The 144179-nt window shown below is 36.6% G+C and overlaps 1 protein-coding gene, 1 long non-coding RNA gene and 1 pseudogene across 3 annotated transcripts; all 3 read left to right on the top strand.

The window, feature by feature from the left end:
• The first annotated feature begins 72605 nt into the window (after positions 1-72605).
• Positions 72606-98141, top strand: znf507.S (zinc finger protein 507 S homeolog). 2 transcript variants are annotated; one of them, XM_018260597.2, is made up of 7 exons: positions 72606-72927; positions 79969-81917; positions 86695-86815; positions 87988-88102; positions 91826-91930; positions 94846-94980; positions 95847-98141. In XM_018260597.2, exons 2-7 carry the CDS (start codon positions 79974-79976, stop codon positions 96166-96168), a joined length of 2742 nt encoding a protein of 913 aa, XP_018116086.1. In that variant the 5' UTR covers positions 72606-72927; positions 79969-79973; the 3' UTR covers positions 96169-98141. The 2 variants fall into 2 exon arrangements, with proteins under 2 accessions (XP_018116086.1, XP_018116087.1); XM_018260598.2 differs by lacking the exon at positions 91826-91930 and having other exon boundaries at positions 72608-72927.
• An 844-nt stretch (positions 98142-98985) lies between these two features.
• LOC108715445 lies at positions 98986-103508 on the top strand. Its single transcript, XR_005960947.1, has 2 exons — positions 98986-100995; positions 101088-103508. It is a non-coding gene; the product is annotated as an uncharacterized LOC108715445 (long non-coding RNA).
• Positions 103509-109109: 5601 nt separating this feature from the next.
• On the top strand, positions 109110-126002 carry LOC121403687 (annotated as a pseudogene).
• Positions 126003-144179: the final 18177 nt, after the last annotated feature.

The raw sequence follows: 144179 nt of genomic DNA, 5'->3' as shown, positions 1-144179 counted from the left end.
GGCGGGGGAGGATCTAGTCCACAGATTGAAACCAAGCTTCAGGAGATTTTTACTCCAAGTAATGCTGTTAAGGTATATGACCTTTTATATTTTTGATTACAGGTAAACAAGTTAGGGACCGCCGTATGGGGTTTACCTTGACGTGATATGGTGGCCTATCAACTTTATGATCATAATTTTGTAACAAAAACCCCTGTTTTTCTTTTTTTAACGAAAAATTCCTCCACTGTCTTTGCCTTCCAGTTTTATCCATTTATTACACATTTGATCCATCAGTTATCTGTTTTAGAGCAGGTCCAGGGTTATTTTCTTTTGTTACGCATGTTTGGTAGTATTCGCATTGTAAATTATTGTTTAATTATACTCATGACACATTCTTGAACCTTTTTGCTTATCTCTGCAGGTAAATGTGACACCCTTTAGATGATATTTCTTTTTGTTGCGTCATTTACCTATTGAGGCTTCACTTCAGGTTAATCAGCTTGAAAAGCGACACAAAAATGTTCTTGCAGTTTAGGTATCACCTTTATACCAGCTTTTTTTTTGCCCTGTAACATTTTTACTGGCTAACACGGTTGCAACTTTACCTGTCTTTGAACAATGAAAAATAGCGTTTACTTTTGGCCTATTTGCAGCTACCTATTTGGAGTTGTTTGGAAAGTCTGAGCAGACAGACAGAATGCAAATAGGTAAACCCCATTAGACCAAAAGTTATAAAAATATAGGAAGGTTTAGGATTCAAATTTGGTCAGCTGCCCACAGTCTGGAAATAACATTAGGGGCCACTCCCAAAACACAACGAACAAAATTATCTGGGGAAGGTTGCACTGGGAACGCAGGTTTAACCACAAACATAATCTCAGGTGCCCTGCAAAATCCTAGTAGTAACATCTGAGACTGAGCACTCCAATACGGGCCAGGTTTGCCTTCCCACCATTTCCAGGTCCTTTGCATTGAAAAGACCTTATTAATTTTCCCCACATAGAGTTCACATGCCTTCTCACTTGTGACCAATCACCTAAACAATGGCACTCATTACCATAATACAAAATTACTCAAAACAAGTATAACCTACATTAATATCACAACTTATGGAATATACGTACATAGTATGTTCAAGCTAGATATCTAGACACTGATTCTTAGAACAAACTGACCATAGTAATTAAGCTGCAGTTAATGCTGATACCCCTGTTTTTCTTTTTTTAAAATATATGCACTTGCATATTCATTGAATTATTTAGACAGGGGATTATTGTACTTAAATATGTTTTTATATGGCCTTAGGAGTGCACCCACAACCTTCCTTTTTAGGCCTTGCATCTTCCCAGCTTTCCTACTACAATTGAGTTTGTAGGTGCAGCACCAAGGAATCCAGGAAGTAGAAAAATTTAAAAATATAAACCTTTATTCCAGCATATTAAAATGATAGTAGGAAAAAGCATGCCCCACACTGAATATTGGGCTGTTCACTCAACGCGTTTCATGGCTCTCGCCACTTCCTCAGGAGCTAACAAACACCCCAAACACCAGGTATATAAAAGACATCAAGCCCCTCCCTATTGCAGGCTCCCCACCCTCCCCACAAGGTTTAACCCTTTCATTGAAAACCATATGTAAACATGCATCTTCAGACAAAAGTTAATCCCCACATTAATACTCATAACATATACAATAAAACCAAAGACAATATAACCAACAATTATAAATAGCAGTACATAGTATTCATCTTATCTAACCACTCTAGATACACCATGTTGCTAATAGTAGCTAAAGGGTGTTTGTTAGCTCCTGAGGAAGTAGCGAGAGCCATGAAACGCGTTGAGTGAACAGCCCAATATTCAGTGTGGGGCATGCTTTTTCCTACTATCATTTTAATATGCTGGAATAAAGGTTTATATTTTTAAATTTTTCTACTTCCTGGATTCCTTGGTGCTGCACCTACAAACTCACTTTTTCTCATTGGAAGCAACCGTTGGGATCTTCGGTTTTGTGACATGCACAGGTGAATCCTAGTACCTGGTAAGTGCTCCCACTATTTTTTGCAAGTTTGTTCCTACTACAATTGGTTGGGTGCCAACAGGGCAAAGTCCAATCTCCCACATGGTTTGCCACATAATTGTGGGCCTTTCATGTTTAAACTGCAGTTATATTTGGCCATCTTCTCCTATGCAGCAGCTTCATGCCTTTCTATGTCCTCCGACAGAACTGTATTGTAGGTAGTGTCAACATCAGCCTTCACTCAAGCTCGACAAAGGACAGCTACATACTGATAATGTCGGAGACTATCAGGCCAACTCACACGCATTCACTTTTAGCAGTTTGTTCCATAAATTTTTCACTGCCACAACTAAATAAGTCACCCTTCCACTGGACCTCAAAAACAAAAAAAAAGACTGTCAAAAAAAGTTTTGTTAGGGAATGCTAAGAGGTTTACCATTCAATAAATATGTACGTAAATAAGTCTATATTTGTAGTTAATCATGACTGAGCACAGTGGGGGCAGTTTGTTTCTTAATTCAGTAAAATCTGTTGGACTTTTTTATTTTTTCCATGTTTTTGACAGGTATAAAATGGTCTATATTTTTGGCATTTACTGTTATTTACAACAAATAACAACAGCAAATATGACCCAGCTATAATAGTTTTCACTGTTTCCCACCTGACAAAATAAGTGTAATTCTTTGCTGAGCTTTAGTTTTTTTCCTATTTATTCTCACTTTGTGACATCATTCATCATCTGAGTGCAAGTTTACCTCTGACCCATAAACTACAAATTTGTATCGTATGGTGCCAGGAATAACAAGTATGGTTTGAATTACAGCTCTTGTCCCTGAACCTGGCAGTTAAGGTGAATTAAATCCTGCTATTGCATGGTCAATAAAAATAGATGATATAAAACAGTTTATTGTGGTTCTTGAGTGTGTACTAAAAGAAATGTTTCACTCACTAAGTCTAAGATCCACAGAGAATGACACATTTTAGTTTCTTTTAAAAGCATATGGCATAAGTGTACCCTAAGACTATCTATAGAATACTTTGGTGTAGACTCTAAAGTATGGCTTAAAGTATTCAGTGAAACCAAAATGACCTTATAAAATGCTGTAATGGGTCAATTATCAACTATTTTACATATATGGGGCCAAATACTTTAAATTATTTTAAAATGATAATGTTATACATAGAGGTCTTTGCATATCTCAGGCAATAAGAATCTCTTGGAGGGCCACATTTACCTGTAGGCCTAAAGTTGGATAGCCCTGTGCTAATATATTTTACACAAATGAATTAGGTTGCAATTGTATAATAATTACTCCTTTATATTAATCAACTGCAAAGTTCCATCTTCCTTAATGTTTGCCATAGTTGAACTATACAAAGTAAAAAATTAGACATGAATGTTACAAAATATTCCTATCAAAGTAATGTTTACTTAGATTGGTTTAGAGTTTGGTGAGAGAAACGCTAATTCTGTAAAACTGCCCCCTGCTTAAGTCATCTGTAAATTCATCCTTTCCCTGTAAACGTCCAGAGAAGCTGATTTCTTACAGCAATGGATTCATTTATCCGTATCCTCTCCCAATATAACAAATTTGCAAATTTAACATTTTCACTAAAATGTGTATTTAAATAATTACATTAAATGAATTGTCTCCCTAAATCTTAAAAACGTCACTATTGTTTCATGCACGCATTCAAGAGCCGTATACTGATGAGAGTTATGAAACAGATAACTCACAACTTTAATGTAATTATGTTCAGTAGAGGATCATTCTTGCTCTTTAAGTGATGGAATGATAGAAAAAAACTGACCTCAGACAACATAAATCTCAAAAACGTTTTATGACTCTTTGATAAAAGCATGCATGGGACAATACAACATTTTTGTGAAATTAAATTAGATCGTTCGTGGGACAATATTTATGGAACTGCAAAGGTGAATCATCTACTTTCCTTTATACCACAGTATCATGGTAAAATTGTATCACCTCCATCAGAAGCTATTATTTACTGTCATGCCAACTATGTCTAGCAGGGTTATGGACCTCCTAAATTAAATCAGTGTCAGCTGAGAAAAAAAGAGCAGCATCACAGTAAATGCCTTATAAAACTGCTCTATAACAGAGATTTTTACATTATGGGTAGCAGAACCCCTACCCTTTGCTTATATCCCACGATTTGTCCTGTTTAGCCATACATTTTATAATAAGAAAAATTCTAATGGAGTTTAAGATAGTTTTGTCTTCATAAGTATATTGCTGTACACTCTGTTTTTCAATCGTCCAACCCTAATCTGACAATAATTGAGGAATTTTGCTAAATATGCCATAAATGTCCTGAAGGACCCCTCTGTAAGAATTTCAAAATATAATGAAACCACCCCCAAAGTTAACCATTTATAATTCCTATACTACCCATATATCATATCCACTGTCTGTCATCTTGATGGTGCAGAGGACATACGAGAAGATAGAAGAACATGGTGGCATCCTGCCCTGCCCTGCTGAAAACAGTTAGTAAAGTATTGTAAGTAGTAACTGATCAGAATCACTGGGGGGGTGCCTAACAAATGGCACCCCCTGCACTCTAGAATTCCATGTCCATCAATAACATTGACACCAGAATCTGTTCAATTATTTTTGTTTCTGGGAACAAGGATATAAAATGCGATCAGCTGAGGTTTTACAGTGCCCTGCCATCCCAGCCCTAAGGCCTATTTATGTCACTAAACTTTAATAATGGTATATTCAAGCAGGCACCTAAATTAAAATAACTTTGGCATATCTACATTTCTGACCTGAGTTTACAGGCAATATTCTTACATCTATAATTATTTCACTATTTCAAAAACCAAGGGGCAGATTCACTAAAGGGTGATTTGTTGCCAGTGACTGCTTTGCACACATCACACCACTTCGCCAGGTGCAAATTCTCTACCACTACGCTAATTCACTAATATGAAAAATTTCGTCCTGGGCACCGAACGCTGGCGACTTTTCACTAGCGTTACTTTGGCAGTGCGAGCATTTCATAGTGAAGATGCACTAGCATTTGTTTGTGCCTAGCAAAAATTCGCTCGTGATCTTGCACTTAGGTCAATTTGCATTCAGCAGGTAATTTAAAGTTGTATGGAGGTCTTTATTATAAATGTTGGTGCAAATGCTTAAAGTTACCACTTTTTCTTACAAATGTCCAGGGAACCTTATTAAAGACAAGAAAGTTAATATAATGTCCTACACATGAGACCACTGTAAAATGAATGTTACATATGTTAGGAAATCTCTGGAGAAAACCGGTTACCCAAAAAAAGTCAGAACTTTTGCAGGCATTTCTGCATCAAAAATGGAAAAGTCGGTAGAGTTTTTTTAATGCATTTTTGGCACACAGGATATGATGTAAGTGACGGAAGATTGAGGTGAGATCTAGCTTCTTTTTAGCACTTCTTGTAGAAAGGAGAACAAAAAACAAGGGAGCACTCACTGTTCCCAAATGCCTATACGCTGTGCTGCAACGTGTAAGATGCTTCTCGTAGCGTAGAATCCAAATGAAAATCTCTTTTGCAGGGCTAAAAACACTCGTTTATTATTCAAACATAATATAAAATCATGGAGCGCACAAACTTGACATGCTTGACGCGTTTCGTGGACCAAACCACTTCCTCATAAGCATGATTAGTTTGAATGCACCTGAACATTTAAAAGGCTCTTAGACATTGGGGGGTTCTTTTACAAGATCCAGTGTTAAAGGTTTCCCTGGAACAGACTCCATCCTTTGTATATCGAAAGGGTAAATCCCTAGGGTCATGGTTATCCCCCAGTCTATATGTATCTAAAAAACAGAACAGTGAACCAACCTGGCTAAGATATAAAGGGAACTATAGGTGTGGTCGAAATAGATGCAAAAATCTGAAAAATTTGGGCTTTTCAGGAAAAAGCCAGAAGAAACCCTACGATTCGGAAAAAACCTCTGAAATCATTGTACGCTCGATTTTATCAAATTTTCCCCCGAACCAATTAAATTGTGCTTTTTTAATTATGAATAAGGTCAAATCATGGATTCTAGTTTGGTCAGACTTTTTTATTTTAAAAAATCCGAAAAATTCGGATTTTGATAAATAACCCCCTGCAAGTTTGGCTGAAACTGAATGTTCACCTTAAAACTAAAGATTAGCATAAATTAGATAACTGCATTTATCACAATTTGCATTAAGTCATTGCATTAGGTTTTTAAATCATTTAGTAATGATTTTTTGCCCTTTTCGTCAGATTTGTTTTGTTGCTGTTATTTGTAAATGACAGTGGTGAGAATGAATCCACATGCCAGGTGTTGCTGACTACAAATTCCAGGTTATATTGGGACAGAGTAGAAAGGCAAATTCAAAATCCACGAAAAAAGCAAAAGGAAGCACTGCAAAATTTCAAGAAATACGTAATTAAAAATTACATTTTGTTTCCCTTTAAAAATGCAATTTACAGTATATAATTTCATGGAATAAAAAAAGAGTTTGACATTCCACTATTTTGGGCCAATCAAACTGCATATTAAATAAGATGCAATACTGGAAATCCTTTCCTTCTCCTTTAACTTACTCAATTTGAAAATAAAATCAATGTAAAACGAGTTCATTTTAACTTTCTCTAAAGTTATCTGTCTCCTCATAGTTATAGAAAATTGTTCCAACCAACTTTATCTCAAGGTCTGTCACAAGAATTATTCCACCTTCCTCATCCAGTTAATGCAATGCAAAAGCATATTTTGAAATTCCAAATATACGGCAGCAATGAAGTTATTCACAGGGGTTTAAGGAGTATAAAGCATCATTCATAAAATCGAGAGAACAAAATAAAAATGAATCCTATAGATCACAAGTGACTTTTTTAAATAAAACATCTAAAATGCAGATGAACGAACAAATTACATTCTATTTCTTTCTCTAATATAATCTTCGAACATGTAACTCAATTGATGTGCCAAACTCCTGGCACAGCAAAGAATATTCTATTAATACATACCTTTTATATATTGGGGGAGACAATCTGTGGATTCTTGGATTATGGACATACTAGGGTGGCCAAATATATCAAGGTGAATAGCAGGGTATCCTTCAGACTCTCTATACTGGCAGGCCATATCAGTGTCAGGAATAGCAGAAGAAGACACTAGAGAATGGGTTGTTAAAGGAATGTAATGGTCAAAACTGGACTGTGCAAACAATTGTGAACGTTTTGCTTTCTCTTCTGTACTTCCATTTCCCTTTCATGACATTGTAAATCTTATAATTCCAAAGCCTGGTTTGGTCCCTCTGGAGGAAACAAAGTAGTTGATGAGCCAATAGAGGCATCATATATGTCTGCAGGTGCAGTAGCTGTCCCAACAATATCCCCACAATCAGTTGTGTGTAAAACCTATTTTGTTGAAAATACTTGCATGTAAATGTGCTCCTTGCACTTCAATATAGTTGCACTTACCCTTACTCAGTCCTTCCTGGATTGTATTCTGCATCAAGAGCTGCTGCGTCTATTGTAGAATGGGAACCCTCGAGCTTCTGCAACCTCCTGACCAGACAGTAGCTCCACAGTTCCCCTTGTGCCCAGCGTAAATAGGCATAACACACTTTTGCCTTAACAGTAGTGTGCAGACATCTGTTGCAAATGTAGGGGACTGGTAAATTTGTCTCCCAGTAATATTTAGCAAGCAGTCCCCTAGTGTTATAGACACCTAACTGTGTCCTAAAATGCAGTTAGGAGGGGACCTGTTTCCTTATCCTGTTGAAAGCTATGCCCCTTGGTGTTCAACCAGTGCCCAGTAGATGGCACTGTGCTAAAGTATAAAGTCCTGGACAGCCATGTGCTCCATTTTGTGCAAGGTCAGGTCTAGTAAAGATAGGCTACTCACCTTAAGAGGTCACTCTAGGAGTGACAGATACAGTAGTTAGGCTATTTAGCCAAGCAGCTTGAGGCTCCTCCGAGGAGTTGAGTGGGATTATGATCCCGGGTATTAATTGCCCAGAAGTAGGTACTAAGGGGCAGATTTATCAAGGGTCAAATTTCAAAATGTGAATGTTGAGTTTATTTTAGTGTAATTCGACTAGAGAATAGTCCAAATTCAAGTTTTTAAAAAATGAGAAATTCAAAATGTATTAAGTATTGTCCCTTTAAGAATTCACATTAGTCTAAAACCTGACAAATTGGTGTTTTAGCCTATGGGGGGGCCTCCTACAATAAATGTGGAGTTGTTTGGTGGACTTTTGAAAATCAAATTTTTTCTTTAAAAAAAAAATTTCATTTGTTTTGGTGAAAAAACTTGAATCGAATTTCGATTCGAGTTTGCAGGTCGATCCTATTCACTCCAATTTAAAAAATTCAAATTTTTTAATAAATTTCCCTGTGGGGACTGATACTAATCAAAGGTGTAAGGAGCACAGTATTGGGGATGAAGCTCATAGTAGAGAATGGTGCACTCAATTTACTATAGCACTACACATGTATGAAAAAATGAATTCAGAGTGGTAGGGTAGAGTAAGAGAGAAGCAAATACATTTATTGCAGGAAGACACCAGGAACATTCACTTAATCCTGCACATGGAAATTGGTTTATCTAAACGTTATACATGATATATACATGATAGAGCACCAATACCTGTATCAGCCCCATAGATACAGTTTTGCTTGCAATTGCCATACACTACCCCTCCCCTACTTGTCCACTAACTTAAAGAATTAAATTTAATATTTCATTTAAAGAAGCACCAGCAATCACATCATGCTATGGTGTCCTATGTATTGCCTGCCAAAGGGCTGCATTGCTATGTGGTAGTGGTAAGTTACTGTAAGTAACTTACCACTACCATATACCACCCAACATTTTATAAATGTAAAGAGGGACAAAAAGATCTGCTACAGGTAGCACCCCAAAATTAAAGTGTTTTAAAGGAAAAACAATATAATATAGGTGTGCTCTGCACTGGCAAAACTGGGGTGTTTGCTTCAGAAAAACAATTATAGTTTATATAAATAAGCTGCTGTGTAGCCTTGGGGGCAGCCATTGAACACGGGATACACAGTAGATAACAGGTAAGCTCTGAAGAATCCCATTGTATACTAAACAGAGCTTATCTGTTAACCACTGTGTAACCTGTACCTTTTCTCTTTTCTCAGCTGCCCCCATGGCTGGGCAGCTTGTTTATATAAACTATAGTAGTCTTTCTAACACAAACACACCAGTTTTACCAGTGCAACACAATCATTACATTATACTTTCATTAGTTTAGGACACTTACATTTTTTGGTGTTAATGTTCCTTTAAGTTTTGTTGCTATTTTTATTATGACCTTGTTTGTAACACAAAACTCAGAATCCTTTAGTAATAAGTGAGGTAGTTTATTTATTTTCCCAAGTACAAGTTTTGTCTGGTTAAGCTGTCGAAGTAACACCGCAGCATGGCACCTAGGTGAAACCCGAGGACTTACCAAAGATACTCCGCCTTGACATTAGCTTTTATACCATTTTTGATGTCATCTAAGGTAAAACTGAAGTGGGGGTGCACGGATATACCATACACGGTCTGAACCCTCCTTATAAATTGGAAGGCAAGAAGATTTGCTTAGCATTACAGTTTTGCAGAATATATATTGCAATATACCATGGGTTTCTGGTTCAAACCTGTACCAACCCCGTGAGCTATGTCTGTTAAATATAAACTGATTCAACACACCCCTCACACTCACTGTTCACACTCCTGCCATCTGGAAAAAGGAACCGAAGCATTAGCGCCCTCACTACCAGACTGTGTAACAGTTTCTTCCCCCAAGCCATAAGGCTCCTGAATACTCAGGGACCGGACAGATCTCTCTCACACACACACTCCATCTGACCTTATTATATACCACAACGTTACACAGCCACTGGACACCATTGTATGGATGAATAGCCATTGGATACAGTTGTTCTCTATGAGAACATCTGAACTTTGTCATGTTCTTTATCATGTTCTTACTACTGTCATGTCACAATGATACACCCATCATGTCTGACATTTAGCATTTTTTACTTAATAAATTACAGCTAATCTGCTGAGTGTGCACTGTATTGTCCTGTCCCTGCACTGTGATGACCTGTCTTGCAGGAGTTACATATTTTTGCACTTGCACTTTTTGTCTGTTGTCCGGTACATCTATGTTGTGTGTAGCACCATGGTCCTAGAGGAACGTTGTTTTGTTTCACTGTGTACTGTACAAACGTATATGGATGAAATGACAATAAACTCACTCTTGAGTACTGTACAAACGTATATGGATGAAATGGCAATAAACTCACTCTTGACATCAGTTCTTAGGCAATCACTTCTGTACTGTGAGCCAACTGATGAATTCAGGCCCCGGACATCTGTCGGCAGGGCTGTGACCTCTGGTTAACATGTAACTGTATCATTTACCTGAAAGACCACCATCTACCTCCCCCTATTCTAGTTTAGATATTTGGCTTCTAGGCATCAGAGCGAGTGGGGGACTTATGTAATTGATATTAAACTTATATTATACTGGCCATTCACCCGTCAAGGAATAGGTTGTTCTCAAATTGTTAGTATCATATTTTTATCTTCAGTTTGAGACACTTTGGGGAAAAATTTGGGGAAAATGCAGGACATTACAATAAGGATCAGGGACTGTGGGCTGTCAAAATTGGGACAGTTGGGAGGTATCCTACTGATGAAATGGTTGTGCGATATCAAGATACTATAATTATAAACTATACACCATTTAAGAAGTTCTATGCAATAAACCTTAAAGTCCCTTAAAGTAACAGTTCCCCACAATATTAGAGTGCTCTACCTGTTATTAGTATACCTTTTCAGGTGCCAGGTGCTAAAAAGACCCCTTGCTCAAGTTCAGAACAAACCAAAAGAAAATCCAAGATCACTGTAGCACACTGATCCGTTTTTGTGAATGCAAAAGGTTATTTTATTGTCTCAAAAAGTAGACATCAATGCATGGCAACATTTCTGGCCACGCTGGGCCCTTCATTAAGCAAGGCTTCTTTAAAGTAACAGTAACACAAAATAGTTTTAAGTTATAAATCCCTTGTAGTCCCCCCGAACAAAGTTAACAATTTTTAACGCTTTATTAAAAAATACCATGCTAAAATTATGCTTCCGGGTATGCAGTGTCTTTACATATAGGGCGGTGTGGTGACATACCCTCTGTTACTTCCTACATGCATGCTCCATATCTCCTCAATGTGATTTATTTCTGTTAGAGCTACTTTTAATAAAGCAGGATGCAGAATGGAGGTATTAATGATGGGGGCTACAATGTTTTATAAAAACATTGTTTAATGTTACTGGTCCTTTAACATTCACTAAGAGGGAGAAGAAGCAGGGATGGATGAGCCAGAAGATGATCACTAGGAATAAACATATTAAATAATCTATTGCTTTGAGAAAATTTCAGGAAAAGTAAATAAGTAGCAAATGTGTTATAATTTATATAATATTAGAGATTGTGTATATATATATATATATATGTGTGTGTGTATATATATATATATATAGATATATAGATATATATATATATATAGATATATATATATATATATATATATATATATGATCTCAAACAGGATATGCAGCTCCTATAAAAGCAATGTTAATGTAATAATTAAATATCAAAATTACTTTACATAGTTAAATAATAGACAAGGATAAGACACATATCCATCAAATTCAACCCTTTGTTCAAGCGAGTCCTGCCCATTTTCCAGCTTATCTAGAGGAAGGCAAAACAAAATAAATTATGTGGTCTTCTAGAATATAAACAATACCACCCTGACAAACCTTTCTTAATGACGGAGACCTTCCATGCCCTTTATAAGATTAGTTGTTCTTTTTGGACTTCATTTCAATAATTGTTTGAGTACAGTAGACTGAAGTACAATGCATATTCAACAGTTCATAACTTGTACGTTTTCCTGCTGATCCTTACCAAATGTTCATGAAATCTACAATGTCAGGTGACATGCATCAAACTATGAGTGATTTTACTGCCAACCCATATATCTCTGCAATATGATAATTGACAACCCTCTTCTTGTTTTGGATCTTCATTCTTTCTCCTGTTAGTCTTCATAATTTTATGATTAGATCTCTAATTTTAAGATCTCATGAGGAGCAGAAGCTATGTATCAATGTAATAGTGCTGCTTCATTAACCAGTCTTCACACGAAAAAGGGAAATTATTTTGCTGTATTTCAAAATCACTAGCACCAATTAATCAGGCAAGAGTAAACTAATATTTTCTCTATTTTTTTTATTTGTCAGGATGTGCTTCATTTAGAAAACCCATGTCTTTTTTACTTTTTTATTTATTGTGAAGAGATGGCTTCTAGCACAACCTAGCAGGTCCTGCACTGTACCAGTGACCTTGTCCAATTATTCTGTGTCGTGAGAGGCATCAGTGTCACTCATTTATTAAATTCTGAGGAAGGGATCATTACATCTGGGTCAATAAGAGATCATATAGATGACATTTTAACCCAAGCTTTAGCAATATTTCTAGTGAAGAATGTGTTGAAGACCAGCTGAGGACTAAGGAGGTGAAGCCAGAATAAAAGGTCACCTGGGTTCTGTGGATTCGTCTTGAAAAGCAAAGAGTAGTAGGTGCACAAACCTGGACAGACAAAAAGTCCAATATACAAGCCAGAGGTCAGAACCAAAGGATTCAAGAAACGTAGGCAAAGACTGGGTCAGAGATTCTGGAAGCCAGGAGATTAGTAGGCTAGATCACAACAAATAGGATTAATGTCTGGTTGCGGAATAGGTTAGCACATAGAGAAGCAAACGAAGGAGGCAGAGGCTGTAGAGGAAGACTATAAATGTTACACGTTGCACAACTTTACCCACAGTAAGTTGCATGTAAAATACCACTCATTAAAGGTACTTGTGTAAAAGGGTGCTCCGTTCACTTCCATAAAGTTGCACTCAGCAGCACTCATTTCTTCTTACCTTCCATTCCAAATCAAGTGCAGGAACCCTGGAGCTGCTACCACTTCCAGATGAGGCTGTAGCTCCAGGGTTCCCTCAGTTCTCCTTAGTTCTGTCCGATTTATGTTGAAGTGCAGTTGTAACAGGCACATTTCCAATTTGTGACGGCATAGTGGGGAAAAAAAGTATGGCGTTTGTGCTCGATATTGTACTTTGATCACGTGGGTATACAAATACCAAATATTACAAATGTTAAAATTTACTTTATTACATTACGTTGTGTGTTACCCAGCACTTAAATGGTAACTAAAGTCTAAAATAGAATAATGCTATAAATGCTGTATTTTGTATACTAAACATAAACATGAACTTACTGCGCCAGAAACCTTATAAACAAATGATTTATGTTTTCAAGTTTGGCCACAGGGGGCTGTCATCTTGTAACTTTGTTAAACATCTTTGCAAGACCAAGACCATGCACATGATCAGTGTGGTCTGTGCTTCTGTTGGAAGGTTAAGCTTAGAGATCGTCATAAATTATCAAAACAGCACAAGTCAAATAATTTCTGCCTTAGAAGCCTATACAGCGAGACTGATAAATAAACAGAATATGCAGACTGCACTGGGCCTGCGGATAGAAATCTCTACACGGGCTGCTCTAGAGGGAAACAAACAAAGCTGCTCCAGGCTCCCTCCTGCCATTTGAAAGTATGGTTGTTTCCCTGCAGAGCAGTTAAGGACCGTCTGACTATCTGCAGCAGTCAGAGCAAGTAAAACGAAGGGGGAATTTCACTGCATACAATCAGGTTTTTTATAAAAATGGTACACATTTTTTAATTAAAGTATATTGGAGATAGATTTCTTTTTCATTAAAGAAAGTAAAAATTGGATTTTATTTTTTTGCTTTTACAACCCCTTTAATCATAGTATCCACAGAGAAGGCAATATCAAAGACCCCAAAGGGAATGCACATCATACATCACTGTTTACATTACAAGTCATTAAGGGGCAGATTTATCAAAGGTCAAGGTGAATTTTTGAATTCAAAAAATTTGAATTATTTCCAACTATTTTTTTGTGTACTTCAAATAGTACTGGAATAGACCCAATTCGATTTGAAGTTGAAAAAAAAACGAAAATTTGAATATAAAACTTCGACCATTCGCCATCTAAAACCTGCTGAATTGCTGTTTAAACCTATGGGGGACCTCCTAGAACCAATTTGTCAATTGGTGGACTTTAAAAACTTGGGAAAAACTTTGATTCGAATTTGATTGAATGCTCTATTACTTTGATTCCTACAATTCAAATTCGGCCAAATACGGACCTATTTGATTGAAAACTGACCTATTTAGCCGGAAAAAAAGGCACATTTATCAAAGGTCGAATTTCGAATTTAGACAAATACAAGATTCCTCTGCACTCAACCCATTATCAATATATTTAAGACAGAGACATTTTGTGCATACTGCTACTGAAAAATGCCTTACCCTTTAAACAAAACAGGGATTGTTTGTCCATATATTGCAATATATTTAAGCTGGCCAACTACGTCAAAGTCATGTACGTTTTTAAAACTCCCATAAATTCGAAATTCGACCAATCAAATTTATTTTTTTAAAAAATCTAATTTTTTAAACTTGGATGAATGGAATCTACCTGAAAACTCTAATCGAATTTGAATCAAATTCAATTCGAATTTTAAAAACTCATATTGAGGTTTTTTTTTATCTCAGAAAACTCAAGTCAATTCAAAATTGATCGCTGGACCTCTCCTATTGACTTAAACAGGTTTTAGATGGCGAATAGTCAAATTCGAGTTCTTAAAGTGTCAAAATATGATAAATCTCGAAAATCAAATTTGTTTAAAAACCCAAATTGAATTTGAATAACTCCATAGTCGAATACAACTGACTGTTTACCGTAAAAAAAAAAAAACTTGAACATTTCGAATTTGAATTTTCAATTTGGCCCTTGATAAATCTGCCCTGTAATGTAGCATAAACAATTATTTGCAGTTATGATGTGAAATGAGGTACACATGGCAATTGATATATACATGCAGATACCCTTATAAATCCAACCTACTCCAGCCAAGTTATCTTGGGAGCTGATGAGCAGTGACTGCACATGTAATTGACATACCATTTGTAACTCTTTGATGTCTGGCATTGTACCAGGAGATTGGTAAATTGCCAATGATGCACGGAAATTGATCCCATTCTCAGCCAGGTAACTGTAGTCCTGTTAGTTTGACACTGTAGTTTGAAATTTAAAATCACAATGCTATGAATCTGTATAAGCATGATTTTATGCATAATATAGCATAGCAGTTTTTTAGGAGGTGAGCAGAAACTCAGACCTTGGGGTTGGAACTATATTTATACAACACATCACTTCATGATGGCATTATAAAGACAACATTTACTAAAAATGAGAACACAGTATATTTTTTATAAAAAATCTGATGATGCTTTCTTGCCAGATGGGGTGCATAAAAAAAGTAGGCTGTTTTCTCCTATACCATCAGTTTTTCATATGGAACAGGATGGAATTGTTGATACTTCCAAACTGTGCATCTGATGCATACCAGTCATTCCTTTGAGACATCTGTTCTATGTAAAGCAACAAATCTCTAGAGACTGGGACAAGCTGGCAGTTTTTCGTCTCTAAACTGGTCCACATATTGATATTATCAGAAATTCTATCTCTGCAAATATTAGCAAGACAGAAACATATAAAATAAGTTTTTTTTAAAGGACATTTCCTGAAGAATCTCTTTTGTGGATGATTAAAAACCCCTTAAAATCTTTTTACTATGCACCCCTTTTCTAAAGTTGAATTAACAGCATTTGTGTCGTATCACATATAATTATGTAATCATAAAAACAAGCCATTGTTTTGTTTTGCTACTAGATTATATAAGAGTATTTCAATGCTACCATAATGTAACTTTTTGATCATGTTCATTAAGGGTTATATTGCAAGTGGAGCTTTTGAAGCCAACCCAAAGTGCTTCCCATGTAAGTGAATTGAAAGAGCTCAGTGGTGAGCAGTGGCTTTTGATCAATGCCATGAACAGCAGTATCATATCTTGAAATCATCTCTGGACTCTCACATACAAAACATCTCAATCACAGAAGAGTTTGAGGAGACTGAATTACTAACATGCAGCATGCTCAAAATTGCACAAGTAAAAGCAACCAGCTAGCAATTCGTTCTGAACGGTCTACTACTACTAGTTAGAAAATAGTAGCAAATACCTGATTGATTTGGTTGTAACTACACTTAGGGGCAGATTCACTAAGGGTCGAATTTCGAAGTAAAAAATACTTCGAAATTCGACCCTCGAATTGAAATCCTTCGACTTCGAATATCGAAGTCGAAGGATTTAGCGCTAAACGTTCGTTCGATCGATCAAAGGATTTTTCGTTCGATCGATTAAATCCTTCGAATCGAACGATTCGAAGGATTTTAATCCAACGATCGAAGGAAAATCCTTCGATCAAAAAAAGTTTAGCAAGCCTATGGGGACCTTCCCCATAGGCTAACATTGACTTCGATAGGTTTTATCTGCCGAAGTAGGGGGTCGAAGTTTTTTTTAAAGGGAAAGTACTTCGACTATCGAATGGTCGAATAGTTGAACGATTTTTCGTTCGAATCGTTCGAATCGAAGTCGAAGGTCGTAGTCGAAGGTCGAAGTAGCCCATTCGATGGTCGAAGTACCCAAAAAATACTTCGAAATTCGAAGTATTTTTCATTCGAATCCTTCACTCGAGCTTAGTGAATCGGCCCCTTAGATTTAGAAACTATGTCAGGAAATGACCATAGTATTACTGTATATTGTAGGATGCTTATCAATATCACTTTGACAAAACAAGTATTTTTATCCACAAATAAAATAATAATACAGTTACAGCAGCAATTAGAAGTTTTATAGCACAGCCATAGCCACCTCACCCTAATTATTCTATAAATAATCAAGACCGAGGGGCCCATTCACCAAGCTCGGGTGAATGAATAGAGGGAAAAAAGCTCGAATTTCGAGTAGTTTTTTGTGCTCCTCGACTATCGAATTGGCGTAAATTCGCCTGAGTAGAATGATTCGAATAGATCGAGCGCAAAAACGCTGCGACTATTCGCCCATTCGATAGTCAAAGTACTGGATCGAGCGCAAAAACGATGCGACTATTCGCCAATTCGATGGGCGAAGTACTGTCTCTTTTAAAAATACTTCGACTGCCTACTTCGTCACCTAAAAGCTACCGAATTGCTTTAAAAGCCTATGGGAAAGTCCCATAGGCTTGTTTTCGAAGTTTTTGATCGAATAAAAAGGCATTCGATCAATCATTCGATCGAATGAAAATCCTTCGATTGAATATTCGATCGTGCGCCTATTCGCCGGGCGAATATTTGATTATGCGCCTATTCGCCGGGCGAATATTCGCCCATTCGACTATTCGCCAGCGCGTAAATTCGCCCGAATTGCCTATTCAATTCTATTCCCCAGTCGAATTTCGAGGGATTTAACCCCTCGAAATTCGACCCTTGATACATCTGCCCCCAACTGTTTCATGCAGAACGCTTCTACCATATCCAGCTTAAATACAGCCTCTTAAATACAGATTTATTTTTTGTGGAAAAAATATACATACTTTAGTAGAAACGTTTTACTGATGATGGTTGATTATAATTCATCCCTTGCATTATAACATTTCAATAAATATATTTTTATAGTATCTTAAGATAAATGATTATTTTTAATAACATCAAATTTCTGAGTTTCATTACAAAATGTATGGAAAGGGAATAATAATCAAGGAAGCCATTATAGGTGCCAGGAAACTAGAAGATTATGTAACTTGACCAGGGTCACAAGTACTTGCCACAGAGAATTGATCCAGCAAACTAGGATGTGCAGTATATATTTTTCTATTATGCTACATTTTTCCTTTTTGAAGCAAAAATATCGACATCTTTACATGTTTTCATTCAAGCAGGTCAAGATATACAGTATATTGTAAGGATAATTCTAAGCAACTGGAATTGGAAGCCACTTGGTAGAGCTGTACAATAGATTCAAGTTTGCTGTGCAGTTGATTTTAACCTATCACTACTACTACATAATATAATGATTACCATATGTCTCAGTTTAATTGATTAAAATAAAACCATTATAGTTTTAACAAAATATTTATTTTGCTATCCCCAGTAATACTGTATGCAACAAAATGGCCTTGTCACGTTGTCCATTTATATATTAAAAGTGCACTGAACCTTGAAAAAAAATGCATGCAGCTTCACTATTCTCCCTTACATGCTATTGTCTAAACAAATTCTAAATATTGTGGAGTGTACATCTATATCCTTGTTTGCATACTAAATTACATAAGGTTAGTGTTACACATTTGCTAGGAAACTCCCCTAATAACATTTAGGGGAAAATTTAAAGGGCTAGTTCACCTTTAAAGTAACTTTAGTATGTTATAAAACAACCAATTCTAAGCAACTTTTCAATTGGTTTTCATTCTTTATTTTTTATAGTTGTCTTTTTCTTCTGATTCTTTGCAGCTTTCTAATTGGCGTCGCTGTCCCCTTTTAAAAAAAACAAATGCTCTGTAAGGCTAAAAATGTATTATTATTGCTACTCTCTCCTATTCAGACTCTCTCCTACTCATATCCCAGTCTCTTATTCAAATCAATGCATGGTTGCTAGGCTAATTTGGGCCCTAGTTACCAGATTGCTTAAAATGCAAATTGAAGAGCTGCTGAATACAACGCTAAATAACTCAAAAACCTTCAATAATAAAAAATTAAAACAAATTGCAAATTATCTCAGAATATCACTCTCTCAAAGATGAACAACCCCTTTAATTAGGTTTGAATGGTAAATTCAAATTTTTGAATTTTTTGGGGGGGTCAAAACTTACAATTTCATTTTGAATTTAAAACCACCAACTCGAATTTTTATTCAAATGTGAGATTTATCACACCTTAACCATGGAAACAGTTCTAATTCGATACTTCGCTACTTCGCTGACATTCGAATTCCAGGAAAACTGGATTCGAATTTGATTCAAATTCTATTCGGATTTTTGTGTCATTCCTATTCGTTCGCATGTTAGAGTTTTTACATTTTTTAACACATAACTGAAATTTGACTCAAAATAGCTCATCCAGAAAATACCTATGGAATATATGTGTGTGTGTGTATATATATATATATATATAGATATATATATATATATATTAATTTATAATATTCAGCATTATTTTTATACAATATATTATTTTGCATATATACCATATATATATATATATATATATATATATATATATATACACACTGCGGAATGAGTGCAAACAACATTCCTATTCAAATACAATTTTATTTTTTTTTGTAAAAAAGCCTGAACAATTTAATTTACAATATTTTAAAATACCTCTGTTCAAATACAACATTAATGCTAACGGTTCTGAATTTTAGATACTTCGGTCTGACTCTACATTATGACTGTTAACCCTTGGGCAGCATATACAGAATTCAGAAACATAATAGTAGCCAGAATATTAGTTCAATCAGTACATATATTTTATGCATCATAAAGTGTTTGCGGTATTCATACAATGAGCTGCATCTGCGATACCTTTAACAGCAAGACTGCTTCTAGTCATGGCTTTAAAAGTCATCCAAACTTATTAGCACTGTAAAGGCCACAATTTAAAGATCCTGTAATTTCAATGATGATCATTTTAAAGCAGATTTATAGTAGACAATAGTAAGATCCTTGGGCTATGGCTGTATTTCTCCCATGTTATAATTTAATATCCTTTAAGGTTATTTTTCAGGGAAAAAATATAGCGTCTCAAAGTCCATCATTAAATACTTTAATAAGCGCAATAAATATGTTTTACAATGCAAATAAATCTAAAAACAAAACACGACACAAATTGTTAATCTTGTACACTTCTCCATTAATTGCAAATCATAGGCATATGCTTTATACACAAATATTTGCAAGGAGATAAGCATAATAAATAGGTTGTACCATGCAGATTAATCTTAATAGTTACAAGCTGTTAATCCTATATATCAGATAATAATTTGTAATAAATAATTGTTTACTATCTTGATATTTACGTGTCTTGGGTTTTAGCAATGTTCAATAAAGAAATGTAATTTTAAATAATTTGATTGTGAGACTGCTGGGAAAATATTGTAAGTTATGATTAACTGAAGGCAGATTTTGTTTACGAATTGTGAGGATGTAGTTTAATATGAACATCCTTTCATTATTACGGTAATAAATAATTTAAAAGTTAAGTTTAGTCTCAAGCAATAATAAGGAATATTTAGAACGCAAATATAAATGTAATTAGTGGAATATTTCACATTCCTTCAGTCATTTTTGCATAAGGAAGCGGGATGAGCAGGAAAGCTAACACAAAAATAAATATCAAGCAAACAAAGGGTTGTTGCACAGAATCTGTATTAAAGGAGAGGTGGGTAAAAGAAATACAATTATGGAGTTGTAAAATGTAAGTAAGGATATTTCTAGCATTGCAATACAGTCTATTTTAATATATTTGTGGGCTCAGAATTATTTGCATCATTCAAAGCAAAACATATATGAAATAAAACAATTTGTATAATTTGGTAAAAATGTTGTACAAAAGAAAACAACATTATTCTGGGTTTTAATTTAAAGATAACGTTTAAAAGTGTAAAAAAATTAAATACAAGCTAAGATTAAAAATCTACCAAGCAGACAATAATTATTTTTTTTATCCCAAAATAATATTATTTTGACATGCTCAATGTCTGATCTGATTGGTGCAGTGCTGTTTGCTATTATTATTATTTATTTATTTATTTAAATCAATTACAAATGAAAATAGAACTTTATGAACGCCCATATCTTCCACTTCACAATCTGCACTTCAGAAATGAATATAATTCTGCAAAGGTGCTGAAAAAGCTGTTCTGTGAATACACACTGTGTGAAAACTGTTTTGTGATTAGTCCATGTATTAAATAAAAGAGTATATTTTAAAATCAAATATAATATATATATATATTATATATATATATATATATATATATATATATATATATATATATATATATATAAATATATATCTTTAAACAAAAAAGATACATTCTTATAGCCTACAGATGTAAAACGCAATATCAGTCCCTACGTGGCATTGGTACAACTGTGGAGATCATACAGCCAGATGAAGCACATAAATTTCCAATATGAACAATTGTTTTCATTTTCCTCCCATGCCACAAGATATTATAAGTAGAAAGTAAAACACAAGTAAATATGTTCATTCCACTCTCGTGATCAGTGATAAATGAAGTGCTATTGAGCCTGACAAAGGTCAAGCAGAGCCTGAATTCAGATTCTTGGGATGGATGTACAGTGTACGTACCTACACTCCCACCAGCAGGCCACCTGTGGTATAACTTTGTACGTTCAGACACTGAGTCAAAACATCACATATTCTACATGCCTAAGAATTTTATTATAAAGTCCTATTTAAGTATGTAGAATTCTTCATTTTTGACAAATACGGTATACATGCAGTACACATTTATCTTAGTATGTAAAACATTTTAAATATGACAAACGTTCCTAAAAATCTTTGTAAACAAAACAATGGCACTTTTAATAATTCCGTTTGTCAACAATTAGTAACAATTCAAGAAAAGTTTTATTGCATTTGAAAACAAAAAACTTATGAAACCTTTAACAATAATACAATTTTGGAGATTCCAGTCAGAATATAGCCAGGTCTCTTCATAACAAATGGCAGTCTCCAGATAGGATTGAAAAGCTTAGAAGCTTGGAAGTTTAAACTGTGAATGTATATCTGTGTCTCTAAATCACTGTAAAAAATCCTTTCAAAGGACATCAAGGGGGTTATTTATCAAACTCCGTATTTTTTCTGACTTTTTAAAATAATAAAGTTCTAACCAAGCTAGAATCCATGATTTGATCTAATTTATTTTTAAAAAAGCAAGATTCAATCGGACTGGGGAAAACTCAATAAAATTGAGCTCATTTTTTTCAGGCTTTTTCCCAAAAAGACCAAATTTTTTAAATTTTTGACCAAAAAGCCCAAAATAGTAGATTTTTTAATTCTAGTGCAGACCACAGAAACTTCCAAATAGGATAGGGACCTTTCCCATTCACGTTTTTACAACCTCTGCAGGTCTGAGATGGCTGATTTTTGGATTTGGACTTTTTGGATCTAAAATCTCAAACAATTTAATTTATTTTTCCACTAAAAATTGGCATTTAGAATTAGAATTTTTGGCATTCAGACGTTAATAAAAAAAAACTAAATGTTAAGTTTCTTAGATAAAAACAGTTGTCCCCATATTTACAGCATACACACATCACTGAGAATGATCAAGAGTCCCTTTTTTTTCCAAGTGTGAGAATTTTTCAAAGTGCTACCTCATAGGGGGCATATTCACTAAAGGGCGAAGTGGCCAACAATAGAATTTGCCAGAAATCCCATCCGTAGGGACATCGCCAATTCACTAACAGGCATGGAGGACAATTCACTAGCGAACAAGATCGTTCATTCACACTCTATCGGCAGGCAACTTTTCGCTCTTGCGAATGGTCGTTACTCTGCAAATTGACTAAGATGCGAATTTTACTGAATGTTACCTATTTCGCCAGAGTTGACTTCGCCACCTCTTACCAGGCTATCTGCTAAAACGAAGCTACTGTACATATTCCTCAATCTTATGTCATTGACATCATATCCTGTATGCCGGAAATGCGTTAAAGTTGTAAAAAACTCTGGTGATTTTTCTTTTTTAAAAGCTGGATTGCCTTCAAAAGTCTGAAGTATAAGACTTATGTGTGAACAATTTGAGGGGCATGCCACATTTGTTAAAAATGGGCTCATGTCTAGGGCATTCTCTCCTGTCTTTATTATGGCTCATTGGACATGTGTTTGAAAAAGTGGCCACTTCAAGCATTTTCACCAACATTACTATTAAAGACGTCCATACGACCTTTAGGTACTTGCCCTATTCAATTTAACCTAAGCGCAAGAGTGCTAGTGAAGTTTCGCTAGGCAGAAATGAACGATAGTGAAAATTCGCTAGGAAATGCTCGCCCAGCCCAAGTAACGCTATCGAAAATTCACTGCTGAGACGCAACTTTGCATTTTATTGAATTCAGTTATTATACTTTTTGCCTACTCTTTTAATTGGGGATTATGTATAGTTTTTGTTATTTCTTGCATTAAAAGGGCAAAAATTGAAAGTCTTATTCTACTTCCTGTCCTGTCGAGCAAAGTCATAGCAAATTAGCGGCCAAGGAAAAGTGTCTGTATAAAGAGGTGTTTCTTATTTAAAAGGAACACAGGCTGCAACTGGGGGGAGGGGTTTGCTTTTCAGTGTACTGATTTTTTTTATCTTGCTCAGCAAGACAGGAAGTTGCATGCAACTTTAGTTTCAATTGTGCCATTTTGGTGCAAGAAATAACAAAAAAAGCATGCCAGTTTCCTGATTAAAACAATAGGCAAAATTTTGCTAATTAGCAAAATAACTTTTCATTAAACTGATGTTAAAAAGGAGCACACTTTCCCTTTAACACTAAAAACATGCATCAAAGTCTTGTTGGGTAGGGTGATGGGGAAAACACGAGGGATAGGTCATGTGAGCTGTACTTGATAATGGGAAATTATTCTATTCTAACCTATCTATTGTACATCAATGTTAAAATCCCCAGCTGTAAATTTGGTGGACTATGTTGGTTCTGGGTTATGGAGTAGGCTCTGAATATACCAGCAATAAAGCCAGAGATCTGGAGCTCGGTATATTGAGACTAGGCCTTAGAGCACTGCAGGGAAACAGAAAGGCCAATCTACATAACAAATTGCCTAGCCAACACTCAGGGGCCTAATTATTATGCTGTGTAAAAGGAATCTCGCCAAAAAAAATGGCGCCACTGTGTAAAATAAATAGCAAATTTATCAAGGTTTTTATGCCATCTGAATGCCTCATTTGACGCATTTGTTCAATGCTGCTTCAGACCTCGTATAATCCATTAAAGCCAATGGGAAAAATCTGAGCAGCAAACGAGTTCCGCCAGAAGTCGCTCTAGGGAAAAATGCATAAAAAAACCCACAATAGATGATCTCCCTATTTTCCCATTTTCAAGAGGCTGTTTACAGTTAAGCTGGATTTGTATGAGAAGGTTCACGGTCACAAAACTTGATGAGTACTCCATTTTTTATTCAGCAATATCTGGTGTATTGTGTGGCTTATTCTGTCGCCACTTTTTTAAACAGCATAATAAATAGGCCCCTAAATAGCTTGTCATGTCTATGGCGAATCTGTCTGTATTTTTAGTAGATTCTTTAGATTGGGCTGCAATTTATAGTATACATATCTATTTCCTGATAAAGTCCTATAACAAGTCATGGTCAATAATTGCTAGCAAGCTAGATACCACATATCATTTTTTTAATGTTATTTATTTAGTTTTTTTAGCATCTTATCCATTGTCTATTACAATTTATCCTCATTAATCTGGTGTATAGCATCAGTCCATCACATTTCGAACATATCCGCTAAAGGGGCAATGGTCACCCATAACATCTAGTATAAAAAAAATCTGTTTGTAGTATAGTGGAACTTGGAATTGCACCTGTTATGACTGCCATTCATTTTAATAAAGAGCTAACTCCTCTTATGAACATATATTTAAGCCAATAGATATTTTCCTAAAATAAAAAAAACAGGGAAATACAAATCATTAATTTAAGTTTGGAAACCACCTTTGTTTAAAACATGCTCACCAGAGGTGTTATAGCTTACATATTTTTGTAATTTGCTCATTAATTACAAATTAGGACAGTGAGCTTGTAAACTGTGTATCTGTTAGACCACCAACAGAGATAATGAGAGGTCTGGCCCACAATGAAACACCAGAGCACATCTGCTTCATGCCTTCACAGATTCACTTACTCAATTTTTTAGTTCCAGTTTCTCTAGAATATTTTTCATGCTGATATAGAACTTATGAGCTTGTAAAAAGACGCTGAAAAGAAAATATTTCTTCTTTAATGATTTGTATAGTTATACAAACGAAATGAATGTACAATTAGCAAACAACTTGTAAAATGTGTGATTTTGCAATTTCCATGATAATGGAAAACTTGGCAAAAAGTGTCTTCTATCCCAAAATTCCTTATGATGATGTTTGGTCATGGGTTACACATTGCTCGTTATAATGCTTTACCTAAATGTTGCTGGACTACATCTACCAAGGTTTTCCATAGCAAGGTGGACCTCTATTCCTGTATAGAGTGTATTTCACAGACATTGTGGTAAATAATTAATAAAATAGCCAACTTTACACACACAAGTATATTTTTGTATTGTTAAAGGAATTGTTCAGTGTAAAAATAAAAACTGGGTAAATAGATAGGCTGTGCAAAATAAAAAATGTTTCTAATATAGTTAGTTAGCCAAACATGTACCGTATATACTCGCGTATAAGCCGAGTTTTTCAGCACCCAAAATGTGCTGAAAAACTCGACCTCGGCTTATACGCGGGTCATACGCCAATCTCTCACCGGATCCCTCACCTCCCTCTCCCATATATACTCCGTATATACGCCAATCCCTCACCGGATCCCTCACCTCCCTCTCCCATAGCGCATCAGGACTCTGTGACTGACTGTTACGATCGCCGCCCGGAGCAGGTCCAGGAGCTCCGGGCGGCGCGTCCTTCCCTGCCGGCGTCCTTCAAAAATGGCGGCGCCCATGGCCGCCACGTGGGTAGAGGCGCCGGCGCCGCTACCCACGTGGCGGCCATGGGCGCCGCCATTTTGGGAGCGACGCCGGCAGGGAAGGACGCGCCGCCCGGAGCTCCTGGACCTGCTCCGGGCGGCGATCGTGACAGTCAGTCACAGAGTCCTGATGCGCTATGGGAGAGGGAGGTGAGGGATCCGGTGAGGGATTGGCGTATATACGGAGTATATACGGTATTTGAAAGAAAATAACCCCTACTTTCAGCACCTGGGTGTGTCATTAGTAACTCCTCACTTCATTGATATTCATAGGCTCACAAAATGGGGTGTGGGGACCAGGGCCCTTTTGTATAAAGTGTTGTGTTATTTCCCAGCACCCACTGCTAGCCCTGTATTCTATATGGATTATCTTCTCCCTACAGGAACCAGCATGGCAGCACCAACTGCTAAACAGGGGCTTATTTATAATAATGGGATTATTGGACCCCCTTCCCCCATCCAGGCCATATTCTCCTAGAAGAGTTTGTGACCAAAATAAGCAGAGGAATTTCAAAGCTCTTGCTGCGGACTGTAAACATTTACATGTGTCCTGCACACTGTTGGGGCCGCAGAAGGAGCCTCGTATGTAGTTGCTGCATCTTTCCATCTCTCTGCCCCTGGTTGAGTTATAAGTTATTTTACTGTGACTGGTGTGCTTACAATTTTTTTTTTTTTTAAACTGTGGGCAGGCCTACCTTTCATTGTTATTCAGTGGGTGCAGGTACAGATTGATTTTCAATCAGCCCCTAGGCTTATACACGAGTCAATAAATTTTTCCAGTTTTCTTAGGTAAATTAGGTACCTCGGCTTATACACGGGTCGGCTTATACACGAGTATATACGGTAATGTATAAAGACTGGAGTGATTTGATGTATATTATGTCAGTCAGAACACTACTTCCTGCTTTTCAGTAACACTGACTGGTTACCCTGGCTACCAGGCAGAAACCAATCAGAGACTTGAGGGGGGGCCACATGGGTCATATCTGTTGCTTTTGAATCTGAGCTGAATGCTGAGGATCAATTACAAACTCACTGAACAGAAATGTACCATGTGGCTCCCCTTCAAGTCGCTGACTAACTCAGAGTTATAGAGCTGAAAAGCAGGAAGTTGGATTCTGGCTGTTTTATTAGACATCTGTTCACTCCAGCCTTTATACATTACATTTTTGCCTAACTAACTATATTAGAAACATTTTTTATTTTGCACAGCCTGTCTATTTACACAGTTTTTATTTTCACACTGAACTGTTCCTTTAATGAAATGTTCAGTCATCTGTTGTAAAGATCTAGGCCAGCCAGGGCCCCTTAATATCTCTGTATTGATCAAGCCCTTACAAAGAATTAAAAATAAAAAAAAGAGCATAGGGTGGCTATATGTGGAAATTCAACAAAGGAAAGTTGCATTGGCATGACTAGAAGCTTATGTAATAAGAGCAATGTATAATGTTCTTCACAATCAAAGGGATTTATTTTCGTCTGAACAGATCCTAGTTGCATAACTGTACAAAATGTGTTTACTCTACTTTGTCAGACCATAATGTGCTTCTGTGTTTACCTCGTGTGACAACTCATATCTAGTCTTTTTGGGGTTTGCATGGGTTGGAGCAGCTGTGTTGAACTTTAGGTCACACACCTTTTCCCCATAAAATATTAAATCTATAGAATTACTCATGATACTATTAGGTAGTACACTACACAGTGAAAGTTTGCATACAGCCCAGATTTAAACAAAGATGAAAATTCAAACAGTACAGAACTCTTACTCCTTCACCCAAAAACCCAGTTAATCTTTCCTGTGCTCTCTGGAATGCCAGATCTGTCTGCAACAAGCTCACCACTATACACGACCATTTCATTGCAAATTCCTTTAACCTACTCGCACTTACTGAAACCTGGCTTTCTCCTACTGACACTGCCTCATCTGCTGCCCTGTCCTATGGGGGCCTACACCTTACTCATACTCCCAGACCTGGTAACAGACCTGGAGGTGGGGTAGGTTTGCTTCTCTCTCCCCGCTGTACTTTTAAACTTCTTCAACATGTTTCTCCTGTTTCACTCTGCATTGCTGTTATATATCGACCACCAGGACCAACTGCACAATTTCTGGAGAACTTTGCTGCCTGGCTTCCTTACTTTCTTTCATCTAACATCCCATCCATCATATTAGGTGACTTTAATATACCCGTTAACAACATTTACAACTCTTCTGTCTCTAAACTTCTTTCACTAACCTCCTCCCTAGGCTTATCTTTGTGCTCAGACTCCCCCTCTCACTCCAATGGTAATGCTCTGGATCTCATATTTACCAGACTCTGTTCAACCGCCATTTACTAACTCACCATTTCCCCTCTCTGATCACAATATGCTTACATTTCAACTCTCACTAACTCCCTCCTCACCCCCTGCTATTCCCCAAACACGTACTTACCGTGACTTGCAAGCTGTAGACGTGTCACAACTCTCTTCTTCCTTTGACTCTCTTCACTCTAATATCTCAGCCAACTCATGTCCTAATGTGGCTACCTCTGTCTACTATAGTACTCTCACCACTGCCCTAAATGAGCTTGCTCCTATAAAAACTAAACGTTCTAGACCCAAACCACTTCAACCTTGGCATACTGCTCATACAGAAGCGCTCCAAAGACACTCACGTGCACTTGAGCGTTGCTGGCGCAAATCCCGTTCAGAATCAGACTTTTGGAGCTACAAATCTGCCGTGCACTCCTTTAACACCAGCCTCTTCCAAGCCAAACAAACATACTTTAATTCACTCATTAACTCCCTTTCTATAAAACCAGCACAACTTTTCTCCACCTTTAACACTCTCCTTTCCCCTTCTCCACCCCCTCCATGCACATCTGTCTCTGCTCAAGATATGTGTCACAGAAGAATTTAAAGGAGAAGGAAAGCTACCGAGGCAGTTTATTGCCAATAGATTAGCCACAAAAGTGTATATTATACTATATTTATTCTGCAGAATGCTTTACCATAACTGAGTAAACAGCTCTAGAAGCTCTCTCTCTTTCTTTAGGATAGCAGCTGTCATATTAGCTTGGTGTGACATCACTTCCTGCCTGAATCTCTCCCTGCTCACTCATAGCTCTGGGCTCAGATTACAGCATGGAGGGGAGGAGGGAGAGGAGCAAAGACTCAAATGATCCTGTTCTTCTGAACTAAGTCTGGCAGTGCTTTGTTCTGCACATTCTGACATGGAAATTATTAACATTTACCTCCCTGGTAACATCACAGGTTCTGCACTATTTTCGAATTTCGTGACAGCTTGCCTTTTGTAGGACAGCTTGTCTTTTTATGCTTTATTATGTAGCTTCAGTATAAATACCCTTCATCTTTTAGCCTATTTTACATTAGTAGCCTTCTTCATGTAAGTCAGTTGTCATTATTTATCTCTCTTTTGCATTAAATCTGCATTCAAAGAAAAGGTGACTTTCAGTTTGTTTCATTCTCTGATTAGCTTTAATAAGAAAAATATAATACAGCTTCCTGCACAGAAATGTTAGCATTATTGTCTATTTTAAGGTACCAGGCAGTAATCTACGCATGCAGCATGAGAATTTTACTATACACATTAATGGGAAGAGGGCGCTGTTCCACTAGTATATGTGATGCCTTAATTATTTGCATGTTGATTGGATAGGGTGGTTATTTAATGATGCATCTCGCTTCTGGTCATTATCCTGACGACGGCTCGTTAAGAGCCGAAACGCGTTGATACACCATGCACGAATAAAAACTTTTTGATATATGCTGGATGATCGTGGCTGTGAATGCTTTCATGGATATATATATGCATTTGGTAAGCTTATTATAGATATTCATGTTGTTCATCCAGTCGAACAAATGGTTAGTTTATATTGTTTCATTCTCAAGACATGTTACATATCAAATAAATCATCTTTTATCACAGAGAGGCAGCCTTTCAATAAAGGGAAGAAGGAGCCAATGATCCTTATTACCAAGGCACTGACAAATGACAAAGCTGGGTTTTCGTTATTTATCAAGTACAGTATGTGATTTCAGGAAAGAAGATGAGCATGTAATGTCTAACAATGTAGTGAGCTAACTAAATACGTTGGGACTGGATCTGTTTCCTCTGAAAATTAGCTTACAGCTAATTCTTTAGAGTTTTCCATTTATTAATGTATTTATTGGCTTAAAACATCTGCCAGGGCAAATCTAGCAATGTCATCTTTCAGAAAGTTTCTTGCTTATAATTCAGTTGCTTTTCAAGCACTGATCAATTTAGGAAGTTAAAGGGTATCATCTGTTATTGTTTGTTTAAGCATGCAGTTATTCTGTCATGAAATGCATCAATCACAGTGAGCTGCATTATTAAACACTGCTGACACAAGTTGAAATGTTCTGAGTAGCTGTGCAAACGACGAAGGTCCCATTAGGGATATTGGAAAGAGAATCTGGGATATGCAGTCCCTTTAATATAAAGCTGACAAAATCTGGGCTGAGAGCAGAGCAGGGGGCATATTTATCAAAGGCCCATTTTTGTATTGTTGTAATGTGTTTGGTCATATTACCCAGGAGAATTAAAACAAATATTTAAGATTTATCACCCAGAGAACCTGCTTTGCGTAGATGAGATATACTGTATGTCACGCAGAGATGACATAGAATGTAAGCATTTTAAAAATTATACATGTTTAAAAAATAGGGAGTGGAGCAAGCTTATTATGAGAAGGAAAAAGGTGGTGGTATTCAGCAGTTAAATGGCTAATCAGGTTAAACAGACAGTAGGGGGTACAATATTGCACATCTTGTGAAGAACCTGCAGCAATGTATCCAAAGTAGGGTTGCCACCTTTCCCGGGGGGGGGGACAGTGACGTATAGGGGCCATGATTTTTCTGGATAAGCTTGGTACTAAATTTAATTGTGTTCATTAAACCATGGAAAAGTTTACAGGATTTCGCTGAGATTCCACCAAAATATGACCAAATGCATTGCAATCTGTGTTTTTTCGCTGCATTTTACTTATGGGGGAAATGTAATAAAAGGCATGAAAAGGAAAAGAAATGCACAGATGAGAATTTTTTTAATCTTCTTCCTCAGTTATTGCCTTGCAAATTTTAATTGCCCATTGTGCACGTTTAAAGTGCACCTGTCACCCAGACACAAAAAGCTGTATAATAAAAGTCCATTTCAAATTAAACATGAAATCCAAATTCTTTTTTTTATTAAAGCTGTTGTAAACTCATTTAATCAATCTCAGCTGTCAATCAACTATTGACTGCCCCTCCTCTATGCATTAGGCATAGAGGCACAGCAAGCAATTACTTTCACTTTCCACTCACATTCCCCCAGTTCTCTTAAAGGAAAACTATACCCCCAAAATGAATACTTAAGCAACAGATACAGTATACAGTAGGTATAGATACAAGTATATTATCATGAAAATGGTTTATTTACATGAAGCAGGGTTTTACATATGAGCTGTTTCATGCAATATCTTTTTATAGAGACCGATCATTGTTTGAGGGGTATAATTTTTCTTTAACCATTTAATTGTGTAGCCAGTGCATGGGGATGGACATCAGGTCCCCCATTCTGGTGCACAAACAAGATTCTGAGATGATACAAGGCTTCCCTTAATAGGTGTCCACAAAATGGCTCCTGCCTGCTTGCTAGAATTAAGAGTTCCCAGACTGAAGGAAACAAGATTCAAATAATTTATACAGTGTAATTAAAGTTAATTTTTATTACACAAACTGGTACAAGCTATACAATCTGTAATCTTTATTCCATTGCTGGAAGTGGTCCCTAAACAGTTTCCAGGTTCACAAAAGCTATATTAATTTTACATTGCAATTTTATTTTCAATTTCACGACTTTTGCTGCATTCCCCCAAATAGACATTTTTTCTTGCACCAAATGCAAGTGCTGTTTAGAAATATATAAATACTTCATTTAGGATCAAAAAATTTTTTAGTCTTGACAAATTATCATGATGCAGGGTTCAAAATGAATTAAACTTATCAATATATTGCATAACAATCCAGAACTGAAAGATACAGTAACATTTTCTGTTTCTCATTTGCATTCACTATCAGTGCCGTATAAAGGTGAAGAAGCATGGTTCACCAAATGTATTCTCTTTGCTATCTCCTGTCTATTTCATCATAAATTACTCTGTTCCTTTTATATAAAACGAGGGGAAAAAAAATAAGAGACACACAGCTATTTCTAGTTGCAGTGTTTTCTTTGACCCTTTTATTAGAATTGTTTCTAAGCCAATACAGTTTCCCGTTGCAAGCACCCTGAGGAATTATAAAAAATATTTATTTTTTCTCCTCTTCTGGGTAAAGCCTGTATACACTTATTAGCCTCACAAATATAACGTCATTATAAAAATGAAAAATGGGCCATACTGCCAAAAAAAGTTGTGGTAATACTAAATTATTATATAAATATAAAAGGAGTATGTCTGTAAAATATTCACTCAATGAACATCCCAAGGTGCTGATTTTGCTATGTTGTTTTTAATTCCTGAGAGATCCATAACACATTTGGATATGCCACATGTCACCTCATGAATCAGGCAGTTAATGCATGTTCTTTTTAGGAGAATGTCTTCCCAATAGAATGTGCCATAAAAAAAGCATTGAGATTTCTGTACTTCTGTGTGATAGGCATAATTTAATGTCTTGCTTATCACACTGCATCTTTAGAAAAAAATACACACTGTTCTATGTAGTTATTTACAATACATTACTTAATCTATGCAAATTTATTTCCTGAGCCCAGTATTTTATAACAAAGGTCAACAATGTTTGAAATATTTTAAAGTATATTCCCTTTATACTTCCATTACAGTGATAATACTCTTTGCATGAACATAGATCTTTATATAACTACGTATATGGATATCTCTATTTATGCTTATTTGTGATAGATAGATAGATATATATATATATATAATTTTATTAGTGATGATAGCTAGCATCTTTCCTTTAACAAGCGCAACCAGCATCCATATCTATCCATTCAGAATTATTATATCCTTTCTAATAATGGTGTCTTTCATAGGGCACAAGAGCAAATATTTTTAATGCTCTCTTTTAAAAATAAATGATCCAAGCCACTCAATGTTTCTCATAAATTAAGAGTGTATTAAAAAGAGACTCTACAGATTTACGGGTATTGTTTATTCATGTAAAATATAGCTAATCATGTGCACAACACACAGATTCTGGTTCTCACAGTAGAACAACGAAACAGAAATAGATTCCACAAAATGCTACTGAAAGAACGTGGGAAGCTCAGTGATAAAAACACAAGTGGTACAGAGCAAGGGAAATTGAAGGTTAAAACTGTCAGTGGTGTTCAAACCCAAAGCTACCATACGAATGCATTTTTTGCAGTTTCTACATACACATAAATCAATGTTTTCATTTTCTGACTGAATGTCCGTATTGTGCGTTCTCTGTACAAAAATCATACCAGTCTTAAGAAGAGCTACCACCATATTGTGAATGCTTCAATCATTAAGTATTATTGATGGACCTATGATGTTGCCCTTTATTAGATTAGGTTCAGACAGATTGCCTACCCTGTGCAAAAAGTTTGGGGCTGTGAATGCAAGTTTAAGATAATGTGAAGTACATTTGAATGATTTGTTTGCAGCCAGTTTCCCTAGTTTATGTTTTATGTGTGCACATACGACTCAGGTCCCTAATTAACTAATTAATTGTCAGACTTACCAAACATGGCGACCACTGGCGTTGAGAAGGACAACCCTTACAGCCCCCCACAAGTACACCCTCAAATAGGTACAGAGGGAGACAGACTAGTGAAGGCGAGATATGGGAGCCTGCAAGTCTTTAGAAGTACATGCCGATCCGTGGAATGCTTCGGGTATCAGGTTTCCTAGTTATAAATGAATACAGGGAAATGCAGGATTAGCAGTGGCCGCTGCATCAGGTTAGCATCAGGTTAGATTCGTAACCGCTAGCAGATCTTGGAGTGTGGGCTGGCGGATGTAAAGGTCAGCGACAGTAGTTAAAGGGTTAAGCCACGTATAACAGCACAGAAAGGTCAGACAGGCATCAGAGTTGGCAACAGTAGATCACAGTAATGGGGTACCAAGGGTTAATCCGGAACGTAGTCATATAGGCAAGCGGAGTCGGCAGCAGTTAGTCAAAGTCCAAGCGGGGTACCAGGGGATAATGAAAGAGAGTAGTCAAACGGCAAAGCAGAGTTCAAAATCGGGTTTAAGTAGTATCAGGAAATCACTTACTCAATGTTAGCCAGGAAAATGATGTCCAAGCACTGAGCGAACCTGTGCGGCGAATTAAAGGGCATGTAAAGTCTAAAATAGAATAAGCCTAAAAATGCTGTATTTTGTATACTAAATATAAACATGAACTGCACCACAGGCCTAATCAAACAAATAATTTATGCTTTCAAAGTTGGCTACAGGGGGTCACCATCTTGTAACTTTTTTAAACATCTTTGCAAGACTAAGACTTAAGTGCACATGCTCAGTGTGGTCTGGGCTGCTTAGGGATCGTCATAAACAAAGCTGCTTTAGTTCTGCATGGCTGGGAAGTAAGGCGGGGGCTCCCCCTGCTGTTCATAAGTATGATTGTTTCCCTGCTCAGCAGTTAGGGACCATCTGACAATTCCTATCCACAGCAGTAAATGAAGGGAGAATTTCACTGCATATAGTCAGGTTTCTTATAAAAACAGTACACATTTTTTAATTAAAGTATATTGGAGATAGGTTTCTTTTGGGATTTTATTTTTTTTGCCTTTACATGCCCTTTAAGTTGCGCAGCTTGCATCATCATGCTGTGCCACCCAAACTAACAGCGCAGGCATCATGACGCACACGCCTTGATGTCACTCAAGCGCAGGGAGTGCACCTTGCCATCGCCCTGCATTGGACCCGGGGACCGGATCACAGGTAGGATCTTGACATTGATTTAGTAGAGATTTATGAAGATATTACAGGTATATTTGTGGTTCAGTAATTTTCCCAGACAGGGCCAAACAACAAGTTATTTGTCTGGCTCCCCTCCTGAACACCAAAATTATTGGCCATGTCCCTATGTACTACACAAAATATCAACTAGCAGGCAGGTAGGTTTTGCTAGGACAAAAGTTTAAACTTGATTATTTCTTTTCAACCCCAGCTAATATGATACAAACTCCCAAATCATTTTATTGAAAAGCACAGGTGTAACTCTAGGACTGTCACTGATAAGTAGCTCCAATACATTTTTAAGGAAAATATCTTGTTAAAATTTTTTAATGGGTCCAATGATATTGCTGTGGGGCCCAATAACTAGTCATTCCACTGCTAAAAAGTTAATGTAGGTGACACTCATATAATTCAGTTCATAAATCACAATATAAACAGTAAGGGCCCTATTTATAAAGCCTCACATTTTTAAAGTTTTAAAGGGGAAACAAATCAGAATTTTTAGAGGAAAACAAAGTCAAATTTTTCAAGGTTTATTATGCTCAAGAGCTAAAAATCCAAAAATACACCAGCTAAACCCCGTCAAAGTCATGTAGAAGTCAGTGGCAGATGGTCCCTTTAAGAATTGGAACATGCCTTTTGCCTTCAGGTTTCCCTATAGTTTTGGGCTGTTTGCGCTGGTTTTCATTTGATAATCCGAATGATTATATTTTTTCAGACGACAACACGAAAAAGTCTAGTTTTTGGAGCATCAATCTTGAAAAAGTTGTACAATTTAAACTGACACTTGATTTTGTCTCAACATTTTTTTCGCACCAATTCTTTCGTGAAAAATTATTGGTAAATTAAGGACATCCGTGTTTAGTCAGAGTGAGAAAAAAGTTTTAGTAAATAACCCCCTAAATGTTACTCTACAAATACTCTACTATAAATAGTTAAAATAATTAATGTGCAAATGGCTTCAGTTGGGGTCAGTGAAATGTACCTTCAGTTTATAATTCATTTGTTGCTCTTCATTGACGTTACTTGATATGTAAGTTACGTATTGTTCTATGAAAGTTACATAAGCTTCTACGTATTTAATGTAATTTTTTTTTTTAATTTGCTGGAAGTTATCCCCTGATAAAATGTACTGTATATGCCTATGCATATGGCGAGCATACTGCACACATGTAGCTATGAGTCACTTTGAAAACGTTTTTATACACAGCATTTTAGAAAACATGTTTCTTTTATGTAAATTACTAAATTATTGAAATAATAAACTACTTAGAATCAGTTTTCTGTCTGATTTGTCTGCTAATTAGCCTAAAATCATTTGATGGCTCAGCAGGAGAAAAAGAATGCAACACAGCCTTTATTCCACCACTGGAATTGATATTCACATTTGTATGAAATCAAAGCAAACTTGTTTAGTGCAAACACAGTATGAATTGTAGGAAAAGCCAGACACAGGGATAGGATAAACAGTTTTTATAACTAAAACAACATGCTATGTGTAGATATCATGGTAGACACTATGTACAAGGTACCTTTGCAATAACAAAAAAAACACTATATTCCTACCCAGACAAGCTGATTTCCATAAAGCAAATTCAACTTGGATTTGTGCTCTGCCTACAAACAAAAGTATATAATCTGAAGGTGAGATGTATTTTCATGATATAGATATTTAATTGCACAAATCAGAACGGGTTGATGCAACAACAGTATAGTACATATATGGAGGAATGTAATAAAAGTCTGTAACGGAAAAAATATTCACAATACGAAACGTTATTAGAGATGGGCAAATCGAAAATTTCCGAAACATATTGAAGTCAATGGGTTTCAGATGCACGAGAATTTTGACGGAATCGACAATTTCTACATGCTCAACTATTTTGTCCAAATGCATTAAAGTCAATGGACATCAATTTTTATGCACGCGCCAATTTTGACGTTTCTCCAAAACATTTGCAGGCAGTGAAACATGAAAATTTGCTGCAAATCCATGCCTGGTGGATAAATTCACCCATCACTAAAAGTTATGCCTTTCTGCAAACAAATTTTCCGAGTTTAATACAGTTTTTGTGATCCCGGAAACTGTTTAGCGACAGTGGAAGAAAGTTTGCAAATCTTATAGTTTGTGTCAGTGCGCAGTAAAAGTAATAAAACTTCTTACTGAAAAAATTGTTATGTTCGCTCCAAAACATTACAACATGAATTCGATCGAATGTGCTATTACTTTGATTCGTACGTTTCGAATTCAAACGAAAAAGGCCTATTCAACTGAAAAATATTTTTGACTTTTTTTAAAATACATTTCGGTTGGCCTTTTTTTATTTGAATTTCGAAGTTTTTTGTATTCGAAATTTGACCCTTGATAAATCTGCCCCTTAGTCTATGGCCTATTGCATTGGTAAATGTGCAAGAGATGCATTTTTGTTATTCCCCTGTCTTGATTTAGCATTTCTCTCCTTGGTTTTGTGCATCCTGCAACTGGATTCAGTATAATCCTAGGAAAAGGAAACGCAAAGTGCAATATCTGACTTTATCACATTGGTTAATAGGATAGGAAATGAAAGTCCTACTGCATAATGCCCTAGAGCAGTGACCCCAGCCAGTAGTTAAGGAGCAACATGTTGCTCACCAACCCCATGGATGTTGCTCTTAGTGACCTCAAAGCAGTTGGTCTTTTTGAATCCCAGGCTTGGAGGCAAGTTTTGGCTGCTTAAAAATCTGATGTACTGCCAAATAGAGCATTGTGCAGCCTGCCAGTCCACATAGAGGTTAGCCAATCCAAGCCTTTATTTGGCATCCCCATGGACTTTTTAATGCTTGTGTTTCTCCCTAACTCTTTTTACATTTTAATGTAGCTCACAGGTAGAAAAGGTTGGGGATCTCTGCCCTAGTGAGATCTGCATTTCTTGTGCAGATACTTCCTACTTCATATTTTTTGAAGAGCTGCTCTTGCACTCTCCCTGTGTTTATGAAATGTAAAATTATGTTCAGCTTAGCATGTGGAGAGATAAGCTCCACGTGAATTTTGCAAAACGCCAAAAAAATGGTGAAACTTGAATATTTGGTGGCATCAATTTTGACGCTGGTGTTAAAGTCAATTGGCGTCCGTCACTATTTATTGCTAGGTAGAGAGGAAAGTTACACGTTTTGCTTGTAGTCCCACACAAGATTACATCAGCAAGTCATGAGCACAGGCCCAAAGGAAACAGACAGACAGCATTGTGACTGGTTAGCTTGTATAATAATGTTTAATTGAACAGAGAATGTTAAAAAACAAACAAATATATTATAATAATACATTAGGCAATTCTTCAAATTGGCATATGCATGTTAAATATATCCTTTAACATATTTTAACTTGAGTCACATTTCTCATTCATTTTCAACCACACAGTAAGCATTAATATACATTCCGGATTAGCCATGTATGACGTGTATTTTATATGTGTTGGGTAAGAAAAGCTTTCTCTGGCTTATCAATGCTAAATCTGTTCAATAGCAAAAATATTAAATTATATAAAATTTAATGTAGGGCTAATATAGTTCTCATTGCCTTTCAAATCATCAGCTACAGTCACTACACACAACATGCTTTTATTCAAAATGCTATAATGTTTTAGGCACAATGAGATGCTCTCTTATTGTATTATTGGTAGATACTGTCTTCTTTATTACAGTTTTAAAATTCCATAAGGAATTGTGCCTTTGTTCCTGGAAAAAATCCCACCATTTCTATTCTATAATCTATAACTTTCACCCTTTCTTCCAGAAATCAATCTAAATATGTTTTACAATTCCTCTGGATTTATATTCTATTTTGAAAACCATATTGTAAAGGATTCCTATAGTGTTAAACAACATCAAACAGATTATTGCTTAATACAATTAATTCACAGCATTGTTTGTCTCCTTAAGCCAAAGGTTTTGTGCATGCCTGTTTCACCAACATTAAAGTCTTCATTGCAAACTTTGATACTTAACAGTACAAAAGCTGCAGAGTCCCAGGGTTATAGCCTTTTCCCAGAAGTACTTAACTAACAGCCTAAAATCTGAAGAATCACTTTAATACTTCAATAAAAATAACCCAATTCAAAACATTTCCAAAGAAACAGCACTCTTTGCTCTAGGCTACCAAATAATGGCTGAAAAAAAGTATATAGCTTGTCACTTCTGATTAGAGGACTGTGCCTCTGTGCTTTGAATGAGAGGCGAGACTCGTAACAGGCTCTGTAGATATTAAAGTTACTAAAATAATGTAAAGCCATATATATATTCGCTATTATATATATATATATATATATATATATATATATATATATATATATATATATATATATACATACACATATATATATATATATATATACACACACACAAAATACAAGACCCTTTACTATACTTATACTACTTTCACTGTCAAATGTAATGTGAAAATTAATTCTACATAAGAAAATACAATGAAAATCATATGCAATTTTTACCAGGTCATATCACAAGTAAAGCTATGACTGCCTTGCTGGGAGTATCTACATGAATGCATATTAATAGCAGTATGAAATTGCTAGAACTTCAAACTGCTGAGCCTGAAATGTCCACAAAAAGCAATAATCTCCATGACCATAACAAATAATTAGTAGGGAAGTTGAGACATCATAACATTAAATTAACTGGATGTTTTCCATATCTAAATATTTAATTTATTTTGAATATTCCATGCAAATACACACTGTTTGTCCTGTTGTTTCCCGTGTTCTTGATGCCCTTCATATTTTTTGATACATTAACCATTAACATCTGTTACACAAACCAGCACATTGTCTTTCTTCAAAGAAAATTCTCCAGTATCTGTGAAATGACACTGTCTTTTGGGGATTAAAAGGAAAAAACAACAGCAATTCAGTGCGCTAAACTCTGCAAATCCAAAATTAAAGTTCTTGTCCCTATATTTCACTTTCAAAATATTTAGAACTTTGACAGATATGACATTATGTTTTCATTAAAACAGCTGATTTCAAAATGCTGCTCTGTGCAAAAACACCATAAACAGTTTATGATGAACTGCCACGCTCTTAATTAAAGCAGTAAATCTAAAATACAATATTTGTGCAGGCTTTGGTTTGACCTTTGCCTCGTGCTATCCACTACCAAAGCCGCTGCCTCGTGCAGAACACACCAGATGTACAAGTTTTTAAAACATGATCTGAGAGGCACTAAAGATAAAATAAGGGAAAATGTTGCAGTTTATGATTAATTCAGTTCATATTTTACAATCTGGTTATTGAGTAAAACTGCAGCCCTTACATCAAGTATTTGTCGTCTAAAAATGTTTGATACTTTGGAAAATAGCACAAAGCTAATTCAAAGGCAATGTGTCTGCCACTGAAATAGGGTTAATAAAAAAAAGGGACAGCAATTAGCTATCCATCTAAAATAATGAACTAATCATGGACATTTGATGGTCGCCATTTGCAATAAATATATCCGCAGCAAACAAAACCACTCAGCTCTCTTTCTCTGCCTCAAAAAAAAAAAAAGATTTCAGTTTTGGCTTCCGCCAATAAATCTATTGGATCTGTTATGTGGATATTAATTACTGACCTTAAATGAAAGAGCTGTTTGCTTGTTATTCTAGCCTGCAGAAACAATAGAAAGTGAGTTATACTTTGGTACAAAGGCATCCAAGTTTAAGGACGGAAAGGATCTACAGTCTTATTAATATACAGTATGACTGCATTATACATAAATTAACAGGTAGCCAGATAAGGCCATATCACGGTTGCTTTCCCCAAACCTGCTTAGAATATGATTTGAAAAACTGGTCATGTTTATAATTTAAGGGTGACCAGTAGTTCATTTTTTTTATCAATAGCAAAACTTGGTTTCTGTATGAAGATCTTTAGTCATTCAACAAATGACTGCAGTAGAACAGGGTGGCCAGACTATTCCAATAACCAGCAAACAAAAGCATGATGCAGGGTATAAATGATATAATTATTCTTAAAATGGCAGTTAACAATAGACCTGGACAGACATATAGATAGAATATAAAAGTGTCCTTTAATACCAAAAATCTTTCCAGCAAATAGATTATGATCATTTATTGCATCCTAATACATTTCTGTCCTTCTTGTTTAGTAAGTCTTTACTTCTATACGTGGACAGTATAAGACTGAAGCACTTCATGTGCATGGAAAAGGAAGCGCTTGGACAATTTACTACTAAATATATGCCTTCTAGAGATAGAATAGATATAAACCCCCTGGTATCACTCTTCCAAAAAGGCATCTATGTTTTCTTCCTATATAGGCAGTGGTTTGTTTTTCTGTTTAGTATATGAAGACATTTTTTCATGTTGTCTTAGTATGGGGGAATTCAGCCTTTGGGACCAGTATATTGCCAGAGGATTAAATTCTCAAGAAATTGCAACCCAGCTAGTTTGCCCAAGCCTGTGCTTGGTTTTAGAATGATGATTTAGTATCATTAGTCACATTAACATGTAACTAAAAGCCCCATCTGTTAGCACCCAAATATATTATGAATACCAAGCATTATGAATAAGTCTTAACAACATGCCCAGTGTAACTTATGTTGATCATAGTACAAGAGTCTAACCATTATTTATGATTAAACAGGGAATAAACTGCCCAAACTGATGTAATATCTGGTCCATTATAACACTTAAAGATAGTTGTTCATCTTTAAATTAACTTTTGGAGGCACATTTATCAAGGGTCGAATTTCGAGGGTTAATAAACCTTCAAATTCGACCCCCGATGTAAAATCCTTCAAATTTGAATATCGAATTCAAAGGATTTTAGCTCAAATACTTCAATCGATCGAATAAAAATCGTTCAATCTAACGATTCGAACGATTTTAATTGTTTGATCGAAGGATTTTTATTCGATCATAAAAAACTTAGAAAGGTGCTGGGGAAGGTCCCCATAGGCTAACATTGCCGCTCGGTAGGTTTAAAGTATGAAGTCGAAGTTTTTTTTTTAAAGAGACAGTACTTCAATTATTGAATGGTCGAATAGTCGAACGATTTTTAGTTTGAATTGTTCGAATGGAAGTGAAGGTCGTAGTAGCCTATTCGATGGTCGAAGTACCAAAAAAAATACTTAGAAATTCGAAGTTTTTTTCAGTCGAATCCTTCACTCGAGCTTAGTAAATATGCCTCTTAGAATGATGTAGAGTGTGACATTCTGAGACCATATACAATTTGTTTAATTATCTATGGTGTTTGCATTATTTGGCTTTATATTCAGCAGCTCTCCACTTTGCAATTTCAGCAATTCTGTGTCTAGGGTCCAATTTACCCTAGCAACTATGCATTGATATAAATAAGAGATTGGAATATGAAAAGGAGAGGATCTGAATAAAAATATAGCTTTACAGGAGCATTTGTTTTGAGTGTCCACCATTTCATAGGTGGAAAGATCTAGAAGAAAAAAGGCAAATAATTCAAAAACTATAAAAAAGAAAACATGAAGGCCAATTGAAATGTAGATAGATAGCTTAAAGGTGAACTCGGTATCTGCAATACATGTGCACTCTGTATCTGCAATAAAAATGACAAGTATACCAAAAGCCATAAAGGAAAAATTAACGGGGTTATTTATTAAAGTCTTTTTTTCTGGTTGGGCTTTTAAAGAGAAAGACTTGATTTTTTTTTTTGGAGGAAAAAAAACTTGATTTTTTCACAATTTATTATACTCCATGGTGTAAAAAGTCCAAAAAAAGTACTCTATCTCAAACCCGAGTTCATGTAGAATTCAATGGCAGATGTCCTGAAGATTTAGTGGTTTTGGGCTTCAAATCCGAAAAATTCACAGGATTCAGATTTTTTCAAATTTTTTCGAGTTTTTTCCCACACAAGTCATTTTAAGAAAGATTTATTGATAAATAATGTGGAAAAGTTTGTGTGGATTTGGTCAGAGTAGTTTTCAGAAAATAGTGAGAACTTTGAGGATTTTCATAAATAACCCCCTAAAAGTTGATATTATGCACCTTTATGAACAAAGTCACAATTGTTGCACAAAAGTGTACTAAATAATTTAACCATTCCATAGGTACTTGTTTATAGTCCCCTTTTGGCCCAAACACCATTGCGCGCACCCAGTCTCTTCTGATGAATCGAGTGCAATGGCATTTATTGGCACAGGGGAATATTGAAAGCAATCCCAGGGTGCCCATTGTGGGGGCAAATTCACTAAAAGGTGAAGTGGTCGTCGCTAGTGAAAATTCACCAGAAATCCAATCCGCAGGGACATCGCCAATTTACTAACAGGCTATTTTACTAACTATTTCGCCAATAGAATTTTTGCTCAGGTGACCGATAGTTACTCTGCAAATTCACATGTGAATTTTCCATAACATTACCCCTTTCACCAGCTTAGACCTGGTGAATTGTTAAAATGAAGCTACATCCTCCTCAATCTTATGTCAGGGACATTACATCCTTTTCAAATTATAAGTGGGGTTATATTTAAAAGTTGTAACTTTGAAAAATTTTGGTTTTAACTATTTGAGGGGCATGCCATATTTATTTTTGGGTGGGCTTGTGTCTAGACAATAGAGGATCCCTTTTGCTTTTATTTTGTTCCTTCCAGCATTCAGCTGCAGAGACGAAACTTCGCATTTTTGTGAATAAGCGTAGTGGTAGCAATTTTGCGCATGACAAAGTGGAGCGAAGTGTGGCGAAGCCTTCACGGGTGAAAATTCGCCCCTATAATGAATTTGTCCCTAAGGCTGCATCAATAGACACAGCAGAATTGCCCCTAAAGAAGCAAAAGCATGCAGCTACTACACAATTATTGTTTGAATACTGTCCCATATCATTAATAAAATATGAGAGAATGCCTTTCATTATAATGGAAAGTGATTTGCTACAAGCTCCTGTTTTGTTGTTGAAAAACCCCACAAACAAGATCCTGATAAACTGTCATATGTTTCATTACCTTAACATTTTCAAAATGCAAGTCGATTTTTTTTTACAACGCTGTAAATTCTATGCATTACAGATTGTTTTTAGGCAAAAATAAAACATTTTCACTCTGATGATACATTTCCCTTAGTATTACAAATCATGTTTCAACCACATATATGAGGTGCTTTTTAAACCTACAGTTAACACCAGCAGTGACAAGAGTTAAAATATTAAATAAAATAGTACTCTAAAAGCTTGACACTGTGACATTAGATGTTAGTGACCTTAGAAAGGACTATCAATTACACTGACACCTCTAACCCTCTACTAAATTGCAACTATACCTAGCTTGCTGGCAATTCCTCCTTAGTAACATGATATATTTCCTTACCACTATTGTCAGATTGACATATAAATGTACTTTAATAAACATACCTTAGAACTTTGGGTTTGTACCAAACAAATTCAGTGTCACAGGGTGGATGGAATGCTCTTTAGATCAAATAGGTCATAGCTATTTTAACCAACATTGTAGAAATCCCTGATAATATCATAGCCATGTTAATCAAATATGTGGCAATCTATAGGTATATACTTGTTACGGTTTTAAACAGTATGTAGTGAATAATGCAGTCTGATGGGGATAAATTCTTATTTTGGTGGCCAAAAATACCCAAAATCAAATACAGGTATGGGTTCTGTTATCCGGAAACCCATTATCCATAAAGCTTCAAATTACGGGAAGGTTGTATCCCATAGACTCCATTTTAATCCAACTTTTTTCTCTGTAACAATAATAAAACAGAATATTGTACTTATCCAGGATAAGTTATAAGCCAAACCAAATCTGAATTTGCACATGCAAATTAGGGTCAGAGAAGGAAATTGCGTGACTTTTTGTCACAAAACAAGGAAGTAAAAAATGTTTTCCCCTTCCCACCCCTAATTAGCATATGCAGATTAGGGTTCGGATTCGGTTCGGTATTCGGCCGAATCTTTCGGGAAGGATTTGGGGGTTCAGCTGAATCCAAAAATAGTGGATTCGGTGCATCCCTAGTTATAATCAATCCTATGGCAAAACCAGCCTATTGGGTATATTTTGGGTATATTTAATGTTTACATGATTTTCTAGTAGACTTACAAAGAAAGATCCTTTATCTGGAAAACCCCAGGTCACGAGCATTCTGGATTGCAAGTTCCATACCTGTAACTAAGAATCCCACTACCACAAATATGTAATACTTACACACTACGTTTATAGACTAGGAGACAGACAATGATTTTTCCTATATTTGTATCACTGGTGCTCAGTCTTAGGCACCAAATAACCAACAAGAAAGAAACGAAAGAGGGACAGAAGGACAAGTGCAACTTTATTGCAACCCACATAACACAAAAAAGGGCTTGTAATGCTCTCTCCTTCTGTCTCCATCACCTGCGAAACATGCAATACTTAGCAGACATCATAACAAAATAGGGTAAGCTATTGGAAATTATGAGACAATTTTGTATTTGATCACCTTTCCCCAGCTGTTCTTCCCAGCAAGCTCCTGATTAGAACGATCTCTATTACAGAAAAGCAGAAATATATAATATAACAACTTTTATAACACTTTCTTCCCGACTATGACCCCATATCCAATGCTTCAAATCATTTAGAGGGAAATTTAAATTGGTTTAATTTTTTTATGGTTTTTGCATTTTTCAATTACTTTTTGTTCAGCAGCTCTCCAGTAACTGTTTGCTAGGGTATAGTTTATCCTAATGCCCAGGCCTTTAAATTCAAGCAGGTGGGTGGATCTCAAATAAATGCTGCTTCTCAAATAAATTACCAAGAATGAAAAATTATAAAGCAAGGACACATACAGTACAGTATCCATATATTTATTTTTTATATTAAGCTTAAGGCATGTCTTAAAAATAATAAAATATATATACTGTATATTCCACATAAAGCGTTGTATTTTGATTATCTTATGAATCAGAGGGAAATATTAGAAGATGCACACAATATCCATCACTTCTTTGTTATCTTTACATCTATCACCCTTTACTGTCGTATTCTGCAGTAAACATGATGCTACTGAGAACTGACATATAACAGGCATACAATCAAATACACAACTGAATCTTTAATTTTGCTTGGAAACTGCAATTTTCCAAATAAAGGGTCTTTCAGTAATGTTGAGCACCATAATGACTTTTGCTTACTAAAAACATTTAAACATTAGAAAAACCTAATAGGATTGTTCTATCATCAGTATGGATTCATGCAATCCTAGTCATGCACTGCCTTATTATAACAGAGATACAAGCAAATCAGTAAAAAAATAAACAATTGTTTGTTTAAACAATTGTTGGGAATGACTGCTGTAATTCAGGGCTTTCTAGAAGGATCTTATACTTATAATCTATAAAACATGCTGGGACTGCAATGCATTAAATATTTGCTCATATACATTATTGAATGTAACAAAGGAACAATTTATATCTAGTGTATATTTCCCAAGTCAATTTTATTGTATTGTTTCTCTTAAGCTGTTTTTTATCTTGAGTCTCACATTAAAGAGACACCATACTCTATGTACAAGTAAGGTTTATGTCCTTTTTATTTTCTATGGATTTTCAATAAAACATACCAGAATAGTTTATTTTGCACAAAACATGTTTATCTGCATTTGATCATTTAAACATCATCCTAAAAGTTCAGATTTCTAGACAAGGGGGTATATTTATCAAAGAGTGAAGTTAGAGCCACAGTCAACTAGAATGAAAGTCTGCCAGAGACGCAGAGAGCACGCAAGGGGAACAAGTAGTGTATAATCTTTCCAAGATAATCCATTTAAACTTGATGTGGATTTATTTGCATTTTTTTTTGCAGATTAAGATTTAAAGCATACTTTCATGCCAATCCGGTTGTAAAACAACAAAGGTACAAAGTAGCGCTATATCCTGCGACTTTTGGTTTTTATAGCCCCAGTATGTTTGTTCCTCCTACATCATATTCGGCTGTGGAGACATATGTTAAACAGGTTACCAAGGATATTAAGACTGGTGACTTAGGACCAAGTGGTTTGAGGGTTGCACATAACATTACTAACATTACTAATGATGAATTGCATGCTTTACAAAAATTTAAAGATAGGACTGACATCACTATCAAACAATCGGATAAGGGTGGGGCTACGTGTCTACGGTGTTGGGCACGGAGTATTATGAGTCATAAATTACTGGTCAGTTTTCAGATATACATGTGTATTTACAACTGAGTGGGGACCCGGTTTGGGGTTTCAAGAAACGTATTTCCTCCTTTTTAACATACATGATGGATAGTGGGGTTATCTCTAGTGAGTTAAAATAATTTTTAACTGTTGATAAATCAGTAACACCAGATATTTATACGCTGCCTAAAATACACAAGAACCCTGTCCAGCCACCAGGCCGTCCTATAGTGGCAGGGATCGGTCACTTCCTCTAATTTCGTACAGGAAGGGCCATACCTTGGGTTCATGGTTGGTTACATCCGATATGAGGGTACAGGAAAGAGTTGGACAAACCTTTTTGGGGCCACGAAGCCAGGGTATGTTTCCTTGCCTCTCATGTTCCCAATGTAATTTTGTAATGAAGGGTCAATCATTCACACACCGGGAACTGGGGCTAAATATCACATCAAAGGTTACCATTCTTGCTCCACGAAATTTGTGGCATATGTCCTGGTCTGCCCGTGTGGTCTGCTCTATGTGGGGGAGACCACACTGCAGATCAGGACAAGTATTTCTCAACATCATTCCAAGATTAGAAAAGGCATTGCCTGTTTCGAGACATTGTATTGAACATGGACACAATGAGAATCAAATTTATAGTACTGGAAATGGTCCCTGTACCCAGGAGAAGGGGTGACGGGGAATGCTTATTATGTAAACGGGAAGTTTGGTGGATAAATGAATTAAACACATTAATCCACGTGGATTAAATAGGAATTATGATTTATATGTATATTTGTGAATGGGGTTCTCTGTTGTCCATTGATACAAATTTTCCCATTTCGTTCCCTGAATCAGAGTGGATTAGTTATAAAGAATGATGGCTGATAAGGAACCGGGCCATAGTGACAGAGGATGAGGTCTCACTTCTGTAAAAAGGATTACAATTTTCCCCTAAATATTAGGTTAATATATGTGAAGTATTTACAGACCTTCAAAAGTCTGTGAGAAAGTTATGTTTAGAAAAGTTCTTGAGTCGAAAGAAAGTAGAGAGAACAATAAATAAATAGTGTGACACGACCAATGTAGATACAATTAGTCCAGTGGGGGAGATTAGGGATGAATTCTTGGTGGAGGAAGTAGGTGCAGTTCATGATTTGTATCAATTATTGGTAGAAAGTGACTTAGATAGCAAGGGACATCAGAGTGATCTCAAACCTCTTCTATCTTTTATCCTACGGAATGTGGAGGTTCTTACATTGAATTATTCAACAGACTGGTTGAAAGGGATCTTAGGAATTTGAATGCTAGTAACAACATGTATAATGACAATTTAACTATGGGTTGCCCTAAATCGAATAAGTAAAAATACGGAAATAGTATTCGACCCTGTGACAAGGTAGGTGGGATTATAGTACAAGACAGGGATGTTTATATTGAGGAAGCTCTAAGATTATTGAATGATAGTTCATCTTTTGAAACCTTATCGGGAGATCCAACTGAGAGTTATAAGAAAGAACTTTTTGATTTACTAAACAGAGCTAGGGAGATACAAATTATTAACAAAGAGGAGATGAATAATATGTCTCGTACTCTTCCAATTTTCTACCACCTCCAGAAGGTCCATAAGGATCCAATAAACCCCCCAATAAACCCCCCTGGACGTCCCACCATTTGCGGAGTGGGTTCACTGACCTTGGGTCTGTCTGTGTATATAGATTTGTTTTGGCACCATAAGTAACACAGTAACTGTCATATTTACTGTACATGACACTATGGATACACTTTTAGCCATTTCAGAAATACAGTGGGATTCAAACTGTATATTTGTGACACTTTATGTTTCATTATTACTGTATATACATGCATTGATCACAAATTAGGTATAGTGGCGGTCAAATATTATTTAGATAAAATGAGCACATCAAACACCATAAAAAGACAATCATATTATATAGAAAACTGGTAACCCACACATCAGTTGATCCTCCCCCGCAGGTCTATATCTGCTGCCTCTGTTGTTACCCCCTTATCCATAATCTGTTTTATAATGGAAGAAACTGTAATGAATGATATAAACTGTAAGAATAAAAAGGATTTAGTGACCAGTAGCAAACTACTGGAATGTGATATAACATATAGGGGCAGATTTATCAAAGGTCGAAGTGAGATTTCGAATTAAAAAAAAAAATCTTATTTTGATCTAATTTTTGTGTACTTCCACTAGGAAATAGTCTAACTTTGATTCGAATTTGAAAAAAAATTAGAAAATTCGAATTTCAAAATTTATCATGTACTGTCTCCTAGAACCCATTTGGAGTCAATTGGTGGACTTTGAAAAATCAAATTTTTTTTTTTCATTCCTTCAATTCGTAGATTAGAAATCGATCAAAAACCTATTCGGCCAAAAAAAAACATTTAATTTAATTTCGGTTGGTCTTTTTGAATTTGATTTTCAAAGTTTTTCAAATTCGAAATTCAACCCATGATAAATCTGCACCTTAATTAAAGTTCATTGGATGTACATTTTACAGCAGAATTGTTAATGCTATACTATTCTCCAAGCTCCAAAGCTATTTTGGTTAAATACATTTTAACCATCTCTTAATACTGCTTTCCTGCTACAAACTACAGTGCAAATCTATAGCAAGGTTAACGCCCATTGACTAATTATATTATTTTAACAATTTTCTCTTCAGCACAAACTACCAGCTCAGGTACAGAGTTACAGAAATGCCCTTATGTCGCACACAAGTGTGTTTCATATTACACAGCTTTTGATGGCTATTTTATTAGAACTAGCAAAGTGCTAGTTTTATCCCACAGCTAAAATTCTTATGCAAGTCAGCATAATAAAGTATTGCTTCAACTTAGGAACAATTACTGTCATTTATCAGGCTGAACAGCAATAATGCACAAATCGACAGCTTTTAAGAGGCAAAGAGCTAAGACTGTGTAATGATATGCAAAGCCACAACACTCCACATTTTGAACTCTCTCCTTCTCATCAATACATCTTCCAGTTCCTATGATTTATCAATAGAAATGTGGTACCCAATGAAGGCATAGCAAAGAAGATAAATATGAACTGGGAAGGATAAAAAGGTTTCGGAAGGCTTGAATTCTAAGTGATAAAGTACAGACCACATCTACTTTACATGTAGCAATCTGATCGTCTTGGGCTTTTGTTGAACAAAGATTTTAAGCACAAAAAGTAGGAAGCCTGCCATGTGACAAGATGCTATATTAATATTCTAAATGTGTTTTTCCTCTTTTTTCAAGTGAAGAGCAATTCATAATTTTTTAATATAAAGTCTGTAAAATATGTTTTGTTTGCAGTTGCATTTATAGAAATATTGAAATCACCAAATTCAAATACACAGAGAGAGCAAAATGTAAAAAAAACTATGCTAAAAATGAACTGTGAAAAAGTTGACATTGCTGCTTATAAATACATCAACGTTCAAAGTAGATGGCAATAGGAGGCATTACAATTAGCCCTTGCCATGGAATTGGCACCCAGCAAAGCAGACTAGCAGTGCGCAACCCATGATGATCAACAATATTTTGATTGTAACTAGAGAAGTGCCAGCCAAAATGCCTACTAGTTCTTTTTCTCTCTCATTCCTTGCTACATGATAAAGCTCTTTTGCTAAATGCTTCTGTGGCAGTCTTGTCTCTCCACGATGGCCGTGATTAGAGGGTATATTGATACAGGTATAGGATCCCTTATCCGGAAACCCGATATCCAGAAAGCTCCGAATTAAGGAATGGCTGTCCCCCATAGACTTCATTTTATCCAAATAATCCAAATTTTTAAAAATGATTTCCTTTTTCTCCGTAATAATAAAACAGTAGCTTGTACTTGATCCCAACTAAGATATAATTAATCCTTATTGGAAGTAAAACCAGCCTATTGGGTTTATTTAATGTTTAAAAGAATTTCTAGTAGAATTAAAGGGGACCTGTCACCCTAAGAAATAATTTCAAATTCTTTTCTATCATGTTAGTTGAGCAAAATAAACTTTACTTACACTGTATTTATTATTTAAATTTTGTTTCCTTTTGTTTTGGAATTATACAATCACAGCAAGCAGGCAGCAGCCATTTTGTGGACACGGTTATTAAGGGAAATTGTGTATCACCCCAAAATCTTGTGTATGCACCAGAATGGGGGACCTAATGCCCATGTGCAGTGCCCTACACAATTATAGAGCTTGAGGAGGGAAGGGGGAATGTGAGGAGAGCAGTGACATGTAGGAAGTGCTGAATGGAAAGTGAAAGCAATTGATTGCCCCTCCTCTATGCCACGGGCATAGAGGCGGGGCAGGTAATATTTGATTGACAGTTTAGATATTTAAACGCCTTTATAACAGGTATGGATGTTTTAATGAAAAAATTTTTTGGGGTTTCATATTTAATTTTCAAAGGACTTTCATTATGCAGCTTTTTATGTGTAGGTGACAGGTCCACTTTAAGGCATGAAGACTCAAATTACGGAAAGGACCATTATCTGGAATACCACAGGTCCCGAGCATTCTGGATAACAGGTCCCATACCTGTATCCCCTACAATTTTCTTATTAACCCCTTTTGAAACTGCAGAATCCTCAGTGTTTGGATATATGTTTCAGAGTGTTCTTGCATTATATAGTTCAAGGCAAACGCCTGCAACTCTTTGAGGGTTCTGTGAAGGCCTAACCTGAAAAATACCTCTATACACAGAATCTCAGAACTTGCATCAGTTATTAGTTGTATTTTTCTATGCAATGTTTGTTCAGTGTATACACCCATTTATTGTACAGTACTGTGGAATATGTTGGCACTTCATAACTACATGTAATAATAATAATAATAATAGTGCAATGGATGTAAAAATCAGACTGTGAAACACTGTACAGGGTTTGAGTATTTGAAATGGCCAGTGACGTACTTTGATGTATAAGAAAAGTGATGCTTTACATTTGTGAAAAAGCCACTTTCATTCAATACAAGATTCATTTTGGCTAGGTGTTGTGACATCACACATATTGCACACATGAATCAAACTCATGGCAGTTGATTCCATTGTGACATGTATATTATTTTTTCGCCTGAGATTAGATTGTTATCAATGAGAGAGAACTGCTTTAATGCCAAGTAGTCAGCTTTCATCTGGAAATAAAGTGACACATCTTTTAAAATGATATTCAAATTAGCAAGCACAAGTGCAAAAGTGGAAAAAAATATTTACACTGAAGTATAAGGGTTGAACAACAAAGCTGTGCCAATGTAACCCTACTCCACAATAGGGGCTTTATTAAAAACAAACACACAAGAACTTCTCTTTACATTCTATGTGATCTCCATTGCAATGCTGATCGGGGAGAACTGCCATTTGTTCTTTTACATACATATGAAAACCCTGTTTAAAAATCGTTTAGAGCAGATTTGGGGTGAATATGTACATGCTGTGCTGAACTATGGCTAAATAATACATAGATATTATGCTATATCTGCACCCATTTCTTGAGCTAAGTGGCTTGAACAAAGTTTGCAATTATAGGATTACCGATTTTGTGTGTATTTTTCAGAATTTACAAAATTTGCTAAATTCACTCAAACTTTAATCTTAGCAATAACGTCTCAGAGTAGAAGGCCAATTACATCCAGGTAATTTTAACAGAAACCCATATGTTTTATTCACAATGGAGCTTTTCTGGACAGCGGGGGAGCAGTAGATGTGATCTATTTGGATTTTGCCAAAGTGGTTGATACCGTGCCCCACAAACAACTGCTTTCTAAACTAAGGTCTGTTGGGCTTAATAAAGTCATTTGCACATGGATAGGGAACTGGCTACAGGATCGGGTACAGAGGGTGGTTGTTAATGGGACATTCTCTACTTGGTAAGGTTCTTAGTGGGGTCCCTCAGGGCTCGGTATTGGGTCCACTTTTATTTAATTTGTCCATTAATAACTTAGGGGAGGGTATTGTAAGTACTGTCTGTGTGTAAAATGGTGAAGAGACCGCGCTTTCTAAAAGTATCCGAGCAGCACCTGTGGTATGTGGATCCACTAGTCCACGTGTGTAATCAGGAATTCAAATAGGAAAGGTACGCTAAAACAACAGTATAGCTGTCCCAAAATCTGAAAAGTGCAGCAAGCCTGTAAAAAAGACGTACGTTTTGCAAAATACTCACAAAAATCTTGTAATATTCGTGCCAATATGTGTTCGCAACAGGACTGGAAATTAGTCGTCTTTTTAGGTGGTGCCTATAGGGAAAAAAACTTTCGATGTCACTAATCCGATCCTCAGGTTGTCACCCTCAGTGGTCTTAGATCAGGAGCGCTGAATTTGGAACCGATTTTTTGAGTGCGGAAAAGGTAGATGCCGGTACTTAATTCCTGAGCATCTCAGTGTGCGCTTCCGTCTGAAGCGGTGGCTTCCTGGATGTGGAGCGATGTTAATTTGTAGGTTCTACATACACTATAGACTTTTATCGATAAGGGAGAGAATATGCGTTGCCAAATGTATTATATAAATAAAGACTTTATTTGGCACAATTTCAAATACAACCCAACGCGTTTCGTATTGGTAATACTTCCTCAGGGGCGCTCCTGATCTAAGACCACTGAGGGCGACATCCTGAGGATTGGATTAGCAATACTCTATGCGCATCCGGGGTAAGCGAGGACTGTGAACTGCAGTCTTAAAACTACAACTACTATACTGCACTATTGAAAGTTTTTTCCCTATAGGCACCACCTAAAAAGACGACTAATTTCCAATCCTGTTGCGAACACATACTGGCACGAATATTACAAGATTTTTGTGATTAGTTCTATTTTGCAAAACGTACATCTTTTTTACAGGCTTTTTCTTTTCAGATTTTGGGATAGCTATACTGTTGTTTTAGCGCACCTTTCCTATTTGAATCCCTATTGTAAGTAATGTATCAGTGTTTGCAGATGACACAAAAGTATCCAGTCCAATTAATTCCATCCAATGTAAAGTCATGATCCTGGGATGTAAAAATATCCAAGCCACTTATACACATAATGGGACTGCACTAGGCAAATCCATAAAAAAATAAATAAATAAAAGAGAAAAAAAGAGAAAATACAGAAAATCCAAATCCAAAAAAAAGACCCCAGAGTCCTTGTAGATAATAAACTTGACTGCAGCAAGCAATGTCTTTCAGCGGCATCAAGGGCAAATAAGCTATATTAAAAGGGGCATTGACATTCTTCCAATGTATAAAGCACTGGTAAGGCCCCATCTAGAATATGCCATACAGTTTTGATCTCCAGTGCTCAAACAGGACATTATTGATTTAGAGATGGTACAGAATAGAGCAACTAAGCTGGTAAAAGGTATAGAAAATCTCAGCTATGAGGAAAGACTGGCCAAGTTGGGGTTGTTTACACTGGAGAAGAAGAAGTGATATGAATCACTATGAATAAATATATAAGGGGATCATATAATAATCTCAGTAATGATTTATTTACCAGTAGATCTTTCCAGCTGATGCAAGGTCACCCATTCCGATTAGAACAGGGTGTCCAAACTTTTTTCACTGAGGGCCATATGCGGTAAAATACACAAACAACCAGGCCACCTACTCGAGGTGAAGTATGTATTGCCTCACTGGGTCTAGGGTCCTTGAGTTAAAGTACACACAGTACACAGACACACACATATATACACACACACACACACACACACACACATATATATGCACATACTAACAATTATTCCATGCCTGGGTACTGGTTATAGAAATGATACATATCAATAGTATAAAAAAAACGCAAAGCACACGACTTATCAGTGAAAATTTTTTTTGTTTATTCCTTCAACGTTTCTGCTCCTTACTCAAGCCGTCATCAGGAAGTGCACGGCTTGAAGTAAGGAGCCGAAACGTTGAACGTTACTGCCCCTGTGCAAACGTGGTGCCTTTTATTACATAACCACCTTTTCTTAATTTCTATATCCTTCCTGCAACCCCCTTGAGCTTGTTTTGAGAAATAAACTGTGTCCATTTCTTTACCAGATCAATAAGATCATGAAGCTGCTTTTTGCCAGGTCTGTAGATAAAGAACAGTTTTGTCCATGCTGTGTACGGGCAGTCTTATTAAAGTAAAAAGTGAATTTCACCCACTAAATCATATTGCTTGGGACACTGGGACAAATGGGGGCAGATTTAAATTTCAAGTCACAACAAAGCTTGGTAAAAGCTTTTTGATTGTATGCGTGATTGGTTGTTACAGATTACATATGTGGAAAGGAGCTTAAAGCTGTGGAACTATCACTATCATCTAAGGTTCAAATATCCAATGGGGACTAGACAAGGGTGCCCACTTTCCCCAATTCTGTTTGTGTTTGTAATGGAATCTCTCCTTGCCCATATTAGGAGAAGCCCAAACATACATGGGTTACAGATAGAGGGGAAAGAATATAAGTGTATCGCCTTTGCGGATGATTTGTTACTGTGTATTTCGGACCCCATTACTTCTCTTCCGAACATAGTGGCCCTATTGAAAACATTCGGTGAAGTCTCAAACTTTAAAGTTAATTATGCAAAATCTGAAATCTTAAATATTAATACCCCAGTAAGATCATTCTCATTGATACAACAAAATTTCCCATTTAAATGGGCGAATAGCGGTATTAAATATTTAGGCGTTCGAATCCAATCTGATTTAAATAAAATATATCATGACAATTATGTCCCTCTAGTGACAACACTTCAAAATCAACTAGACAAATGGGACAAATTGCAACTTTCCTGGTTCGGTAGGATACATGCGATTAAAATGATCTTATTACCAAAAATATTGTACCTCTTCCAAGTACTACCAATATTTCTGCCCCAGTCCTTCTTTATATCCATAAAGTCTATGTTAATTAGATTCATATGGGGTGGTAAAAACCCTAGATTGAAATATCATCTTTTAACCCAGCCCAAAAACAAAGGTGGGCTTGGATTACCAGATATATTTCTATACTATATAGCAGTTCATTTAGAACGGATCTATGGCTGGGCTAATGATAAAGTAAAGAAGGACTGGTGCACCCTGGAACAGGCATTTATCCCCTACCCTATCGAAAACACTTTGTGGGTTGAGAACGAGACTTCCCTTAAAGAACCATTAAAGCATCCATTCATAGGGGCAACTTTGAAGGTCTGGTTAAGAAACAGAGACAAATATCAACTTACCAACCGCCCATACCATCTTCAACCATTAATGTATAACCCTAATTTCGCGCCAAGCATGGAAAGGGGTTCCTTTAACAGGTGGAATGAGTGGGATAACAGAAAAACAAGAATGGGTGACTTATTTATAACTAATAAACTAATACCATTAACTGATATGCAAAAACGATGGGGTTGCCATCCAAGAGACAAATGGGGATATAATCAACTCCTCGGGTATACTCAAGCAAATAAAGTACCAAAGAAGTTATTAAATTGGAATAGACCGGCAACCAGTTGGGAACAAATACTTATAACATCACCTGTGGTCGAAAAAGTTATAGCAAAATCATATAAAATCCTCTTAAGTTCTCAGACCTATCCTCTATCTAAGAACACTTTTTGTAGTGCATGGGATAAAGAGTTAAACATTAATACATCCGATTATATGTGGGAATTAGTATTTAAATCAATTCATAAATCATCAAGAGCTTCGAGGACAAGGGAGGCCTCGTATAAATTGGTTACCAGATGGCACCTTACTCCTGCCAAACTAAACAAAATATCTTCGAAACTTACTATTAATTGTTGGCGCTGTAAGGAATATAAGGGAACACATGACCACATTTGGCTGACTTGTCCAATTTTAACCACATACTGGGAAGATATTATTAATGAAATAAATGTTGTTACCAAAAGTGACTTTAGATCTAACAATTATACACTAATCTTGCTGAACATCTTGCCTAATTCGGAAAAGGTAGTAACCGATCCTCTTACCATTCACTTACTTCACTCAGCTAAGGCACTGATACCCCTTAAATGGAAATCCACCAGCCCCCAACGCTCTCCGAATGGGTAATAAAAGTAGAAGAAATCAGGAGGTTGGAAGAATTATCCCATATTATACAGAACAGCAGTAATATTTATTGGAACATTTGGCGCCCTTGGATAGATTACTTGGAGAATCGTTAAACCCACAAGGCAAAATAAGAATTAACTTGATAGACCCTTTGACTATCTGATTAGTACTTCTTGTATAATTGAAATGATAACTAATGTGGCATCTACCCCCAACTCCCACCTTTCCCTTCCCTTTTTTCCTTCTGTACCCCCCCCCCCTTTGAATACTTTTGTATTGAAAAAAACTTAAAGATATTAAAAAAAAAAAAAAAAAAAAAAAAAAAAGCTGTGGAACTAAATCAATGAGAAGTCAAATTCAAATAAAGTTGAAAAAAAATGTAAATCATGTTTGCAAAAGACTGAATAAGGCTGTGAAATAAAATGCTTATTATTACTGTTTTTTCACTAACATTCAATGAAACTTGAAAGTTATTAGAACAAAGAAGAATGACTATAAAATGTTTGTTTTTCAATGTTTCATCACACAGCTAAAAAGATTTATTTCCTTCCAAGCATTTTTGCTGAAATGGATAGGAGCAACTGAAGTAGCTGTAACTCAGTGTTAATGGCCTAGTGTAAGTGTATACAGCACCTCTGAGGATGCGCAACATATTACTTTCCTCCAGCAATACAATCAGTATTTTTAAATCTTTTATTCCAATAATGTGCTTTGGTAGTTAATGTGCTTTGGTAGTTATGACTCATAGCAAAGCGACAGCTGTGCATATGAATTACAGAAAAGAGTAGAAATTAGCTTTGAAATACATTGCAATATTGGAATAAATGTTTTCATTCCTTTATGTGATAAAGCCCGAAAATAGGTCCTGGGCATGATACAATCTATGCAAGAAAGGCCTAATTATTAAGAGCTTATTAACTTAGTGCTTGATATCCTATGAGCTTTGGCATTTGACTTCATAAAGACAATAAATTAGGAGATTCCAACAGTCATAGCTTTATAGAACTAGTATGCAACTGCCAGAATTGTAGGTTTGCTGTGCAGAGAAGATTTTAAATATTTAGGGGATACTGTACGCCAAAATTTGGTGAAGGCTTAATTGCCGTGGTCATGATATTCACCTAGCCCTGGGACCACAATATAGGATGATATTTGCACCAAAACCCTCAGTGCTGTACCCAATCCTACACCTGGCACGTTGAGGGAAGATGAAAAGCATGTGTCCCATACCAATCTACAAGGTATATGGTGGATTCTTCAAAGGGACAGGAGGTCTTATTTTAAATAGGGGCAGTGTGCATGAACCATTTATTCCCAAAGAGGAGAAAACTATGACTATATGAATAGTTGGAATCGGTGGGGTATGGGGATTACTTTCTTCTAACCTTTAAAGGACATGTAAACCCCCTCCACAAAAATCAGTGAACAACCTCTTTGAAATCTTTAGATAACTGCCATTCTGGTTGTTAAAAGGTTAACAGTAAGGCTACAGCATCCCCTTAATCACTTAGACATCCTTCTCTTCCTCTAACCCACTCTGCCCCTCCCTCAGGAATTTGATTTGCCTGTTGACTTATAAGCATGCTAAATTCTTCTCAGCTCAGATTACTAAACACACCCTCCAGTCTAAAGCCAAAGAAGAGATAGCATTTCTGGTTCCCATAGAAACTCTGCTCTAGCTGTCTGATCCAATTTTTTCCCCTAACCACCTCTCCTGAGCTCAGCTTAACCATTACAGTGCTCAACCCTAGCAGAACATTTTATCGAAGTATGGTGTGCCTGTTTAAACCTGCATTCTGTATTGCATTCATTTTTATGTCCGGTTTGCAGATGTCAATATTACTGATGATGTGCCAGAGGGAAAGCTGCAATAAAATCATAACTTATGTGAACTGATTTCTGGGACAGAAGCAGGATATGATAATGTTAATCACAATATTGTTTGCCCAAAATGAAAAACCTGTTAGTGGATAATCATTACTGCCACATATTTGGGCTAATGATTTAATTAACTTATCAAAATATAGTGAGATACATCTGAAATGATCTGATCAATTAATGTGTGCTTCGCGAATACAGTTATAGAAGGTACATTAATAGATTCAAAATATTTTGGTTCCTCTGGAGTATACCATACCTACAAAAACTTGCTCAACAGGGAGCACATTTTTGCATATAACCAGGGTGTGTAGCCACATTCAGGTCTATATTAAAAATGCTTACAGTAGATATTATAATAGGTAGTCTGCCTAAACTTTATATGACAGTACTATTTTAATACAATTTGCAATTAGTCTTCATTTTTTATTTTTACGTTTTGGGCATATTTACATTTTTTGTTCGGTAACTGTCAGGTTTGGAATTGCAAATGCTATCTGGTGACTTGAGCTTAATTACAATAGAAAGCAGGTTCAAAGTCAGAATATAAGATGGACAGAAAAAAGCACTGACCACCCTCCATCTGTGTTTTGGTTGCTGGTGTGAGTCACCTTGACAACAGCATAGCATTTTTAACTGCAGAATGGAAATAATTCCATTTAAAAGTTGTTTAGAATAGGACCATCTATAAAAACACTAGAAAATAATTTAATGGTGAACTTACCCTTTAGGAACAAAGGTATATTCATACTGACACTCACCATCTCATGTTTATCTCCATATATCTGAATTCTGAAAGCTGAATCATTTCAACAGGCTATAATAAAATTGGCAGAAACATGTATTGTGTCATTCTACTTTATTGTCTGGGAGAAAAGCAAGAAATGGCACAATCACAAAATGATAATGTTTAAAGAGCATAAAATCATAAAAGTGGCAGAACAGGTGAAGCATGCTACCTCTCTAATTCATGGGAAAATGCACATCTACTGCTGTGTGGGAGTGATTTTTAATAAAAACACAGACGTGCTTATTGCATTTGTTCATTTATTGCTGAAAGCAACAGTCACACTGTCTTTAGGACAGGTAAATTACTCCCCAAATAACGCTCAGAGTAAACAAGTTTATCAACTGGTTTAGATTTGCTCCAGTGAAATAGTTAGAGATTCTGGTATTGTAATTATATTGTACAGTGAAAAGCAAGTGGGTATTGGTCAATCAAGAACATTATAAACTGAGAGCAGGAGATACTGGCAACACAAACACATTATTCAGTAAGAGGCAGTAGACACTGGCAACATAGACACATTTATAACATAAGAGAATGTGGATATTGAGAGACCCTAAGAGGCAGCAAGCACTAAGGGTAAAATTCAGTGTACAGTCAGTGGGCACTGGCATTTCCAAACACATGATATACAATACATTGATGTAGAGGGAACTGGCATCCCAAGAACATTAAATACAATGACAGCAATGGTTTCTGGAGCTTCTGGCACCACAAGCATCACTCACCTCCCCACCCCAAAATGCAAGGTATCTGCAGCTAAAGCACTGCTGCTGTCTAACGGCAGTTGGAAGACTTTTGCAATGACTGCAATACGCTGGTGAAATCGGCTGTCATTGTCATCTTCTTCATGTCAGACATTGCAATGTATCCGATTATAAAATAAAGTTCAGTTCCACTACTGAGCCACTGCTCATTTTATAGTTTACTCTCCTGCTTTCCGCTGACAGGGATTCTGTCACAGGAAAACATGTTTTTTTTTTCCAAAACACATAATTTAATAGTGTTGCTCCAGCAGAAATCTGCACTAAAATCAGTTTTTCAAAAGGGCAGATTTTTTTATATTTCATGTTGAAATCCCATATTGGGCTAGACATATTGTCTGTTTCCCAGGTGCCCTAGACATGTGACCTGTGGTCTGATAAACTTCAGTCATTCTTTACTGCTGTACTGCAAGTTGGAATGATATCACCCCTCCCTTTCCCCCCAGCAGCCTAACAATAGAACACTGGGAAGGTAACCACATAGCAGTTACCTGACACAAGATAACAGCATCTTGGTACATATGAGAAGAGCACTCAATAGTAGAAATCCAAGTTCCACTGTGACTCCTTCAGTTACACTGAGTAGGAGAAACAATAAAATATATACATGTTGGTTCAAGAATAAAATTTTATACGGTAGAGTGAATTATTTAATATTTATGCAGTGTAATTTAGAAATAAAAACCACACTATAAAAATCATGACAGTATCTTTGTAAGCTTCTTTTTCTTTCTTAAACCTTTTTGGGGGAATATAATAAAAGTCGGTAACGGAAAAACTATTTGCAGTGCGAAAAGTTATGCCTTTGCGCGAACAAATTCTGTTTTGTGTGAATATAATATAGCTTTTGGAACACGGAAAGTGTTTAGCGACCACTTCCGACAGTGGAAGACCATTTGCGAATTTTATAGTTTGCACCAATGTGCAGTAAATGTAATAAAACTTTACTGAAAAAGTCTTATGTTTAGTCCAAAAGATTACGACACCTTCAAGCACTTCTTAGAAATGCGCAATTAAAATTCACAATGCAATAACAGTTTAAGGAACAAAATTATGTGGATTTTTAGTCTTATTGGTGCGAATTGTTTTTCTCTTTTCCTGTTTGTTTCTTAATCCTTGCTTGTTTATAACCTGTCTTTCTTCGCTCTTTCTTCACCCTTATCCTCTCTTGTGCTCTAAATCATTTTCTTTTCCTTTTTCTTCTCACTTATTCTTTTGAACCCTATCTGGTGCCTCTTTCTTACTCTTTTATGTTTTCTCTGCGTCCTTTTCCATTTTTATTGCTTTCTTTTGAAACCTAAAAATAAAAATTGAATTTTATATACCATATTTAATGGACCAAAGTTGTGCATAGGAACTTGCCATCTAGGATTCTTTTATGCCAGTGAGTGTCAGTGACAAAGTTGTGCACAGGAACTTGCCATCTAGGATTTTGTTATGCCAGTGAGTGTCAGTGACATGCACTGTTCAGTGTGCTCTGGGCAGCTGTTGAAAACCTAAACTTAAGGTCATCACAAATCATCAAGCAAAACAATGTCACCTTTCATAGAAGATAATGCTGCAGGGCTGTCTGTTACATTCTCGAATTGCACTGGTTACTGAACTGCTATGCAATGAGAATCTGAATTAATTGTCAATGGACCCCAAGGCAGCAGCAGGCACTTTCTGGACCTCCAGCTCCGCTCCGCCATCAAATCCAATGCTGAAGATTGCCGCTCCCAGTTCCTACACCCTCTCCAGCCCTCCTGGACGAATCCTCAGCCTGCTACCCCAGGTTAGTGTCCCAAACAGTGTCCCCTACACTTACACAAACATACACTTACATTCACACTTACACACTTGCACACAATTTTCTGCCATTGCGAAGTGTATTCGCTAATCGTACTTTGTATGTTATTTCAGTGATTTTATTGCAATATTGTGCATTTTTAGCCATTTTATTGTGTTTTCAGCTCTGCATAGGTGTTGCCTGATTGTTTCTTGTCTGTAAAACCTATTTGGCCAAGCTAAAATATTCAAACTGTGATTCTGATTGCTGATTACACTAGGTGAAAAAAAGCATTGATTTGTTTGGTTTTATTGGATTTAAGTATTTAAGGATTGTTTTTCGCAATGTTCTTTGTTACTTCGTTTTGGAAATTTTGTCTGCTATATATCCATTTGGGGGTTTCTGTGCCCCACATATTTTGGTATATCTATACATACTGGGCATCAAACTGTTCAGAAGACCCATGGCATTCATATTTAAGATGTTTTATGCTGATACATTATGTAAGGTGGGGCATATAATGAGGTAAAATGCAAGCTTTATGCGATTTTCAGAAATTTTTTAAAAATCGTTCAGCATAGCTTCGTAGATTGTTAAAAAGACATATTTACCCATTTTGGATTTGCCAGAATGTGTACTTTCTGAAAATATATGTTTTTTTAGGGTCTCCATACCATTAGGGAGTCACACATACTGAGTTGCTCATATTGCAGCAGCCAGAGTGTCAGCCGTGAAAATTCATATGCACTATTTTCATTTGGGCATCAAATTGTTGAGTAGACCCCTGACATTAATATTTAGGATGTTTTCTCTTGGTGCCTTATGCTATGAGGAAGATAAGATGCTAGAAAGTGGAAGCTTTGAGGCAATTGTTACCCATTTTGGATTCATCTGAATGTGTACTTATGTGCATATGGTTTTGGGGGGTCAATGTATATTTTGTGTTTTCCCTGCTAAAAATGCTATGTGGGAGATAAGAACTTGCTAAGTTTTGAAGTGATTTTTCCAAATTATCATAAATTTTATTGAAAACCACTAAGTTCAGAAAAGCTTTGATGTTTGGTGTTAGGAGTAGAAATACATGGTTACCCATTCTGGCTTCGACAGAATCTGTATTTTTCAAAAATGAATGGTTTTCTGGGGTAAACCTTCTGTTCCAAAATGTATTGGCTTTGGAATCCAAAGCATGCCATATTCTACTGTAGTGCTTTGACAATCTAGTCAAAAATCTTCATAAAACTATACATATCTGGTTTTAGCACAATTGAGACACTTGAGGCTTTCCAAAATAATTGCATTTTTGTGCGTAAAATAAAATATATTTCTGGTATAAATGTCTATATTGTGAAAAATGGAAATTTTAAATGTTTTTGGTATTAAGAGCTCTAAATATTGTTCCACAAGTGGAAATACCAAAAAACCAAATTTAGAAAGAATACCAAAGAGAGAATACCAAATTTAGAAAGCTCATGTTCTTTCTACAGAAAGAAACAATGTATAGTTTTCAAAAAAAAAAAACTAAAAATCCCCCCCAGCAATTTTCAATCATTTTAGTAGTCATTTCAGTAGTATTTCTAAAATTTTATAAAACGTTTCATTTGTAAAGCTTACAGCCCATCGGCTGCTGTGAATTCTGTAGTCTGAATATAACATCCCTTGTTAGATGTAAGGTTTCATCACTATGCATTCCAGCAGATGGAGCCACTGTGTATATTTTCTTATCATTGTTTCAAGCACTCTGGTAATGACAACAGTCTGTATTCCCCCACCCTATTCTGAAGCTTTCTCATTCTGCTAAAATGATCTATGTTTCTGCATGATCTCAAAACCAGGGCAATTTAAAATGGGAATTTATGGGCTCTCTTAATGTATAAAAGGGCATAATTTTGTCAAACTTTAGCACGTATGTAGACATTTTATGACAGTAATTTACTTCTTCACTCTATAAGTAATATGACTTGCAGATAAAAAACTTAGGTCAAGTATCTCAAAAATTAGATGAATCCCTTCACAGTGACATAAAATGTAAATAAATAAAAAGCTAAGTTCTAGCTTACTTTGTGTGAAAGAATTATTCCATGGAATAAATCATAATAGCGATGTTTCTTTAAAACAAGAACATCATACAATTTTGACCTCTCCCTAGTGACATTATTATTACACTGTTTTTGTGCTACAAACTCAGGAAATGAGATTGTTCTTTTTATTTGTTTTAACTACACAGAGCAGTGACAAACCAAAAAACTTATATTAAGTGATCTAGTTTGTTTACCTCTTGCTATGTGTGTTGAACTATAGATCTCACCATTTCTCCACCCACTCAGCTAATTAAGGAGTGTTATGGAGGTAAAGTTCTGCAACATTTGAATTACATATATATGCAATTACATTAATTATCAAAAATTAAGCCGGCGAGATGGCTCATATTACCATGGGAAATACTGTACCACATCTCTAAAGTGAAATATTTCCAGCAGTTGTGTCAATCCTTCTCAACATCCTTGCAACTTTATCATACATTATCCAGATCCTTCCATATTAAATCTCACATCTTTATGCTAGGCTTGCATGTCTAACATGTTTCAGATACAAAACTAATTTAGTAGGCTATAGCAAAAAAGGTAAAGTTGTGCTCACCACTACATTGTAAACTATTAGGCTGGGGTGCAATGAGGCTGTGACCACAAAATTCATACAAATACAAGAGGTCCTCTGCACACAACCCATTCCCAATATAATAATGACATTAAGACATTTTGTACATTGATCCCTCCCCTTTAAATAAAACAGGGAGTGTTTTTCCATATATTGCTATATATTAAAGTTGGGCAACTATGTCACCCCTGGTTTGGTTGTTTATTGGTCACCACTGGGATCATTTTTTTTTACCTTGAAAGCAAGCAAATTGCAGGTAAAACGTAGTCCCTTTTGTAATTCTTGACAAATCAGATGAAAGTTAGGGTAGGACTGGCCAGACCGGGGATCATTTTGATGTAACTGACCAGCTTGAATATATTGCATTATTCAGACAAAAACCCCTGTTCTGTTCAGAGGGTGTGGCATTTCTAGTAGAGTAAAGCTCAAAATATCTCATTGTCCTAAATATATTGAGAATGGGTGTGCTGAGGACCTCATTTAGCAATCTGCCAATGGGAAGTGTAGGGGAAGGTGAGGTTAGAGAACTGGGCAGAAGGAAAAGGGGATGGTGTGGGACTAGTGTAGCAAGTGTAAAATATGTACTAGTTTATTAAGTAATGGTTCTAAGTAGGGTCAATTTCTCTGGTATCACTTAGGTGTTCCTGTTTAATATTGTGACCATTGAATTCCCATAACAAGGCTATTTATGGGGAGGCGCCCAAAGTTATGGAAGACTTATAGGGTGAAAGGAGGGGGTTGTAGACTGGTAATTTAATTAGCTACCTTACAAGGATCAAACATGGAATATCTTTGATTTCCCTGTTTGTTCTGTTCATCTCAAGAACTAACAAATACCATATATTTTTCATGATTAAACAATAGGCAAAAAGTATATTGTAATGTTCCATACAAGCCCTATTCATTGAGCTTATGTGCTATAAGTTGGTACACTGCCCCTTTAAATGGTATTTAAGGTTTAATACTACTAGTAATAGTGTGATTCAGCTGAAGTAACACACAATGCTACCAATTCACTGTATAGTAAATCTATCTGAGGTTCCAAAAACAGCTGAACTGACAAATAATGACACCATTTCAGACTATAGTAAATCTATCACTTACATTTAAAGTAGCTTACCTCGGTAAATATCAGACAACAGATAGTTCATGGTTTATTGAAAATCTGTCCATTTCAATTCCTCTTGCACAGTCTTAATGCATAGGTTTTGCTTTCATATTTTTGGTTAACCATTTTTGTGGAATTTTTAAAGAATTATGTGCTTACTACTGCACAGTGGGTACTTTGTTTCCAGTCTTCCCAAGTTTCCAGTCTCTGCTCACACCTGTTGTCACAATGGTAAAGAAAAACCCAAAAACACTTTGAGGCCTTTTTATAAAAAGTCTAATTTTAGTGTTTTTTTTTAGTAAACCACAAATAACCATGACTAAAACCACTGATGTCATGGAATTAAAAGATCCAAATTTAAAAAAACACGAATGAAAAAAGGCTCTAAACAATCTGTAAAAAATACGAATACCTCTACTTTTTCGGAAAAAATCAGAAAACCTCTAAAAGCCCGATTGACTTCTATATGACCTAAACAACTTTTACCTGGTGAATTTTTGTATAAGAGGCATTCATGGGTTTTATACTTAATAAATCTAGAATTATTAGAGTTATGCAAATTTGTAAAGATTTCTGAAAAAAACTCATTCGAATGTTAGTAAACAGGCTCCTTTGTATCAGGAGTTTGTGTACATTGCACCTAGGATCATGTAATGGTGTCTGGCATTATATGTGTATCATTGTAATAATTTATGACTATATAAATGTATGCCTGCATATGCACTGTACATGCATAATCAGATGGCTAGCCCTGCTGCCTAGCCACAGTGGGGCCCTAGGTTCGATATCAAGAAGGACGCTGTCCGCATCTATCATTATACAGAGCCCTGCAAAAATTATTATAAAGTTGTTAAAAAAATCCCAAATAAAAAATTGAAATATGTTGCAACAGTATTTCATCCCTATGTTTTTATTTTTCGTTTCTGAAATATTTGCATTTCTAGACTTCTACTACCAGGTTGATGGTTCAACTTAGAGTCAGCAAACCTAAAGTTTACATAAATGCATAGATAGTTAGGGTTGCTGAGCTGAAGCCTGCCTAGCAGAATAAATCTGTCTAACTTTGCTAATATTTCAAAAATTGCTAAAAATAGAAAATCAATATATATTGCAAAAGTGCTCAAGTGAAACATCAATAAGGTTTTTCAGTTAATATGCCATTTAAGTACTTGTGTTCAAAGACATTCCTACACTCTCACATGGTTGCCAGTGTAACAGTATCCGGGTTCAGGAAAATGATAGCATCCTGGGTTCCCACTGCTTTGAAAATATGCTTGGGAAATGGCACAACCCCACTTTAAAAATAGCAGGCAATCCCTATAGCTATTTTGACTGCATCCATTTTAACGTACCAAACACATTGGATACAACTCTGAGTGCAGCGACATTATGAAAATGCTGAATTATGGGTAAAAAAATGGCAATTTGTGTCCCAACCTGCACAATAAACATTTCACTTCCAATCTTAAATTACTCTGATGTATTACAAAGTATAACTACACCTGTCCAAATACTTGCTCTCTAAAAAGGCATGGCGGGAATAAAGATTTGGACAATAACTTTCCACTCTGGAATCACTGGTAATGATAATGTTTAACAAAGCTATTATTACTGCTTGGTAAAAGTAGTTGATTGTTTGTAAATTGGCAACTAAATCCTTTTACGTACTGAGTTTACGAGTGATCATATAGTTCTACAGATTAGGTCTGTAACATGACAAGTGCAGGCCATTCAACCTTTCACACAGTTTCTCTTCACTATCCTGTAGAAAATTACGCTAGTTGTGTTTTCTTTGGAGGAACTGTTTCTCACATGTGTAAACTTATAGCTTTTACAACATAGCGCACATAGCATTTTTTTCTCATGATTTTTTATTATGTATGAAACAATAACCAGTTAAAAGCAAAACAATTTTGAGTTTAAGTTCTTTGAAATAAATGTCATGGAGAACAAAAGTGTGAGTGTCTATGTGCATCTTTGTGTGTTTTAAGATCAGTATTTCTGTGTGTATTTGTTTTTGTGCATGTATGGGCATGTGTTTGTGTCAATATTTATGTATGCATTTTATATGTTTAGTTATATCTAAACAGTTGCTTTTTACAATTAGAAGGGACTTATACCTCATTTGTTATTTTACAAAAAACAATCCAGTTAGTAATCATATGACTATAAAAGTACATATGGAATGTATTATCTAAGGAAAGAACCCGTATGTGTTAAATTCAAGGTCCCAAGTATTACACATAATAGATCAATACATTTACTGCATACAGGTATACATCCGTATTAAATAAAATAGCATTAATATGAGGTTTGTGTCAACAATGCAAAGAACAATGAAGTCCCAATTGATAACATTAAGAATTTTTGGAAAGCAAACCCAAGATAAAGCATTCGCAGTGGCCAGCAGGCATGACTGAAAAGTATTTATTTTCTGCTCATGGGTATCATAATAAATAATGGCCAATCTAGTATAGATCCATGGGCTGGCTAAAATACTGATATACTTTAGTTTGTTTCAAATACCCAAAGGGTAGAAAAATGTTAGTTATAGCAGCTTAATGGGAAACAGTACCATACATTTGTGCTTAGTGATGGGTGATCCACACAAACATTTTTGTTTACACAAAAGCACTTGTTGTAATATAAATATAAGCACAGGAAATTAAATATTTAGGGGGTGATTCACTAAAGGTCATTATTCCATAGCACACTGCTTTGTGCGTTATTTAAGACGCATTATTTAAGGAACGATCCATTAAAGTATTTTGCACTAATAGACATATTGCAAGCGTTGATTCTACATTTCTGCACAGCTGTATTCTATTTACATTGCGATACTTATAGAATAGAATTAATCCTAACACATTATTCACTAACATCTTTTAAGCGATAAAAGCATAAAATAGTGCCATAATTACTGTGAAATTTAACACCTCCTAGGAGTAGGCATTACTAAACAACATCAGATGGATTAATAGAGGAAGATGTAGTGAGGAGCTGTAGGGGGCTGGATACACTCTTGTTCAATATTGGTTTAATGATGCATTATCAATAAAATTGGATTTTTAAAAGGACCCTAATGCTGCCTGGTGCTCCATGATTCAGATACCTTTTGGATACAGCTCCCAGCGTGTCTTCTGGAGGCGCGTGCATGTGTCAGCACAGACGGTAAGGTCGGTATACAGCAAGGTGTGGGTGAGTGCTCTCCTTTGTTTGCTTTTCAAGTAAACTTTTAGTGAATCGATCATTAATTCTAAAAATATAAGAAGTGATAACATTTTTACCCCATGCTATAAATAACACTTACTTTATTGACCTTTAATGAATCAGCCCCTTATTCTGCTATTGACAAGGGTTTAGCATTGCAGCATTATTGCACTATGGGGGCATGTGCAAGACCTCTGTGACAATCACATGCACAGCCTAAAGCAATAAGTGATTGTGCCTGGCTGTATGAGGTGCAGACTAATTTGACTTGACTATATACAGAGAAAACAATGCCTGGTTAGTATTTTAAACCCCTTTAGTTCACTAATACTAACATTCACAGAGGACCGATCAGCTTAACCAACTGTTGTCCCATTTTTGGAAAAATCAGGACAAGGTTTTGGTGTAAAATCCAGGAAAACATGATGTAAAATCAGAGAAAAGCACCCATTGAAATGCATTATAAATTGTTGAAAACAACAAAAAAAAGTGTAAAATGTGGGGAAACTTAAACTCGATACAGTTCATTCAGGCACAAACCAAGACTTTTATTTTAATTATAGCATCCCTTTTATTGTTGAGATGCCTGTCATTGTAACTCTGTTGCATAGAATAATAAAAAACTGACACTAGTCTTCCCCACTTTGGTAGCCTGCATTCAGAGAAAACAAATGTATCCTAAATTACATAAAACACCTAAATATGCAACCAAAAAGAAGAAAAGCTTTGATCTTACAAAACGAACTCCTATATTAAACGTGTTAGTGGATGTGTTTTAGGCATGCTTTTGTTCAAGATAAATTAATACTTACATACATGCATAAAGTATGACCAGGAATAACCTAAAGGTGAAAAAGTAATACTGATATCTTTTTAAGAGGTCTAATTAGTTGTTGAAATTCTAGAGTGACAGATTTCCAAGAAATCTGGGCGACTGACTTCCACTACAAGGGTTTTCTTGGTTTAAGCTCTGCTTAGAAAAAACAACTCAAGGTGAAACAAAGCAGGTTTGAACATAATACACAGATATTAATGTTATTCAAATGACAAAAGCTACTGCAAAACAGGGAACAGAATCCTAGGCTATAATAACAGCACATAAATCTAAAAAGGACAGGCTACACTTTTAAGGAAACAACTCTGTAAAACTCTATAAAATCTAATGTCAATATACTCTAAAAATGGGTTAGATAAACAATTATTTGTTAGATAGTAAAATGTTTCAATACCGACATTAATGTGCATTAATGTTTTCCCATTTTATTGTTTTAAGATACCAATGTACCTTATAACACAAAACATTAACACGCTGATACAGTTAATTCAGATCTACTGCTAATTGATATGGTAAATGAGGGCCGAAAATAAAATGAAATTTAAAAAAGTACAGGTAAATGTATTTATTTCCGATAAAACAGTTTAATGTCCATACATACAATTAGTTTATACAGATGTTTTCAGTAAAATGTGCAACAACTTCAGAATGTAAATTTTTAAACATATGTGTGGATTTGGGGGTAGCAAGTGGACAAAATTAAATTCAACCACAAACAGTTGCATTCTGTTATGCACTATGGAACCAATTAAGTATTAAATTCAAGAGTATGTATGTTGGTTTAAATGTCAAACTGAGGGCTACTGCCCAAAACTTTTGGTTTGTTGTTACCCGAAAAATGTTTTTGCAGTTGCAGTTGATGTGTAGTTCTGCCTAGAATAACTTTGAATGACAAAAGTAGTGTTGAGCAGTAGTTAAGTGACTAATTAACTACTGTGTCCTTGTTGCCTTGGGTGAGTAACTTAAACTCTAAAGGGCTGTGCCTGAAACATCTGCATACAACACTAGCTATAATTAGCAGTTCTAAACAAGAAGAGAAAAAAATAGATTCAGTGCAGATTGTGGGAAATATCCGTATAACACAGAAAAGTGATCTCTTGTCCATAGCAGATGAATGAGACAAAACTATTTCCAGTGCATTCCAATATATCAGATATTCTTGGACCTTTATACTAAGGTTTCACTTTGCAATCCTAAAGGCACAGCCATCGACCATGTTTTCAAATGATAAGTGTCAAAGGTAGACAGAGCTGTGCTTGTACATTTTTCAGATAGTCTCGGTTTTTAATAGTTAAGGATTTTAGTCAGAAACTGCCTTTTCCCAACTCGGTTTATAAAGCTAGGTCCTTAAAAATTTCATTCTCTGCCAACTATCTTGAAAATCATTGGCAAGACATGAAAATGACTATGCGGTGCAATTACTTCTTTTTAAAATACGAGTGTATGGTGAAATATTTTATGCATATTGTCTTCAAGCGCACCTTTAGGCCACATTTACTTTTTCACTGTCATACCTGCCATTGCGTGACATTTAATGAAGAATGTTAGCTGTGTATGACAGGTGGTAATAAAGTGCAGGCTATGCAGACCTACTTTAGTATCTCTCATTGCATGTGAATCTCACTTACATCTAAATAGTATCACTCATGTCCACACAGAGGGCCCGTATGCATTGTTAGATTGGCACTCATAAATATTATAACCGATTCATTATAGTTTCAGCTTTTGTGTGAATACCCTTAATGTCAGTCATATTGGCCAACAAACCATGGCAGGTTTAGATTTCTACGCCTAGAAAGTGTCCATCATTGTCACTGAAAAGCATACATTTTTAAAAAATTGTCACTCACGACCGAATAATTACCCCCTTTCGCTTGACTGAAGTGTCACTCATAAAGGCTGTAATTAAACAGCAATAATTATTCCCGAATGTCAGTCAGGTTACCGGGTCTTCAACCTCCATCAAAATTTAATCGGGGAATGGCGGAACACCTCAAATTGGATATATTTTGTGGTTTATTGTATTTGAAAGTCTAGCTGTGGGGGAAGAAACATTAAGTTTCATGCTATTCAGAATGCAGGTTGCAGATTGTCGGGCATGGCATCTTGATTGTGTGACACTGCCTTGCCTGAAATGTGACTAATAAATGGAGGATTCTCAAGGGAGAAAAACACATGCTGCTAAGAAAATCCACTACTCCATTTTTGGCACATACCTCAAGTAAGGAACAGGATCAAACCCCTGAACTTTCAATAAATATAAATATATTGTATTATTAATGTAAAAAATTGGGTTGTTTTTTTTGTTGGATGGGATAGATGGTTGGTAAAAACCATGCATTTTTTTTTTAATGTCAATATATTAAAATTAAAAAAATAACTGGCAAATAAAGAAGGGTAGATTTAGCAAGCACAACTGTAATCCCTATAGTTTGCTTTCATGGCAAGTAACTTCTTAAACTTTGATCTAAAGTTTATTGCTTAAAGAAACTGCTGTGAGTTTGTGGGGGCTCATAGCCCCAAACATTGAATCCAATGGGTAAAAGCCCTGAACGATTATGCGTCAGCGGAAACGTCGGCGTTTTGTGTTAAAAGTAACGTGGTCCAGTACGTACAATTTGTATCAGCTGCCTTTTTTTTTTTTTTTTAAGGATCGGTTTTCCCAGGTGCACAGCTCACTTGTAACACCTTTCTCTCAATTCACTTAAGTACCGACAGCACTTCCGCCCACAGACCCTCGTAGTGATCCACGCCTCCCACAATTCCTGCCGAGCCCCTGTGACGTAACCGAGCCGCGTCCCACCTGATCTGTCAACTTCGATCACGTGATCCACCTCCCGAAAGCCGCCATTTTGAAGCGTTGTGGCCAGAGTTGTCGGCGTGCGTGCTCTATTTTTAGGTGCAGTGGGCGCATTGCCGTGGCTGGAGATATAACCCCTCGTGGGGTTGGGTGCGAAAAAGAGATCAAACCGAGAATCCAAAGGGAGAGGTAAGTGTCTGCGGCTGGTTTGGTATTTAAATCTCTTCTATGGTCCATGTGCGAAGGAAACAGGCCGTGTATGGGCATATTCGTGTATTCTGTTCGCTCTCTGTAGCGTTCAAAATGTGGTGTTTGATGCTATATCTTTACCTGAACGACAACGTTCTGGGAGTTGTAGTTCAGTCGCATATAGGGATCTACAGGTTGGAGATCGGTCCATGCTTTGTGGAGGCGTGTGCGACCTGCCCCCCTTTGCAAAAGCAATCTGAAAACAAACACAATGTAGCGCCAGGCAGCGTCGTGACTCGTTTAGCATTGCTCTAATACAGACAGGACTAGCTGCTAGTTACACATGGTGGAGATGCCTGACTATTAAATGCACCTATTGTAGAAGAGTGATCACTAATAGTTAATACTATACTTCCCTACTGTTTGTATAGTGACAACACATTTATACAGTTCTTAGGTGCCCGTTTACTAAAGCGCGGTAAATTTGACTAAACGTTTCCGCTGCGAATATTTTTCCGCCGCAATATTCGCAGCGACTAAGGGGTCTGTTTACTAAAGGGCGGTAAAAATATGCGCACAAAATATAGACAAATTTGTCGCCGAGTACGTTTTCGCTAATTTACTAACCTGCGGTAAATATAAATTTGCGAATTTTCTTGAGCAAGAATGTTTTCGGCAGTTATCGCATTTGCTGAAAATAACGCTGCGTACACATTAATGTCTGGTTTACCATACCGCGAAATGTATGAAAGACAAAATTAACGCCAGAATATTAGCAAAATTTTACCGCTATCTATATAGTGGCGGTAATTTATTTATTCGCCATCATTCTGTTCCAGTTGACATTCCTGACATAATAAACGGCATAAAACAAGAGCTTAAATATTCGCAAACTTAATTTGTCGCCAGAAAATTCAGAACTCGCTAAAATTACCGCTAACGTAAGCTGGTTCGTTAACCTAGTTACCGCTAGTGATCGCAATGACTTCTGAGTAACTTCTGTAATGCCAACGTAGTTACCGCGAGTGATCACAATGACTTCTGAGCGCATCGCTGTTTAGTAAACGTAGTCGCTGCGAATATTGTGGCGGAAAAATATTCGCATCAATAACATGCGGAAACATTTCATCAAATTTACCGCACTTTAGTGAACGGTCCCCTAAGTTTACTAAACAGCGATGCGCTCAGAAGTCATTGCGATCACTTGTGGTAACTACGTTGACGGACCAGCTTACGTAAGCGGTAATTTTAGCCAGTTGCGGATTTTCTAGTGACCAATTAAGTTTGCGAATATTTATGCTGTAAAATAGTCTTGTTTTATGCCGTTTATTATGTCAGCAGTTTAAAAAAAAAAAAAATCACTTATTGACTATACATTAATGCAGGCTGTCCATCCTGCTATAAGCTGCATTTAACTACAGTTCCCAACATCCTCAGATGCCGATTTGACAGCCAGTGATGGGCCAATGGATGGACAATCCTGCATTAATTTGATGCCTGAATTTGGCTTGGAGTATTTTTAAGACTTAGTGACCTATGGAGTAAAAAATAACAAACAACAACCGTGAAGACCTGCAGTGGTGACACTTCAGTATTTGACACATAAAATTCCCACCGGGTTTAATATGGAGTGTAGCCCGTAGCAATCCCTTGAGTTTATTTGTCTTAGAATAGCACCAATAATATTTCTAGGTTAGGAGAGCACTGCATTCTAAATAATATACGGTTATTAAGGTTGTAATTAAGTACTAATGGTCGTAGAATGTTGATAGAATAAAAATAAAGAATACTTTACACATTTTTATGCTGACCTAGTGTTTTTATTTTTTTAAAGTCCTTGCAGCTGTGCATTGTCTGTTTCGAGCATATTTTTACTATGAAGTATTTCCAGGACAGCTATCGGACTACACACCCATTCCCCTGGAAATGTATTAGTTTACTTGTCCCTGGGAAATAATTACAGGGCTATTAATAGCTGGACAGAAACCATGGAGTGAATACAAATTTGGACAAAAATAATCTACTTAATTAATGGGAAAAAAATTTAATTTAGCAATAATTAGAATAAAAATAAAGAGTGCAGAAATTGCTAGCAATCTATTCTATTTTTAGTTTTACTCCTTAACAATGAGTAATTTGTTTATTTTATATAACAGCCAGGGGAATAGCATATATATTTATTTCTGTAAACTAACAAAGGCAGCTAAATTGTGTTATTAATAAAGCAGTATCTGTCGATAGTGGGAACTCTAGTAACAACATTACATTTGCTCTTCCTCCATATAGACCACTAAATAGCTTTTGCTACTATGATAGCAATGCTTGTGCTGGTCCATGTTTGTTAAAGGAGAACTAAACCCCCCCCCTAATCATAAGCTTCCCCCCCAAGCTTCCAGGCATTAGGGGTTTAGTTCTCCTTTAACGTTTGTATTATAGCTGTAGAAAAAGCCTAAAATAGTAACCTTGCTCCTACCCTCTTTTTTTCTGGTTCTTAATATCCCTGCCGAAACATACTTGTATATATTTTCAACAGATGCTGTAATCTCAAGATTGAGCACTTTCAGTCATGCAGGGGTTTTAAAAAAGACCTGTAATTGTATTTAAAGTGTGCATGTATTTGAGAAATTCTCTGCACCTTTCTTTTCATTGGAAGAAAAAGAAACAATGTATTTTAAAAAATAAGCTTTGCCAGAAATGAAGAAGGACACGAAGAAGAGAATCCGCAGAGAATTTTGGAACTCTATAAATGAACATGTTTAATTGTACAGTGGAGAACTGAAAAATATAGCCATCATGCATTCAGTCGTTGCCTAAAATATAAATGCAAGAAGTAAATACTGTTATAGCTAGGTAAAGTAAACCTATAATATATATATATATCTTATTCTAAACAAACTTCCATAATAGCATAAAAGTTGAGGGGGGGATTGAACAGTACTCAGATTTAAACAAAATTTAATCTGTAATAAACTGTCAGATTGTAAACTACACGTCTACAAATGTTTGTTTAAAAATACCGTACGTTACGGACAACAGTTTATTTTTTTTTTTGTATATTTGTGTGCAGTGGTTTTTTTATTTAATTATTTTTTTTAAAGATTGGCATATACGAGGATTTTTTTTTCTTCCAAGTTTGCGATTTTGTTGATCAATTAACTTTTTAGAATGTCCGTGTGTTTTAAAGCTCATCTGCAAGCTGCAGTGCAAACTTTAGGCCTTTGGGCAAAATTAATTATAATTTGTTTCTTGGAACGATTAGGCAACAATGTATGCAAAGTGTTTTAGCTTTTGCTTTTCAAGCCACTGGTGACCATGCATATCACTTTAGTGAGTAAATTCAGAAAGAAAAAAAAAAAAAAATATATATATATATATATATATATATATATATATATATATATATATATATATATATATATATATATATATATATATATATATATATATATATATATATATATATATATATATATATATATAATTTTTTTTTTTTTTTTTTTTTTTTTTTTTTTTTTTTTTTATATATATATATATATATTTATTGCAACAATTGCTTTTCTGGAGAGGACAATGAGAAATGATGGTGCTGTATTCAGTTTCTGGATGATAGACCCAATAACTGTACTAATGCATTCAGTGTACATGAATGTTTCTCAGATACTGGTTAACACTAGTAAGGACTATGTTAACTAAAAGCATTCTAACCAATTATAGAAGGGACACATTTGTCCTGGTCAGAAACCTATGGCAACGAATCACATTTTTGCATGTATTGTTTTACTTGCTGCTGGCTAAACAAACTAATGACTCACAGATTATCAGTGTAAGTAAATCAGCTCTACTGTAGCACATACCCTGCGTTATGCAGTCTTGGGCTGCTGCCTACCCTGATTTTCTTTTTCATTTAGATTGGCTACACAATGAGCTTGGGAATTGTATGTGGTTGTGTAATAAAAGGTGCTAAGTTTGGTTTCTATAGGCAACTACTTGTATCAGGTAGCATTTCCTCATAACCTTTTTAAAAGCAAATCGTATTGCTTGTTTTTAGCTCCTCCGCATGAGCATGTTTACATATGGGGATACAGTTTACTCTCTTAAATTGGCAAACTGGGAATTCTGTCACTTTATTTAGGATCTGGAGAACTCATGGGCAATTCACATGATTTATTTTCTGTTTCATTATGTTTACAGTTAAACACTAAAGTTATAATTGTGTTACACATTTTGGGACAGATTTATAAAAATGTGAGAATAGAACTCTCCACAGAAAAACTCACCCATCTTCTATTCATTCCTATAGGATTTTTAGAGTTGTATTTATCGATGGATCATATGCTTTTAAAAATCCCCTAGGAATGAACAAAAAGTTCTGTGGTGAGTTCTGATCTCACACTTTGATAAATCTGCCCCTAGGTGTTTAACTGCGAACATAATGAAAACAAAAATAATTTAAATTGCAAATGTTTTCAGAAGAGCACACAGAGCAAGTTTGCAGTATATTGGGTGGGTACATATCCCTTTAACATCTTAAGACCTACCCCAGTATTTGCTGGGTTTTGCTAAAATTATGACAGGTTTTTTTTATTTTTTTACCTGCGAAGATGTGCTCGCAGTTCATATTTCCCTTCAAGCGGATGCAAATGGAAATTCCTTACTCAGCTGCTGAAAAAAATGCACAATAACTATGGACTGATTTAATAACACTGGTACTGGGTTTTTATTTGGAGGGGTTGAACTTGATGGACTGTCTTTTTTCAACCCAATTTAACTATGTAACTATGTAACAAGTTTGGTTGCCAGTAGCAATTAATGAGCAATTCTTTCTGAGCAGTCCCAAAGTTAGAGAATTAAAACAAAAATCTAATTGGCAACTGCATTCAATGAATTTAGCATCTGTGTTAATAATTGAGCCCTGCAGTCTCACTGAACATAAAGAACTGTGAGTGCTTCTTACTTCACTGGGCTTCAATAAAATTGAAATTGCATACTTGAGTGCCAAGAATTATAACATCACCTAATAAATAGGAACCCTTTATAATGATTAATTTTCTTTACTATGCGGAATATAAATATGGGAGCCATTATCCAGAAACCCATTATACAGAAAGGATGTTTTCCATAGACTCCATTTTATCTATTATAAACGTTGGGTGACTAAACACATTGCAATGTAGAGACCCATATCCATGATGCCTAATAAGCATCGCCCTGAAATTCATTCTAGTACACCTTCAAACTGATTCTGTTGAATATTGCAACTCTTAAATGTAAACTACTGTCCTTTTTAAGAAAAACTCTGGCTTCTAAATTTTTTAAGTCTATATCCGTCACATTAGGGACAAATTTGTGCTACAGATATTAATAAGACAGAAGTTTTATGACTCACATGGTGACTGAATTAAATGGGGAAGTGTCGCCTTTTAAGGAATTAGCATTCCACAGACTGCTTGTTAAACAGTGTAAGCCTGACCTCTAATCAACCTCACATACCACAGTATTGTTTGTGGTTTCTTTATATAATATGTGTCATTTTAGGAAATAAGAGCTACTTATGAGTTTGCCCTATTAACTAAATTAGCTGCATTCCCAAGGAGCTAGCTTTGGTAGGAAAACTCATTCACTAAGTTTAGTTGCAGAAAAATGTGTGCAATATATTTTGTTCCAACCTTCTTTACATCAGGTATGTCTGTCCCATGTTTTATTTTTCACCTTCTGGTATTTTCCAGTTGCAGCTGGGTAAGACGGCTTGCTAACTGTCTAAACTTGAGCACCGTCAGAAACGAACGTATCGGGTGTAAAGCTTTAGTAAAGCTGCTGCTGTTAGATATGTATTATATTTTAACAGTTTAGAGAATCTGCAGTGCCCATGTTGAGATCAACTTGAACACAAGGGGGTAGAAAATTAAGTTTCAAATTCAAGTCTTAGAACATTGGTAAAACAATAAAAATCCATTATTTTCTATGCTTGTACCATATGCAACCTTTTGTTCATTTTGAGTGTGCATTTTCAGAAATATGTTTTTGCAAAGTTACTGTTTAAGGGGATTTACAACACATGAAATGCAATGTGTTGTGTTTCCAGGGGCCAAAGTGTCAAAACACTGGGCAAAAATCCCAAAATTCTGGCCTTTCAGGGGAAAAAGCACTAAAAATTTGTACGATCCGGGGGGGTGGGAAACCTGAAAATGATTTGGGTGTTCCCTTTATCCAATGAAATCGTGCCTTTTTTAATAATAAATAAGGTCAAATTGTGGATTCTAGTTTGGTCAGACTTTATTTAAAAAAAGATCAGAAAAATTTGGATTTTGATAACCGACTCAAAAAAAAAAAAAAAAAAAAATGCTCAAACTGGCTGGCATTTCAGGGATTATGTGATGAGGTGCATACCATTTTTTGCCATGAGAACATAATTTTAATATCTTAACTTTTGTAACTCTTCAAATATGGGGAAACACTGAAAACACTTTCTGTTTCAGACAGTTGAGAACTATGGAAATATGTAACCGTCATCAACCACTTTTTACTCTGGTGTACAATGATTTCTTCAGCAGAAAATCATGATAATTTTACTTCTAATCTTACAGTTGCTATTTCAAATTAAGGGATAATATAACGTTTTATTAAGTAATTCTTTTTTTTTTTTTTTTTTTTTTTTTTTGAACATGCCCAAGGACCTTACTAAAGCTTAAGTGTTTTTGTTAAGATTGGCTGCAAAAAAAAAAAAAAATTGTATACACTATAGAAACTTAAAATTTGAAGAGATACATTTTCTGAAATATATGGTTTTTTAAAGTTTTCAGCATTGTAAATTGTTTCATTGTATTCCCATGCAGAAAGCTGCATATCTTTATTCTGCATATATCAGGTGGTTAGAATTTACAAGATTTGCCATTACTGGACTGATAAGCTTAGATTTCCACATCAAACTCTCCAATGTACATGTAAGAAAGGTATGTGTATTTATGTTCCATTGCAGTGCCTCCTTTACCACTTATAAAATGTCATGAACTAATATATGTAATTATTATTTCTACTTTTTAGATATCATGGAAAATACAGAATGTGTAACAATGGCAATACAAAACATGGAAGAACCAGAAGCTCGTCAAACGAAACACAAACATGACCCATTAATTCATGTTATACAAAAACTGTCGGCAATGGTGGAGAGTGAGAAGTCCAGCAGGTGTTTTGAAGGAAGAAAACGTTCTTATCCAGATGAAGAAATGCAGTCAGATATTCAGGGAAGCTGTGCCTCTCCATCTAAATCAGACGATCTAGATATTCTTCCTAAAAGAATTAAAGCAGAAGCAGTTATTGACAATTCAAATGCAGACCTCCTTTTACCAAGAGAAAGAAAGGTGATGTTTTATCAGTGCAGTCTTTGTAATTTCCTATCTCACTCTTTTGAAATCCTAAAAATTCACGTTAAGAATCATGATCAACAAAATGAAATCGTTCTTATGTGCTCTGACTGCCACATGACCTTCAAGAAACATGAAGATCTTGAAGGTCACATTAAAAAACATTGTGAGACTGAGGACACGTCACATCCACAGCAGTGTAAGCAGCTGTCTGCATCTCTAAATTTCCCTGACAAAGTTAGAAAAAAATGGTATGCATATGAGGACTATGGATTGTATCGATGTCTGATTTGTAAATATACTTGTGGCCAACAACGTATGTTAAAGACTCATGCTTGGAAGCATGCAGGTGAGGTTGACTGTTCATACCCCATCTTTGAAGAGGAGAATGAGTCTGCTGGTCTGCCAGATTCCACTGTTGCGCATAGTCCACATGGGAGTGAATCCGTTTTATCTGAAGATGCTGAAAGTAGACATAACTCTCAAACACCTGCCAGTGACAAGGGTCCGGTATGCGATTCTTTGTTGCTGGAAAATACAGTGAAAAATACAGAGACTATAAATTCAGCAGCTAATCCAGAGACAATTGAAGTTCTGGTGGTAGATGATTCCTTATCAGATGCAGAACAGGATAACACGATTACCGATAGTCTGCTCTCTTCTGCACAAAAAATCATTAGCTGTACTCAGAACAAAAAAGGCCACGTAAATGTAATTGTGGAACGTCTGCCAAGTGCCGAAGAAACTGTTTCGCCAAAAGCACTCTTGATTAGCAATGATTTGGCGGTCAAAAAGAAAATTGTCCCCCGTGATTCCCAGATTGTATGTGAAGGCTCCGTTGAAGTCTACCATGCAGACAAAAATGTGGTTGAAAACGAAGAGATTATAATAGGTTGGAGTAATACCATCAAAACTGGTGATTTTCATGAAAGTAATGAAAATTTTCCTCCAATGAGAAGGAGAACAAATTCTGAATGCTTACGATTGCACTCTTTGGCTGCTGAGGCACTGGTAACCATGCCAATCAGTGTTGTTGAATGTCCCAAGTCCAGCCTCCGAATTCTTAGTAAACCAGATTCACTAGATCCAGACACTGGCCAGCAAGAAGGTGATCGAAACTATGCAACATACTCCAAACTAGTTTCATCTAAGATACCTGAAAAAGTAGATAGCTGTGGACAGAATGTTATTAACCTTAAAGAAAGTAAAGAAGGAAGTGAACTAAAAGAAGCACCTATAAGGATGGGTATTAGCATGTCTTTGCTTAAAGTCATTGAAAGACTGAGGGAACGGACAGATCAAAACGCAACAGATGATGACATTTTGAAAGAGTTAAGGGACAATGCCCAAACAGAATCTACAGTTGACTTTGCCTCGAGCAGCAATGTTGTGGAATACTTACCTCATGCTGAACGTCCATACCGATGTCGCCTGTGCCATTACTCTAGTGACAACAAAGGTTACATAAAACAACACTTGCGTGTTCATAGACAGAGGCAGCCCTATCAGTGTCCTATTTGTGAACATATAGCTGATAATAGCAGTGATTTGGAAAACCACATGATAAACCACTGCAAAACAAGGATGTATGAATGTAAACATTGTGCCGAATCCTTTTATTATAAGGTAAGTGTATAAAACTGTTCCGAACTTCATTAATCTTAAATGGTTTGTAATGTTTTTGGGATGATGCACTGCAAGTTTCTTCTTCCTCTGATACACCCCTGTGCAGGTTTTCATTTATTTTTTCTGCTGGGAATAATTGAAAATCTATTTCCCACAGGGATTTGTAATTTTCTTATTGAGACCAAGCTCAAACACCTCACTTTTTCCTCATACAGGTATGGGACATTTTATCCAGAATGCTCGGGACCTGGGGTTTTCCGGATAACGGATCTTTCTGTAATTTGTATCTCCATACCTTAAATCTACTAGAAAATCATGTAAACATTTAAATGAACCTGATAGGCTGGGTTTGCTTCCTGTAAGGATTCAATATACCTTAGTTTGGATCAAGTACAAGGTACTGTTTTATTTTTAATAAGAGAAAAAGGACATTATTTTTTAAAATTCGGATTCATTTATTGTAATGCAGTCTATGAGAGACAGCCTTTCTGTAATTCGGAACTTTCCGGATAATGGATTAAAGTTTAATTTTACTGACTGGCATTTGTCTGGCAGCTCAGTGATCCAGGCGCAGAATCTAAACCGTTACAATTTGCTACTTTAGTTGATACATATAGTTGATACATTTCTCAGCAGCATCTGTGGTATATTTGCAACTATTGTATCTACTTTAACAGCTGCTTTCAATTAAAGGGGAACGCCACAAAAAAATAACTTAAAACGATACTGACACGTTCCTATAAAAATCATAGGAACGTGTCCGTATAAAGTAAATGCTGCACACGGAATTGTTTCCCTCAATGACCCGTAAAGCCGCCCCCAGCACCTGCAAACCTGTGTTCATCAGACCCTCCATCACAGCTAAAAGTCCTTCTGAGCCAATTCAGTGACACTGGGCTGGGGGAGGCACGATCCTTCCATAGGCTGTTACGAATATAAACAAGAATTCAGCCTATGAAGGATCACTCGACCCCCAGCCCAGCATCACTAAAGCAACCCGATCAGTTAGCTGTGTGAGTGAGTCGGCAGCACACAGATTTGTGGGGGGTGGCTTTAAGCTTTTTGAAAAGTAAACATAATTTCAAGCAACTTTGCAATATACATCAATTAAAAACAATGCATACTTTTCATAAATTTTAATGGTTTTTCACAGTTCCTTAAGCCCCGGGCTCTCCTGCTGATCTTTCTGACTACCTTACTGAGCTGGCTGACTATTGTTACTTTGTATCAGCTGTCCTCAGCCTGCATCCTCCAAACCCCACAATTCCCTGAACACATGATTTCAATAATTAAAGGAACATCACAGTGCAATGCATTGTGGGTTATGTAGTTCCTGCATGCTGTCTGTAAGCTGTGGAGAAGTTCTTACAATTTGTAACATCAGTATTTAGTCCCTCCTTCCCTGCCAGGATTTCAAATGATGCAGTTCTTCTCAACTGTTTAACAGCTGGATTTCAGCATAGAAAATGCCATTTATTCATACTCTTTGAAGAAACCGGTAACTGTGATGGGTATATTAAGGGTTTCTGTGTTATGTGGGCCTCTTTATCAAATTTTAGTTTGCAAGTTGGAGTTCCCCTTTAAACAAACGTATCAACTAAATGTTTTTAGATTAGTTACAGAGTAGGCACCCCCCCCCCGAGTTGGTTTATAAGGTGAAAAATTTAAACTTTACACTTCAATATTAGAAAAAAGGTCACAAATCGAAAGTGAAATAGGAAGTCTAAAAACAACTCCTTTAATGATTTTTAGCAGACTTAAGGTATGGTGATCCAAATTACAGAAAGATCCATTATCTGTAAAGCCCTAGGTCCCGAGTATCCTGGATAACAGGTCCCATACCTGTACTTTCAAAAATACATTCAAAAACTCATCTACAGGTTTAAATATAAAGTGTCTGGAAAATAAATATACATTTAAACACCACTAGCTATGGCTGCTAAACATTAGGAAAATCCTTTGTGCTTTATCAATGCCAGAACGTACTGAACAACATGTTTCAAATCCGCAACAAGTAAACAACTTTAAACAAAGTTTTGATTTTGTAGTATTAAGTTCAACTAGGCATTTAAACCCACAAATGGCAGGTTAGCTTTATATTGTCAGTGCTGTAATGCTGGAGGCCGAAAAAGAAGTATTTGAGAACTAGCACAGAGGAGAGAAGCAAGGGAGGCAAACAGAAAGAATGAGCTTGTGCTGACAAGCAGAAATGGGAAACTCAAAGAAAATGTTGTCCTCCATAGAAATTTCAGAACTCTGACCAAGGGTATAAATTCCAGGGAGTCTGCTTGTGCACACATCTAAAGGCTGCTTTAATAACCCATTGCAGTTCTTTGCTACATACAGTATGATGTATTCTTTTAAAACACATGCTCTAGTGGTATCTCCGGAAAAGAAGCAGCAGTAAAGCTCCTAATTTAGGAAGCAGAACTATAATATTAAAAGAAATGCCTATTTTCCTAAATTATAGCAGATCTGCTGTTGTTGAGTGCTAGGGTATGGATGCTTACTTCTGGAGGAGGATGTTTATGGTCCTTAGTCTGTCCTAAGCTTTCAATATTATGGCTTGCTAAATTTTTAGGTTAAATCCACAATGAGAATTTCACTTCCCTTCATGACGTAAATTCCTTTTCTTCTAGTCCTGACATGTCACTACACACTGCAATATTGCAAGAATAAACATTAATGGAAGCAGCCCTTCTTGACTCTGCTCTGTACGACTCTTCGATTTGGCAGTAGAGATGTATAGGGATTGAATTTTTAGTGAATGCCTTAGCAGAACCAATAATATGGCAACCCACACGTATGTCCTGGACATGTGTGGGCCCCATAATAAAGACAGCTGCTGTAATAATTTCAGACTGCAATAAATATATATATTTATTGGTTGAGGGCTAGCATACAGTGCTACTCTGCCCTTTAAATGTAATATTTCTGCATAAATATGATGGGAAAAACGGATCTGTTTTTGAGCTCTAAACTAGATAATGAGAACTAAATCGATCAAATATACTTGCCATCTGAGATGACACGCATGTGGGAACACTGCATGCCACTGTCAGATTTTGTAGTTGTTGCATGTCAAGATTTTGTGGATAAAGGCTTATCCAAAAATATCTGATCAAAATCTCCAGTGTAGTTTACCTGAGCGAGCTTTTTCATATGAACTGCCCACTTCCGGTCCTTTATGAACATTTTTATATGCGTAAAGTCTGGACTTTAACTTGGCCATACCAAAATATTAACTTTTTCAGTTTTAACCATTATTTTATAACTTGTGTGTTATCTGTGATTGTCTTGCTGCATGGCTCACTTGAGCTTTAGGCTGAGGGCCCTCTAAAATGCCAAAGCGGGCATTTTTGTCCCTTGATCTAAATTCACAGATGGATAATCTGTTTATTCCTGCATAATTAGCTGGTACAATTCCTAATTCATAGTTCCGTCAATGAGGGCCAGCCTTTCAGGTCCAGAAGCTGCAAAGCAGTTCCAAACCATAATACTGTCACTACAGTATTTCACAAATGGTCAAAGGTTCTTATGCATGCAAACATGGAACTTTTGACTTTATTTTTGTCTCATCAGTCCACAGAACATTCCTCCAATAGTTTACTAGCTGTCGTGTAAATGTGGTCTTGTAGCAAACTGTAGAAAGACGGCAATATTTTTGGATAGTAGTGGCTTTCTTCTTGCAACCTTGAAATACACACCGTTTTTGTTCAGTGTTCTTGGAAATTGGATTTGTGAACAATGACAGTTGTCAAGTGCAAGAGAGGCCCTAGGATTCTTTTCACTTGGTCTGATCTTTCTCAGTAAGCTCCTTTGTTCAAAGCATGAACTCAAGCCTATGTTAAGATCATACTTGGTTACATGGAAGACCCAGATTTCTGTTCTCTTTTTTTTTTAAAGGCAGGGCCTCCCACACCTCTTAGAGGTCGTTCACCTTTAAATTAACTTTTAGTATGATGTAGAAAGTGTGAGACAATTTTCAGTTGTTTTCATTTTTTTATTATTTGTGGTTTTGGAGTTATTTAGCTTTTTATTCAGTTGCTCTCCAGATTGATTTGAATAAGAGACTGATATATGAAGTAGCAGTAACAAATTTGTAGCTGTACATAGCATTTTTTTTTAGATGGTCCGTGATCGACATTTGAAAGCTGGAAAGAATGAAGCAAATAATTCAAAAACTTAACAAAAAAAAAAACTGAAGATGAATTGAAAAGTTGCTTAGAATAAGCCATTCTGTAACATAGTAAAGGTTAACTAAAAGCTAAATCACCCCTTTAAGTTCCCATATAAGTGAACTGAGAATCCTAGAAGTTCACATACTTTTGGAACTGAAATAAGTAACTTTGGATTGTTTTTCTCAAAACTTTTTATAAAAGTTTTAATGTTGTTTACTCATTAATTCAATTGGGTTTGCATCTGAATTTAGGACTAGTAAAAACAGATTTTAGTCAGAAATATTGCTGTTTTTGAAAGGATGAACTTTTTTTTGTATGTCAGAGGTTTTTGTAAGTGCAGAACAGTAATATTGTTAATATTGCTGACTTGTATAGCTGGGGTTGTATGTTTGATTTCAGCCAGGGCACTGTTTGCATTCAGTTAAATGCTTGCATGAGATTTCTGTGGCTGTTCTGGTTTCCACCAACATTCCAAATAGCATACGGGATGTTAACTGGATTCTCAAACAATTAACAATGGTGTGTGTGAATGTGATAGGGACCATTGCAAGATCCATTGGTTGTAAGCGTGATTTTTTTTTTTCTTACTCCTACAGTCTCAACTGAGGAATCACGAGAGAGAACACCGTAATAGTCCAGATAACCGTACGCTGTCTACATCAAGTGATGAACAGCAAGGTTCTAGCGGGGATAATGAAGATAAGCAGCCATCAGAAGGTACTTACATTTGCAGGTTGTCTTATTAAATAGTTTGCCTTAAAGAAATTGTTCAGTACAACAATAAAAACTGGTTAAATAGGCTGTGCAAAATAAAAAATGTTTCTGATATAGTCAGTCAAAAATGTAATGTATAGAGGCTGGAGTGACTGGATGTGTAACATAACAGAACACTACTTCCTGCTTTACATCTCTCTTGGTTTCCACTGATTGCTTACCAGGCAGTAACTAATTAGTGGCTTGAGGGGGGGGCACATGGATCATAACTGTTGCTCACTCAACAGTTATGTCCCATGTGCCCCCCCCTCAAGTCACTGATTTATGACAGCCTGGTAACCAATCAGTGGAAACCAGTAGTGTTCTGTTATGTTAGACATCCAGTCACTCCAGCCTCTATACATTACATTTAAATCAATTGTAACCTTACTGAACAGTTATGTCCCATGTGGTCCCCCTTAAAGTCACTGACTGACTCAGAGTTAGAGAGCTGAAAAGCAGGAAGTAGTGTTCTATTCTGTTAGACATCCACTCACTCCAGCCTTTATACATTACATGTTTGGCTAACTAACTATATTGATTTTTATTTTATTTTGCACAGCCTATCTAAAAAAAAGGACATTTTTATATTATCATATGTTTATCATACCTCCTCAATGACCATGATGCTCTGTTATCCAGTTCTTGGGTATACATTAGTTTGTTAAAATGATAGAGTATCTCCTGCACAGTTCCATTGTAAGCAATGGCACAAGTCTCACCTGGGTCTCCACGAAAAAAAATATAGGGGTGCCAGATGGTGATGCCCTGCACCCTCAGTCACCCCCACACCACACTGGAAGTTTTAATAGTACAGGTACTACAGAAGGTTGTAGTGGACACTTTATTTGGTCTTGGCTTCCCACAGGGTATACCAGTTTTATACCAGAATTAATTTGTTTTAAATATGTGGTAGTATAAGAAGCCCTGGTCTAATATAGCCTTCAAAACAGTCTCCAGCCCGACACTACCTGCTGCTTCTTGCATATTAATTATGAAATCAGATATTTATTCTAAAGCTTCATGTCTTTACTGAACTATCTGTATTGCACTCATGTTTCAATAGTGTATTGTTACAACTTATTTGATATTTATTTTTTTCTGTATTACTCAATGCTTCAATATATTTGTTAAAGGCAGCAAATCGTGTAACCAAAAATTGTACCGATGTGATGTATGCAGTTATACAAGCTCTACATATGTTGGTGTTCGAAACCATAGAAGAATTCATACATGCGATAAACCGTACAGGTAAGAAATAATGTATTAAGCTGCAATAACTATTGAAATACCAATGCTTTTTTACTTAAAAGGGCAGATTTTTTTTTTCTGTTCATTAAAGGAACAGTGGGTATTGCTTCCCAAAGTATGCAACTGCATGTTCTGAGAAAAAACAACTCAAACTGTAATTTTGTTTAAAAAGAAAATGTCACTGATAATACAGGACTGCCTGAAAATGTCTTGCCAGGCTCCCAAAAAAGCAGATTACATTGGTGGGATAACTGGCTCATCCAAACTTTTGGCCTCCAATCCAATGATCAGTCTACACAGAGCGCCCAGTATCCATAGTCCTCTTGGGTCATGGGCCATACCATTTGAACTGGTATCTGAACTAATTGTAAACGTTTCTCTCAGCTCAAATCCCCCGATTTATGTTAGTATAGGTGCACGTACCATCTGTGATCCATCCTCCACCAGTACTTGATTCAGAAAAATTCCTTGTACAGCACCAAATATAGGTTAAAAATGCCTTTATTAAGAACTAAATGGCAAAACAACCTGGTCCGCAACGTTTCAGGCCCCTTATGGCCTTTTATCAAGCTTTGAACTATCTGAACTAAGTCCCTGTCTGTGTTAATTAGAAAGAGAATGATTTGTCCCCCAGACTGGAATATTAGGAACCAGGTTAATCAGGAGAGGAGAATTTGGCAGTTGTTGTCTACCAATGCAAAACACGCCACTAGGTGTTAAAAAAAAAAAAAAAAAAAAAGTTTGTGTTGTCAAATTGACGAAACATTCCATATATAGTTATCCAGAAACCCGACATCCAGAAAACTCCAAATTACGGAATGGCTGTCTCCCATAGACTTCATTTTATCCAAATAATCCAAATTTTTAAAAATGATTTCCTTTTTCTCTGTAATAATAAAACAGTAGCTTGTACTTGATCCCAACTAAGATATAATTAATCTATATTGGAAGCAAAACCAGCCTATTAGGTTTATTTAATGTTTAAATGAATTTCTAGTAGACTTAAGGCATGAATACCCAAATTACAGAAAGATCTGTTATCCGGAAAACCGCAGGTCCCGAGCATTCTGGATAACAGGTCCCATACCTGTATATAGTTTATACTGTAGGTATATATAGTTTATGTGAGGGTAAGGAGGGGTCAGTGTGTGTATGTATGGACGCTGGGCTTCATTTGGATGGGTTCAACTTGATGGACTTGGGTATTTTTTCAACCCGATCTAACTATGTAACTACAGGTATATTTTGGTTTTCTTTATATGGCCATTGCCAGGTTTCATTGGGAGCTGAGTAATCGTTAACTTAGAATTATGAGCCTGAACTGCAATGATTCTGACTCTAGAGACATTTGTATAAAAGCCTTAACATGACTCTTGCAGGTGTTCTTAAAGGTAAAGTACATGCATAAAATAAAGGCTAAAGAAACTTGGTCATATTTTTGTTTCTATTTTTAACTTATAATTGAGTTCCAGAAGCTTCTATTGTTTGCTAATAGTGTCATGATGCTACTGCTAGGAATCTTTCTTCCTTGCTTCAGGCACCGCACATGATTGCTCTTATGTTGTCTATGACTGTCCCTGCTGACACCTCCAATATCCGTTACAGCATACCTGGATTGTGCTGGTGGGGCTTCTGCCAACTTGAAAAATGTTATTTGAAAATATGAAGAAAAATATCAGTAGTATGTTTAAGGTTCCTTAGCCCTCTTTTATATTAATATTAATCCCTTACCTATAACCCTTTGGAGCTATGACTTTTTTTAGTTTTTTTTACATGCAGCATGTTGCCAGTATGCATACATTTTGATATAACAGGTTCTGAAATGACTAAATCTACAGAATAGTAAATTTTTGCTTTAGATTCTATGGCAGGTGGCATTAAAGGTTTAAAGCTTATGTCAGAGTTCCTTTTATTATTTCACTAGTTAGTTGGTTAGATCAAATTGCGGGGAACAATTATTTGGGTTATATTTGGAATTTTTGTTACCCAAAGTTCTTGTTTCTTAATTACTTGAGCTAGATTTCTTTGTTTTTATATTAAAGGGATCCTGTCATCGGAAAACATGTCAAAACGCATCAGTTAATAGTGCTACTCCAGGAGAATTCTGCACTGAAATCCATTTCTCAAAAGAGCAGACAGATTGTTTTATATTCAATTTTGAAATCTGACATGGGGCTAGACATTGTCAATTTCCCAGCTGCCCCAGGTCATGTGACTTATGCCTGCACTTTAGAAGAGAAATGCTTTCTGGCAGGCTGCTGTTTTTCCTTCTCAATGTAACTGGATGTGTCTCAGTGGGACATGGGTTTTTACTATTGAGTGTTGTTCTTAGATCTACCAGGCAGCTGTTATCTTGTGTTAGGGAGCTGTTATCTGGTTACCTTCCCATTGTTTTTTTGTTTGGCTGCTGGGGGGGGGGGGAAGGGAGGGGGTGATATCACTCCAACTTGCAGTAAAGAGTGATTGCAGTTTATCAGAGCACAAGTCACATGACCAGGGGCAGCTGGGAAATTGACAATATGTCTAACCCCATGTCAGATTTCAAAATTGAATATAAAAAAATCTGTTTGCTCTTTTGAGAAATGGATTTCAGTGCAGAATTATACTGGAGCAGCACTATTAACTGATTCATTTTGAAAAAACATTTTTTTCCCATGACAGTATCCCTTTAAGTTCTTGAGAATAAAGCTTTCTTGTTCTGTCAGGATTTGTCAACGGTGATGTTCTCACTTTACTATATGTATTTGTGGCCTGAACGTAAATTAAAATCTGAGCTTTGTTACCATGTGTCTTTACGTTCTACTATAAATACTTTGTATGTACTACCCTGCTGACTAAAAAAAATACATATAGGTATAATTGATGCACCAAATCCATGTTTCAGTTGAGTATTCACCCCAAATCCTAGAATTTGTTTTACATGAGTTGGATGTGGCCTAATATTTATCAGTTGAACTAAATCCTCACCCTTATAGTCGCTTGACGTTAAGGGGGTTATTTACTAAAATCCAAAAACTTCTCATTATTTTCTTAAATCCACTTCAACCAAACTACAGTGCACATTTTTATTGTATTTATCAATACAGTTACTCCAAAAAAATCTGGTGTGGAAAAAGACTCGATAAAAATCTAAGTAAAAATCTGAAGTCTGAAGCAGAAGGCAAATAATTAAAAAAAAAACTATTAAAAAAAAAAAAAATGAAGGCCAACTGAAAAGTTGCTTAGAATTAGCCATTCTATAACCTACTAAAAGTTTTAGGATGAACCACCCCATTTAGAATTGATGCTTCTTTAAATTTGAGTTAGGAAAACATTTCTTCTTTGGATTAGTATTGGGATGAATATTTTTTTTTTAAGGAATCAATATGTCACTGAACCAAGAAACTACAGAAACTACTACAAATAGAAATGTTTTTATAAAAGAAAATATTGAAAATGGAGAAATGCTATTGATATATCTACATCCGAACTCCCATTTTACATTTTTCAGGGGACCAGAAAAAATGGTGTAAAATCAGGGAAATGTATTATGCAAAATATATAGGTAGGACCTCAAAACAACAATGTAAAATAAGGGAAGACTTAAAATCAGGGGATGTAAAATGGGGGTTCTACTATATGTATATTTCTGATCATGAGATTCTCAATGAATCCACTTAGAAAGTCTTTATTTTTGGTTTTCTTGGAGCGACTTCAGCTGGTGCCTTATTTTTGTTTCCTAAGATGTCAAGTGTGCAATTTTGCCACTACAAATATGAGCAGTTTCAAGTGCCACATGAGATGCCATCCTGAGGAACATCAAGCAGTACAGCTGGTAGAGCAGTACAAGTACGTGTAAAATAAATCCAAAGTATATCTGATGTCCATGATAATTCTTTTCTCTTTCCATGTGTGTACATGCTCATGGCTGAACATCAGGAGACCGATTCATTTAATTTATAATATGCCCATCTGCTATATTTGAAATTAAATTCTTTATCTGCAAAACAGATTCTGAAAATTCATCAGAAAAAAATCAAACTTCTCTCTTCCCTACCAATTTTTATGATGAAACCTTACTTAAATAATTTCTAAGTACATATGAACAGATTTCAGAGTCGCAAGATGATCATTCCTGAATCATTCCTCAGCCATTCCTGTTTCTACATCATTATTTAGCTTTTTTTTTTTGTTTGTTTTTTTTTGTGGCAAGTTTAGGTGGAAAATCAATTTAATAAAAATAAAAGGTCTGCTTAGATTAAGTAGCAGTGTTGGACTGGCCCACCAGGATACCAGGAAAACTCCCGGTGGGCCCAGGTTTCAGTGGGCCCTCATACTGCTAAACATTTGGCATTTGCATGGCAATTCCTTATTTCCTTAATAAAGAGCCTAAATAGATGGAATAATAGAAAAGAGACTAGGAGAATAGAAGTTGAGCGAGGAGAGGAAGAAAATAGTACTGAGTGAGCCCCTGGTCTAAGGTTTTTTTGGTGGGCCCCTGGTGTTGCAGTCTGACTGTTCAGCAGCATCCACCCTGTTTCATTAGTAAGAGAACCAGAAGTTCCCAGCATATTGTATTAACCCTTTGTGTTTTTGGCTTCTTTGCTCTTTCTACACTTTGGGGCACATTTACTAAGGGTCGAAGTGAATTTTCAAATTCAAAAACTTCGAATTGAGAAGTAATTTTTTTGGTCCTTCGATCATCGAATAGGCCAAATTCGACTTTGATTCGAATTGTAAAAGCTTTGAATATTGGACCATTCGAAAATCGAAGTACTGTCTCTTTAAAGAACTTCGACACTTCGCCACCTTAAACCTACCAAATTGCTATGTTAGCCTATGGGGACCTTCTAGAACCTATAGCCAACATTTGGCTAAGTTTTTAGAAGTCTGTTTGTTTTTTTAAAAACGTTCGATCGCTTAAATCGTTCGAATTGAAGGATTTGATCGAACGATTTTACTTCGATCGAATATAGCCATATTCGATCAAAAAAAACTTTGACTTCGACTTTGAATGTCGAACTATTGCAATTCGATGGTAGAATTTCAAAGTTTTTTTCACTTCGAAATTCGACCCTTAGTAAATGTGCCCCTTTGTGTTTCCAGACTATACTTGGTGCATTTTAGATCAAAGTGAAGCACAGATCTATGGCACTGTCCTGGCGACCTGAAGATTCTGCTTCCTGTTGCATGAAAGGGAATGATCACCTTAGAACTGATTTTTACATATTAAAAAAAAATATTAGCTTTTTCAAAGTGAAAGCAGTATTTTTATCCCTTTCTCTCTACCAGTTCTTACTACTAAAACAATGTTGCATATCTGTTCTTTTCCAAATTCTTCCATATTGTTTCAGCAGAGTTAAAAGCTTTGCACAGGGAGTGTTTTATTTGTTTTAGTGTCATTACTGCCACTTTGAATTTTACATAAAAACTTTCTTCTATATGAGACATCTCTCTTAAAGCAGAAGGAAAGCTACCGAAACAGTTTATTGCCAATGGATTAGCCACAATAGTGCAAGCTATAACACTATAATTTATTCTGCAGAATGCTTTACCATACTGGAGTAAACCGCTCTAGAAGCTCTCTCTCTGTTTCTTTAGGATAGCAGCTGCCATATTAGCCTGGTGTGACATGACTCCCTGCCTGATTCTCTCCCTGCTCACTCATAGCTCTGGGCTCAGATCACAGCAGGGAGGAGGAGGAGGGAAAAGGGAGGGTTAGCGAGGAGCAATCTGAGCATGCTCAAGCCCTAGCCCTGGAGGTTTAAGTTAAAAGAAGGAAGTCTGATACAGAAGCCCATGTGTACATAATAGAAGGAAAGAAATGCAGTTTTTCTTTTGACAGAGGACATTACTTTGAGGGTTTACTGGTGTTTTTTATACATACCTTTCTGATAAAGCTAACTTAATTTTAGCCTTTCCTTCTCCTTTAATTCATCCTGCCAACTGCACTACATGCACAGTTCTTGTGTACTAGCAGAAGTTTCTACAGTACTTAGAGGTGGTTTAAGTACTATTTTTTTTGTTCCTTAAGGTAGTTTTAGAGCAATATTGTGGCTTGAGCCCCCGATTTTTGGGTGCTGAAGCACCAGAAACCACCATCCATTGTCTTGCGTGTAAATTACTTCAAAGAGTGTGCACTTGTGAAGCAATAGTTGCTTCTAAAAACTATTGTTCTGTCAATCGCTACTTTAATTTTTATAAGAAACAACGTTAACACTTATTCCATATTACATATTTTGTTTAAAGAAAAAAAAAGAAAAAGTACGCCTTTTCTCTTTGTACTTTAATTATAGATGTGATTATAGACTAATACCTATTGATTTCTTTTACCTGGCTAGCTACTTCACCACCTTGACAACCTATTAGGGTATCTGCATTAATGAATGTTCCTACTCTGCTAATTGAAAACTTTGTATTGATTTTAAAGCCCCCCCAAGACTGGGATCTGCATATTCGAGTTGCTGTTTGTGGGCTTGGCATGAGGGATGGCCATACATTCCCATAGCTAGTTATTAACTCACTGACAGAAAAAAAACTATTGTGTCTATGATGTAGATCCAGTTTTTTTTGGTGGTGCAGTGTATAAAGGCCATGCCGTTTGTTTACTGTATTTCATTACAACCTTTCAGTACCAATATTTTGCTATTCTGGTTATGTAAATGATCTTTGCTGCTCAGTCTTTTTACCAAATCTTATGTAAACAGCTGTGTAATTACAGATGGTTCTTTGACAGTTTACTATGCTGTTTTGTGCATTGGCAGGTGCTCACTTTGTGGATATGTATGCAGCCACCCACCATCTTTAAAGTCTCACATGTGGAAGCATGCAAGCGATCAAAATTATAATTATGAACAAGTGAACAAAGCAATTAATGAAGCGATGTCTCAAAGCAGTCGGTAAGTTCAACAACATTTAACTTTCTTCTGTGATAAATATAGGATTTACATTAAAACTGTTTCAATAAACTAGCGAATGATGTACAATCATAGGGGTTTGATACAAACGGTAAACATTTTTGGAAGGTGTAAAATCAGGGCGTTGGTTAAATTGATGCTCTAATTTGAAAATGGAAAAAAAAAAGTACATTGCCAACCGTTGCTTATAAACCTTTTTAAATTGGCACAGAAGGATGCACTAAATTGGACATTGTGGGGCAGATTTATTAACTGCTTTTTTATTTTATTTTTTACAATTCAAACTTTAGTGCTAAAAATCATGCTGGTCTTGCTAGTTATTGAGAATAAAAACCATGAATCTATTCCAAAATCTATTATACTAGTATGTCATCTAAAAACTGCAGAGGTCATGTAAAAGTCAATGGAAAATTTGTTTAGCAAATTTTAAAATATTTGGTTAATTATAGGGTTTCGAATTAAAAAAAAATAAAATAAAAATTTTTGCTTGTAAATGATTGAAAAATGTGGATTGTGAGTTATTCTTGAGATTTGTTCTGCGGTATTAACTTTTTCTATTTGGATCTTTTAATATATAACTAGATATTCATGTTTTTTGAAAATGTGCGTTTAGTTGTGGTTGAAAAAAATCTCGAACTTCACAAATTTTGATAAATAGGCCTCTGTGAAAGCAATATTGGCTACTCTGAGTTTCCCATTGCCATCAGTGGGAAATCGATGCATAGACAATGCAATATTCTGCCTCCTATTGTATCACATTGTGTAGGTATGACTAATATATTTGAGTGGAGGGAGAATATTTTCTTTATATTTCACAACTAATTTGCCTCTAATATTCTATTTTTCAGGATTCAAGTGGAAACAATAAAGAAGAGTTCAGAAGATTCTGATAAAGTACATGTTAATAGTGAGAGTTCTACTCGGCAATCCGCATATGAAATAAAAAATGACATAGAAAGTCCAAAGGTCAATCACACTCAAATTACCTTGTGCAATACAGAAAAATTACAAAGCCAGATGCGGCCTGAGGCAGAACTGTGTATACTACTTTTCTGCTGTTGTATTTGTGGCTTTGAGTCTAGTAGCAAAGAACTTCTAATGGAACACATGAAAGCACATGAGGGAGAAATCATAAATATCATTCTAAATAAATCAGAATCAACTTCTTGAAAGTAGCATTCAGTAATCTGTACCTATAAGCTGCAGTTGCTTAGCCCTTTACAAATAAAATGCTGGAGTCAACAGGTATATATACTTAGCAGGAATAAGCAATAAATATAATTGCTTATTCCTGCCAAGTCTACTAAACAAAAAAACACAAACATGCCCCATTCTGATTGGCTGATTCTTATCTGTACTTACAAACCCTATACTTAAATGCTGTCTATTAAAAATAAACCAATACATAATATTAGAAGCTGCAAAACAGAGCTTTCCCATTGTGTATTTTAAGAAATAATGTTCCTACAATGAAATAGGATAGCAGAAGCCACTTCAGAGTAGTGCAAAATATTTGTGGAATAATGTACACCCTATTATACAGTCCAAGGCAATTAAAGGTCTCGGCATTCCAGGACTACACTAAGGCAAATTGGCACAGGTGACTTTAATATTCTATTTTATAAAAGGAAGGGTTTTGGTTTTTTTTAAAAAAAAAATACATATTTCAGTGTGGGTTTTTTGACACCCCTAAGCACAGATAACTGCTAATATCACAATGCACCATACTATACTTTACAGGTTATTCATGGTTCTTTTCTGTTGTATAATTTCTAATTGCATGCACATGCAATGCATATAAAAAATCTGTAGAATTTGCATGCTGCTTTTAAGCACCTGTTTGTCTCTGTAACCACAAAATGAAAATATATAATTTTAAGGTTTATTTACCCTTTAAAAGATAGAAGTTTTCTGAATACATACATTTCAGACCAGCAAATATAAATAAATATATATATATATATATATATATATATATATATATATATATATATATATATATATATATATATATATATATATATATATATATATATTATAGCACAAAGCCTGAGCCCCTGATGTCCATAGCACTAATCTTGCATGTTAATTTCCATTCCTCCCCCTTCTAATATCTTTCTAGCCTTTATCCCTTCACTAATGTTATGGGGCAAGAATAGCACTTACACATGCTTTCCTAGCAATGTGGAGGTTAACGGACAAGGAAAGTTAAACTAAAGAAGTAGCTAGAAATGTTGTACATTATGTTTTGGGCTTCTTTACCAGCCCGGGCAACCAAAGCCCTTTAGCAGGGAAGAGTCTCCAAAGATGCCCCAGTAGCTCCCCATCTTCTTTCTGCTGATTCACTGCACATGCTCTGTGCTGCTGTCACTTACTGAGCTTAAGGACCGACTCAAAATATACAGTACACATAGAATCTAAATGTTTTGTGTAACGGCTGTCCCCGTGGCAAACACAGCAACTTATTATTATGGTAGTCTTTCTAACAGCTTTAACCATGGAAGATTAACAGTGAATTTTACATAAATGCATTTTTGTTTTGAGGGTCCTGGTCCTTTAATTCATGGTTAAGAACCAAATTTATAGGGTTTGTTAAGTTAGCTTTTAGTATGTTATAGAATGTTCTATTTGCAACTTTTAAAGTGGTCTTTGTTTTTATAGTTAAAACTATTAAATGGTTTTGGGGATCACTGACCCCAGCAACCAAAAAATAAATATGGCTCCTTCAATTCTGGTATTCAAACCACTGTCTGGGTGCTAGGGATAATTGAACCTTGGCAGTCAGATTACTGAAATTATAAAAATGGAAGACCATTTAAAAATTGCCTTGGAACATATCTACGTTACTAAATTTTTCTATCATTTGTAAAGGTGCATTTTTGTATATGGTGCAGTATGGATATTTGGCTGTTTATCCACTTACCTCTTAAAACTATAGCATAGTTTTAGCCTCTTATTGTTCTAAAAAAAAAAATATTCAACTCTAGCCTGATCTCAGCTACATTTCCAGCATTTTCTTCTTAAATAAAAGCTTATTAAAGTGAATGCTACAATAATGTTTCTGTAGTTATAGTAAGATGAAGCTGTGAAAAGAGAGAGAAAATTATCAGTAAATGTTGCAAAATAAATTTGCAAAAACCTGATCGAATGCCCTACTTACAATTATAGTCTTTACAAGCATGTATGTTTTATATATTGCTTTAATTAATTAATATATATATATATGTGTGTGTGTGTGTGTATTTTTTTTTGTGTGTTGCAGTAGTATGTAGGTTGCTTTCTATATATATATATATATATATATAAGATATAGTTAAGAGCACTCACGGGTATTGTGAAAAAGGCTTTTATTGGAGTATTACAATCTACCCCACATCAACGCGTTTCGACGGTTCAGAGAGAACCGAAATGCATTGATGTGGGGTAGATTGTAATACTCCAATAAAAGCCTTTTTCACAATACCCGTGAGTGCTCTTAACTATATCTTTTTGCTATTTCTTGAAGCAGCACCAGGGACTTGATTGATCGTTGGTGAGTGCCGGTTCAACAAACTGACTATATATATATATATATATATATATATATATATATATATATATATATATATATATATATATATATATATATATATATATATATATATATATATATATATATATATGGTATTTGTCATTTCATAATATTTAATAATATATATTATAATATAGTTCTTAAAAGGGTGGTTCACCTTTAAAGTAACTTGTATTATGTTATAGAACGACCAGCTCGAAGCAACTTTTCAATTAGTTTTCATTATTTATTTTTTTATAGTTATTTGTCTTTTTCTTCTGATTCTTTGCAGCTTTCAAATGGACGTCACTGTCCCCGCCTAAAAAAACAAATGCTCTGTAAGGCTACAAATGTATTGTTATTGCTACTTTGTATTACTGATCCTTCTATGCAGACCCTCTCCTATTCATATTCCAGTCTCTTATTCAAATCAATGCATGGTTACTGGTAATGGTAATTTGGGCCCTAGTTACCAGATTACTTAAAATGCAAATTGAAGGGCTGCTACTCAGAATATCACTCTCTACATCATATTAAAAGTTATCTCAAAGGTGAAAAAACCCATTAATGAAGAAAGAAAACGGTTTTCCTTGGTGCTATCTTTTTGGTTATTCTGTGCACACCATAGTTTACAGAGCTTACCAGTAATGCAAGAGTTACATATTATAGTAACTGTTGATAGAAAATCAAATTAATTCCTTAATTTATGCTGGAGATGTTTAGTTGCTGTGGTGTCGTAAAATAAGTTGCTGTATATACTCACAGTGGTGATGCATAATGTTTGTTACATTATTTATGTTAATCTTTATTGGCATACTATGATAAACCTGCTCAAACACATTGCCATAGACCAGTAATCCCCAAACAGTGGCTTTTGAGTCACGTTGCTCGTCACCTCCTTTAAATGTTTCTCATAGTGACCTGAAACTAGTTTTTTTGAACATGGATTTCAAACATTTTCATGCTTGTGCATCTCTCCAATGCTTTTAACATTTAAATGTTACTCACAAGTTAATAAGGTTGGTGCCTGCTAACCTTGACAGTTCCAAGGCTTAAAATTCTGTTAAGTGTAAACTTACCCATAGCCATTTCCATCAGTAAATTTAGTTGTTGTATGGCAAATGCTAAACATAACATGAAAGAGAGCTATATTTAAAGCTACTATATAGTTCACACTTTTTGGCACTGAAAAAAATTTAAATATATGGCACACATATTGTTTGATTCACTGAACATTTAGAGTGCAGATCTATGTCATAATTTGTATGAAGAAATTCGATCCAGCACTTGCAGAGCATTGAAATCCGGATTAGAGTGTGGCTGCTTAAAGACTGTGTATATGTGTATATACACGTTTCGGACCACTTTAGGTCCTTTATCCTTGACACAAAATTCGTTGTGCGCACCACAATTTATTGCGTATTGGCGTCAAAACTTGAGTGCGCGCACATGAGTGCACAGCTTAGAGGCAATATTATGCCTTAAACTGGACCTACACACAGATTTTCCATACAGGTTAGGCTATTTCCAACAAACGGTATGATAATCTGAGAGTGTATGGCTATTTAAAGATTGGTTTGCCAAAATAGAAAAACAGTCCTCTTAGTGATCTGAGGGTGTGTATGTGTAGATTTCTGGCAGTAGGAACCGTTTTGTGCTTAGTTTAGTGTCATATGTCCTATCACTGCAATTTGGCATTTATATCTGTGGTCATATTGCACTTCTATCCAGCCAATTAATCAATAGGACAATCAGTCCAATATTCCACAGCTTGTCCTATGCATGTACAACTTTACTGATATAATGGATGTTGTACACAGCAACTGACAAGTTATAAAGAATCAGACCCTGGACAACTATGCAGACATTTCATACATAAATCCTACTTGCATTTAAACATGCCCACTCAACAGTATGTGTCTAATTCATACAAATAACATCTCAATTCCTCTAGACACCAGATGTTTGCAGAAGCTTTGGAAAAAAACTAAATTCAAATGTTATCACAGATCAAAGCAGTGCCTTTGCTATATTTTCTACATAAAACCTTTATTTATTAGAGGCTTTGCTTTTACACTTAGCACATATAAGCAAGATATTGTTTGTCACAACTTGATGGTTTGTCAGAGCTGAGAAACTGTGAGTCAAGGGTGAGAAATTGATTGAGTCAGAGGTGGGAAACCGATAGAGACAGAGGTGGGAAACCGATAGAGACAGAGGTGGGAAACCGATAGAGACAGAGGTGGGAAACCGATAGAGACAGAGGTGGGAAACCGATAGAGACAGAGGTGGGAAACCGATAGAGACAGAGGTGGGAAACCGATAGAGACAGAGGTGAGAAACCGATAGAGACAGAGGTGAGAAACCGATAGACAGAGGTGGGAAACCGATAGAGACAGAGGTGGGGAACCGATAGAGACAGAGGTGAGAAACCGATAGAGACAGAGGTGAGAAACCGATAGAGACAGAGGTGGGAAACCGATAGAGACAGAGGTGGGGAACCGATAGAGACAGAGGTGAGAAACCGATAGAGACAGAGGTGAGAAACCGTTATCTGTTTATCCAGTTTTTATTTTCACACTGAACTGTTCCTTTAAGCATGATCCATTAGTTATTTGGTTAGGCTGTAGAAAAACTCTTACATAAGATCAGACGAGGTAAAAAAAAAACTTGAGTGCTTTGTAATCTTTGACCTTTTATGTGGCATCAGTGCATGAATTCAGTACAGGACAGATTCTTGATTTCCTGGAATCTAGTAATAGTAAGTAAAATGCTGATTATATAGAATAAAATATTAAATGGTCGGTTTTATAAAAGTTAGAAGTTTGTACAAATTTGCATTTTGGGCTGTACTCCCCTGCATTCTGCTTAACAGAGCTAAACTGCAGGGGAGCTTAGGCCTGGACGCATCTGATTCTTCTTCAAAGGGAGGACCTCACGATGATGCATGCAAGCGCCGAACGCAAGTGGAACTCGGCATGTTGGGTTCAATCTGCATTCAGTGCTTAAATGCGTCATCAGGAGGATACCCAATTAAAGAATCTGTTGGCAAATTGTAAGCATTCAGATGAAACATGATTATCACAAGTGGCAGCAGCCATCTGATTCAAAAACCACTAAACACATTCACATTCTACTGTTTTCTACCAGTGTAGCTTTAAGTGCTTTTTCTCTGGCAGTTTAAGGAGATGGATATGTATAATGTTTTGGGTTTTTTTAAGAAATGCACCATCGGTGTTGTAATTGCAGCTTGGGCAAAGTTGAAGGCTTTAAATCCCTCATTGCACAGAATTACCATATAGATCTTTTACACTTCACGTTTTTTTTTTTCTCATATAAAAACAGTATGCAGTGCTGATTTTCAGCCTGAAACCATGTTTGTTTATTGAGGGCCAATTGAACACATTTACTGAGCTATCCCACTATTGTTCCATGAATTAATAGAATGAATAAGGCACTGTCACCATTACCAGGTCATTGCTTTGAGACAGACACATTTAGGAACAATTGATGTATGTATATTTCATACAGGATTCAATAATGCATATTACAAAGAAAGTTTGCTTACAATGGGTGTCTGTATTTATATCTATAAGAATAGTTTTTTAGTCGGTCTTAAACAATTAGTAATATGGGAATTAAAAGTGGCCTAAACTCTCTTAACTAATAATAGTCACTTACAGGGGCGTAACTATAGAGGAAGCAGACCCTGCAGTTGCAGGGGGGCCCAGGAGTGTAGGGGGCCCAGTGAGACCCTAATTAATTAGCAATTTTAATATATCTTGGTAAAATAGGCCAACTTATAAATATTTTGGGGCCCTAAATTGAATTTGCTATGGGGCCCAGTAACAACTAGTTACGCCACTGGTCACTTACCCTAAATGGCTGAATGGAACCGAGCCAATGGCTACCACGCTGCAAGAAAAAACACAAAGAAAAGATTTATATTTTCAGGACAGAAAAAAAAGAATATGTAAAGTCACATTTTAGTGTAACTTGTTCTTTTAATCCTCAATTTGATGGTATCCTGTCTATATCTAAGTGGGTCATTGGTGAAAAGTGTAGTGATCCAATTTTGTGTCCTGACCCACGGGTTAAGCAATATTGTTCTAAATGATAAGGCTCATCTAAAAGAAATTCCTATGCTGGGTACCAAAAAGCCTGAAAATGTTTGTCAGTGAAACATAGTTTTAATGGGGAAACCACACCAGGCCCGTCTGTCTAGCTATTCTGCTGTCAGACAAACCTCAAAACATGGAATGTGTAGTAACTTTTAACTTGGGCCAACTGTACAAAAAGAGCTCTGAATATACAGTATACATTTCTTCTTTTGAGGAAACTATACAGGCTATATGTTAACTATTGTGAGACTTCTAATAAACTTTGCTTAAAAAATGTATGTATGTGTGTATAATATGTTCAGATAAGTTTGCTATGTGCTGCACATGAACTTTTTACATGCTTCTACTGCGTTTGGAATAAATGCGACATTTTTATCTAAAGTGAGTGTGACCTTGTTGGAATATTTATATATATATATATATATATATATATATTAATTTTTTTTTTTTTTTTAAATTTTTTCTCTGGTGCTTTGTTTGGTTAAAATTTGATTGCAATATTGACCCATTTCACGGTATGTTTCTAGTTTGTGTGACACTACAAAAGGGCGTAGCACCTTTTGTAGCCAAAGTCCTTTGCTTTACAAGAAAAACGGACATTTCCAAATTGTAATTGCTTCTTGTGGTTTTTATATTTTGGTGATATTGCCCGGAATGTCTGAACTTTGCACGCCTTATATTCTAGGAATACGTTCTCTACTGAACGATAACCTGTAAGGCAACTGTAGTATTTCAAAACTACCTTAAAATACTGTTAGAATAATTTATTTTGCTTTACAAAATTGTCACATATTGACTTTCATATTGTATTTTGGTAATAAACACTTTTTTAATGAAAAGATGTTTGTAACTGTTTATTTCTAGTTGTTACATGGGTTCTGTAAAAATGGAAAAGGGAAATGGAATAATGAAAAAAAAATGTAAAAAACATTTTCAGATGAGAACCTTTACACAAATACATGTTGTTGATTTATGTTGATTTATGTAAGTCTGATTTTGACCCGGACAGCCTATTCAGAAGGGCTGCTCAGGCCAAAACTTCCTGTCTCCAAATAAGGAAAACTGGGCAGGATTTTCTGAGCCTAACGTGTCGCCTATCGTCATGTCATAGCCAATGGGAACCAATCACTTGGCGCAATTGCCCTGCCTTTGTGACGTCAGCCTGCCCCCTGTCGTGACCTAGCATTGGAAAAAGATGGTAACCCTAAATGTTGTAGCAACAGGGATCTCGGCTGTTTGCAGAGACCAGATGAACCCCCCCCTGCTTTTACATTAAAATGTCAGTAACTACCTTTGTGTACCTCTGTATGTTGCCATGGTGAAGACATAACACACAAAACACACTTTTTATGATAAAATAAATATATAAGAAGTGGTGGCAAAGAAAGAGCCCATTCACACAATACCAGACACCCATCTAACTGCCCATAAACTTTTAAAAGCAAATGGGTTGTATAAATTCTTGTACTGTCCTGTATATACAAGTATTCCCAGTTAAAACACACCGATGAGCCACCGCTGATGCTGTTCTGTACTTGAAGGCCTCCACAACTTCAAGTTCTAGGATCAAGCTAAAACAGCATAAGTGGCCAGACATGGGGCATATACTGTATTTATTAATAAAAACAGAATCCTGGTTCTCGGATAGAGGACTTACACTAAAATTATCCCTGCCCTGTTTGATTGCATTGCATCTTTGTCCAATCATAGAGGAATCTACTAGTAGACCGACGGGATATCTGAAAGTAGCAGCCTACTTTAAAACATGAATACAAGAACACAAATAAGTTAGTACCCAAGTGATGGCTCTTCTGAGGGGAATTTATTGTGTAGTGTCCTACAATGCTATGTTTTTTGTATTCTGTGCAAGTTTTTTACAGTACAAAAGGGATTGCAGATTTTCTGATAGCTGCCAGGGTGGTTCTCGGTTCTCCAAAGACTTGGGGAACTGGACATCTATGGGCAGATTTATCAAGGGTCTAATTTTGAGGTGATGGGAGTTTTTTTAAACTCTAAATTCGAATAAAAAAAAAGACCAATTGAAATTGATTAAAAAAAACTTCGGTGTGTAGGCTGTATTCGATCGTTCGATTCGAATTCAGATCGAAGTATTTTCCAAAAAAAAATGTTAAATTTTTCAAAAATGACTCCAAATACGTTCTAGGAGGTCTCCCCCTAGGCTAAAACAGCAATTCGGCAGGTATTAGATGGTAAATAGTCAAATAGTCTTCTTTAAAGAGACAGTACGAGATAGAATTCAATATTCAATTTTTTTTCAAATTTGCACTATTCCCTAGTCAAAGTACACTAAACTTACATTGGATTTCGAATTTAAAAATTAGAATTTTCACTTCCACCCTTGATAAATCTGCCCCCTAATGTCCACATCTACATGTTCATCGCAGAAACCAAATCTAGTCGGCCAACGGAAGACCCTAAGGCTAAGATCACACTATATGAGAATCTGCTCCGCTGTTGTTCCTCTTCCTACCTCTGCTCTGGTGCAGGCAGATCTGACGGATTTGTTCTGAAATCAGACGCATCTGCCTGCACCTGAGCAAAGGTAATGTGTCAAGAGGTGCAGCGGGGGATTGGTATATTGGCCGGGTCAAGTTCAGTATGGTGTAGCCCTAGCTTCCATTCAAGACAAAGTGTAGGATATAAAGGGGGAAAGGGTGTAAATGGCATTGTTGGCTTTTCAGTGCTGGACTTTTTATGCCCAAAATGCAGGTCACCCATGAGTGCACTTCCACAATGAGTACAAGAAATATATATATATATATATATCCACCATTAAGGTCCGCACTCGTCGTTAAAAACTGAACTCGGGTGCTGTGTGTAGGTCGTAAAATCCAAAAGTCCAAAAGTTTACACGCACACCGATGTTAATATAAATGTTACTTTATTAGGAAGTCATTAATTATATTGCATCAACGTTTCGGTTCGGAATCTAGAACCTTTCTCAAGATGCAAAAAGCATCTTGAGAAAGGTTCTAGATTCCGAACCGAAACGTTGATGCAATATAATTAATGACTTCCTAATAAAGTAACATTTATATTAACATCGGTGTGCGTGTAAACTTTTGGACTTTTATTTATATATATATATATATATATATATATATATATATATATATATATATATATATATATATATATATATATATATATATAGTGATAAGTAATGATAAGCTCCTAATGCTAGGTCTCTGCATCTGATCAATGACATTTAGCATTCCATAGTATTCGAGAACTAGCAGTGCAAATGTTTTTCAATGCAGAGTGCATTTTACAGTTTTAAATAATTGTTCCAATATATTAAAAATGTGTGTGTATGTACGCTCTCCCCTCACACACCTTTCAGTGGATCGTGTAGAACCATTTTTAAGAATTTCATTTAAATAATGGCATGCTCCGTAGCACAGATGTTTATTTGTTGGAGGGCAGGAAGAATCGGAGGGTATGGATTCTGCAGCTGGTGAGCTGTGAGACAAGAGAACTGTGTATAATGATGGGGGTGGCCAAACAGTGATGGGAAAAGTAGGCAGAACCAAGATCTGCAAAAGAGAAAGATTTGCTTATTGTGGAGTGGGAGAGACAGAGTTAAGGATAGAGGGCAAATAGCTGGACATTTTCATCATAATAAAAAGGGTAACAAAACCTTGCTTGCTGAAAGTATTACAAAAATGTGGAATCCAGATCATGTGCCTTTGCCAGGTGTCTCTCACTCACAAGCAGAGAACAGCCTTCAGTTTCCACATCAAAGGAGTACTACTCACTGGGAATACAACCACCCTTTTCAGCATGCCTTGAGGTCTGGGCCTGGCTTGGTTGCCATGGTGACTAGACAGCAGCTCAGTTATCACACACATATTCTCTGGGAATGATTCAGGAAATCAGAAGGTGAGTAGGCCAGAACTATATTGTCCCTGCATCAGATTGTCACTCATACTGCTTACAGTATCTTTAAGCCCACTGGGGCTGCAACCTCCTTTTGAACTTGTGGCTGTGATTGGGTGAGGGAGCAGGCCTTGGTTATCAGGTTTTTTTCCTGGAGTTCTGCTGGCCCAGTCCAACCTTGTAATTCTGATACCTCAAAGTTTCTTTACTAACACAAGTCCAAAGGACTAAATTAGGCACTGTACTGAGCATGTAGTGACACTATTCAAAAAGGTACATGGCCATATATGCTCTGACAAATTACACACAAGTGCAGATTCAACAATGCCCTAGAATTACCATCAGCCTGGCCCTAGCAGTAATTCCAGAGTTCCCTTATGAGTTTGGGTCAATAGCCACACAGCTGCCATGTTAGGGTTGCCACCTTTTCTGCCAGTGGAGACCGAGCAGGAGACGGCACCGTGACATGGAAGGGCGTGCCGTAATGCTGCAATTGCCCGATCACTGTGTCAATCATGGTAAATCCTGCCTAGTTTTCCAAATTTAAAAAACCGGGCAGGAAGTTTTGACCCGGACAGCCTTTCAAATTACCTGGCTGTCTGGGTCAAAACCGGACAGGTGGCAACCCGTCTGCAATCCACTACTATTGATGGTTTGTTACCCCGGATTCACCCCAACCATTGTGTTCTAATAAATTGTAGCTATGGGTAATGTATAGCTAGAGGCCCCAGACTTTGAGGAAAGAACTAGGCACATCATGGATGTCATCCTGTTACATTTAGGCTTCTTGCATTTAGGCTACAACAGTTTTCTGGCCAGTGACTAGAAATCCCTGATGTGAACACTAAAAATTTATAACAATTACCTCAAAGTGTAATAATATGCAATTATTTAGAATCAGAAAAAAAATCTCTTCCCTTTAGGGTAAGGCTAGACGAGGAGATTCAGGGAGATTTTTTTCGTCTGGCGACTTATTGCCTCGAGGCAAACTCGGGCGACTATTGAAAACGCATTGCCACGTGTATATTAGCCCAGCCGATTTTGTGCTGTAGCCTATGGGGAAAAAACGCTGAGGCAGTTCGGGGAGATAGTCACGCAAAAGACGTGGCGATAAGTCGACAGGCGACAAAATCTCCCCGAATCTCCTCGTCTGGCCTTACCCTTAGCATAATTTACTATGCCATGATATATGGTTTATTCACACAGAAATCAAGTTGAAGAATAATATGTAAGATGTTTTCATACAATGACTACTGTACGGCAAAGAAAGAAAACAAATGCGTTCAGAGCAAAATCAGATTAACTCACACTGAGAAAAATACAAATCCAACCATCAAAGAGATTTCTGGTAAGCAGCAGTGCAGATGCATCTATTGATCTGAAAAGCTTGCTGTTCTATGGATGTAAAGTCCAACGTGATATGGCTGGTATGCAGGCTTTAACAAACAATATGTGAGAGTTGCATTCTGGTAGCATGCTTTATAGAAAACTAGTCCACCACCTCCCTTTTGATCTGAGTTTAAACACCAACAGAGGGTGGCTCAACCATCTCCCAGGTGGATCTTAGCTGGTACTTTGTGCTTTCTGTTTGTGCATATGTCCTGACTAACAGGCATTCACAGTATGTCGTCACACTATGTTTAACACTACTATTGGTCCCAAGTTCATTAATTCATAATGTATTTGTTTTCTTTGTACTCATGTACGCACAGCTGAACAACCCCTTTAATACGGTAGCAGAGAAAATGACCTGTCTGCCATTGGCCTAAGGCATCGTGAATTGACATATAAAGATCATTTTGCTTCTGTTTTAATTTTTAATGTTGTTTTTATTTTAAAAAAATGAAAGTGTCAATATCATTTTAAATAAATCAATTCATTCAAAATGCATTTCATGTGTTTTACTTGCGTCTGTTTGTATATTGTGCAGGTCCCACAACATGGAGAATTCTCAGGCATTTTATTGGCGTAATGATGGCTTTAGGCTTTGGGCTCTTAAAGGGCATGTAAAGTCTAAAATAGAATATGGCTAGAAATGCTGTATTTTGTATACTAAATATAAACATGAACTTACTGCACCACAAGCCTAATCAAACAAATAATTTATGCTTTCAAAGTTGGCTACAGGGGGTCACCATCTTGTAACTTTGTTAAACATTGTTGCAAGACTAAGACTGTGCACATGCTCAGTGTGGTCTGGGCTGCTTAGGGATCGTCATAAAAAGCAAAGCTGCTTGAGTTCTGCATGGCTGGGAAGTAAGGCGGGGGCTCCCCCTGCTGTTCATAAGTATGGTTGTTTCCCTGCTCAGCAGTTAGGGGCCATATGACAATTCCTATCCACAGCAGTAAATGAAGGGAGAATTTCACTGCATACAGTCAGGTTTCTTATAAAAATAGTACACATTTTTTAATTAAAGTATATTGGAGATAGGTTTCTTTTTCGTTAAATAAAGTAAAAATTACATTTTATTTTTTGCTTTTACATGCCCTTTAATGAAAGACCTCTTTATTTATTATAATAAATAAACTTTCCAGTAAGTGCAGTCTTTATTTCAAGGTAACTCTCACAGTTATATTTCAAAGTATTAGTAAGTGATTAGCTAAAGGACATCTCAAACTAACCTAAGATATTGCTGTTTCACAAGTTTTATTGAATGTTTTTATCCATCTTTAAGAAATATTTTTTGGTTTTCTATCTAGGTATCTTATTCTTACAGAGTTATTTGGAGTCAGTTTACTTCTACATTTGTACTTTGTTTGGGCTCCAAACCTTGTATGTAACAACTCTCTACATTAGCAGCTGGTTGCTCAGTAGAACGTGGCTTTCTGGGTAACTAACAGCATTATGGTACATTGTTAACAGGTAAGTATTAACAGTTGTTAAAGGTCCGCCATGTTGTGACACTAAGCAAAGTGTCTCAGTTCTCAACCTAAGCTTGACGTCACTCACATGCACACAATGCGCAAGCTGGAAAAAATCACTTAGTATACACATGCATGTAACTGAACATGGCCATACTCACCAGAAACTTCCTCCCAGTGCAGGTAACTCGCAGGGGCAATTTAAAAAAAGTGCAGGCTCTATTAGCCCACACCTATGGTGGAGAAACGTATCATAAGAACGTAAATTAGGATGAATTCGCTTGAGCTAAGAGACTCTGCACTACACCTAAATGCAGTCAACCACATAATGAACAAGAATAGTCAGAAGAAAGGTGCATTCAATAGTATATATAACTGTGTTAAAGGAAGATGAAACAATTACACTAGAAATTATCCAAGGCATGATTTTTTTTTGCTTGGTTTGTTGGTTGATTTTTATATTTTTCTATTACTGTGTTTCTTGATTACAATCTTCTTTGAAAGTGTTTGGCTCTTGTGCGTAATCAAACACATTAATTTAAAAATGAATGTTAGCACTTATAACAGATTGGAAGCAACACTGAATACTAACACCTACCCAAATCATTACTGAGTAGTGCAAACTGCAGGTAGAGTTTTACACTTCAGACGATATATAAAATACAGAAGGGTTAGTTTAAGTACATAAAGAGCCACTTGCAGTACATACAAATATATTAAATAAATTAATACATTAATAAAGAGTGTTTGATCACCAAAACATTATATAACATTTGTCACTTCCAGTCAACCAACAGCAGAGGAATAGCACACACAAAGACAGGCATGTCATAATGATTATATAGTGAACAGACAAAGGCAACATGGTCAACCCTAAGCTTATCCTGATTAAGGGGCAGGTGGAGGGTGGAGACCCTGTGGGGTGGAATTAGCCAGGCCACTCAGTATCCATATGTCCCAAGTCTTCGTGAACCGATCCATTGTATCGTTGATGTGAGCTATACCCAATTCAAAAGTACGATTTGAGTTCACCCTGTTAAGCACCTCAGTAAGACTCGGTGGAGTGATGCTCTTCCATTTAGACGAAATCGCCAGACGGGTGGCCGTCAAGATCTGATTGACTAAAGCCTGCCCACTTCTACGTAACCTGGGCAAAGGTTTGCCCAAAAGCAGGGTTACCGGGTCCATTGCAATGGGCCGCTTCAGCAATTGGCCTAACAGATTCGCCACCTCAGTCCAAAGCGGTTGAATTAGTGGGCAGTCCCAAAAAGTATGTAGCATGGTCCCATGGGAACCACAGTTCCTCCAGCATAGAGGTGAGGATTGTTGGAATAACTTGTGCAGTCGCACAGGCGTATAATACCAGCAGGTCAATACTTTATATATCTGTTCCTTTTGAAGAGCACAGACAACCACCCGTTTCGCATTGTCCCATATCAGAGGCCAGTCCTCAGCCGGTATCGGTTGTGGGAGAGCTTGGTCCCACTTATCCATATAATTATGTCTGGGCTGTAAACCATCCGGGGAGACTGTCAGCAAGGTGTAAATTCTGGAGATGAGGCCTTTTTGGGGTAGACCATTAGCCACAAGCATTTCGAAAGGCGTGGGAGAGTTAGCCTTGGCATATGAAATGTATGGCGTGAGGAAATGGCAGAGCTGGAAGTACTCAAACCACTTTATGTCAGTCCGAGGCTGTCTATCTCTGAGTGCTTGGAAGGGTAGAATCAGGTGGGTTTGAGGATCGAGAAGTTCTCGGATCGTGAAGAGATGGAGTTGAGACCAATTAGCACAAAATGAAGGATCAGTCCCCGGCCGAAATGCCGGATTATTCAAATAAGTAACCAACAGGGATCAACTTGTGTTTGTATCTAGTCTTGAGCCATATTGAATAAGTCAACTTCGTTGCTGACAAGGCTGATGGGGAGATCCGAGTAGGAGAGGCAGGGTCCCATATAAGAGCATTGAGGTGATACTCGCTTAGAGTATGTTATATGTAAGTGTCCCAGTGGGCAGTGTAAGGGAAGTAATTCTAGATCGAACTTGCTGGTCTCTAAGCTTTCTTGCCAGGAGGGTATGCTGTTTATCGGCCTTCTCATAAAATAGCTGTCTCGTCCAAATTATAGCCTTTTCAGCTTGTTGCTGTCGTAGGGCAGCCAATTCCTTACGAGTTTTGTTGATTTTCATCAGTAAGGGATCAGTACATCCCAGATTGAGTTGTGTTTCTAGATCCCTCAACTGCCTATGAAGTGTAAGATAACTGTCATTAGCCACTTTCTTCTTATGTGCCGTTAGACCTATCAGGCGTCCCCTTATTGTGGCTTTATGAGCTTCCCACAAAGTTGTCAGAGAGGCAACGGAGCCCTCATTAATTTGGAAGTATTCCTTCAAATCACCCTCTATTCGAGAAAACACTTCTTTGTCATTTAGGATGGACTCATTAAGGCGCCAGTGGGCTTCCCGGGGTGGGGGTTTAAATAATTCCAGAACTAGGAATATCGGAGCGTGGTCTGACCAGGTGATCGGCAGAATTTCAGACTCATATGGTATATGAAGGCAAGGGTAAGATATGAAAAAGTAGTCAATACGTGAGTGTGATTTATAAATAGGCGAGTAGAATGTGTACTGTCTGTCCTTCGGATGTTTAGTGCGCCAAGCATCAAAAAGTTGGGACTGTCAGATAATTTGTCTAAAAGACGTAGATAAGTTATGGGCCGCCTGGTCCGGGGAGGGCTCCGATCTGTCCGTCACCTGAGAGAATGTCAGATTAAAGTCTCCCCCCAAGACCACATAAGGAGAGCTGAATTGTTGGGACTTAGAAATCACTTTACGTAGAAAACTAATCTGTTTTTTGTTAGGGGAGTACACATTAACCAATAACAATTGCACATTAGCATACATTCCTTTCAATACCAAATAATGGCCATGTGGGTCAACAAGAGTTTGGTCGACCAAGAAAGGGCAATCTTTATGAATAAGGATAGCAACCCCTGCTTTCTTGTAGGGGCCCGAGGAGTAGTAGGCTCTAGGATAAAGTTTAGAAGTAAGGGTATTGGGGCTGTCTCTACGAAAATGGGTTTCTTGAATGAAAGCAATGTCGGCTCGCAAATGTTTGAGCTCCTTCAAGGCCAAGTATCTCTTATGAATGCTATTAAGGCCTTTTACATTCATGGACACAAGTTTAGCCATGGTTATCTATGAGTAAAATATGCCCTTCTGTCTCTTCGTTTTTCAAATTCAGGAACCTTACATTCAGTCGACCAAAGGCCCTTGGCTCCCCCCAATGGAAAGCGAACATCAGGAGTACCCCATAAGCAAAAAATCGGAAGCGGGTAATCATAATGCAAGTCAAAATATCAAGCAAAACAAGGTTAAGTAGTAAGTGCAGGAACCAGCACTTAAGAAACAGTTGCAGTACTGAACACATATGAAATGAATCAAACACACAGTAAAAAATAAAAATGACAAGTAAATATAAACTTAGTAAAGCAATTTAAATAACTCAAGGGCGATTCTCTTTTCACTCTTGTGACTATAGCCCAATAAAGTATTCTCGACTGACAGAATCAGGGAAAATAAGGCACCGACACTAAGTCTAGTGCCTGTGGGAGGTAGACCGTATACCTCCGATGAGGGGAGAAGATCCATAGCCCTGCGGGGTCCGCCGCAGGCCAAGTAGGTAGAAAAGTGAGTCTCCATGTCCAAGGATCGTCTCGTGGCAAAATCGTGACAGACGGGAAAGCCCACTTTCTTGAGAATGTGAAGAAAAGCATATCAAGTAGGGTGATCAGGTGTCCCGAGGAGGTGAAGGGCTTAAGGCCAGACTCGGCGATGAATCCTGTCGTCGCACTTTGGACCACTGGGGGGCAAGTGGTGGTGGTGGCCCCTCTGTCGTGGATCCTTTGCGAGGAGATAACCCCTCTTTAAGCGATAGGCCAAAAAACGAGATCCATTCCGTGGATTGTGCAGGGTATAGGTTTGGCCTGCTCGCGTGACAACCAATTTAAATGGAAAGCCCCATCTGTATAGTATACCATGCTCCTTCAGTGTTTGCGTAACAGGACGGAGCTCTCTCCGCTTGCCCAAGTGATTGGAGAAAGGTCCGTAAAGATCTGGATTTTATGGTTGCGGAACCCCAGAATCTGTGTTGCTCTCGTCTTTGCCAAAATAGCTTCCTTGCCCTGGAAATAATGGAAGCAGGCGATGATATCGCGTGGAGGCTTTGGCGCCAAAGGTTTAGGTCCTAGCGACCTATGTGCCCTGTCAAATTGCCAGAGATCGGGCGGCGAATCCGGGCATATATGAGAGCAGAGGTCCTTAAGGTAGCCTGATATGTCAGATGGGGAGACTTCTTCAGGAATCCCCCTGAACCTTAAGTTTTGTCTCCGCGACCTATTTTCCAGGTCTTCGCACATGTCGCGTAGCTGAAAAACTTCCTCTTTAAGAGCAGCATTGTCTTCCTCTACATACATCAGGCGCTGTGCCATATCATCAGTGTAATTTTCTAGTTTATCAGTACGATCCTCAAGATCAGTAATTTCCTTCTGAACCTCCTTCATTGCCGCATTAACAGCCGCAGCTACAGTTTGTGTAATGGTGGAGGTCAAAGCAGACTGTAGGTGCGCCAACTGGTCCGCCAAAATTTGCGGCGTCACTGGCTGGCCCTCCATATGCTGCGAGGTAGCTAAATCAGAAGGGGATCCTTGTGGGGATCCTTGTGGGGAGTCATGTAGAGGAGTGAGTGAAGGAGACATACTCACTGGTTGCGAGGGGGAAGCGTCGGAGCGCGGTGAACCCTGAGGAGCAGTATCAGAGTCGGCGCCATCTTGGGATTTAGTCAGCGCGCCACGGCCTGAAGTTTTTTGCAGGAATGGGGACATGGTGTGGCGTTGCGATCTAGTACCACGCTTTCCCATAACGTAGAGTCACTCAAAAATGTCCCGGTAGCTTTTAATCAGCTCTGCAGATTGCTAATGGACGGGTTTGCAAGGATCCCTTCACGGAGCTCTTAAGATCTGCGTCCGGTCTCCACCATGGCTAAGGACCGCCCCCCGATCACCAAAACATTTTTAACCTACTTTTGTATTGTATCTTGCAGGGTTGATACTACAAGAGTTGAGTTTACAATTCCTTTAAGAGAGAATTGGGCACTGCCATTTTTTGCTGTTCATATAGCAGGAATCAAAAGCAACACTACAAAAAAATTACAGCTGCATTCCAGACATATTAGTCAGATAAAGACCGGACATAATTTGTCATGAAATTCCCTTGGTCCGTTGGGGGAGAAGTCCACTTGTATCTCATGGTTTCCAGAGTGCAAACTGAGCAGACAAGCCCTAGCCACTATCAAAATTCACACTGTAAAAAGTTTCAAAATCAGCACAGTAAGAAAGCACAGATTCACCTTAAAAGTAATACTTGGCAAGTGGGCTTGTACAGGGAGAGCTTTTTGAATTATTTTATAGATTCCTCGCCAGAACATTCAACTATTCACAATTTCAATGTTAACAGAGCTGACTTCAATATAAACAGCAAGCACATCTCTGTGAACATTTTATACATCCAATTTTTTTGTCTTATACCTGACTTTTATTACTTATGTTTCTTGTTTCTGCAGAAAATGGCCTTTATTGTGGTGTTAATTTCAACGTTCATCTTTAGCATCACTTGGCAGTTCAACCAGTTTGTATTGCTACTCCAAGCAGTTGTCCTGTTTGCTCTTGATTGTACAGACGTGATTCCTACTAAAAAGGTAAATTGTGAACAAAATTGTGAACAAAGATGTGTTAGAAATTTTGTAAAGTATAAGAAAAACTAACTTAGCATTTGCACTAAAGTGAATTTTATCATTTCCATAAATATATTATTATTTTTGCCATGACTTTATATGCTGTTTAATTGATTGAACTTGCATAGGTAAAGTTGCAAATAGCAACCAATCAGAAATTAGCTTTGAACAGTTTACTACAAGTAATTTGTGTCATGGGCATATGTATAAAACAAAGATAGAATCAGTTAGTTAATATGAACATGAAAACAATTTGATTCTTCTATTCAATTTCATTTTTAGTATCTGTCTTTGTGCTGTATGCACTTTTTCCAAGCTAAACTGGGGATATTGAAATTCTTGCTTTAATTTGGTAGATTTGTAGAGGGCTGGAAACTAAAATTCCATGTATTATCACATATTTTTATGTAACTCCACAATTAAAAGCCTCATTGAGCAAATGTCAGGACTACAACCTGCTGGAAAAGGTCTGTGATCTGTTAATGCCTTTAAGAATGGCTTGGATGATTTCTTGGGCAGACATAATATCAAAGGCTATTGTGATACTAAACTCTATAGTTAGTATAGATATGGGTATATAGAATTTATGTGAAAGTATGGAGGAGTGTATGTATGGAGGCTGGGTTTTCATTTGGAGGGGTTGAACTTGATGGACTTTGTCTCTTTTCAACCCGATTTAACTGTGTAACTATAAAACTATGTTTCTGCATAGCTAAGAAGATGTATGTACCTCTCTTTCTCTCTCTAAATTTTAATGTATGTATATATCTTAATCCTCTTGCAACTAGAACAAAATCTATTTAACTGTCAGATCATTTTGGATTACAAATTACCCTTATAGTCCGAACAAACTGTTTTAATCTGGATTTATTGTGTTAATGTTTTTTGTATTGCTGGTAGCGAAACTGTATTTGATACAAGTTACTTGCCTGCTGGTGGTTTGTGTGCTGCAGTTTAATAATACCGTGATTCTGGGATCCCTTGTGCTCAGCTTTGTTATCGCAGCAATGCTAGTTAGAAGATTTCAGGTAACAAGCACTATATACAGTATAAATATTAATTAGACTACATATCAGCTTTAAGAGTAATACTAAGCAGATTGTTCTGTGAATTTTTTAGCATACCATAATTGCAATTGTTCAGTGTTTTACCTAATTATTCATAGCCATTTAATGCAAGAGACTGAAGTATTATTGCCACCTTTTGACTAAGGGAGAAAATCCCTATTTATATAAATATTAATCATTGAATTACTTTAATTTCAACAGTACTGTAGAATGAATGGCTATTTTTTCACTTTCGCAGAAACCTAAAAAGGGGAGATCTTCTTCTTATCCGTCATATCCTCTTAGTTCGCTTTTTGACTTGGTGCATAAATAAAACAATTAAGAGGTGTCAGTTTTTATATGTACAGCTTACTGTACAAAATTGAATTCCTTCTATACCTGTTCTTACATATATAATAATGGATCACCTTTTTTAAACACCTCTCTGACCTCTCCTGTTCAAAATAAGAGATCCTAAATCTAATCGTCGTGTAGAAAGAATACAGTATAATTTATGCTTGTAAAATATAACATTGTAATTAATTAAGTTGTAAATGAGTGAAACAACCACTTATGTGTGTAGATTATGGTTAATGTGACAGGCAGGCCCGAAATACAAATAGTGTTTGGCACATTGAACTCTGTATACACACCTTAAAAATGCACTTAAAGAGCCATCTTGTGGCTATATTGGAACATGCAATAACTAGTGCCTTTGCCAAAAGCATTATATACCTACTATATAGGCTGCAGGAAAAAAGCTGAAACTTTGTGTTTTTAATTCTCTTGTGGTACATAGAACAATAATGGATGTGATAACCACAAAGGTTTTGCTTTGCAACACGATGTTCCTTGCTTACAAGGGGAATATACTGACATACATATTTATTAAACAGCATGAAGACATCCCATTTTTCTTTTGTTTAACCCTGTGAAAAGCCTTTCCCAGTTAATATGTTGCAGAGACAACCTTATACTGGAAAAGTTTGTACGTCTAAACTTTACTGTTTTAGTAACTCCCTTATAGAGTTGTTTCTGCAATATAATCACTAAACCATGAGGAAGACCAGGTTGTCCCAAAACGTTTGATCTTTGTAAAGTGTCCACAGCGCCATTCAAATTTGATCTTTGTAAAGTGTCGACATATTACTATTAACGTGTATTTTTAGAGCTTCAACATATTGCTCAGCACTGTAAAATAAATGTGTTTATACAAAGAATATGCAGAATTACCAGCATAATGACCAGTAACCAATACAAAAGATGAAAATGGGCCAGGCCAAAAGAGCTTACAATCTAAAAGATTGTATAGACTGCCTTAAGAGATATAGACGTGAATGACATGTCAGGGAGATGTTCTGAAGTGGAGGAAGTAGATATCCATGCTGAATCAGACTGGACTGGCAGAACACAGGGGAAAAAAAAACGGAATGGGCCCCAGCCTTCATGGGCCCTGCTGACTGTGGCATTGTGGATGCTCCCCTGCCCCCTTTAGCGATCACAGAAAGGAGGTTAAACATACACAGTATGGAGTAGCAACAGGGAAGGGAGGGGTGCCCTTGATATCGCAAGAGGGACGTTGAGGTTGTAGTCCCAGTGGACCTCAGGCATCCAAGCCCAACACTATGTCCATAGCCCTATGTCACCCAGAGATAGAATAGAAAAAAACTGCACAAAATCATATATTTAAAGGTAAAATTAGTGTAACATTAAATTATATAAAAAGACTTCAGTACTCAGGGCACTGTTGCATTTTGCCCATCGGTCTTGCCTGCCCAATGTTTATTACAATTCATTATTTAGCCATAGCTCAAGCTCTTTTCTTTGTACTAAGCCTCATGAATCCATGTAGATTTCTAGTAGGAGCGTTGACTCAGCTAGCCTTATTTAACTTGACAAACGAATCTAACTCAGAACACAGCCAGATATAACACCAGCATTGCTAAAAGGGTAAAATTACAAATTTGTAGCATTCGATTTATCCTTAAATGTGAAACAAATAACACGGCCACATGTTTTATGCAAAAAGAGCCTTATTTAGTTGCATGCCTGTGTTTATTATTATAAACAAGATCTGTTTCACCATTGCTCTCATGGGGAGTAAAATATTTTGTAAAAACTGTGCCTCCAAAGGAGCATCTGAAAGAAATCACTCTTGGACATGGGGTACGTGTGCTTTAATCAGCAAAGTCATGCACAAGAATTAGGCTTTCCCATTACATAATGGGCCTGTATAATGTCTTATTCAACCAAATGTGCCTGCTAAATAAAAGTCAAGGACTGATGATGTTTTTCTCTGCTCTTATAGGGACTTTGATGCCAGCCTCTACTTGTGTGAAGAAGCTTTCCGGCAACTTCCAGTTGATATGTTTCACACTTATTTTTGTGTCCTCTTTATCTTAACTATAGCTGGCTTCGCTACTACTTTTAACAATCTCATGTGCTGTTTTAATTTTAACTAAAAATAAGTGAGGCAACAATCTTGTATTCAAAGCCCTTGCATTAAAATAATGACCATAAAGCTTGAAGGCTGTGCCAGACAAGTGACTTCCCTTTGGAATTTGCAAAAATTGGCTCATAGATCCCACAAACATCATATGGAATATATTTGTAGCTTTCTGTCAGACTTCTTGGTCTTAATGAGAATAGAAATTTATTTTGAAATTTGAAAATATGTACATCTGACTGGTACAGAAATATTTACACTTGTTTGCTTTTATGGGAATTATGTGTGCCAGTCATGTGTACCATTCGAATCCCTCTGAATTACCTTAACCACTTTAGCTTTTCTTTTTCCTAATAACTTGTTCATGCAATTCATTCCTTCCTGTCTGTACTTTAACAACATTTTTGTTCTTTACTAGTTCATCAAATTCATATAATACAGAGAAAGAGAAAAAGAAGCCAATATATGTGAAACCAGATCTTTGGACAGAGACAACTTTTTTTCTAACTTTGGTTCTGTATATTACCACAATGAATTTTAAATGAAACAACTCAGATGCAGTTGAACTGCAGACTTTCAGCTTTAATTCAGTGGGTTGAACAAAAAGATTGCATAAAAATGTGACAAACTAAAGCCTTTTTTTTAACACAATCACTTCATTTCAGGGGCTCAAAAGTAATTGGACCATTGACTCAAAGGCTATTTCATGGACAGGTGTGAGGAATTCCTTTGTTATGTCATTATCAATTTAATAAAAACCCTGGAGTTGATTTGAGGGGGGTGCTTGTTTGTGGAAGATTTTGCTATGAACAGACAACATGTGGTCAAAGGAGCTCTCCATGCAGGTGAAACAAGCCATCCTTAAGCTGCAAAGACAGAAAAACCCATCTGAGAAATTGCTACAATATTAGGAGTGGCAAAATCTACAGTTTGGTACATCCTGAGAAAGAAAGAAAGCACTGGTGAACTCAGCAACGCAAAAAGACTGGACGTCCACGAATGACAACAGTGGTGGATGATCACAGAATCATTTCCATGGTGAAGAGAAACCCCTTAGAGGAGGACAATGTGCTCCAGAATTAATGGTAAAGTAACTCACCAAACAGTGAAAGTGGTCCTGGTGCACCAGCCACAGACCCCCAGCTTTAGGGCTGGGACACACTGGGCGATTTGGGGAGATTTAGTCGCCTGGCGACTAATCGCAGCGACTTTTCTCCCCGAATGCCTCACCTCACTCTGCGCCTGGATAAAATGAAAAGTCGCCAGCGCTAATCACACACGGCGATTCGTTTTCCGAAGTCGCCTGAAGTTGCCTCACGAGGAAACTTCGGGCGACTTCGGAAAACGAATCGCCGCGTGTGATTAGCGCAGGCGATTTTTCATTTTAGCCAGGCGCAGAGCGAGGGGAGGCATTCGGGGAAGATTGGTCGTGAAAAGTCGCGGCGATTAGTCGCCAGGCGACTAAATCTCCCCAAATCGCCCAGTGTGTCCCAGCCCTTAGGGAGCGGTACAGCAGAAGATAAGGAAGCAGGGCTGACCGGCACTCAAATGGATCCACAAGATCAGAGATATTCAGTTTAAAAATAAATTTATTAGTAGAAAAGTTAAAAATATAGCTTCATCTCCATCCACCCTACGTTTCACACCCCTCAGGGTGCTAAGTCGTGGGCTGCTTCCTTATCTTCTGAAGAGAAACCCCTTCACAACAGCCAAACAAGCGAACAACACTCTCCAGGAGGTAGGTGCATTGATATCCAAGTCTACCATAAAGAGAAGACTGCATGAAAGTAAATACAGAGGGTGCACTGCAAGGTACAAGCCACTCATAAGCATCAAGAATAGAAAGGCTAGATTGAATTTAGCTATAAAAAAAACACAGAAAAAAAAGCCAGCACAGTTCTGGGAAAACATTCTTTGGACAGATGAAATAAAGATCAACCTCTACCAGAATGATGGCAAGAAAATAGTATGGAGAAGGCGTGGAACAGCTCATGATCCAAAGCATACCAACCATCTGTAAACATGGCGGAGGCAGTGTGATGGCTTGGGTGTGCATGGCTGCCAGTGGCACTGGGACACTAGTGTTTATAAAAATTAGTTGAATCTTTCCATGTTTTAGTATCTAAAGTGTTAAATAGTATCTATGGCACATTATACATGGTGTTTTTAAAGTAACACTATGTAACTAATGCTGTTAATTGTTAACAATGACTACTGCTCAGTAAAACACTACTAGGGATTTCGGAGCAATCTTTTCCAGCACAAAAAAATCATTGTCCAAACCGTCTCTTCCCGGACGCGGTTTGCATGGGTAACAAAGATTCAGACAGATGACAGTGCTCACTTCAGCCCAAAGCAGACTGGCATTTAACTTCTCAAAGCATTTAAACACATTTTGATCAATTTACACAGATAATAGGTTTGGCAGAAAGTATAATATCCCAAAACGCTCCGCCCACTTGGTTCAGGAAAAGGGGTGCAACTTTCCTTGATCAGGTCACCGGTATCCTGATATCTGTAACTTGATTTGTAAAGAAATGAGGAGAGCACTCTGCAAGCATATAATGCTGTGGTTATCTTTTTATTGCTTGACTACTTGTACACGACATGTTTCGGGCCTATATGCCCTTTATCAACACTTGATAAAGGGCATATAGGCCCGAAACATGTCGTGTACAAGTAGTCAAGCAATAAAAAGATAACCATAGCATTATATGCTTGCAGAGTGCTCTCCTCATTTCTTTACAAATCAAGATAATAGGTTTGATCAATTAAAACTTTCATGACTGAACCAAACAAAATATTTAAGCAATGTATGTCACATCAATGAATGCTCCATTTATGTAACAAAGGAAAAGTACTCATGATATACAGACTTGGTGAGAGTGCCCAGTCCTCCCCTTCTTCCTTTTTCCACATTTTCTTTAAAATTCTCTTTTGTATCAATTGTTTGTGTTTTGTTGGAAATACTTAAACAAAAAGTTACAAAAAACAAACTTTCATGACTTTCAGGAAAAGTTTGTAAACAATATTGAAATGAGTTCTTAATGATAAACCAATTTGATGTCAGGATTCTGCAGTTTGATAAATTAGCACCTATGCATCAGTTATCTGCTTTATTGCAAATGAAGGTTGTATGAAGTGTTCAAGGTCTCAAATAGCATGCAGGCAAAATTCCCCATTTAATTCCTACTCTGTATCTTTTAATCTGGTCACTAGATGGCAGTACCGAAGAGCTTTAATTTGCAAGGAAAAGTGCATGTTTTTCCCCAAACATTTTTGTTTCATATTGTAAACTGAAATTATTATTTACGTTTAAGCCCATGCTGATACTCAAATATTGGAAATAACAGTACAGTAAGGGCAGTGATGTCCGTAACAATCTATTTGCCATGTTTGCCATTAACACATTTAATGCACTTAAATGATTAAAAATATAATTATTTCTTATGCTGAAGTGGTATATTATTGCAAAGAAAAAATCTTTGTTTTGCAGGCCAACAATATGAGATGTTCTGTGTCCATCACTGTGATTATTTATCTGATCCTCAAGGTAAGTCGTTTCCTTCTTTTTGGTCTCAATTTACTAGATTCTAATAAATTGTAAGTTCTTTGGGACATGTAACTCTTGTCATCTGTGTATTGAAATGCCTATCCTTTAAGTATTTTTTCTCACCCTCTGATTTTTAGTGGGTTATTTATCAAAATCTGAAATTTTCTTACTATTTTCTGGAAACCACTCCGACCAAATCCGCATGAACTTTTTATAAATAAATTTTCATGAAAATTTCTTGTGCAGGAAAAGACTCTATTAAATCATGAAAAAATCCAAATCGTATGATTTTTTTTGATTTGTCTATGAAAACGGTGACTTTTTCAGATTTGATGCCCAAAACCTGTGACTTTTTCAGATTATTGAGCACAGATCAGGATATCTTCAAAATGTCAATGGGACATCGGTCATTGACTTCTACATGACCTCAGCAGATTTGTGATGGAGTATAGTTTTATTCAGACTTTTAACACCATCTGGGTTTAATAAATCTCAAAAAATAAATTTCTATGAAAATTATTTTTTCTAGAAAAAATCTCTGTTTAAAAAGTACGACCAGAAAAAAATCTGACTTTAATAAATAACCCCCTCAATGTCTATACCCCCTCTTTTTGGTTATTCTTGTAAAACACTGCACTGTGCAAAGCACTGTGGTGCATAAAGTTGTCATTTTGTGAATAAAAACAGGCTACATTCATGCAAATCCTAATGTAAACCTTATCTAATTAGCAGTATCACATTACTGAGTACAAATATTCACTCTTTTATCCAAATCTTGAAATTGGTTTGATTATACTGTACCGATAAGGATGAGTAGAGGAGAACAATTCCGCACACCAGGCCGTTCAGTAAAAGTTGAAAATCTTTATTAAATCATGGTTAAAAATACACGCTGTATCTTGCGCTTGACGCGTTTCGGGCTCAGCTGCCCTTAATCATAAGCATAGAGACACGGTGAAAATCCCAACTTAAATTTGGGATTCTGATGTTTCTGATGTTAACCAATATGATGCAAGTCTTTCTCACTTTTCTGATTTAATGGGCCTTCAAAACTTGGAAGATCTATTGTTTGAAGGAAATATTACTAATAAGGATTCTATTACACAAATATCTTTAGGTCTAAAACCAAAGAGTACCTTTTATCCCATTAATTCGCGTTGTCCTTCAATGGATGTCTTCCAGGATCTTATAGAACAGGATCTATGGAAATTATCCAAATTTAAAACAAAAAATAAAAATTGGACTAATAATTTCAATTCCCAAGACAAATTGACATTAAAACAACTTTATGAAAATTCTAATATCACCATACGCCAAGCCGACAAAGGGGGAGCTGTGGTGATATTAAATACTATTGACTATATTTCTGAGGCTATACGCCAACTTTCGGATTTGGATACATACTTGAAACTATCAAAAAATCCTATTGAATGTTTTCAATCTGAGCTTATTGCTCTTATTAAATTTGGAACATCAATGGGAGTGGTCAATACTAGAGACGTACCTTTTTTGATTCGAGAATTTCCTATTACTCCAATTTTTCACCATTTACCTAAGATTCATAAATCGATGACTAGTCCTCAGGGTAGACCTATTGTCTCTAGTATTGGCTCTTTGAATGAGGGCCTTTCGATCTGGATTGATAAATGCTTCCAGCCCATTGTAAAGAATCTGAAATCTTACCTCAAAGATACGGGCCACTTATTATCTATTCTAAAAGATATAAGATGGTCTGATGATTTTACATGGGTCACTATGGATGTCCAATCACTATACTCATCCATTCCCCATGATAAAGGGCTGGAATGCATTAATCATATTCTTATGAAATCAGAAGTATATTCTCAAGATTGTATAACTTTTTTGATCATGGCTCTGGAGTTTCTGTTAACCCATAACTATTTTTACTTTGATGGGTCATACTATCTCCAGAAACGGGGAGCGGCGATGGGTGCTGCTTTCTCACCCTCCTATGCGAATTTATACATGGGTTGGTGGGAAAGAACCCATATTTTTGGTGATAGTAACCTTTCAGTAACTCTATTGTCTGGTACGGCCGCTACATAGACGATCTTATATTTATCTGGTGTGGATCGTCAATAAGTACAGATTTTAAATCGAATGTTACAGGAAAAATGTTTAGTAACCGCAGCTACAACAATTGTTGTAGCAACAGGGTCATATACTTATTGGAATGTAAATCCTGTAAGAAACAATATGTTGGTCGCACTACTCGCCCTCTTAAAGACAGAATAAGAGAACATTTACTCAGTATAGAGAAAGGTGATATGAAATCCCCTATTGGCAAACATTTTAAATTTTGTAGTAAACGTGGTATACAAGATTTGGGAGTAAAAATAATAGAAAGAGTGTCTTTGCCCAGAAGGGGCGGTGATCCGCTGCTTTCATTAAATAACCGTGAAGCTTTTTGGATTCTAACTTTACATACACGCAATCCAGATGGATTAAATACTAGATTTGATATTTCCTATTTCACTTAGGCAATTTGAGTGGCTAATCATAATGTATTTATATATGTATCATAATTGTTTCATGTTTCACTAAACAGATACTTTTTAGATACTTTTTAGATGTTTTGTAATTTATTAACCTTTTTTGACCATTAGGGGTCACTGTGGGTATTAGCTATTTAAGTTGGGATTTTCACCGTGTCTCTATGCTTATGATTAAGGGCAGCTGAGCCCGAAACGCGTCAAGCGCAAGATACAGCGTGTATTTTTAACCATGATTTAATAAAGATTTTCAACTTTTACTGAACGGCCTGGTGTGCGGAATTGTTCTCCTCTACTCATCCTTATCGTTTACGGCTTGGGACGCCGAATTTTCCAGCACTCGAACTTGGATTTATTATGCCGGCTGCTTTACAATCAACTTGCGGTGAGTCGGAGCGGTTCTCGCTTTCCTTAATGATTATACTGTACCATATGTTGTTCAATCTGAGAATGATGATTACTTTGTTTCAGTTCTGGCCAAGAATAATGGAAGAGCTCTCTGAATTATGTGAATTTTATGATCCTGATACCGTGCAGTTAATGAACTGGATCAAGTAATTATGGAATCATTTCATACGATCACTTTAATTGGTGTATCATACTTCTTAGAAACTGAAATAAAGCGGGTCACAGAATGGATTTGTATATGGATATGAATACACGCAAAAATAGAACATATAGCATATACTATAGCACTTATATAATTTGGGTAGATTTATCAAATCTTTAACCCAAATATAATTTTTCATGTTGGTCTGGGTTTTTATGTTGACTTTTTTACAAATTGGTTCTTGAAATTCTGAAAACTTTTCATATCTTTAGTTCCAGAATGTAAAAAGATTTCAAAGTTTTATCATAATACAGGTATATAACTAATTTATTTATTTATTTTACACCTTTTCACTTATTAGGAAGAAGTGCTAGGGATCAATAATGAATACAATTCCAGGCAACTTGAATTTGACTGCTGTCAAAATGTGAAAAGAAAGAAACTTTTTTTTCCAACCTTTGCTAAATCTGCCCTCAATCCTTTTTAACACATTTACCCTAGTAAGTTTTATGAACTAAACTGAGAGTTTTAGAACAACCTAGTATATGTTTTTCAATACAATATTAGAAGACAGCAATATTAGAAGACAGCATATGTTATGATGGTAGAGGCTGCAGACTGCGGGATCTACTGGATCTTGATAATGGACATGTACATAAAATCAGTGACATTGGTTAGGACGTTGCATTCAGATCTCTCAGTGGGCAATATAATACCAAGACTAATATCCATCAGTGTGTGTATTTATGTATATATTTATTTATGTGTTACTTCTTTCCCAGATAATGGAGATAATGGCCTTCTCCCCCATTCTGTGATGAAATAAAGAAAGATCTGACTTCTTACGCCAAATATTTTACCAGAGAAGAATAACATTTTTCATGTTTACAGATTAGCACGGAAAACTGCACTGAAGTAGCTGGTTCTTCTTATGGACTAGTTGGCCAGTGTCCTGTAAAATACATTGTTTACTTGTATCTTTATAGATTCAGAGCCAATATCCAGTGACACATCTGTGGCAGTATTAGTCTACTGTATTGTGGTCAGATCTGAGTATTTTATTGAGCTTTTTTAGTGCAGTTTTTGAATACAAATTGAATTGCTTTGGGGAGCAAAATTGAGCAGTATTACATATAGTTACACTACCAGCAATTTCCTAATCTTTGGGTTATTTGCAAAGATAACTGTGCCCTGTTTAAATAAATATTTTGTAATATATGTGTAACATTTCCTTAACCATATTTCCTTCCTACAGACCAATAATCCCCAACCAGTAGCTCCTGAGCAATATGTTGCTCCCCAACCCCTTGGATGTTGCTCTCAGTGGCCTCAAACCAGGTGCTTATTTTTGAATTCCAGGCTTGGAGGTAAGTTTTAATTGCATATAAACCAAGTATAGTGCCAAGCAGAGCCTCCTGTAGGCTGCCAGTCCACATAGGGGAACTTTCTTACTGCTCTAAAAGAGTAGATTCTAACTGTCGTGCCTACTGTCATGCTGCAAGGGATCATTTTGCCAGTTTAGGGCAATATATGTAATAAGGTGGCCATACATGGAGAGATCTGCTCGTTTGGCAATGTCACCAAACGAGCGGATCTCCCTCCGATATGCCCACCTTGAGGTGGGCAATATCGGGCTGATCCGATCGTGGGCCCTAGGGCCCAACAATCGGATCCTAACGATGCCTAACGGGCGGTCGGATCGCGGGACCGCATCAACGAATAGATGCGGCCGCGATCCGACGGGATTTTTTGTCCCATCCGATCGAGATCTGGCCGACTTTCGGCCAGATCTCGATCGGTGAAGCCCGTCGGGGTGCCCCATACACGGGCCAATAAGCTGCCGACACGGTCTGTCGGCAGCTTTTATCGGCCCGTGTATGGCCACCTTTAGACTTTACACTCATAAATATACAGCAAGTGTGATGATTTATAGAAACTGATGGTAAGATGATCAAAAATATGTTTGATTTTTATTTTTTTTATGCCTATGGTTGATTGAACAAATACATGCACTGTGTTTAGAAGCTATAATTGTACAGGTATTGGACCTATTATCCAGAATGCTCGGGACCTGGGGTTTTCTGGATAATGGATCTTTCTGTAATTTGGATCTTCATATCTTAAGTCTACAAGAAAATCATGCAGACATTAAATAAACCCAAATGGTTGGTTTTGCTTCCAATAAGGATTAATTATATCTTCATTTGGATAAAGTACACGGTACTGTTTTATTATTACAGAGAAAAAGGAAATCCTTTTTTAAAATTTGGATTATTTGTGAAAAGTGGAGTCTATGGGGCAAATTTACAATTAATAATGAGGTAAAAACTGCGCTTAGTCCAAATGTGACAGGGGAGATGAGCTGCACCAATATTCAGTTAATGGATCCACTTATCCACGTTTCAAAAAAAGTTCATAGGGGTGATGGAGGTGCGCTGAAGATACTCGGGGGAATCCTATAGGAACAAGAATAGACAAAGCCTCTATGGTGTATTATCCTTTGTATGCAAGGCTGCTGTTGAATGGCAGTTCTATTCACATTTAGAAAGAGATCGTATCGCAGAAAGTAAAAGTACGTCGGATCTGTTGCCGTCGTTCGTGTGCCTGTTAGGTTAAGAGTGCAGAATAGTGTAATACCTCACAGTACGTTTTGGAGATTTCGCCGATAATGCGCTTACCTGGTATCGCTGTAAGATTAGCGTGTAATTCAATGTCAGTGTGGATGCGGCTGGTAGCAGATCCCTTCAAGCCGGCTGCTTTAAGGTTGGTGCTCCTACGCTGACAGGAAAGGTTAGTTTTTCTCAGGTAGCGGTCAGGCTTTGCTCCCAAATGCCAAAGTCGGCGTTCTCTCCCACGTGGTTTGGTGATCCGGTTGCAGTGTGATTTGGCGATGTCTGCAAATGTCTTTAAAGGATTTGTTTGTCCAAGTGCAATACTTAGAAAATAGAATTCAGGGCACGTTTTTGCCTTATTAGAAATTCAATTTATTCACATAAAATAGTTACAGGCCCAACGCGTTTCGTATCCAGTGATACTTCATCAGGGGCTAATTTGCCATACTCCCTCTTGGAAGGTTTTTTATCCCCTCTGTGGGAGGTTCCTTCAATTAAAATTCCAACCAATTAAAATTCCATTCGTTTAGTAACATTGTGCATTGGATAAAGCACAGTTTGTATACTCATATATTGGCATTGTGCAATGAATAAAACACACTTTAAATAGTCACATTAAAACAATCAGTCTTTTAAAAACCATTTTATATCTATATCAATATTCATACCATTAGGGGTCAGGGTCTTTAATTTGTGTATCCAGAAAGTTTCTTCTTGTGATATTGTTTTATTTATATCACTCCCACGCCAGTGTTTCCTTTTTAGGGATATTCCCATAAAGGTAAGTAGTGTCGGATCTGAGTTATGGTGGGTTTTAAAATGTGCTGGAACACTATGGGTGGTCATCCCTTTATGTATATTATTTACATGTTCTCGTATTCGAGTCTTTAAATTTCTAATAGTTCTCCCTACATATTGTAGTTTACAGGGACATTGTAATAAATATATGACATTTTTACTGTCACAGGTAATTGTATCTTTTATATTGAATTCTTCATTTGTCACATTGGACTTGAATTTAAAAGATTTTCTTGTGTCATTTTTACAAGTTTTGCATGCTTTGCAGTTCCCACATGAATAAAAACCGTTTTGTCCTGCATTGAGAAATGTATTGTTTTTTCTTTCATTAAAAGGTAAACAGCTTGGTACCAGCATTTGTTTTATCGTTTGTGGTCTTTTGTATATTACTTTGGGTTTTTCAGTTAAGAATCCTGATAGGTCTTTATCGTTTCTTAAAATATGCCAGTGTTTCTTTATTATTTGTTCCAGGTTTTTATTAGAGTTATTAAATGTTGTAATAAATGAAATAGAATTATCTTGGGTGTTTTCTCTTCTTTTGTAATTATTTTTCAACATTTCGTTTCGATCTTTCATATCACACATCTTTTTGGCTTTATCTACATTTTCTTTTCTATACCCTTTTTCTTTGAATTGATTATATAGTATGTTACATTCTTTTTCATAGTCACTTAATTTGCTGCAATTTCTTTTGACTCTATTAAATTGGCTAAGAGGTATATTTTCTAACCATTTCTTATGATGACAACTCGAATTGAGGATAAAGCCATTGCAGTCATTTGTCACTAGCTTGTACCGTAAACCCACTGACTGCAATGGCTTTATCCTCTTAGCCAATTTAATAGAGTCAAAAGAAATTGCAGCAAATTAAGTGACTATGAAAAAGAATGTAACATACTATATAATCAATTCAAAGAAAAAGGGTATAGAAAAGAAAATGTAGATAAAGCCAAAAAGATGTGTAATATGAAAGATCGAAACGAAATGTTAAAAAATAATTACAAAAGAAGAGAAAACACCCAAGATAATTCTATTTCATTTATTACAACATTTAATAACTCTAATAAAAACCTGGAACAAATAATAAAGAAACACTGGCATATTTTAAGAAACGATAAAGACCTATCAGGATTCTTAACTGAAAAACCCAAAGTAATATACAAAAGACCACAAACGATAAAACAAATGCTGGTACCAAGCTGTTTACCTTTTAATGAAAGAAAAAACAATACATTTCTCAATACAGGACAAAACGGTTTTTATTCATGTGGGAACTGCAAAGCATGCAAAACTTGTAAAAATGACACAAGAAAATCTTTTAAATTCAAGTCCAATGTGACAAATGAAGAATTCAATATAAAAGATACAATTACCTGTGACAGTAAAAATGTCATATATTTATTACAATGTCCCTGTAAACTACAATATGTAGGGAGAACTATTAGAAATTTAAAGACTCGAATACGAGAACATGTAAATAATATACATAAAGGGATGACCACCCATAGTGTTCCAGCACATTTTAAAACCCACCATAACTCAGATCCGACACTACTTACCTTTATGGGAATATCCCTGAAAAAGAAACACTGGCGTGGGAGTGATATAAATAAAACAATATCACAAGAAGAAACTTTCTGGATACACAAATTAAAGACCCTGACCCCTAATGGTATGAATATTGATATAGATATAAAATGGTTTTTAAAAGACTGATTGTTTTAATGTGACTATTTAAAGTGTGTTTTATTCATTGCACAATGCCAATATATGAGTATACAAAGTGTGCTTTATCCAATGCACAATGTTACTAAACGAATGGAATTTTAATTGGTTGGAATTTTAATTGAAGGAACCTCCCACAGAGGGGATAAAAAACCTTCCAAGAGGGAGTATGGCAAATTATCCCCTGATGAAGTATCACTGATACGAAACGCGTTGGGCCTGTAACTATTTTATGTGAATTAATTGAATTTCTAATAAGGCAAAAACGTGCCCTGAGGATTTTCTAAGTATTGCACTTGGACAAACAAATCCTTTAAAGACATTTGCAGACATCGCCAAATCACACTGCAACCGGATCACCAAACCACGTGGGAGAGAACGCCGACTTTGGCATTTGGGAGCAAAGCCTGACCGCTACCTGAGAAAAACTAACCTTTCCTGTCAGCGTAGGAGCACCAACCTTAAAGCAGCCGGCTTGAAGGGATCTGCTACCAGCCGCATCCACACTGACATTGAATTACACGCTAATCTTACAGCGATACCAGGTAAGCGCATTATCGGCGAAATCTCCAAAACGTACTGTGAGGTATTACACTATTCTGCACTCTTAACCTAACAGGCACACGAACGACGGCAACAGATCCGACGTACTTTTACTTTCTGCGATACGATCTCTTTCTAAATGTGAGTAGAACTGCCATTCAACAGCAGCCTTGCATACAAAGGATAATACACCATAGAGGCTTTGTCTATTCTTGTTCCTATAGGATTCCCCCGAGTATCTTCAGCGCACCTCCATCACCCCTATGAACTTTTTATGGGGCAAATTTACTAAAGGGCAAAGTGGCTAATTCGCCAGCGCGATGTCATTTTGGCACTTCGCCGATTTACTAACGGTCCCTTCGCTAGCGAAGTAGACAGACTCTAGTGGTAATTCGCACCCTTATGCCAGGCGAATTTGCGCTCTAGCGAAGGGATGTAACTACGCTAATTCCCTGAGTTGCAGATTAAACTGAACGTTACCTCTTGCGCCAGACTTTACTTCGTCAGCTCAGACCAGGCGAAGTGCAATAGAGAAGATAGGAGTTTGTCAAAAAAAAAGTTTAAAATTCCCAAAAAAGTCCCAAAAAACGCTGGCGTCTTTTACTTTTTACTGGGTGGTAGGGTGAAAAAGATCAAAAATTTTTTTTGGGGTACCCTCCTTCCCCCTTTTGGCACCTAAACTATACAGTGGGCACATGTGTAGAGCAATATAAGACCTCCATTTAATTTTATTAAGTTTCCCTGGCCTTGTGTAGTGTAATGTAGTTGCTGCAGCATACTAGTCCATTGTACTTTAACTGCACGCCGTATGCTAATTAGGCATTGCGAGCATAACTTCGGACTGCTTATCGTATTATCGCTAGAGCAACTTCGCAGCTGTTCGTTAACCTGTGCGCAACTTCGGATCTTTGTGAATTTGCACTGCCCTGGCGAAGTGTTGCGAAGTGAGCGAAGCCGTCACTGGCGCAACTTCGAAGCTAAGTAAATTTGCCCTTATGGGAGACTACCTATCTGTAATTCAGACCCTTCTGGATAACGGGTTTCTGGATAAAGGATCCCATACCCGTACCTTCATATTTATTTGTCTTTATAATGTCATACTAGTTTCTGATCTATGAAGATCATATAAAAGCCATTCAGAAGAACATGAGATTCCATCTACTTGACAGTGTTGTAGTTGCATGGTTTAAAATGATGTAATAGTTACATTCTCTAATAGAGATTAATCGACCCAAATCCACTTTTTATCTAGTCCTTTCGTAGATGCACCAAGGGGTTACAGCATATTTTACACTATATTTTGCACTTTTTGTGTTTGTGTGGGAGGTGCATTTCCTACTGCTCAGGTAACTATTTCAAAGGATTTTCTTGCCAAAAATGAAAGTGAATCTAGATATACATTGAGAAGTGAACTTTTTACAAAAACAACAAAGCAACATTAAAGCTTGTGTAAATGAAATGAGATAGTAGCAGGTGGGTCAGTAATGTAACAGTAGTATCTCTTTCACCAAATATGAAATAAGATCAGGCATTGTTCATTGTGCATTTGTTCATTTATATAGTGAAACAGTATGTGCATGCTTTCAAAACACACAATTCCTAATTAAAGAGCACTGAAGATTGGCCTGCGGGATATTTTAAAAAACTATGAATTCTCCTGCGTTTCCCCAGTGCTTCTGAACCAATGTGGATGGGACTGCCACTAAAATCCTGCCGCCCTAAGCGTGGGCCGTTGTGGCTTTTCCACAAATCTGGGCCTGAATTTGATGTAAAATGACACTGAGTGCTCTTCAAAGCACTTTGCGATTTACAATAATCTTTTTTATCCAAGTTTGAAGATACTCCTTTTACACTGCTAATATAATGAAATTGAAACAACTGTGCACCTGACGGTCAGTTCTGCTAAGTGTGCTGAGAATCAGAAGAAACTCTGATATTGCTTGGCTTAGGAATGACTGAAGAAAATCATCTGACATCTGGTCAGACACATCAGAATAGTTTCTTCTTTGTTTCAAGGGCTTACACTTCCATAAACCCTCCAAAAAAACCCACCTCTATAGCTGTGTGGCACTTCCAGTGTAACTGCACAGTACAGATGCACTTTGTATCTCTGCCATGAACATGAAGGGTCATTTACGATAACCATGGACACGTAGTAAAATACTTGGGGAGCCCTAAATTGCCCCTTAATGCTCATTCAATAAAATTTGTATCCAGGGTCTTGCTGCCCTGGCAGGAGGTGCAAAGTACCTTACCTCCTGCTATAGGCAGACGAGTTTTTCTGTCTGGACAGACCAATTGTGCATTTATTGGACTGCAGTCTGTTGAAACAGGACATGCTCACCCTGTTGGCATGACAGTTATGTAGAAATGAGCTTAGTTGCAGGCCTATGGTATATTTATTTTATTAAATGGATCTTAAAAGAACAGTAACATCAAAAAATGAAAGTGTTTTAAAGTAATGAAAATATCATGTAGTGTTGCCCTGCACTGGTAAAACTGCTGTGTTTGCTTCAGAAACACTACTATAGTTAATATAAACAAGCTGCTGTGTAATGGCCGAATTGAAAAAAGGCTTTATGGCACAGGTTAAATAGTGGATAACAGATAACACCATTATGTTCTACAGAGCTTATCTGCTGTGTAACCTGAGTCTTTTCTCCTTTGAATGGCTGCCCCCATTGCTACACAGCAGCTTATTTATATAAACAATAGTAGTGTTTCTGAAGCAAACACAGCAGTTTTACCAGTGCAAGGCAACACTGCATTATATTTCTATTACTTTGATGTTACTGTTCCTTTAAAGTACATCATACCTCCCAACTGTCCCATTTTTAGAGGGACAGTCCCTCTATTGACAGCTCAACCCACAGTCCCTCGTTTGTACTGGAAAGTCCCATTTTTCTCTGCACTGAACAGCCAGAAAAAGAAACCAATTTTTTAACTTAATTGGCTTTTGGCAGAGAGCCCAGAACAGTCACAACAGCAGATAAGATACTTTTGTAACAATTTCAAGACAAGCAAATAAGTAATTGTAACAATATAAGATAACAGGTCCCTTGGGAAAAGTTAGACTCACAGCTTATAGGGCAATTCACCTTCATTAGCAAAACTGTAATAACAGGAAAAAAAACACAGAAATTTGTTCATACTTTCATAACCTGCCAAATTTTGTAAAATGAACATGGTAATTAGGGGGTGTGGCCACACAAATGGGCATGGTCAAAAAATGTTGACTCCCGCTACGCGCAGAAAATCTTTCTGTCCGTCTTTCACTTTCCAAAATGTTGGGAGGTATGTGTGATGCTACTTCTAAGTCTACCTGTAGGATGCCAATAAGTTTGTCAATGTAACTGGCAAAATGTTATGTTATGTTCTGCAAAGGACTGTTCGGTTAAGTCCGAATTTATCTCAACATGTTCTGGCAAAAACTACGATTACATCCGCACGGGTTTTTTCCACTTATTTATTATTATATTTTCCTGAAAATGTGGTTTGCAGGAAAAAATCTGAATTTCACTGGGGTTTTTTTTCGGATTTTCCACCCAAAAAGGCTTTTTTCCCTGAAAACTCTGAAATCTTCGGGGTATTGCACGAAACAGCGCACATCAAAAAATCATTGGGACTTCTCCCATTGACTTATATATAACCTCAACAGGTCTGAGACGCTGGATTTTCTGATTCCGACTTTTTCCATCCTTAATAATAATAATAAATTCAGAAAAAATCGTGATTTTTTTTTAAAAGTCTGAATTTAATACTAAAAAAATCACAATTTTTTTGGGGTGTTTGCATTTGGAGTTTAGTAAATAACCCCCTTAGAGATCCATTATTTCTAGTGAGGTGATCTCTGAGGCAGCACACAGACCATCACGGAATGGGGGTTCAAGGCAAGAGATGTAAAAGGGCAATATTTACTTAAATATATATATATATCTATATATATATATATATAGATATATATATATATATATATACACCAGTTTGGTAAGATTCTTCAATATGTCACTTAATATAACATAAACTGTTGCTTAAATATTCATTTTGGGGGTAAAGTTTTCTTTTAAGGTGCTTATTTACTAAAATTCGAAAACTTTTCACTATTTTCTTAAAACCATTTCAACCAAACTCCCACGCACTTTTTTACCGTATTTAGCAATACATTTACTCAAAAAAAATCTGTTGCGGTAAAAGATAGAAGATAGTAAATTATTGCACTTTGATTACACTGCAATTATAGTGCTTATAATGATGTTACTGCAGAAAACATTTTTAATCTTTCAAAGAGGGGCCCTAAGATTAAAAATTGCACTTCTTAACCTTGCAAGACCCTAAAACTGTGCAAGACCCTAAAAACTTTATATGCAACCCAATTTATAGCATCAGTTGATATTCAGACCTCAACTCTTTACCTTCGTCTGGGTCATGTGCAGTGACAGTAATGACTGTATCCCACATCCTGATCTTCATCCACATTAACATAGTAAGTGCTCTGAGTGAAGGAAGGCTTGTTATCATTGACATCGCTGATAAAAATGCACACGTAGGCAAGTGCCTAGAGAGACAAGAGGCAGGACATTAAAATACTTGACTGAGCCACTTTTGTCAGCTGCAATTCCTTAAACCATCGGGCAGCACATTAAATGAAAACGAATATGCAGACAATACATGAACAAGCCCTCGGGGCTGGGAACAATTTATACAGTCACATTATTCCAAAGCTCCTGAAGATGAAATGACTGTCAATTTCAATTTGTTTCAACAGATAACACGGGAATAATTGATCCCTCCCGTCAGTGCCTTTTTTTTTTTTTTTTGGGCCAAGTGCCCAGAGAATCTATATAAACTGGGGTTAATCTGTCACTATATTTTCAGCTTTCATCCACTGCCACATCAGAGAACAGGTATAACACAGTCTACCCAGTACTAGTCTGAAAAATAATGTACTTTCATTATTTTAGTGGCCAGAAGCTATGCACTTCTTGCAAATACGAATTACTTATAATTGGAAGGGTTTTCTTTTAATGATTCAAATTTATTGTGCAAGCAGAGAACATTCATTTAAATGTATTTATCTCAGTCATCCATATGCCATTAAGGAGGTGCCCGAGGTGCATATAAAGGAAAAAGGAACACACAAGGACCAACATCTGGCTGTGAGTAGCAACCCAGTATCATATTTTGCAATAACCTGGAGGAATTACAGATGCCTGAGAGCCCTGTCCAGATGTCTGGACCATAGAGAGCTTAGATTTTAGATGACATGAACATGTCAGCTTTCCAATGTCTCAGAACCATTCAAACTCGGACTAGTTAGAGCGCCAAAGACAGTGTTTTCTAAATAGTATATAAACTTGCTTTATATTTATAATCTTTTACTTGTATACTTATAGGGGAACTATCACGAAAATGAAAATGGAATACAGGGTCAGACTGGGACAATCCTAATAGTCTCTGGGCCCCCTGCCCCTGCTGCAAGCTGCCTCCAGCCCATCGCCCTCATTTTTGCAATAGTTCCCCTTTAAACGATATAGGGAATTACATTTCCTATAGTAGAAAATAGGATACTCGAAGTCTGTAAAACATTCTAATATCAATATATTTTATACATATTTTAAGGGGTCATGTGAAACAAGTCTTATCACTGATGATATGATTAATCATTTTGTGTGAAATAAAAAAAATTGTATTTATCATCATTACAAAAGTGAACCATTCCTTTGATATATATATATATATATATTGTATTTAAAACATATGTATCACCGACATTTCGGTCCCTGTTGGGACCTTGAAAAAGCTCCCAACAGGGACCGAAACGTCGGTGATACATTTCATATTCAAAGACCCTTGGTTCTGGTTTTTCTTGATTGGATTATACACTAATTTCATCCGTGCACAGGGGCAGCCACAGCATGGCTTATCTGATATGAGGTGCTGTCTGTTACGAAAATATATATATGTGAATAAAGTACCCCCTCTTGTAAAATATAAGGATATTATAAGTTACCGAGGAGTGTCATTTTTTTTGTTGATAGCATGTATTTGGTATATTTTGTAAATGTATTGCACAATCCTAAATAAACCCCTGAACTGCATGATAACAGTTAGAGGGAATTCAATTAAAAATCAGATTAAGTCTGTCTCTTGTCTCGATTTCAGCTCCTGTGACCACTGGCTCTATTACCCCAGGCACCCTGTAAACTAAACAATATAGTTAGTTAGCCAAAAATGTAATATATAAAGGCTGGAGTGATTTGATGTATAACATGTCAGTCAGAACACTACTTCCTGCTTTTCAGCTCTCTTGGTTTACACTGACTGGTTACCCTATTTACCAGGCAGTAACCAATCAGAGACTTGAGGGGGGGCCACATGGGTCATATCTGTTGCTTTTGAATCTGAGCTGAATGCTGAGGGTCAATTACAAACTCTCTGAACAGAAATGTACCATGTGGCCCCCCTTCAAGTCGCTCGGGTGAGTAGTGAAACGTCTTCATTGATTACTCAGTAAGTCCAGTTGTTTTTAGATTGACCTATACTAGATATACCATGACCTGGATGAATGAAAATCTTCATAGTCATATGGTACTTACATTGTTTGAGAGAATTCAGGGGCTTAAACATTCACATTGGTGATACGAATCCTGACAGTTGCTGTTCCAGTGTTTGGTTCTTCTCCTTTGTCTACAGCCAGGATTACAAACTCATACAGATTGCCCGGTCTTTCATAATCCAAAACCCTCATTGGGCTAATGATACCCTGTGAAGATATGCTGAAATCAGTGTAATAGGAGACCTAATCATTTATGCCAGAGTCACAGTCACTTGCCAGCACTAGGTACATATATAAAAGAGTGCAATGTCTTTTGACATCAAAATACCTTCAAGTTTAAAGTAACCACAAATTAGTTTCAGGTTAAAGACAATCTCCAACCAAAACTTTTTTTTTTTTTGCACAATTAAGAAAACAATAATTCTAAGCAAGTTTGTAATACATGTTATTTAACAATTTTAAACCGTTTTAAACTGGAATAGCTATTTATTTGTTCCTTTCTATGCTTTGCACTACCAGTTCTCACTCAATGTATTTCCCCTATTCCCCAAAACCACTCATCATCCCCATCCCCTTCATAAGAACATGTGTAAATTTCTTTCATTGGGACCAGAGGACAGGGGATTGACACACAGGAGATTTAAAGTGCCATCAAATCACCTTGACACCCCCAGAGCTAAGGGACCATTTCAGATGTTGCTGGATGGAATCCCACCCCTATAATCCTGCTGCCGTAGCCCTGCACCTTTGTAGTCTTCCCACAAGTCCAGGTTTGCAAGCACCGGATTAAAAATCCAGTTGGCCCAGAAATCAGCGCTAGGGGGCACAAGCCATGGGTCATGCAGCAAATACAGTGACCCATTGTGACACTGAATGGTTGAGAGCTGTGACAATTCAAGAAGAGCAGAATATGGTCCAACTGTATTTTGTAAAGAAAATGGCCCCTTCTGCTGTAACCTACTTGAACCCATTGGCTGTTTTTCCTATGCTAACTTCAGTAAAACAATAGAAGCATAGATTTGTTATTGCTCATTTCATTTTACCAATAACTATTCAATGCTTCAATGTACAAGCATAATTTAATTTATTGGGCACTTATTACGCAAATCTGTTTAAAAATACATCAGGAAAATTTAAGTAAATCCTATCAAATTAACTTTCTCAAAAAGTTCTCCCTTTGATGAATACATGAATCCAGATTCAGTTTGGAACCTTCACATGTCAGTCAGTCAAACACTACACCCGTGATTTATCTAGAGCCACGTCCCAGGGTAATATGTTGTTAGCAATGTGTAATTAAAAAAATCCTACAGCATCTTAAAGGGCATGTAAATTCTAAAATAGAATAAGGATAGAAATGCTGTATTTTGTATACTAAATATAAACATGAACTCACTGCACCACAAGCCTAATCAAACAAATCATTCATGCTTTCAAAGTTGGCTACATGGGGTCACCAACTTGTAACTTTGTTAAACATTTTTGCAAGACTAAGACTGTGCACATGCTCAGTGTGGTCTGGGCTGCTTAGGGATTGTCATAAACAAAGCTGCTTGAGTTCTGCATGGCTGGGAAGTTAGGCGGGGGCTCCCCCTGCTGTTCATAAGTATGATTGTTTCCCTGTTCAGCAGTTAGGGACCATCTGACAATTCCTATCCACAGCAGTAAATGAAGGGAGAATTTCACTGCATACAGTCAGGTTTCTTATAAAAACAGTACACATTTTCTAATTAAAGTATCATCATCATCATCATCATTTATTTATATAGCGCTGTCAAGATACGCAGTGCTTAAAGTATATTGGAGATAGGTTTTTTTTCATTAAAGAAATTAAAAATGGGATTTTATTTTTTTGCCTTTACATGTCCTTTAAGATTTGTATTTTGCAATTCATTAAAAAGGCAAATGATTAACCTTGTAGAAGAGAAGTCATAACTGCAGCATTTTCAGCCACATTGTCTTTGTTGTATATTGTCTGCTGGAATTCTGGAATGCAGTCATTTACATCTGTTATAAAGACATACACCTGCAAAACAATTTGTTTGGTGGAGACCTAAAAGTTTTACCAAAATTTTTGACGCTTACATGGCAATGACATGTTAAATGTAGCCAGTTTCCCTTTCCCAACATTCCTGTAACAATTATTTTTAAGAAAGTTTCAGCACAAATGGAGCAAAGAGTGGAACACAGTGTGGACATTACACTCACCAATAGTATATGAAAGTGCAGTATAAATATTTTGATGGGCACTGTTCTAAAATGTTGTTCTCTATTCCAGTAACCTATATCAACCAATCAGATCACATATCTTAGCAGAAATTTAGACACATCATTCTTGGTCTGTTAATTGCTTTATACACTGAGATTGCTTAGAAGCATTTACATTATGAATAAAGGCACAAAACCATTAGAGAAATATCCTTAAAGAACTTTACAGGGATATGGACAGAATAGGTGGCTTTTTTAAACTGTGGCGGCCTGAGCCCTGCTATCACAGACAGTGGTGGAACTACCGGGCGAGCAGGGGGTGCGAGCGGGCCATGGCCCGCCACTGAAATCCCCAGTAAAATCGGCCATATGGAGGGGGGCGGGCCCAGCTGCGTGTCACGCACCAGGGCCCGCCCCCCTCTAGGAACGCTACTGATCACAGAAACAACAATAGGGGCACTTTTCTTTCCTAGCATGTCAGCTGCTTGTACAGTAGGTAAGTATTCCTTGTTCTCCAACAAAGGTAATCCAATTGTCTGAATCCAGCCTGTGCTCCGATCAACTGCAAATCTGTCATCTCCACCTGGAACAGCAAACATAGAAAATGTAACATTCATTCAGATAACACCACGTCTGGCAAGATTTCACATTTATATTTAAAGAACCATTAATCTCATTTAGAATGAAATCTTTTTCATTTGCAACTAAATATTTATGACAAATTGTAGTACAGCAAAAACCTCAATTCAAAAAGAGGGAGATCTCCATAAGGAAAACAATTTCTGCTGCATATCGTATTCTAAGCCATGTCATATTGCCATTCTGATAAAAGGGTGTAAATATTTTAACACTTGCCTTGCTGTATTTTTTTCAAAGTCTGTTACCATCAAAAAGTAAAAGAATTCTTCAACCCAACAATCAACTGCTGTCAGCACCCTCTTCCTACACTGCGTGGGTTTATTTATGTAGCTTTAAGCTCTCACAGGGTCTTGATCACTTAAGATAAGAAAATGACTTTACTAAGTAATAACTATGGAACAAAACATCTATTTAAAATGGAAGCATCCTTAACCCAGCAAGAAAACCTTGCAAAATGATTCTTGCTTTCCAATATAATGTACAGATATGGAACCTGTAAACCAGAATGCTCGGGACCTGGGGTTTTCCGGATAATGGATCTTTCCAGAATTTGGATCTTCATACCTTAAATCTACTAGAAAATCCTGTAAACATTAAATAACCCCAATAGGCTGGCTTTGTTTCCAATAAGGATTAGTTATATCTTAGTTTGGATCAAGTTTAAGGTACTGTTTTATTATTACAAAGAAAAAGGAAATCATTTTTAAAAATGTGGATTATTCCGATAAAGTGTAGTCTATAGGATATGGTCTTTCAGAGCTTTCTGGATAACAGGTTTCCAGATAATCCGATACCTATACCTTTAAAAACAACACACTCAATGCTTTATATAAATAGCTGCAACATAACAACTGAAACCATTTATTTGCAGACTTTCAAATGGCTGTTATTACCATAATCATGGATTGTGAGTACAGATGCACACAACAAAATTAGACTAGCCCTGAGGGCCAAACAATCAGATTGTGTGAGAAGTTTAGACTGGCCAGATATGGGATGACTTTGACGTAGTTGGCCAGCTTAAATATATTGCAATATATGGACAAACAATCCCTGTGTTGTTTAAAGGGTAAGGCATTTTTTAGTAGCAGTATGCACAAAATGTCGCTGTCTTAATTATATTGATAATGGGTTGAGTGCAGAGGACTCTTGTGTTTGACTGAGAAGTTTAGACCTCCCTTCCTGGTGAACATTAGATTTCCCAGTACCAAAAATGAGAAGCACTCAGCAGCAATACCAGCCCTGCTTGTTTATTAAGGGTAATTAACTGACCTATTATAGATTTAGCATGGGTTTAGAATACTCATTTACACAATTTAGCACCTATCTTTGTACATGAGCCTTGATGTGTTTTACCAAGCAATAACTTCCCATGAACTAAATTGATTTCATTTTTATTAATATCTTTGTAAATTTGCCCCAGCAGATACTATTCCATATTTTTTGGGTGTCACTGCTTCATTGTGTTCTATCGGAGTAACTTTTATATGCATTTGTATAACTAAACAGAAATATAACAACGAAGGCTCCTTTTGCAGGTAAAACCATGCATTTCTAAATGAATATTAGATTTATTTATGGGATCATTTTCTCTTTAAACCTAGAAGCCAAATCCATCCAGCTACAGAGACCTAATAAAACTCATTCTGCCTATATGATATAAAATTACTGATCTGGAGCAGTACAATTAAAGTTGTGCTACAGCTAAAAATGATACATAAAACTTGGTACAATGTATCCAGAGCTGCTATTAATGTGTTATAAAGAATAATGTTTCTTTTACTGAACATTACAGTATTAACCCTGTTGCCTCCTGTCTTTATAAAGAGTAGAAACTCCCCAGTGTCTACTATTGCAGCTGTAATTTATAGTTAGGGTACAGAATTCCAAATATGCATAGGACAAGGCATACGAACCTAATGTTTGGTTACATTAGTATATAGGGAAAACATTGACCATGTTTAACTTCCAGTAGGAAATACAACAGCCAGAGGGGGCAAGTGATCCATTGTCCATTCTTGAGACTCATCATTCGCATCCATAACTGTGAGTTGTAGATGTGTAATATAGGAACCCTCTCCTATAGAGCAAAAGGAGCTGAAATGTCATAGTTAAAGGAATAAAAACACACACTCTGATATAACTCTGATATAACTCATAGGGCTAAAGTATTTGACCAGGTACAATTGTACAATTGCTCTAAAGAGAATAGTATCTCTCTGAAACTGCCCTCATACCAATATTCATCCTGACAATTACAGAAGGCTGATTTGTGGTTAAGAACAGGTGATAAAACCTTATATAAATATGAAATTACACCTAACACTCCTATGAAGAGGTGATGATATTGAATCATCCTTCATGAGTCCTACCCAAAGGTATTGGATTCGTTGCTCAAGTGTCCAAGGCCAGGCCAAAGAACAGCATGAGCAGATGGGTCCACCTTTGCCAAAGCTAGGATGAGCCCCATCAACTCAGCCCCTCCCCTTGCGGCTAGGGGGAGTACCATCTACCCTGGGTTCTCCCGAAGCTTCCTCCAGGGTGCAAGTCTTGGCCTGAGGTCAAGCCTAGAGGACTATGACACCCATCCAGTGAAAAAATTTGCGAAAAAGAGTGCAGTGCCATTGAGTGCCTTGGTAAGGCTCCGGCTGGTGGGCTAGAATACTTTCCGTTTATCTAATGGCTGGAGCAAAGGTAGTGAAGCAAGAAGTGCATGTGCATTGTGCAAGACCCAAAAAGTGAATCAAGCACCCCTCCCTGGAGCACATTGCCTCCACTTTCATTAAGCTTAGCTTGCCGGCCTAGAACAGAGGACCAAGTGTTTCTTCGTTCTTCACATAAGATTGTAAGAATGGATAATACAGTAGATCCTAGCCAAAAGGCCCAGATGACACTTGATCTCGCCAGCCAGAGGACCAAGTGTTTCTCCATTCTTCACAAAAGATCATAAGAACGGATACTAGATCCTAGCCAAAAAGCCCAGATAACACTTGATCTTAGCCAAAAGGCCGAGAAGCAATATGAAGAGGTGATGTATCAGTTGCTGATGCTGACTGAATAAATAAAGATCATGGCATTTCTGTTACTTCTATTGCCATTGATAACTCCTTTCTTAGAAAGCTATAAAGCATATGGAGGCACCAAATCCAGGATTGGTCAAATTCGATCGAATTTGATTGAATAGAATGATTCGAACGATTCGAAGTAAAAATCGTTCGACCATTCGATAATCGAAGTACTGTCTCTTTAAAAAAAACTTCATACTTCGCCACTTTAAACCTACCGAAGTCCAATGTTAGACTATGGGGACCTTCCCCAGCACTTTTCTAAGTTTTTTTTTTTGATCGAATAAAAATCCTTCGATCGATCGCTTAAAATCGTTCGAAACGTTCGATTCGAAGCTTTTCCGCTAAAATCCTTCAATTTTTATATTCGAAGGATTTTACTTTGAGGGTCGAATTTAACCCTCGAAATTCGACCCTTGATAAATCTGCCCCCTAACGTCACAGAAAAGACTACAATGTCACTATAATTGTCCTGGACAATTCAAATCATTAATGTTGAAAATCTGAAATAATTTTTTGATTCTCCAAAAGCATTTTGACATGACTTCTGCTGACATTTGATATGACTGCACCAGGCATTCTGGTATATTCCCTCCGTATCAAAGTGAAAGATGTATTTTGCACTGGAGGATGAGATGTGGACAAGTGTCTGATTAGAGTAGTTCTTGTCTAAATTCATATTATGAACCCCAACTGATCAAATTGCCCT

Source organism: Xenopus laevis, chromosome 4S (assembly GCF_017654675.1).
Source record: "Xenopus laevis strain J_2021 chromosome 4S, Xenopus_laevis_v10.1, whole genome shotgun sequence".
In the NCBI taxonomy this organism is placed as follows: Eukaryota; Metazoa; Chordata; class Amphibia; order Anura; family Pipidae; genus Xenopus; species Xenopus laevis.
Note: the sequence above shows the minus strand (reverse complement) of the source record. Positions and strands in the feature narration are given on the sequence as shown.

Coding starts and splice junctions, on each gene's coding strand:
- znf507.S (XM_018260597.2), top strand. CDS start 79,974: ATGGAAAATACAGAATGTGTAACAATGGCAATACAAAACATGGAAGAA. Junction 81,918..86,694: donor CCGAATCCTTTTATTATAAG/GTAAGTGTATAA, acceptor TTACTCCTACAG/TCTCAACTGAGGAATCACGA. Junction 91,931..94,845: donor CAGCTGGTAGAGCAGTACAA/GTACGTGTAAAA, acceptor GTGCATTGGCAG/GTGCTCACTTTGTGGATATG.